Source organism: Gossypium hirsutum, chromosome D09, assembly GCF_007990345.1.
Source record: "Gossypium hirsutum isolate 1008001.06 chromosome D09, Gossypium_hirsutum_v2.1, whole genome shotgun sequence".
Taxonomy (NCBI): Eukaryota; Viridiplantae; Streptophyta; class Magnoliopsida; order Malvales; family Malvaceae; genus Gossypium; species Gossypium hirsutum.
The window spans coordinates 833,441-955,015 of NC_053445.1; the positions used below are offsets into that span (position 1 = coordinate 833,441).

At 33.1% G+C, this 121,575-nt stretch overlaps 7 protein-coding genes and 1 pseudogene across 16 annotated transcripts; 3 read left to right on the forward strand and 5 right to left on the reverse strand.

Annotated features, from left to right (window-relative positions):
• The first annotated feature begins 7,908 nt into the window (after positions 1-7,908).
• Positions 7,909-26,293, forward strand: LOC107941125 (probable LRR receptor-like serine/threonine-protein kinase At1g07650). Of its 9 annotated transcripts, none has more exons than XM_016874654.2 (24): positions 7,909-8,123; positions 8,214-8,391; positions 12,912-12,983; positions 13,123-13,191; positions 13,278-13,349; positions 13,522-13,593; positions 13,698-13,769; positions 14,509-14,580; positions 14,665-14,736; positions 14,831-14,902; positions 15,011-15,082; positions 15,911-15,982; positions 16,089-16,154; positions 16,424-16,489; positions 16,573-16,611; positions 16,753-16,811; positions 20,828-21,213; positions 21,326-21,521; positions 22,049-22,195; positions 22,910-23,028; positions 23,674-23,884; positions 23,980-24,220; positions 25,020-25,170; positions 25,658-26,293. In XM_016874654.2, coding segments are annotated over exons 1-24 (2,928 nt in total). In that variant the 5' UTR covers positions 7,909-8,122; the 3' UTR covers positions 26,009-26,293. The 9 variants fall into 9 exon arrangements, with proteins under 9 accessions (XP_016730143.1, XP_016730146.1, XP_040957454.1 ...); XM_016874655.2 differs by lacking the exons at positions 7,909-8,123; positions 8,214-8,391 and adding an exon at positions 9,634-12,845 and having other exon boundaries at positions 21,326-21,377; positions 21,465-21,521; XM_016874657.2 differs by having other exon boundaries at positions 7,910-8,383.
• A 14,160-nt stretch (positions 26,294-40,453) lies between these two features.
• LOC107942419 (UPF0481 protein At3g47200) lies at positions 40,454-42,712 on the reverse strand. Its single transcript, XM_041101521.1, has 2 exons — positions 42,060-42,712; positions 40,454-41,266 (listed from the first exon to the last, which is right to left on the reverse strand). The coding sequence occupies exons 1-2, from the start codon at positions 42,300-42,302 to the stop codon at positions 40,538-40,540; spliced, it is 972 nt and encodes a 323-aa protein (XP_040957455.1). The 5' UTR covers positions 42,303-42,712; the 3' UTR covers positions 40,454-40,537.
• Positions 42,713-51,182: 8,470 nt separating this feature from the next.
• Positions 51,183-53,135, forward strand: LOC107941120 (uncharacterized). Its single transcript, XM_016874647.1, has 4 exons — positions 51,183-51,727; positions 51,839-52,127; positions 52,515-52,594; positions 52,820-53,135. Exons 1-4 carry the CDS (start codon positions 51,183-51,185, stop codon positions 53,133-53,135), a joined length of 1,230 nt encoding a protein of 409 aa, XP_016730136.1.
• Positions 53,136-57,159: 4,024 nt separating this feature from the next.
• Positions 57,160-61,633, reverse strand: LOC107941121 (UPF0481 protein At3g47200-like; annotated as a pseudogene).
• A 5,593-nt stretch (positions 61,634-67,226) lies between these two features.
• LOC107942418 (protein trichome birefringence-like 43) lies at positions 67,227-72,149 on the reverse strand. Of its 2 annotated transcripts, none has more exons than XM_041101522.1 (5): positions 71,803-72,149; positions 70,141-70,231; positions 69,420-69,595; positions 68,761-68,919; positions 67,227-67,677 (listed from the first exon to the last, which is right to left on the reverse strand). In XM_041101522.1, the coding sequence occupies exons 1-5, from the start codon at positions 72,033-72,035 to the stop codon at positions 67,377-67,379; spliced, it is 960 nt and encodes a 319-aa protein (XP_040957456.1). In that variant the 5' UTR covers positions 72,036-72,149; the 3' UTR covers positions 67,227-67,376. The 2 variants fall into 2 exon arrangements, with proteins under 2 accessions (XP_040957456.1, XP_016731568.1); XM_016876079.2 differs by having other exon boundaries at positions 70,060-70,231.
• Positions 72,150-94,995: 22,846 nt separating this feature from the next.
• Positions 94,996-96,703, reverse strand: LOC121221194 (heparanase-like protein 2). The gene is made up of 6 exons (XM_041101839.1): positions 96,497-96,703; positions 96,367-96,403; positions 95,976-96,156; positions 95,729-95,883; positions 95,408-95,641; positions 94,996-95,307 (listed from the first exon to the last, which is right to left on the reverse strand). Exons 1-6 carry the CDS (start codon positions 96,701-96,703, stop codon positions 95,114-95,116), a joined length of 1,008 nt encoding a protein of 335 aa, XP_040957773.1. The 3' UTR covers positions 94,996-95,113.
• Positions 96,704-99,198: 2,495 nt separating this feature from the next.
• On the forward strand, positions 99,199-105,672 carry LOC107931350 (aspartate aminotransferase, mitochondrial). Its single transcript, XM_016863228.2, has 10 exons — positions 99,199-99,651; positions 100,847-100,932; positions 103,117-103,323; positions 103,482-103,587; positions 103,721-103,825; positions 103,962-104,134; positions 104,227-104,386; positions 104,742-104,837; positions 104,928-105,022; positions 105,320-105,672. The coding sequence occupies exons 1-10, from the start codon at positions 99,478-99,480 to the stop codon at positions 105,384-105,386; spliced, it is 1,269 nt and encodes a 422-aa protein (XP_016718717.1). The 5' UTR covers positions 99,199-99,477; the 3' UTR covers positions 105,387-105,672.
• Positions 105,673-108,392: 2,720 nt separating this feature from the next.
• LOC107931328 (uncharacterized) lies at positions 108,393-110,141 on the reverse strand. Its single transcript, XM_016863196.1, has 6 exons — positions 109,950-110,141; positions 109,654-109,860; positions 109,485-109,586; positions 109,143-109,274; positions 108,631-109,034; positions 108,393-108,486 (listed from the first exon to the last, which is right to left on the reverse strand). Exons 1-6 carry the CDS (start codon positions 110,139-110,141, stop codon positions 108,393-108,395), a joined length of 1,131 nt encoding a protein of 376 aa, XP_016718685.1.
• Between the last annotated feature and the right edge of the window lie 11,434 nt (positions 110,142-121,575).

The window sequence follows — 121,575 nt, forward strand, 5'->3', positions numbered from 1 at the left end:
ACCAATAAAACTATCCTTGTTGGAAAACTGATTACCAACTTCAAATTCACCCAAATTCAGTATCGAACTTGTACGATCACGTAACCGGTGTGGTAGATCTGGAAACTCCAATGCATCATCTGCAGACAGATCGACATTATGCATGTGGGTTGTAGATGAGTATGCCCTGAATCGTGGATTTTCTTCTTCATCTAAACCCCCTTCAACATCTTCAGGTTTGGTTGGAATAGGCTCCGGTTCAGTAAATAATGCAACTTCTGCACCATCAGGCCCGGGCTCTCGAGGTGGATCCACATCGGATTCATCTTCTATCCTATCATCATCTGCAACGTACGAGGTCCCCTTACCGATGAACGTCGTACGGAGTATATCATCCCTTCTTCTGGGCGTTTCATAACATCCCCAATTGGATGTAGATTGTAACAGCCTGATTTTGGGTCTAGTCGGAACAGTGGTTTTGGGACCACGAATTCGACGAGGAAAAATGTAATGGCCTGAATTTTTAGAGGTGTCGGAACGGTGATTCGAGATTACTAAATTTGACAAATGGGTAGAAAATATTATTAATTTAGTGAGTATAAGTTAAATGTGAAGTTAGGAAAATTTTTGAAATAGTGAATAGTGCACTAGAAATAAATATTAAAATAATTAGAATCGAAAATGAGGTATCGAGACCTCAAGGATTTTAAATCGAGCCATAAATATTTTTATAAATATTTATGGAGTGTTAAAAAGTTAGTATTAAAGTTTCGTTAAGAAATTTTAAAGTTCAAATAATTAATTGAACAAAAAGGACTAAATTGTAACAAATGAAAAATTATGGGAAATGATTAAATAGCTTAAATGATAAAAGGAAGAGGACTTAAAAGGAGAATTAAATTCGAGATCGCTATTTGGGCTGGATGGCAAAGGCATGAAATCAGCAACAAAGTAAGGAGAATTAAGGGCAAAATTAGAATATTGCAAAATTTACTTAATGAAGTTAGGACCAAAGTGGAATTATCTAGATTTCTCTTTATTTTTCTGCATTCTCATCAGCAAAAACACCATAGAAGGGCTTCCTTAAGCTGGTTCTTCCTATTTTTACTGCAAGTAAGTTCAATTCTTGATTATTTCTTGAAAATTTTATGTTTTTGTGACTTTTACAACTAGGCCCGCTTGTTGAATTCATTAGTTTTTGATTCTATGAAAGAATTTGAAAGTTTCTATGAATATTTTCTGGAAGTATATGATGATTTAGCATAGAATTAGAGCTTTAAATTGTTCATATGCTGATTTTATTGAAAGAATTGAATAGAAAGTGAATGTTGGGACCTAATAGTAAAAGAGTTTGAAGATAGAGTTATATGTGGAAATTCTGAATTTCAATAGTTGTGAAACAACTTATAATGTCTAGGTAAAGTATTAATTGAGGAAATTAGATTAATTGAGGGGTTAATTGAGAAAGGACCGGATTGTATAAACTGTGAAATTTGGGGCAAAAAGGAAAACAACATTTTGCACTAAAGCAGTTTTTGACAGCAGCTGTAGTATAACTTTGAAAAATCGTAAAAAAAATTTGTGGGAATTGAATTAGAGGGTGAATAAAATATGAAATTAAATCTCATTGAGTCTAATTTCTCATAAAAGAAACGATGTAAGCAATAGAATTGTAAATCATGAGATATAATAAATTTTGTGAGCAATGTCAGAATGATTTCGGGTTCCCCTGTTCTGACTTTGGAAAATCATAAAAAATTGAAGAAAAATAATTATGAGTTATAATTTATATTATTAGAATCCTTAATGAGTCTATTTTCAAAAGAAATAAATGGAAACATCATCCAAATTCTGTACAATTAGATAATTCATTTTTAGTTAAGAGTGGTCGGAACTGTCAGACAGCGAAGCAGGGGAAACTTTAAAGAATAAACTGTACTATTTGGCTAAACCAAAAATTATGAAAATTTTATGGTAAGAAGCTATGTGAGTCTAGTTTCAGGGAAAATTAACGGATCTTAATTTGGAGGTCTGTATCTCCGGATAAAAATAATTTAGTGACTCTGACTCGGATAAACAGCTTTGAATATACATGTGAGTGAATAGTGAAATTATAGCTAATGTTGTTTAAGTGTGTTATACACATTAAGGATGTGGAATGGAGAGGAGGAGGAGGAAATTGGGAAATATATGAATGATTTGTGTATAATTGGTCATATGCTTGATTATAATTGTTAAACGATGAAATAGAAACGATGCTTATATTTGTGCATTATTGGTCACGGTTTAAGCTCATGTGTGAAAATAAGGTTTCATAGTATGTGTGTATGGTATATTCGGTATATGATTTGGCATGAAATAATGTCATGAATGGTTTATGAATTAACACATGTTGGTAAGCCTAATACATGAATAAATGTTGTGCTCATCCATGCTTATAATGCTTATGCTGTATGTGTATTTGGCTAACATATTTGGTGTATATGCTTAGGCTTTGGCCAAGTAGTGGCTAGATTATGCCATGTTAAATTTATAAGTTATGCATTGAAATGGTTTATCGTGTGGTTAGCCCCAAAAAGAGTTATGTTTAAATACACTAGCTTGCGACTATGGTTGAATGATATGTTTATATCTTGTGTGATGTGCATAGAAAACGAGTGTGGAAAGATAATGAAATAATAAGTTCATATAGCTGAAATTTAATGATTAAACGTTAATTTCATGAATAATATAATGTGTGATGAAATATATTTATTGTTGAAATGAGAATAAAACAAAAATGCGAAAAACTGAATAAATGATCAAATTGAGCGGAACGCCGGATTTGAGTACTTCTGATCAGTGGCAAAGTGATAAGTGGTAGCTTTAGCTACACTTATCTGATCAAGTGACGAAGTGATAAGTGGTAGCCTTAGCTACACTTATCTGATCAAGTGACAAAGTGATAAGTGGTAGCCTTAACTACACTTATCTGCTCAAGTAACAAAGTGATAAGTGGTAGCCTTAGCTACACTTATCTGATCAAGTGACAAAGTGATAAGTGGTAGCCTTAGCTACACTTTTCTGATCAGGGACAAGTGATAAGTGATCATACGTAAGACCATAGTTATACTATGGCAAAGTGAAAGTGAAGTACTCAATTTTTCCGTAACCATTCCCTAATTTGATTAAGGATGGTAAGTGACAAATTGACTCAAAAGAATTAAAGAAAATGAATAAGTGGTAGTGTATTTATACCAGGATGATGTTGTTATTCAAGCTAAAGTGATATTTTCATTGCAAAATTGAGAATTTCATAAATGTGTTAATGAATGGTATAATCGATAAACGTTGATTTAAATGGTAAATACGTATTAGTGTTAAAATTAGTGACATTGAATTGTACGTGAATTAAATAGAAATTGCTAGTGATATGATTTAAATTGCGAGCAAGAGAAATTGCAAATTGAATGAAATGGAAATGAAGCATTGAATTGCATGAGTATGTATCGGGTCTCGTAGGCCATAATTATTATGATTATAATATTTTTAGGATATATTGTGAAAAGTTATAGAAGCATGTTAATTATTTTGAAAGTTTTAATTTAGATGAAATTTTATAACTCAGTTTAATACGTTTACAAGTGTATATGTTTTGGTAATGCCTCGTACCCTATTCCGGTGTTGGATACGGGTAATGGGTGTTACATAGATTGCCAACCACTAGAAGTTAATGTTGTTCCCCAGTACGTATTTCTAGCATCAAACATCGACCCACCGAGGTACATGTCCCATCCACCGACAGAGTGTCTTGTAGGGGATATGCATTCCATACCGCTACCAAACATGGGTTGTTCCGTGTTTTGTAACCCACTAACTGAGTGTCGGGCAGGGGTCGTATATACCTCTCGAACAGCAGTCGCAAGTACATCATTTGGTGATGTAAATTGTACATATTACTCAATATAGGGTGCTCCACTAGCGAGATAAGTCTGCACCATTGCCTCCAAGCTATGGGCACCTTTTATGTCGAACGAGTCATATGTCACCGGATCAACAGAAGAACAAAATCGATACATAATAGACAGAACTTTCATTGGCGTCGTTTCGAATAGTTTACGCCTAATTCTTTTACGAAGTTCTGTCAAATTTATGTTCTGGTTAAAAACCAATCGCACTGTATTCTCCGATAAAAAAATAACACCGTTCTCGGTGTGGCAAACCTCACCATCATAGTAAATAACAGCACTAATATGTTCACTCATCTTTAATTTCTATCTTTCTTAGCCTCTCTAAATTATTTTTGTTGTAACTTATGCAATTTGAGAAAAATTTTTGCCTCATTTATAGCCTCAGGCCAAACATGCGCTACTGTAGCAAAAACGCGTCCACGTGGGAGTGATTTCAGTACTTTTACTGACAAAGCATCCTGCTTAAAGCGGTTTTGACACTATTTACTCAGAAACGTCTACTTGAAATTAGTTTTTCAGGAGCTACTATAGCAAAAGCGCGTCCATGTGGGAGCGATTTCAGTACTTTTGTTGACAATGCATCCTGCTTAAAGAATTTTTGACACTTTTTGCTCAGAAACGTCTACTTGAAATTATTTTTTTAGGAGCTACTGTAGCAAAAGCGCGTTCACGTGGGAGCGATTTCAGTACTTTTGTTGACAATGCATCCTACTTAAAGAATTTTTGACACTTTTTGCTCAGAAACGTCTACTTGAAATTATTTTTTTAGGAGCTACTGTAGCAAAAGCGCGTCCACGTGGGAGCGATTTCCTTAAAATTTTTTTAATTAAATTACTCAAGTAACCCTAAACCCTAATTTAATTGATTTTTTCTTAAAAAACCATAAACGCAAAGCCTAATCCAATTTTGAAAAATTTATAATTAATTTAATTGAGAAACCCTAAAGCCTAATCCCTTATTTGTTAATTTTTTTCTCTAAAACCTTAAACCTAAAAATCCCAAAACCTTAAACCCTAAACTCAAAACCCAAAACCCTAATGGCAGGGCAAAGTGCTTCTTCAAGAAAGCGTTTTCCTATTTCGTCCCCGACAACGCGCTGACGTGGACGCATTTTCGGGAAAATATGGCCATTCCAGTAATTAATTATTTACAGGGCCATTTCAGTAAATTTTTCTAAAAAGGGCTTTTATATGTATTTTCCCCCAATTTTTTGTACTTTCTCCCATCCAAACACTACCATATATTTTTTGCTGCATTTTTGTGGAAATTGTAGTAGCTTAGAGTAGATAACTTTGTAGTAGTTTTAATTTTTCGTTATTAATAAAATCTAGTTTCCTTTCATCTCTGGTAAATTTTTTGCACATCGGTCTCAAAAAGCTAGAGATTGGAAGGATAATGCATGGGATTTAGGTTGGACTTGACTAATCTTGAACCATAATTGTAACATCCCAGAATTTTTAGTATAACATTTGGTATTGTTTTGTGATCGTGTTTAATATTTTTTAAGAAATTATGAAGATGAATTAATTTAAGAAAATTCATAAAAAATTAAATTGATATTGAAAGTGGAAATAAATGTAGAAAATTGTGAACACGTAATATATTAAATATTATAAATTTTTAAAAAAATTATAAATATAAAATTTATACAAAATTATAAAAAAATTAGTGAAGTTAATAAAAATCTTTACCCACATCTCATTCAATCCCATAGCCAAAACAGTAGCTGGTACTTAGTATCATGCCCTTTTTCTTACTTTTTAAGTCATCAATTATGATTATCTTACTTCTTTTCATTTTGTAAAAAATTAAATTTATAATATTTTTTTTTGTAGAAAATAAATATTATATTTGAGTACTAAAGTGAAATTGTTTATTAATTATACATTTCTTGACTTTTTATTAAGGATAATTATTTCATTAATAATTTGACGATATTGTTTCTACTGCTAATAATTTCATTTCATTATTAGTGAGGATTTTAATATAACTAATGACAAATTCGTTTATAATTAGGTAACAAAAATGATTTTTGATTGAAATTTAACTCGATTGGTATGAGTATTATTGCCAATGCAGGAGGACGTGAGTTTGAGTGTGTAAAAATGCATTATCCTCCTATTTATCGGTTGAAGAGGGACTATAGGTAGTTCTAAGCATTGTGTCAAAAAGAGCATATATGATCAGAACCTCTAATGAAATATTGATTATAATTTTTTTTAAAAGCATAAAAGTTATTTTAACATAGGGGACGGTATTTATTTTATTAGTTACGTGATGATGCTTATTTTGTCATAATATATTGAATGTTACTTCATTGTGCATGATAATCCCTATAATTAGTAACGAATTTGTATATGATTTGGTGACGCAACTAATTCACTAAATATTGACTATAAGGTAGTGTTATGTATTATCGTCACTTATATCACTGTTTAATCATATTAGGTGACGATATAATATATCATTAACAATGTAACGGTATCTCTTTCATCATTTATACGTTGAGTCTTATTTTATATTAGTGATGATCTACCTGAATGTTTATATTACTTGATGATGAAATTATTTGTCACCAGATACTTATTGAAAGGTGCCGCACATGTTATATCATTATTTTATTATATAAGGTGGTGATATAGTATGTCATTAACATTTTAAGATATCTTTTTCATCATCTATGGTTCATGTCCTGAATTAGTATCATTTTTAATATTGGAATTTTGATGACTTTACACCCTTTTACAACACATATGGTCCAAGTGACCCCTAAATTTGTTCTATTAATCAATGAAATATGAGATATTAAGTATTGGTATAAAACAATACATTCTAAGATATAGTATAATGTGATATTTTTACCTTTTAATACGATGAAACTCTCATTATTGGAAAGGGATGGGTGCTAACCACGATATATGTATCAATACTCCTATTTGTAGCGGCAAGTAACAATTGTTGACTTTGTTGATCGATTTATAGTCTGCCTTGCAAAGCGCCTTATACCAATACGTTAGAGTGACCTTAGTTGAATCTATCGATCGCCTCAAAATTCTCAAACAGAGGAAGAGACATGGAATGGACCTTATTGTTAGACTTGTCTAGCAACAACATTCTTCTGACCATTTAGAGCATCCATCTCCTCTACGATTGATTGCACTAACTATTGTTATCGCCTCCTCTTCTATTAGAAGGTCGGTTATTAAGGTGACATTTTTGGGTGTGACGATTGCTCATTCATATAGAAAATGGAATGTAAACATTTTCGGCCTCTATCTTTCCACCAAGGCGGTAACCAAATTCAAAATGATTTTCAACTTTGCCATCATACATGTCACATATAAGTCAACATCCATCAAGCATTCTTTGATACAAGAAATGTAAATTGTGTTAGATCAGAAAAACTTGATCTATTGGGTGTTAAAAAACACAAAACAATAGTATTAAATTTCAAAATTTATAAGATCATTGTCGCAAAAATTAAAAATTAGAAAGAATTGAGTTGGAGAATTCACCTTATTGGCGACATAGTTGGTAATGTATCTCGTCATTTCTCCCTAAAAAATAAGTAAAAAGGTCTTAAAAGCTAGAGAGCTTGAGAGTATTGAAAGATTTTGGATGAAAAAAGAGGAAAACGAATAGGTATTTTATAAAGTGAAAGTCACTAACTATTGGAGTCAATTTTCATTGTATTAAATTCAATTGATTAGACTAGTAATTGAATAAATGCTTTTTAAGACTAAACTCGACACTTATGGATATAGAGATATTCCATATGTAATTTTCAATACTTCTTTTCTAACATGTATGGTACAAACTAGTATGATCATTTGATAGCATTCTAAACTTAGCACTCATGGGAATTGAGGTATTTTTTAAAAAGTATTATGAAAAATGACTACTAATAATTAAATAAAAAAAAAGGGCACCCCCCACAAGACTATTTTCCATTTCCAATAAAACCTCTTTGGTTTTTTTAGTGAGTGTCTTTGTGACGAGTTTAGGAAGTTAAAAAAGGGTGAGAGTTGAAGTAGAGTTAGCAATCAAAGAGAAGGCCACATGGGGAGAGCTGATTGGACAACTCCAAAGCTTCTTCTTCCACTTGTAAACCTTCCATGTTTCATCGTAGCATTGATTTGCTTTACAAGCTTGGGATTAACCACCGCCGACGACCCTATTCTTCATCCTGAAGAAGTTATGTATATATTATTATATTCCCACTTTCTTTGGGAGTTTCCCTCAGCAATGAAATTTTTATGAATGAATTGTAAATATCTAATGCAGTGAAGGCACTGAAAGCAATAGGGAAGAAGATAGAGAAAAAGGATTGGGATTTTGGGATAGATCCATGTAGTGGAAAAGGGAATTGGATGGCAAAAGGAGATGGAAATGAAGGATTTGAAAGCATTGTCATATGTAATTGCTCTTTCAACAACAACAAGACCTGCCATGTAGTAAGCATGTACTGCCTCTTATCTCCATTAATGCCTTCTTCTTCACCAACCTTTCATTTCTGATCTATTCTTGGCTTTTTAATTTCGAAATTAAGAACAAGAAGCAATTCCGGTGGAACCCAGAGTTTGAAAACCATGATTTAGTCATAGAATCACTCATCTTTGACGGTTCTACACTCGTTTCTTTATCCATGGTTGGGCAATCTTTTGGTTTATTTTGATTTTTCATTTTTTAGATCAGAATCAGTTCCTGATAAGACTACTGTAGTTGTTTTGAGTGAAGTCCTTTTGGGATATCCAACTCCCACTTTTAAAATAATAATATTTATAAAAAATTATACCTATATTAAATCACAAGTAAAGTGAGTTTTGTTTGATTTAAGAGTTCACATCAACAAATAAAAAGGTATAGAAGCACTCATAATTCAAATAAATTATAAAAATTAATATAAACAAATATAACTTTAGTTTGGTTTATAAAAAAAAAAACCAATAAAGCAAGCTTTAAGATAATAATTTTTTTATTTTCGGAATTAAATTAATATTCTGACAGTAAAATTATTAAATAATAATAATATTTTCTTAAAAAACTGATGTTTAAATTAGCGGGTAGACAAACGTCTAAATCATAAGCATGGGTTGGGGAGGGTCAAATACGCGGTGTTCTGGCCAAAACCCTTCAATGTGGTCAAACTTTTGAGCTCATTATTCATATTTTAAAGAGTTTTGGGGATGGTTGGTAAGGCAAAGATCTGGAGCCCTTCAATACTTGGATTTGAGTTTTATTATGATATTAGTTAAAGTTAAAAATAAAATTTAAAATTTTATTAACTAATTATATTATTTAAAAATATTAAATTTAATGTACATAAGAGGTAGAAAATAATTACTAAAATATTATTGTATTTTTTGTGGGATTGATTTTTCATAAGTAATAGCAAGTTTGTTTACCAACCATAAAAAGAAAACAAATCATATTTCTTGAGCAAGTCAGTTACATCAGAAAATAAATATATTGTTTAAGTGTAAAATTAAAATAAAATGTTCCTTTAATCCCATTCATTTTGATTTTTAGTAGTAAAAATGTTTAAACTTTCATCTCTTATTCTTTAAATTTTATTATGGATAAAAAATTTCAGTTTTAAAATGTATTTTTGTAAAATATTTATAATAATTGTGATTAAAAATAAAAAAAAGTTTGATCCCTTGTGACCTTTTTTTGGGAAAGAGAGTATAAAGATTAAATAAATTGTAGAAAATTGATTTAACGAATTTAACTGTTAAGATTAAAATTGTAAAATTTTAAAAAAAAGTGTTTAATTCAAATTAGAATACAAAAGTAATTTTAAATGGCAGAATTTGACCAAACTACTTCACTTATTCTTCTCTTAGTTCCTAACTATTTCAAGCACTCTGTTGTACCTTGTAAGAAAAAAACAAAAACTATCTGTCAATTGGAACAGGTGCCAAGTAGAAACCCCATTAGGGGAATTTTTTTTTATAGCAGTGGTATAGAAATTGTCCAGAAAACTGTTGCAAAAATTTCCAAAAATGGGGAAAAAGAACAAACACAAAACATGTATATACTCGTAAGGAGCATTTCATATGTAATTTTTTATTATATATAATCCCAACTTATACGGTAAGAATTCACTAGTCACATCACTTATAATTCCATCTATAAGTACGGAGTAAATTAAATATTCTATGCTTGCAAACCAGTCAAATCAAACTCCAGTAGTCTGAATTATCAAGCTAGCTAAGTTTGACTATCCTAACATTTGGTTGTCATGAATGTCATTGAGTTTCTTTTATAATATATATTTAATGAAACTTTTTGGATTTTGCTTAACTCAGATACTGCCTAATATGGACTTTATATACATTTTGGTGAACCCTAAATAATTTTAAATTCTGATAAATTAATTAATGGTGCAAAGTTTTGTAGGTGATAATTATATGCTCATGTTTAATGGTATTAGAGAAAATTTTGGTGATGATATGTGTCCATCCAGAAATATTGTGGTACAATAACATTGGACAAATACCAGTCCTCTTGGAATCATTGATTGTAACAGTTTGAGAATCAAATCAATGTCTTGTTTTGGTAATAAGGACAGGGGTTCTCCAGGTTTGGCTTGTGCCTAATCCCCTGTCTGATCGATATCAAAGACACACTCTGCCACATTGGCCTGGTGTTTCAAGGTTTTATTTTTGGAACACTTTCGCAGGAATTGAACTCGGGTTGACAGTCTTCATACTCTAGTTTGAACACCTAGGAACCATTGATATATGCGAACGTTCTCGGGTTTATTGGTGAATGTGATGGCAAAATGTTATGACGTGTTTTGAGGTTGATAGTTCAGCTCATCAAATTGAGATTGAAATCCATTCTAGTTATGGATATGGAAATCTAACGATTTGTTAGATATTCGTCTCTCTTTTAAGTGTTTTTATATTATTATAAGAAAACCAAAGGAAAGAAATGAAAGTGTAATATAACCCTTATTTAAGAATTCAAATTAAGGTTCGATTGAAATTTCCCTTCCATTATTATTAGTCAAAACTGATAGGGGTTGTAGATCTTCACAAAGTTATTCTCTTTTATCAATACAATTGGATAAATATTTTCAAACGTTTCACCAACATTCAATATTTTTTAAAAATAACCTAGTAAGTTGAAGGTTTTCTTGATGAAGTTAAAAAAATAATGAGTTGTGGAAAGGGTTAACAAATAAGATGAGCCAGTGAAGTCATTTGCGATTGCATGAAGTTTTTCAAGATGGATTTAGGAGAGCTTAATTCATGGGATAAGGAATAGAGATTGGTAGAAGCTGCCATAGTTTGGTTTTGTTCAATTAGAAAGCCTAACTTCGCATCCACCATAAAGCAATTTACCTGTTTACCAACAATTGTTTTATCCATTCCTTCACGCATTTGGTCAAACAGTTGAGTTTTCGTTTCATGAATACTTTCATGAACATGCTGCAACATACAACCAAGCATCTGATCAATCATATTGCATATGCTTGAGCTTCTTGCTTATTTCTACTCTGCTGACCACTGTTTTGCCATTGTTGGCTCTTGATTCCAAATTGTTACAACCGTGTGTTTGAGATTGATAGGCCAGTTCATTGAAGGGAGATTGAAACTTTATGACTTGTAGAGACTCAGATCTCTTAGGCTTTTCTTTTTGACAAAAGTTCTGCTTAGAGTGTTATGGTTTAATACACCCGACCAATCTTATTATGTAAAAGAGAAAATTCATTAATGGAAAGTAAATAAACTGAAATAAAAACATATTGAAAAGACCTTAGGGAAAAAATAAAAGTAATATAGGCCTTAATTCAAAAACACTCAAATTAATGGCCTTTTCTAATATATATTTGGCCTGTAACACAATTTATTTGCTCAATGGAAAATTCAAACATGACTGAAACTTTAAAAGACTCTTTCAAGGAACATGAAAATGTTGAGGCTAAAGTAAAAAGGAGAGTGGCAATTCACATAGTGGTAAAGTGCGGTGAGCCGTTTATGGTGGTGATTCGATAGAGTTTTTGTATAAGAGAGGGAAATCTACCTCTAATGGCGGAGGAGTATATATAGGTAAGGTTGGTCACTCCTTGCGGTTAGGCCCTGATACATGTTCACGCGTTTCTTGTATTGCTCTTCTCTTTAGGGGACCTTTTAGCCAGGCTGCGATGAGATTGTTGTATTTGACAATCAGACTGTGAATAGACTTGTGTGATCTTGTTCAAGTCCCATGTGCTATCCAAGTAGGAGGGGGGGGGTTGACATCTATTTTGGCAAGGTAGACTAAAGGAGTGTACTACGTGCTAGCGAGGATCATGGTTGGTGAGATACCGATGGGGGTGACGTGATATCAGGCATGATCGGTGAGGTCTCTCCTTGGCAAGTTATGTACAACAATTGCTCATAAAGTGACATTCCCAAGGCAAGATTATGATGCTTTATATTCCTGCATTGAGGTGAAGAAAATCTTGACAACTTGTGCACGAGTGGAATGTGTAGGAAACATAGATTACGTGTTGCACATGTGTTTTGCAAGCATCCTAACTTTGGTTTTGTCATAGGAGGGCGTTTTTTTAAACATGTCATTTTGAAATCGTGTTGAACACACTTTCTCCTTGACATAAATAGGGCTTTGAAAATTTTAAAATTCTCACTTTGCTATTTTTGAGAACTTGGAGAGCACTTAAGCGAAAAGGTCTTTAAGAGTTGAGATTTTCATGGTGGGTGAATATGCGTGCACAGTGTACACATGGTCTGCCTCTTCAGGTTTGTTGAAAGCAATGCCTCATCAAGCACACGGCCTCTCAGCAGAGTTAGGAAACAAAATCCCCAACAAGAACAATACTGACCTGCTAAGGGATCCATCAACTCTCGACTTCATTTCAAAAATTTTTCCTGAAGTAGTCGGTCTCCCCTCAATAGAATACAAGTATGAAGGAATGTCAATGTTGTTTTCTTTCAAGGTATTCTAATTTGGTGTTGAAAGTTTTTGCAGATCTTTAACTGCTTTGAATATATCGGCAACTTTACCACCAGATTTTTCCAAGTTCCGACACCTGAAAGTGCTGTAAGCAAATCCTTTTGTTTAGTTGACTTTAACTATAACAATAAGATACTCTTTTTCTTCTTTCCTTTCTAGATTATATATCTAAAACATATCATTTGGTGCTTATATCATTAATAATTCCTTTTTTTCTGATTTTTAGGGACCTAAGTCGGAACTATTTCACAGGTACTATTCCTCGAGAATGGACTACCTTGAAGTTGGAAACGCTGTAAGCATCCTACTATCTTCATGCTGTTATGTATAATTATGTTGTAATTGGTCAAACTATATGCTTATGTTAGATCAATTTTGCAGCTCTTTTATGGGGAACCGGTTGTCTGGTCCTTTCCCAAAAGTTCTCACCAACATCACTAGCCTCACAAATCTGTATGCATAAGTTATTATTGTTTATATTTCTGTTTTGTTAAAAAGATATTCTTAAGTTCGTTTTGATTTTATCATATAGCTTGGACACTTCTACTTATCTTAATGATCTCATGAAGGATCATTTCAATATTCTTTAACTTGAACTGAATACTATCTAATTCCACCTTTTCAGGTCTATTGAAGGAAACAACTTTTCAGGATCCATTCCTCCAGAGATTGGAAAGTTGATAAATTTACAGAAACTGTAATTCATTTCATCATTTCTTGTGAGCAGAAGCACTCAATTTCGAGTCACCCCGATTTTTTTTTTGTTCTGTAGTTAACATTGCTATTTTTCTCTCTCTTTAGTACTCTGTCATCGAATGCCTTCAGTGGAGAACTGCCAGTAGAACTTGCCAAGTTGATCTACTTGACTGATATGTAAGCCGACAATTTCAATGTCCAAAATTGTTTAATTTATAGTTGCTAGATCTATGAGTTGATGGTCAATAGCATGAATCGTTTACACCAAAGCAGAGTTTAGGTAGTATTGATCCTGACAAGTTCCATTTTCTGGCAGTTTTTTCTTGTCTTTTTGAAGTATATTTTTTAAGGCTTCAATTCTATGTCGCTTTTTCTCATCATTTTTCTTGAAGAACCTGTGCCCATACCTGGACATTGGTATAGGTATATGATCCTTGAAGGACTCTCCGACTACATGAAAATCTTGAACATACTCATGTCAGACAAATATCATGTCTCACACTCACACCCAAATCCTAGTAACATTGCTTTAATTCATACTGGTACTCCTAAGCAGTAATGCTCACTTTCTTTGCCACTGTACTAGTAGTAGCTATAATGATCAGTTTCATTGCACACTACTAAAGAATCGGTTCTTTGTTTAGAAATTTAATCATCATCAAATTAAGTAACCTTCTTCTTTTATCCTTGTCTTAGCAGCTGATTGTGGTAACAAGGACTTTTATCAATTGCCTGTTTATCCAACCACAATTCTCTCTGTTCTTTCTCTTGTCATTTTGTTAATTATCATAATTATGATCTATGGAATAGTTCAAAATTATGCCCTTGGCATCTTTTACTTTTGTTCATGAAAATATTGATCTAGAGCATATTTTCTACGATCCTTACAAGCTTTTCTTTATTTGAAATGTTTTAGGAGAATAAATGACAATAACTTTTCAGGAAAGATACCTGATATCATCAGTAACTGGAAGCAGATTCAGAAACTGTAACTTTTCAACTTTAAGCCTGGTATTTTGTAAGGCCTTCCTTTTTGGTGCTATAATTTAATTTTATCGTTTCCTCTTTGCAGGCAGATTCAGGGTAGCTCTCTTGAGGGGCCAATACCCTCCAGCATTTCTGCACTGACTAGTTTATCTGATCTGTATGCAACCATGATAATTAATGTGGAGTTTGCTTTTTCCTTTTTCTTCTTAGATGAGTTCAGTAAATGACTGTTGACTTTTAATGATTGTTAGGAGGATTAGTGACTTAAAAGGCGCAAGATCTCCTTTCCCTCTGTTGCGTAACATGGACTCACTGAAGACATTGTTAGTGAAATCCTGTTGGCATTGCGTATTTTACTATGTGTTTCCAAATTTGCATAGGTGGTGATCTATGCTCTATTTCTTAGAATAAAATGAAATTGTCAAATGCAGGATACTAAGGAACTGCTTAATATATGGAGAAATCCCAGAGTATATTGGAGATATGAAGAAATTGAAAACCCTGTAAGTAGCATCAAGCTAGGGATTTATTGAAACCAAATTATTTCTAGTTCTATGATTTTTACATGTATGTTATGTTGATACCAAGCTAGCACTGAAATTGTAGTGGCTAACACAGGCATACTCAGTGTCATATACACATGTACATTTAAAGAAAGAAATGCTATTGATTAAGTTTGGAGTTTGCGTTGTCCTTATTCTCTAGTTGGGTCTTCCACATGCTAATTTTGTATTATGTTGGATGCTTGTGGTTGCTCTTTGTTTTCCTATATGTGGTGTTGATGATGTCTTTGGTCCATTTCTTTAAGTTGTTTGTACTTTGTTGACATGAGTTGAAGCATCAAGTGGTGATATTCTGCACTGCTTAACTGTGGAGCCTGTTGTGGTGTTATATCCATATACACACAGGTTTACTCACTATAATATAAACATATACATCAAAAGAAAGATGTGCTATCGATTACGTTTGGACTGGAATTTGCTTTGTCCTTATTCTCTAGTTGGGTCTCCCACATACTAATTCGTATTGGGTTGGATGTTTATGGCTTTGTTTTCCTATGGATGTTATCAATATCTTTGGCCAATTTGGTTAATTTGTTAGTAATTTTTCAACATGATTTGGAGTATTAAGTGGTGTCATTCCACACTGTTTGTGGTCTTATATCCTGGTTTGGCCTTTTACCCTATTGTCAATTTGTTTTAGGTTTGATGCATGACAAGACAGATGAAAAAGATTCCTTTTCTCTGAAATTCTCCAATAATATCATTTTTTCATTTTCTTCCTGGTTGGAGTAATTGAAGATTCACACATGCTTTGCTGTTATAATGCAGGGATCTCAGCTATAATAACTTGACCGGAGAAATTCCTGGATCATTCCACAAATTGACAAAAGCAGATTTCTTGTAAGAGGATATAATTGTTTTTAATAATTCTAATCAGCTTAAAGTCGTTGTAAAACAATGAGAGATTCTATTGTTTTATATTGTTGTTTGTTGGTGCTTCTGGTAGGTATTTGACCGGAAATCAGCTCACTGGTTCAGTGCCTCAGTGGATCGTGGAAAGAAATAAAAACGCGTATGTGTATATTACCTTTAGCTTTCTATTGCAATGTTGAAACCATATTGTGTCCTAAGTTTCTGAGTCAATTACTTGGTAAATTTTGAACTACTCAATCATTTTTGTGATGCATGGTCCAACGGATGCTGATCTTCTAGCTAGTTCAGTCATCCGATGACTCCAAAGAATTGTTAATTCATCAAGTTTTGTATTGTCAAGATATTGCCCCTGGAATTACAAAAACTTATAATGAATATGGCTATATTTTCTTTGATTTTCATCCACAGGGATTTGTCTTACAATAATTTCACATGGGAGCCTGCAAGTCCAATAGAATGTCCTCGAGGGAGTGTGTGAGTTATCTTTTAATATATATTTGTTTAATATCATCAACAAGCATGTATAAATTGAAGTACTAATATGAACATTTTTCCAGGAACTTGGTTGAGAGCTACTCAACATCAGTAGATAAATTGTAAGAATTTTGTGCCTTTATTTTTCAGATATTCTATTGAGTTGCTGTGGCTGTTTTGAATTGCTCATGGCTTTGTAATTCATGCAATTCGCCTCAGTAAAAGCTTATTGATTATCTTTAGGCTTTCCTATCTTGGTGCAGAAGTAGGGTTCCTTCATGTCTAAGGCACAAGTTCCCATGTTCTGTTTCATCTAAACAATGTAAGTCAATTTTCAGAGCTTGCTTCTTTTTGGAATTGAAACATATGGAACTCTCCTTCAATGTTAGACGCATTCTGACTTTAGAAATGTGCTAGGACCATAGGAAACTGGGTATACATATTGATGAGATTAACTTTATGCAAGAAAAGAGCCTAAAGACAATAATAGTTTATCCGTAACCTCATGGAATTTAACAAAAATTTTGATAAAATTTCTAGTAGCCCTCTTTTTTTTTTTTTGGATAAAATGGTGATTTTATTATCCAAAGAAGCAGAATTCTGCTACATTAAAACATCAAAAACTTGAAAACAACAATACATTCCTATGCAGACGACTCTAGTATATTCCAAACTGTACATAATTGAAAATTAACTACATCAAATCTATCAATGCTTTTACCGCTAAGTCGAATTGCAACTAATTCCTTTATAGAATTCAAGATCTCACTCTCATTCCTTTGCTTCCCCTTGAATTGCCTTCTGTTACGTTCTTCCCAAATCAAGTAAACATACGCATTCCAGGCAGTCCTCACTATAATTGCAATGAGGGTCTTGCCTTTAAGCTTTATATAAGCCCACTGTAATTCCCTCTGCCAATCTATGATCTCTCTGTCAATCCTGCATAATCCAAGAATAGATTTCCATATGCCTTTTGAATATGAGCATTCAAAGAAAAGATGATTCCTGGTCTCTAACTCACTGTTAGATAACTTGCACTACCCATCATTGATAATACCCAACTGAACAAGCTTGTCTTTTGTCCGAATTCTTCCCAAAATGACCATCCAGGTAACAACTGCATGTTTTGGGATATGTAATGGCAACCAAATCAGTTTATGCCACTGTACTTTGCACCGTTTCTCTCTAACCTCATTCCAAATTATACTTACCGAAGCCTTATTTGGATCAGAAAACATGCTTTGAACTTGAGTTGCTTCATCTCTCATCTTGAAAAGCTTCCTCAAACACCAACTCATATTACTTCTGCATTCAAATTGCCCAAAATCTGCATCTTTAATGATGTAAGCTCTTATCCTAGCAACCCATAAAGAGCCTTCACCGGCAAGAATATTTCTGATCAATTGAAGAATGCAAGCCTTGTTCCAACTATAGAGATCTTTCAACCCCAGACCACCCTCTGATTTCAAAGAACATATTTGATTCCAACTTATTTTGGCTCCAGTTGCAGGAGACTCTTTCCCCTTCCTGAAGATTCTGGTACACATCTGATTGATCTTATGTATTACAGCTTTTAGAAGAATAAGTTGTTTGCACCAATAATTTGAAATATTGAATAGCACAGCTTGAATCAACAGCACAACTAAGTTGTCTAGAGGACCAATGACCGATCCTTGCTCTAATCTTTGCAATAAGTGGCTGACAATCCTTTTCAGTTAACTTCCTAGTCACTATAGGGACCACCAAATATCTAACAGGCAGCCTCCCTAACTTAAACCCAGAGATTCTCTGAATACGTTCCAACTCCATGGGATGAATACCAGTGGCAAACAGTTTACTCTGATGAAATTAGAGATGAATACTCTAATGTATTGAGGAAAAAACTCTCTCAAAGTATATATTTCTTAGAAATATGTACAACCATATATACATGTAGGATTTAACAACTAAGGAAATAATATCTCTTAATTAGAATCTCTAAAAAATATCAGCTATAATCTCTAAGGATACTATTTAATAATATCAAATAATCAAAGATTCTCAACACACTCTTTCCTGCATTCAACTTCACACCGGAAAGCAAATAGAACTGTGATAACACACTCTGAACTCCAATGACAGAATCCAAAGTTCCCTTACAAGAAATCAATAGATCATCTGCAAAACACAAATGTGTCATCCCAATCCTATGGCATTTAGGATGAAAATGGAAAATTCCTTTTGCCACAGCAACACCGAGAATCTTGGAGAGGATATTCATGGACAAGAAAAATAGATAGGAGAATAATGGATCCCCTTGTCTAATCCCTCTAGCACCCTTAAAAAAACCAACCAAGCTTCCATTGAAAGAAATAGAGAATCTTGAAGTAGTAAAGCAAGCTTTAAACCATTACTTAAACTGACTAGGCAACCCCATAGCCTCAAGAACAGCAAGGATGAAGTCCCAACTAAGAGTGTCAAATGCTTTCTGTAAATCAATCTTTAAAGCATACCTGGTTGAGAGAGTTCTTCTAGCATAACCTTCTACCAGTTCCTGAGCCAGCAGAGTATTATCAACAATGTTTCTGCCCTGCATAAATGCACTTTGACTCAGAGAAATCATTCCAGGAAAGTATATGGCCAACCTCTTCCTAGAACTTTTGTAATACTTTTATAGACTACTGAACAGCAAGAAATAGGTCTAAAATCCTTTACTTGATTTGGATTTATAGTGTTTGGAACAAGAACAATTGCAGTAGCATTAAAAGCAGGAAGCATAACTGAAGTAGAGAAAAATTGCTTCATGGCTTCAATGAAATCCTTACCAACAATAGACCAAGCAACTTTGAAGAAGAAAGATGTATATCCTTCAGGACCAGGAGCCTTCTCATTCCCTTGATAAATATGGCAGACTTGATTTCTACAGCAGTAACCTCTTTAATCAAAGCAGCACTAGCTTCAAGGGACAAAGAATACTGCAATAATTCCTTCAACAATTCAACTGAACAACCAGAAACATTTGTATTAGTAGTTCCAATGAGATTGGTATAAAATCTGATGACTTCGGAAGACATTTGTTGAAATGACGCCAACCAGTTACCCTTTTCATCATGAAGAACCTGATTGTCTGCTTTTTCAACTTGGTAGACACAAAGGAGTGAAAAAAAATTGTATTTTGGTCACCTTTTATCCATTTTACTTTTGCCTTTTGTCAGTAAAAAGGTTTGTCAGCTTTTTCCAATTCTAATTACTCTCCCCAAATCTTTTTTTTCAGCTTCAATAATACCAATATTAGCATTCGCAAATAGATTGACACTCATAGGATCTCACTGAACAGGTTCCTGCCAAGAAGCACTCACAACTCATAAAATCAGGATGCAAAGTCCAGAAGTTGAAGAATTTAAATGGTTTGGGCTTAGCAGCAGGGGCTGACTTCTCAAGCCATGGAATAGCTGGACAGTGATTAGAGACACCAGGAGATTGAAATTCAACAAAAGACTCAATAAAGTTATCTAGCTTGGATTGACCAGTACTGGATCAAGTTTCCTTGCTAAAAATCTTTCACTTTGATGATGAGACCAAGTAAAGATAGGACCATGGCAAGGATGATCCAACACTCCTAAATTCCCCAAACAGTCTTGAAACTCACTCATGTCAGCTGTTATCATCTGAACTCCACCATCATACTCGGAACTCTCATGAGGATGAACTATAACATTGAAATCACCTCCAATGACCCAAGGGTTAAGGCCAACAGTTTGCTCAAACACTTTCAACTGATGCCAAAGACTTCTCCTAGCAATTCCATCATTGCATCCATACACAGCAGTGACAAACACATTTATATCTTTAAAGCACACACTACATGAAATCCTTTGATCATTAACAGAAAGAACATTTAAAGCAACCTCTTTTCTCCAAAGAACCCAAATCCTTCCATTTACAGCTTCATTATAATTGAAAAAACTATGCCAGCTATTAAAATGTTTGTTAATAGTAGCTTGAGAATTATGCTGCTTCACTCTAGTCTCCAAAAGACAAATAATATCCACATTCAAACTAACTAATTTATTCACTCTAGTCCTCTTTTTGTCTTACTAAAGATTTAACTTTTGATGACCAGGAATACATTAGAAGCCTATTTTTCATGTTTACTTTATTAGTAATTGTAATGTCAAATTCTTTCTTGAACTAACAATGATTTGAATTTAGGCTTTATTTTTTTTTCTCCAGTATTATGGACTCTAAAATTATGTAGTGCAATGCCAATTTATACGATTCCTAACTAGAATGTCTAATTATCTTCCTTTCCTGCTAAGAAAATCTTTTAAATTCCATCAAAATGTTGGTTATTCACAGATAAGTACTCATTGCACATCAATTGTGGAGGGAAGGAACTAAACATCAGTGGTGATACCACATATGAAGCTGATATTGAACCAAGAGGAGCTTCTATGTTTTACCCAGGGCATGGCTGGGCATTAAGCAGCAGTGGAAACTTCATGGATAATGATATTGATGCGGATGAATACATCGTTACCAATACTTCTTCTTTGTCCAATGTCTCTGCAATCCATTCAGCACTATATACAACAGCTCGTATTTCTCCCCTCTCTCTCACTTATTATGGACTCTGCCTAATGAAAGGGAACTACACTGTTAGTCTACTCTTTGCTGAAATTATTTTTAAAAGTGATCGATCCTTTTACAGCCTTGGCAAACGTATATTTGATGTCTATATCCAGGTAACTAAACTTTCCTGAATACATGGTTTACATATAAGAAAAATTAAAGAAACAAATATTGGTTTACATTTGAGAATTTCATCTCCTAACTTTATAATATGTATTCTTTCAGGATGAATTGGTGCTGAAAGATTTTAATATTGAAGAGGAAGCTGGTGGTACTGGTAAGCCCATTTTAAAGAACTTTACAGTTGTCCTAACAACACATACATTAAAAATCCACTTTTACTGGGCTGGAAGAGGGACTACAGGCATACCAGCAAGGGGGATGTATGGCCCTATTATTTCAGCTATATCAGTGGTTCCAAGTAAGTTGAAGCCAAACTCTAGAAATTCTTTTATTGTGCATTCTGTCATTAGTTTTGCAACAATCGACTTTTTTGCAGCTAAAAGGCTTGATTATACCAACCGAACTTCCCCGTCAACTACTATTAATAGTACTGGTTTATGTATTTAACTGCTATCATTCTTGTTTGGTTCCTTGGATGGAGACTTTAGCAGTAGTTATCAATTCCATTAGTCATTACCATCTAGATGATTCTACCAAAAATTACTAGTTGTTGTCGAACTCAGAACTTATGAGAAATAAATGTACAATCTAACCAATTTAGCTTTTTTCTTTCCCATAAAATCCATTCAGCTGCAGTGGATACTATTTGCATTATGTTCAATCTATGCGGATCAAGTTAATTGAAGTGGTCCTTGAAGAGTTTACACTTATGATGAAAAATATGATCTTAATGAAATTGCTGTTAGTTCTGTGATCTCCAGGGTTCAGTTTTGTTGACTTTTGATGATGTACATTCATTGGGGATAATATTTTTTTCTTAACCAGATTTTCGGCCCCCAATTATTGTTTGCAAAAGGAATTATCTTGTAGTTGTGCTTGGGGCAATATCTGCAGCCATAGTTATTGTCCTTATGGTCTTAGGTATCCTTTGGAGAAAAGGCCGGTTGGGAGGCAAAAACTCTGTTGAGAAAGGTATTCCACATTCTAATGAACTCGGTTCTTTATTGCCCTTGCTCAACTCCTAATCTGTTGACATTTGATATATATGCGCATATCATATATATAATATGTATGGATATGAGACCTTGTTGACCTGTACAAAACAGCAGGTAAAATATTGAAATTCTAGATGGCACTTGTTGAAGTCATTGTTAAAATTTATCTGACCTAAAATCCATTTTCTTGACTTCTAACCACATGTTTCTTTATCCCATTATTGTACACATCAATAGAAGAACATAACACTAATATCAGCATATATAACAATATCATACATAAATTTCTGAAGATACAAGATCTTGACTTCGTTGTTCATTTTCCAAAGCATAAAATGTTTGTCTGCAAAGGGAAATAATATGCATCATCTCCTGTCTTACAGAATTCTTCAGAGCTCTTCGTAGCAGATTGCTTTATTACACTTATCTGTTAACTGCATTAGAAAAAGGAAAAAAAAGCATAGGATTTCTGTTCAACTTTTATATTATGCATGTATTTCATGGTAGACAGGCTGCAGGTGAAATACTTTGTTGCAGCTTCTACTCGAGTTCCGTGACCTTATTTTGGATTGTTCAGTTTTGGGTCGTAGCTGTCAAAAATCATGACATGGATTAATTATCATGCAAAAAGATATTAAAATATTTTATGTAATTTCTTTGTTTATGACATCTAACACTGGATTCATTTCAGAGCTGAGAGGCCTGGATCTGCAAACAGGAATTTTCAGTCTAAGACAGATTAAAGCTGCCACCAAGAACTTTGATACTGAAAACAAAATTGGCGAGGGTGGCTTTGGTTGCGTGTATAAGGTAAGTGAGTATATCAAAATGATATAGTTTTGACCATCTGTTAAAAATGTTCGTCATGGTCTCCTAGGGGACAGCTTAGCACTTACAGCTTTATGACTCCATCTAGGAGATCTTGAGTTCGTATCTTTAGGTCAGGGTTGGATTTGTAGGATGGAAGAGGTTTAAAAAATATATATTAGTTATGGTTTTCTACAAGTTGAACATAAAAAATCTATGATCAAACTCCAATGAATCAAAAGGATTTTATAGTCTAGTCTGTCAATGTTAATGTGCAGAGATGACACAAGATTATGATCCAAAGTTGGTCTGATAGATTACGTTTTAGCTAGGAACTTTTAAATTTTACTTTTAAAGCATTACTAACACTAGCCACTTCTTTCCTCAAATATATTCTGGGTGCATATAAGTGGTCATTTTTGTGTAGTCCTCTGGATTTTCCTGTTGAGATGCATAGATTGTTGCAAAATGATTTTGAGGGCATTATATGTTACAGAAAATTTGCTATAAGAATGGAGCAGTAAAACACTGCCATTGAAGATCTTGTGTCAGTATATACCGTGCTTACAACCATGCCTTTGCATGATTAAAATTAAAAATCTCTTTAGTGTTTAAATACATAGTTGCTGCTTTCACTGCTGAATGCAGGGTCTATTATCAGATGGAACAGTTATTGCAGTGAAACAGCTTTCCTCAAAATCTAAGCAGGGAAATCGCGAATTCGTGAATGAAATAGGCATGATATCTGCACTGCAGCATCCAAATCTTGTGAAGTTGTATGGATGTTGTGTTGAAGGAAACCAGTTATTGCTAGTATACGAGTACATGGAAAATAACTGTCTATCTCGTGCTTTATTTGGTAAGATTAAACCTTCTAATTATCTATGATATGTAAACCCACACTTAAAAGTCACCACTCAAATCTTGATTGGCTTTCGTTCTGCTTAACCACAGGGAAGAATGCTACATGCAAACTGAAACTGAACTGGCCAACCCGACAAAAGATTTGCCTTGGCATTGCCAGGGGTTTGGCCTACCTCCACGAAGAGTCTAGAATAAAAATTGTGCATAGGGATATTAAAACAAGTAACGTGTTACTTGATAAGGATCTCAATGCAAAAATTTCTGATTTTGGTTTGGCAAAGCTAAATGAAGATGACAAAACTCACATCAGCACTCGTATAGCTGGGACCATGTAAGTTTTTTCATGAGAACTTTTTCAGCTTTGTAAATTTACTTCTAGTTATTAATGGCATACTTATGCAAGGAAATTGAATGTAGTGTGCTGACATCATAATGTGGGGGATATTTATGGGCAGGTTTAATCTTAGGGTTAAATTATCTTTTGGGCTTGAACTTGGCAATTATTCCCATATTGAGGTCTAAACTTTTTTTTTTTGGTTAAAGTATGGTATTAAACTTGACAATTGTTCCTTAGGGCTTGAACTTTTTTGGGTCTAAGTTAGGTCCTGAACTTGGCAATTGTTCTAACATTGGGGCTGAACTTTTTTTTTTGTTCAAGTTAGTCCTTAATATTTCTTTGAAAATCCCAAAGTTCAGGTCCCAATGTGGAAACAATTGCCAAGTTCAAGTCTCAATATGGAAACAATTGCCAAGTTCAGGGACTAAGTTGGAAAAAAAAGAGTTCAAGCTCTAATGTGGAAACAGTTAGCTAGATTAGGTCCAATGTGAGAACAGTTATTAAGTTCAAAGCGTAACTTGGAAAAATAAGTACAAGCCCCAATATGGGCATAGTTACCTAGTTCAGGTCTCAAAAAATAATTTAACCCTTAATCTGACATGGCATTTGATGCATGCTAAATTTTTGCTCGTAATTATTAAGTGTAAAGAACTAGTTACTCATAATTTTGATGCTTGCTAATTTTTGCTCCGAAGTTACTAGTGGCACCCATGAGTATAATGAATATTAGCGTTGGTTAAATAAAATTAGCCCATGCAGTAACCGTTAATTGGTTTGTTCTTTGGTTCTGAAGTGGTTATATGGCCCCCGAGTATGCAATGCGTGGTTACCTAACCGACAAAGCTGATGTGTATAGCTTTGGTGTTGTTGCTTTGGAAATTGTTAGTGGAAAGAGCAATACAAACTACAGGCCTAGTGAGGACTTTGTTTACCTTCTTGACTGGGTAAATTAAATCTTTCCAGAAGTTCAATGCCATGTATATCATACAGAATCCAGGTAAAAGTACTATGGAAGCTACTGTATTAAAAGTTAAAGTGTATTTTGCTCTATTTGCTCAAAAAATGGATAAATTAGTCTCTGTATGTTAGATCAAAAAGCAAATTGGTAGTTTCTATTAAAAATTTCATCTATTTCTATTGTTAAAAACTGGTGTAGCTGACAAAATAATTACACAGTTACACATGGCATGCCACGTTTATCTCATATTGATATACAAGAACCAAAATTTAATAGTAGAAACAGATGCAATATTTAACAGGAGGATCGGTTTGCTTTTTGATCTAATGTAAACAGACTAATTTGTCTATTTTTTGAGTAGAGATGCAAAAATGCAATCCAATTATTAGTACAAGGACCTCCATAGTACTTTTACCCAGAATCCACCTGATGTTTTATGTTAAACTCTCTCTCTAAATCTTATTATTTCTCAGGCATATGTTTTGAGAGAGCGGGGAAGTTTGTTGGAGTTGGTCGATCCGGACTTGGGATCAGAGTACTCGTCGGAGGAGGCAATGGTCATACTGAATGTGGCTCTCCTATGCACCAATGCATCTCCCACCCTGAGGCCTACCATGTCACAGGTAGTAAGCATGCTCGAAGGTCGAACAGCTGTTCAAGATCTCTTATCGGATCCGGGGTTTTCATCCATGGATTCAAAATTCAAGGCCTTGGTTAATCACTTTTGGCAAAATCCAAGCCAAACACTAAGCATGTCGACCAGTGGCACAGTTACTGATTCTGCAAGTTCTAATATAGAAATAGAAGAGAGCAGAAATCGTTGAGAGTTAATTCTGTTCAATCTGAGGTGCAACTTGTACCATTATTATTGTTTTTCTTTTATTGTTCTGGTTACATCTGAGCAAGGGTTCAAACCTTTATCCCTCTACTAGGCGAAGCTTTTATGTCTGCTGCTGCCACCGCCAACCCCGCGGTTGCATGTCATCATCATCGTCAACGTTGTTGTTTATAGAATCAAAATCAAGTGTATATAGTAATGAAAATATTCATTGTTATACTAATGTACTTAATAATGTATTGTTGTCAAAATAACAAATAAAACGAACAAATAGTGGACTTATAAATAAATGTTGATAACTTTGTTTAAATATAATTAAATAATAAATAATCATAAATAAATGATAAAATTTTAAGCCTTAACTCAATATTTTAAATTTGAGAGTTACTAATATTTATTTATAATAGATATGATTAATATTTAATTATGCTTAAATAAAATTATTAGTATTTATTTACAAGTCAGTTATATTTTTTGTTTAATTTAACGATGATCTGTAATGTTATAATTCTTTGATTGTGTATGAGCCTTTGTTGTGATGGTGTATAAAATATTATTCTTTATTAATAACAATTCATATAGAAAAATTATAATTACAATAAAAAAATAATTATAACCAACACAATAATTCTAAAATTATAATTGGATTTAAAATTATTAGATTAAACAATATATATATATATGGGAGGGATATAATTACACCGGCATAAAATTAAAGTTATTTTATGCCCTTTCGTATCTTTTTATATGGTTAATATTTTAACGATCCAACTGTTGAATTTATTTTCTAACTAATTTAATATCTTTGTAACACCTCCGACTCGGCCTAGGAGTTTCGGCTAAATCTAAGGTGTTACATTGATCACCAAAGTAATCCAGTAAAATCATTCTTTTCCTTCGGTTGGATTGTATGAAAATCACTCATTTGTTTTTAAGAAAAACATTCATTAATTAAACTAGTTTTACTTAGTAATCCAATTACAAGGTTATTAATGTGAAGTTCGGAGAAAAAAAAGGGTTAAGGAAAAAGAATCATACATAGTAATCCAATTAGCATGTAATTGTCAGAGTGTTGAGTAAGTATCATGCTTAAAATTTAATAAGCTAAATAATCCCAAACAATAGTTATAAAAGCAATAAATTACAATACGATAAATAAACCAATAAAACGATTAAGGAAAACTTTAATTGAAACTTTTAAATAGTTAAAAAAAGAAGAGAGAAGCTAGTCCGAGGTCCTTCCGATACCATTCTGAGTCCTAATTTTTCGGGTTACTTGAGAGGTAAGGAAAGGAGGAGTGAGCTTGTGACAGCCCAATGTGAGTTTAATTTTTAAATCGTTATATATAATTGTTCGAATGGTAAAGAGTTCAATTTATAGCATCAGAGCAAATTAAGCGTAAGATAAGGAACATTTAGTAAATCAATGCATGTACAAGTTATGTTCGTGATGCAATGCAATAATAATTTTAAATTCCCACCTAGTCATCCTATTCACCGTTGAGCATCGCTCGACATTCTAAAACCCTTATTAAAAACTGACCATCCCGAATTTCCCGCTGATGATAATTGTTCACTTGTCATCATTGACGATAACTTTTACTACAATAACTTACCATCTTGGGTTGCCCAATTTTTATGACATTTTAAAACTATCATCTCGATTTACCCGATTTCAATGACATTGTCGCTTACTTCGTGCAGTACTGGCTTTCAGTATGGACTTAAATTTCCACTTTCTCATACGGAACTCATCCGTCTTTCATACCCAATTTCATGTAATCATTCACATAAACTCTCTCCTACTGAACTCATCTGTCCTCCATACCCAATTTCATGTAATCATTCACATAAACTCAACATATCATGCTATTTATCAACAATCAATGTTGTACTTGTCAAGCACATTTATTATTTCATACTTATCATTTAATGGCATGTATTCATGCATTCATTCATATCAATTTCACATATACAATTTCTTCATGCGAACTAAAAACTTGCATCAATATTCTAACATTAGGTTATGAACATGCCAGTTCGACTAACACATACATAACAGGTTCGCACATGCAGGGTTCGCATGTAGGGTTCTTTTACAAAATCACATAAGCGTTCGCACATAGGGTTCTCATATAGGGTTCGTACATACAAAGTTCGCATGTAGGGTTTGCACATACAGGGTTCAGATACTAAGTCACATGAGAGTTCGCATGTTAAATCACATAGAGGTTCGCATACAGAATCATATGGGGGTTTGCATGCTAAATCCATAAGGGTTCAGATACTAAATCATTATTAAAGTTTGCAAATTAAAACATATTAGGGTTTGCATACTAAATCCATAAGGGTTTGCATGAGGGTTCGGATACTGGCTATAGCTTTCCTGTCGATCTTATAACAGAGTTCGCATGTATATATGTTTATGTAAGGGTTCGCCTAATGTTTACTAAGAGGTTCACACAATATTTACTAAGGGACCGCATGACAGTTCACCTAGGGTTCATTTAACTCTTCACCTAGGGTTAGCATACATGGGGCTTCGCATAACAAATTACCTTAATTTTTAACGATTCAATTTATACACAATGGTTTAAGTTAGATCCTCTAACAACCCGGTTTTAGCTAAATCAGAACAGTGATTTCGGAACCACAAATCTGAAGTTGTAAAATTATTTCAATATTATTTCCAGTATTTATAGCATGTTATTTGATATGTGTGAAAATTTCGTGAGCTAATTTTATCGTTTAATTGCTCAATTTGAAAAAAAGGACTTAATCGCGTAAAATGAAAAAGTTGCATTCTACTTGTTAAAGGTATTAAATAGCTATGGAATATTAAATTAGAGGTCCTTATGTTGTAATTAGACCATAATTAAATTAAGTGGACATTAATGGGGCATAATATCATGAAATTTGATGGTTTTTCATTAAGGTTAATTTAGTAAAATGATAAATAATGTAAGTTAAATAATAAAAAAGATAAAATTTGGTGTTCATCTTCTTCCTTAACTGAAAATAAGAGAGGAATACACCATTTTTGAGCTTTAAAAGGTTCGGGGATAGTTCCTTATGCATGGTATGTATTTTTTGCTCGATTTTTTATGATTTCTATGTTTTTGTAATCGTTGCAGCTCAATATAGGTAGCTCGTACCTTTAATTTCAAAATTTTTAAAGATTTTGAGAGTTTCCATTGTTGAATATATGTGTTATTTGATGTTTAATGTTGAAATATGAAAGCTTGATGATAGTTTTACATGTTTTGTAAAGTAATTTTTGACAAAACTGTCAAATAGGGATTAAATTGAGAAATGTGTAAATTGAGTGGTTAAAATGTGAAATAAATGAAAATTTTGGACTGCTAGGGGCCTCTAATAAATTCGGCTAAGCATGGGTGTATTGAAGTTTTGTGTAATTTGTGATTTTGTGAAATAGAGACTAAATTGAATAAATGTGAAACTTTAGGGGTTAAAGTGAAAAAATGTACAAATAGATATTTTTGAATGAAATTGAATGAATAGGTGATTAAATGAGCTAAATTTGAATTCATATAGATCAAGAAAGAAAGAAATCAGATTTAGATCGGGGAAATCGAAAGTTGACAAGTAGTCGATCCGATCTGTTCATCGTATATACGAGGTAAGTTCATATGCAAATAAATACCTTTAAATTGATTTATATATGTTTATTTGTTATTGAATTGCTTTGGATGCTGAATATATGAATACGAGAAAGTATCAATTGAATTACGACTTCCGAAAGCCCCTTACGAACCATAGGAATAGTATAGGATATGTATGTCATGACATTAGGATTTCGAGGTGTGACTTCGTGTAAGACCATGTCTGGGACATTGGCATTGTATATGGTTTCGTGTAAGACCCTGTCTAGGGCAGTGGCATCGATATATTATAACATGTAAGACCATATCTGGGATATGGCATTGTACGAGCTTTATGTACTATCCGAGTATCGTTATCAATTCCGAACGAGTCAACGGGCAATGTTGAGAAGTGGTTGAATATGTGAATGAGTAATCAATTCAGGTATGTATGATGTTATATGAAAATTGAAAGGTTAAGGTAAGTGATGCTTATGAATCATTAACAAGTGAGTTAGATGAGGAATGTGATATTTATACATGTGATTAGCCATGATTTTTCATTGATGAGTTGGTTATATTTACTTCATGTATTATAAGTTTATTTGTATATGGCTTACTAAGCTTTTAAAGCTTACTGTGTTTATTTTTCACTATTTTATAGATTATCGAAGCTAATTCGGACTTGGGGATCGTCGAGAAACGTCATCATACTATCGATCATCTTGTTGGTACTTTTGAAGCTTTGTATATATGATATATGGTATGTATAGGCTAATGAACTTTTGGTATGTTTTGAATTGTAATTCTAGCCATGTGAGTTGGCTTGGAAATGATATATATTGTGTGATGGATGGGCAATTCGGTTTGTGTGATGATAACATGCTGTCCAAATTAGTGCTTAAATGCTGTCCATTTTTGAGCATATTAATGCTGTCCAAATTAGTGCTTAAATGCTGTCCATTTTTTTTGACCATATTAATGCTGTCCATTTTTTTGAGCATATTAATGCTGTCCAAATTTATGCTTAATTGCTGTCCATTTTTGAGTATATTAATGCTGTCCAAGTTGGTGCTTAAATGCTGTCCATTTTTGTACAAATCAATGCTGTCCGATTGTTGTTACTGCAGTCCAAATATTTGTGAATTAATGATGTATGAACATTGCAAATCAAAGTTGTCCAAAACAGGACATGTTTACTATGATTACCTAGTGTAAATGCTTGTTTAATTGGAGTATAAATGCTGTCCAAAACAGGGTAGGTTACCTATGTTTTGTCTTATTTTACATGCTTATTGTCCAAATGTGTTGTCAATTATGTGGTTTTATTTAACTAACTAAGTTGTTCAAATGTGTTGATTTTCACTGACCAGTTGTGATGCTGTTATGCTGCTATATTGTGTAATTTAGTTGCTATCCAAATGGAGGAAAACTTATTGACTTAAATGCTATATGTTGCTGTTGTTTATTGAATTAACTGCGAAATGTTAAGTGCTGCTCGAAAAAAAACAGCGATTGTCCGAATGCTGAAATTTCGACATTTATCTTTTGATTATAATGTGTCTCGCTGGGTTAGTATGGCTTGGTATGCGAATGTGCATAGGTTTATAAAATAGAATGATTAGTAATTTGTTAATGAAATAAATGTATGCAAATGGATGTTTTGGCATATGCTCAGTATATGAAATGTAATGATAAATGCTTGAAAATATTTTAAGTATTTGAATGACATGAATTTGATGGTAATGAAATGGTTGATTTTTGAAGCATGATTTGAAAATGTGATTTAATTAGTAAAACATGTTTGTTTAAATTAGCTATGTGTTTTATTAATATGGTTAAATATTGAAATAAAGTTCGATTATGTGAAATGATTAGTAAGGCATGATTGATTTTTGGTTGGCTATGAGAATCTAATATGCGAATTTGGTTTATGTGAATAGGAGAATTGATGCTAATTGAGTTTAGAAAATTTTGTAAAGAAGTGGATATAAATTTGTGCATGAAATGTAATAAATGATTGTGCTTAACTATGTTTTGTTTGGTAATGCCTCGTAACCCTAATCTGGTGACGGATACGGGTTGGGGTATTACAGATCCCATACCTGATTGATGACACAAAAACCTTAATTTTTGGATGAAGAAGTCAGCATTCACTGGGAGGAGAGGGATGGAATTGAAAACCTTGAAATCTTTTAAGAACCCTAATTGCAATGAGGGTTTCAACAATGAAGAAGAAGAAAGAATTTGAAAGCTTTTCTTGAAAAATCTTCTAAATATGAATTCTAGGTTTTGAAAAGATTGACTATTTATAAATTTTTTTGAATTCTAGGTTTTGAAAAGATTGACTATTTATAAAATTTTTCTTCTAATTGCAATAGGATTAGGAATTAGTTTAGAATTAGGGTTGATTTAAATTAATGAATAAATAAAAAAAATAGTTTTTTGGCCTGAGCTGGTTTGAAAATTTGATATTTTATGGGATAAAAATAAGAAAGTAAAAATATTTTGGCTAAAGGTGCACAAATAGTTTCAAACTTGAGACCAAAGGGATGCTAAGTCTTAACTATTGAACCATCAACCTCATTCTTGACATAAGCCTTTTAAGAAAAGGTTTTTAAGAGTTTTGGCCGAGCATCAAGAAAAATTGAAAAAAATCAACAAAGATGCAATTAAGGGAGTTCAAACCTAAAACCTTAAATTTACCTAACACTTAACCATTAAGCTTAATGGTCTATTCTTGTTAATTCCTTATCAAAAATAAATTTTAAGGCATTCTAATTTCACTTATCCTATTCTTGTTATGCTTTAAAAAATTAAAAAATCTAAGTTTTATCCCTATTTCTTCTAGCCCTAATTTCGGGATGTGACAATAATACTCAATATATTAATATATATTCAACGGTTGAATTTTTTTTTAAAATTAAATAGTTGAAATTTTTTAATTAAAATCAAATTTGACATGCATGATCTATATGAATGAAATATTAAATTTAAAGGTTGAATCGTTAAAATATTAACTAGACAAAAAAGAAAATGTGTAATACCAAAAGATACGAAAGATTTAAAACAACTTTAGTTTTACATTAGTACAATATATATATTTGCATTTAGCTATGGAGGAATTCTTAGATTAAACAAATATATATTTACTTTCTCCAAACACTCTTGTGAGGTTGAACCAATATGATTGTATAAATATATAAGCTGGATGGATATAAGCATATAGATCATGATAATGGTGGCTTGAGAAATCTCCCCATGTTTCAGAACTTGATAAGGATGTTATGTACCATCTCTTTGAAATTCAATTATTCAACCCAATGTTGGAAATCCAAATCTATAAACTCTTTACGTAGAGACACGAAAACCTAGAAATTACTAATTCCCCGTAAAAATATTTTTTAAGGTGTGATTGTGAGTCTGACAACCAACATTTTATAAGCAATGTCCATTCTTCACCACCGATATTGAATTCACCTAAACTATCATATGTGAAAGGGTAGTAAAAATATCCGCCTAAATAAATTGCAACAATCTATATATTTATAGATCTTCCAGCTCTTATCTTCTATCTTAGACATGTATGGTTCGTGGGAATAACCCTAATGTTTTCATTCCCATATTTTTCTCACTACTTTTACTTTGTGTGATAGTGGGGTACGAGACGGGTGATTTTTTTATACGGAATCACCACTATAAATATCCCCAAGCATAAGGTCCTTAAGAAACCCTATAAATACCCCTAAGCATAAGGTTTTTAAGCACCAAAAAATACTTTCTGAACACAATTCCATCTAGTGAGGCTTTCGAGTGCTTAGAAGACTTTGACGATTTTTGTGTTTCCTAGATTTCATGTTTTCATATAGTTAAATATGACGTCCTCATCGGTTGTTTGACGCACTCGAAGACTGGTGCTACAACATCTCGATTTTGACATTTTGGTTCAGATAATGGCCCGAGGTATTCATGTTTAATCCTTTCCGTTGCTTACATTTCATTTAAATTGTGATTTTGCTTACATTTGGTATCCGAGCCAGGTTTAATCTCTGCCTTGTCCGGTTTTTTAAAAGCTTGTCAATTTCTCAAAATAATAACTCCAATTGTCCGATTTTTTAAAAGCTTGTCAATTTCTCAAAATAATAACTCCACGTTTCTTGAATTATTTTCAAATTTTTTTTGAGAAATTTATTGCAAACTTTTGTGCAAAATCGTGGGATTTTATTAAAGTGAAATTTCTAAAATTAATTTTGTTATTAATAATTTAGTGAAAAATTTTAGAAATTTTTTGTTTGAATATTTTTTATGTGCCGAAGTAAATGGTTGTATGTGAATTATCTGGTTATTAGTTACTAACATTTTTAGGTGTATAGACTTTTTTTAGACTTATTGCATAAGGTATTTAGCAATAAAACTATAGAATATATGTCTAGGGATCCAAATAATTTTATTTAACTAGAGACTTAGCCACAACAAATTTAATTAAATGAAATTATTTATTATAGTAAGGATTTCATAAGGTTTATATACATTAGATGTTGCATAATGGCTTAGCAGCAATCTTAAATAAAGTTTAAGGATTAATATCTAGCTAAGTGATTTTCATAATTTTACTTAGTTAAAAGACTAACCACAATATCTTTAGTTAAATAAAATTATTAAAGTTAAAAATCACATATGGAAAGCATATGTATTAAAATCCCATTACATAATTTATTAATATCAAATTATTAAATGATTTTTCATAGTTACCCACACGAATTATGAAAATGAATTTAATATTTTTTATCAAAAGGATAGTAAATAATTCTATCATAAAATGGATCTGATTGAATTAAAAGTTTAGCCCACAGGCAATTTTTATGCACTAGATTCATTATTTACATAACTTGCATTGATAAATTATGATTTATGTTTGTCTCAATTTTTTGTTAAGCATGTATGTTAATTTACTTTGCAGTTTTACAACATGTGATTATGTCTGATAATAAAGTAGATATCCCTAAATTAACTAGTGAGAACTTTAAGTTCTGGAAAGAGAATATTCTTCTCCAATTGGGGTGCTTGGATATTGATATGCCATAAGGAAATCAGTCACATATTACTAAAACCAGGACTCAGGTTGATCTTGTTCTGTATGAAAAATAGGAGCGATCTAATCACTTAAGTATCATGTTCATAAAGAGTAAGGTTCCTACTGATGTTTATGGCTTAATTGAGCATTATGAGAATGTCCAAGAATGATTAATGACTATTGAGAAACAATTAAAAACTTCTCAAAAGTCATTAGCCAACACCCTAATCATGAAGTTCACATCAATGAAGCTCACTACCGTGAAAGGTGTATGTGATCACATAAATAAGATGAGGGATTTAGCAGCTCGATTAGGAGCACTTGAGGTTGAAATGTCTGAAGCTTTCTTGGTGCAGTTTATATTGAACACTCTTCCACCTCAGTATGAGCCTTTTAAGATCTCCTATAACACACATAAGGATAAGTGGTCTATTGCTGAACTTTTGACCATGTGTGGTCAGGAGGAGGCTAGACTCATGCTGGAGATGAGAGAGAGTGCACTGACGGTTACTCAAGGAAAGAAGACGATCTAAGCCAAGCAAAAAGGGAAGGCTAAAATGCAACTCCAAGTTGACATAAAGAAAGAGTCCAGGTGTTTCTTTTGTAAAGAGAAGGGACATTTAAAGAAGGATTATGTCAAGTTTAAAAGTTGACTTGAAAAAAAAGGTAAATCAATCTCACTTGTTTTCTTTGAGTCCAATACGGTTGATATTAGTTATAACACATGGTGGATTGATTCTGGTTCCACAATCTATACATAAAATTTGTTATAGTGATTAAGAAACCTAAGGGAACTAGTGGGAGCTAAGCAACACATTTATTCAGAAAATAAGATGGAGTCGCATGTGGAAGCAATTAAAACATGCAAATTAGTGCTTAAGAGTGACTGTGTTTTAATTTTAGAAAAAACTTTTTATATTTCCAGTTTCTCTAGAAATTTAGTTACTATTTCAAGACTTGCACCATTTGGGTATTGTTTTAGTTTTTCAAACATTGGTTTCAATTTATTTTATAAATCTAAACTTGTTGGAAATGGTGTTTTATTTGATGGTCTTTATTCTCCTAATTTGTAAAATAATGCCTCTCATAATGTTATGCATGTTCAAACTGGTACTAAACGTTGTATTATAAATAAAGATTCCTCTATTTTATGGCACTAGATATCAGGACACATCTCTATTGAAATGATTAAGAGATAAGTAAATGATGGGGTACTTAATACTTTAGATTTTAGTGATTTCAATAGTTGTATAAATTGCATTAAGGGTAAACAGACTAACAAGTCAAAGAAAGGTGCTAGGAGGAGTACTACCATATTAGAAATCATCCATTCGGATATATGTTGCCCAAATATGGATGTGCAAGGCCAAAGATACTTCATCACATTCATAGACGATTACTCATGATATATATATATCTCTACATGCTTTATCACAAGAGTGATTGTGAGAATCAATAGAGATGGTGAGTATTATGGTAGGTACACTGAGGATGCACAAGCACTTGGTCCATTTGCGAAGTTTCTTCAAGATAATGATATAGTTTCCCAATACACCATGCCAGGCTCACCTGATCAGAATGGCATTACAGGATGAAGAAACCAAACTTCAATGGACATGGTACGAAGTATGCTTAGTAGCTCTAAGCTTCCTAAGTCCTTATGGGTTGAAGCTCTCAAAACGACTATTTATATATTAAATCGAGTTCCAACCAAGGTTGTCCTAAAGACACCTTTTGAGTTGTTTAAGGGTTGGAAACCGAGTTTGCGACATATATGTGTATGGAGATGCCCTTCTAAAGTAAGAGTTTATAACCCACAAGAAAAGAAACTAGGCCCAAGGACCATTAATGGGTATTTTGTTGGATATGCCGAAAGGTCCAAAGGATACATATTCTATTGCCCATCTCACAGCACTAAAATTGTGAAATCGAGAAATGTAAAGTTTCTTGAGGATGACTCAATTAGTGGGAGCGATCTATCTTGGGACATGATTCTCGTAGGTCAACCTTCCACTTCATGTGAGAGATTGATTATCATACAAAACACCCTTCAAGCTCAACTGAGTGTTAAACAACCAATTAATGAAAATCCACTAGCAACTGAAACACTCCAGTAGATCAAGTTGTTCAAGAAAATCTAAAAATTATTGAACAATCAGTTGAACAACATGATCCACTAGAAAATGTTGGTTCAACATTGAGGTGATCTACTAGAGAAATGAAATCAACAATTTTTAGTGACTATATTGTCTATTTACAAGAGTCTAATTATAATATTGGAACTAAAAATGATCCTGAGTCATTTTCACTAGCCATGAGTTACAAAGAGTCAGAATTGTGGTACAATGCTATGAAAGAAAAGATAAATTCCATGGAAAGTAACGATGTTTGCGATCTTGTGTCATTTCTTGAAGGCGTAACAACCATTGGATGTAAATGGGTCTTCAAAACAAAAAGAGACTCAATAGGCAACATAGAAAGATATAAAGCTAGACTCGTTGCGAAAGGATTCATTTAGTGAGGAGGAATCAATTATACTAAGACTTTCAGTCCTGTATCTAAGAAAGATTCCTTGCACGTTGTGTTAGCATTAGTAGCTCATTTTGACCTTAAGTTGCAACAAATGGGTGTAAAATCTATCTTTTTCAATGGTGATCTAGAAGAAGAGGTGTATATGGAACAACTTGAAGGATTCTCCTTATATAGGGTGAATGTAATTTTCAAGAAAGATGGCAAACTAAGGGTTAGGGTTATTTGTAAAGATGCGTGTGGTTGGACCTTATATGGTAAGAAGTTCACTAATAAGCTATAAAAGTAACATATTTTAATCTAATTCTTAGTGCATTTTTGGATGATTAATTATGTAAATTAGTGAATTTTGATGCTCTTAATCTTTTAAATTCATGTTTCTATACTTAGGAGAGCACTTGGGAGTGAAAGGAGCGAAAAATGAGCCAAAATCGGATAAATAGAGCTGTTTCCAAGAACCACACAGCTTGGACATTCCCACACGGGCTGGCCACACGCCCATGTGGTAGCCAGTGTCGATAACGCACCTTGCTTCCGAAATACATGGAAAAACCCAATTTTTAGGCTTTCTGAGATTCTAAAGTCTATAAATATCAATTAGAAGAAGATCTAAGAGAGCATTCAGAGAAGATTGAAGAACAGACTCGAAGAATGCCATCGGAATCAACGCAGAGCGGATCTCCTTCAAGATTGAAGATCTCCATTTAATTTCTTTTGAAGTTTTATTGAGTTTCTTTATGTCTTTTTATTATCCTAACTTTAAGATGTTTCTATTTAGGATTACGAACTAAATTCCCTAGATACCTAGGGAAGATGAAACCTATGATAAATCGTATTATTTGATTTCTGTTTTACATGATAAATATTTGATTCTTGTTCTCAATTATTTGTGCTTATTTCATGTTTTAATATTTTCAGGATATTAATTCATGTTTAATGTGCTTATTTCAGTGGAGCAAAAGTCCTTTTTTAAGAGTAGATCTAGCATAATTGAGTGGAGTTGCATGCAATCCTAGAAATAGAACGACATAAATCTACCGGATTAGAGTCAAATCTAATAGGGGAATCCATAGATCGAGTTAATGCAACAATAGGGGTTTTAATTAGAAAAAGATTTCAATTAATCAACCTAGAGTCAGTTGTTCTTAGTCTCGAAAGTGATATTAACATAATTTAAGGATTTCTACGGATCAAGGCACAAGTGAATAAATCATTTAAATTCAAATTCATAATAATAAGTGAAGTCTAGGTGGATTCTTTCCTGGGTATTGTCTCTCTCATTGGCGTCTTCGGTTATTTTCCTATTTTATTCTCTGCTGCATTCGTAGTTAAATTAGAATAGTTAATTTAGATTAAAAACAATCACTTCAATTTGTTGGCTAAATAATTGAAAAACGGTAATTACTTGTACTTTTAGTCCTCATGGATACTATATTCCCTACTCACCATAGCTATACTATTGTTCGATAGGTGAGCTTGCATTTGTCGTAATTATAGTTAGTTTAGTGACCATCCTTCACTAAAGATCATAATCACCCAAGCTTTCATATTCGAACGTACAAATCGAAGCATACATGTTGTAAAGATTATGCAAATAGGAATATGGATTACAAGTGGTTGTGCAATAAGTATATGAATTGTTTTCTTGTTGATCCAGATTTCTCCGTCTTCCTTTTAGAGTTTACAACGATTATGTGTTGATTGTCCCAAGGTCCAAGTTGTTTAGTGCAAAACAACTAGCCTTGAAAATTTTTCAAGGAAATTACAGTGAGCAATACTCTAAAGTTGAGAGCTATGCCGAAGAGATAAGAAACACTAATCCAGGTTCCAGTGTGGTTTGTTCCAAAGAATGCTCATTTGTTTCAAAGCATGTGTGTCAGGATTGGCTCATTGCAGGCCTTTATTAAATGCAAGTTTGAAGAACAGTTGAGTGCTGTTGGCATTGATGCGAACCATTGTATATTACCAATTTCCTAGGCAGTGGTTGAAGTTGAAAATATAAATACATGGGTTGGTTCATTAAACTCTTAAGCGAAAGTAATAACATTGAAAATCAACATTCTTGGACATAGATGTCTAAGAAACAAAAGGTATGTATTTTAACTGTTTAATTTTCAATTCAATTTAGTTATCTAACATTTAATGATTAGTTGTAGGGATTAATATTTGCATTAGGTACGTTGTTTTCAGAAGCTGAGCATAGATGTGTCAAACATTTGCATATCAACTTAAAAAATGATGGGTTTTGAGGCAATGAAGGATGCATTATTGCCACAGGCTGTAGATTAATTTTACCATTGATGTAACTCAACTATAAATAGAGGTCTTCCTTGTGTTGCTTTTTTGTGGCATGTTCTTGTGGTTCTCTTTTGCTTTTAGTTGCTTTCGCTTGATTTTCGATACCTTGGAGAATTTCTATCGACAATTCTCACTTTGTGAGAGTTAGACTGATTTAGGTAGATTTGAGGTGTTGCACTAATTTTGTAACACTATAAGCTGTTGCACGAACATGGAAAACTTCAACAATTGCATGGATAACTTAAAAAACAAAGAATCCAAATGCACATAAGTAGCTTTCGAATAAACCAACAAAAGCATGGTCGAGGTCTCATTTCAGCACCATACCAAAGAGTGATTTGTTGTTGAATAACTTGTGTGAGTGTTTGATTGGATGCAAGGGACAAGTCAATCTTAACTATGGCTGAAAACATCAAGTGCAAGTTGATGAATAGGTTCTATGTGAAAAGAAATGCAGCAGACAAGTGTTCTGGTCCACTTTGCCCTAAGATTCAAAAGAAGCTTGATAAGAATAAGGAAATTTCAGGAAAATATTGACCACAACCACCAACTTTAAGAAAATTCCAAATCAGATGTCCTATGAACCAGTTCACAGTGGACCTAGATGAGAAGTCATGTAGCTGTAGGAAGTGGAGTTATCTAGTATTTCTTGTGGTCATGCATTTTGGCCATTGGTTCAACAAAGAGGAACCAGACGCTTATGTGGATGTATGTTACACTATTGAGACACAAAAGGCAATTTACAAAGAAGTCGTTAATCCAATTAAAGGTCAAATCTCATGGCCAACATCTACTTACAACCCAATCCTCCGATTGTGAAAAAACAGCCAGGTAGACCTAAAACATTTTTTGGCCGTATATAATATACTTATTTATGACAAATCTAGTAAAAAGAGCAAATTGGAAACAATACCATTAAGTTCGAATGAAAAGAACAAAATCCACAACCGCTTTATACAATATTGTCGAAAGAACATACAGACTTATAACATATGGAGGTGGGGTTGTTAAACTAGTTGTTGTAGACAGACAATATAGAATAAACAGTTTGTGCTATTGTGAGTGCAAAGAGAAAGATAACCCCAATCAAAGAAAGAATAGCCCATGGATTTGTGAAGTAAGTGTGAATGAGATTAGCACGCCATTCATTCCATGGTTTCTTACAATACCCATTCACCATCTTCCTTACTTCATATAGGTTATTATTTGGGTCCAATGTGATGTCTTTTGACAATGAGTTGAACATGTTAGCCACTGCTTTGTCACTCTCAAGAGCATTTTGAATGATCCCTTTTGAGTGTAAAAGGGCCACATCTTTCTCATTGTCTATTATGTTGTCCATGAAAAGTATGTAGGATGAAATCTCATTACCTAGCCCAACATGCAAACGCTCGAATGCTACTAGGTTTAGAAACATGGATTCCGTGGCATCATCTATGATGATAACTGGTAGCTTAAGGATCCCTCCACGGAATGTTATATCCTTGAGGCTAATAGTTTTACTTTTCTTGAATCTGATTCCGGCTTCGTTGAGCTCCATTGCAGATCTAATGATGTCATCCCCATCTTTGTAGTGTGGTCTGCGATGCCAATGACGTTTTCTTTGTTGTCGACGACTTGGTATGTCCGGAAGGAGACTCTTTCGATACACTTCCAATACGTGTAAGCAACTTCCCACACATGAGACAGCCGTATTGGAGGAGTAGAACTTGAGTATAAGTTTGTTCATAAATTCTTCATCCTGCATGAGTGTAAAACTTAAATGATTAAATTATGCTATTAATCCCATTTATTATAAAAGTTGTGAATTTAATCTCTATACTTTTTTAAATTTGAAATTTTGGTCACTACCCAAACAATAGCAGTTAAATTCGTTTGGTTAAATTCAATTATTAATCTTGTACTATGTGTACATTTGTAGATTTAGTTCATATTCTTTAGATACATTATTCTAAGGCCCTACACTTTTCTTCTAATTTTGAAATTCCAATCATGACTCTAAAGATCGTCGTTAAACCGCAAGGATGTCGCCGCCTACCTCCCCCCCTAAACAATGGCGAATTATTATTTTAGTCTCTTGAAGTATTTAAAATTATAAGTTAATTTAATGGTAAAAATACACTTTGCTCCCCTCACCCTAAAGGTGAAAAAATTTCAATTTAATCCTTTTAAAATCCTAAAACAATAAGCATATATAAAGATAAAACTGTACTTTGACCCCTTTCAAATTTTATAATTTAGTTCCCCAAAGATAAACTTTTGGCTTTAGCCCCCGTTAATCTATTAATTGGATTTTTAGTGAGTAATATATGGAAATAACAAACTGACATGTCATTACTATTTTTACCACATCAGATTTTGGAAATATCAAAACTTAACCGAATGAATTTAACAATTATCATTTGGCAAAGACTGGAACTTCAAAATTTGGAACGTAGAGAAACTAAAAATGATAAAATCAAAGAACAAAGACTAATAGCATAATTTAACCAACTAGTAGTGATTCAATAATGGGTCCAAAGACTAGGGATTACCTTGGTTCCATTGCTATCAACAGCAACTAAGCTATGAAGAAGTTGCATTGGCAATTGATTCTCGAGCATTAGCATATCTCGTTTAATAAATGGTATAATATGTATCTTCCCATGATTGCTAAAGATTGGGTCGGTTTCAGCATAATCTTCCATTGTATGGGTATCAAAACACAAGATTTCCAACATGAAACAACCATCAAGAATCATCAACTGCATAAACTTGTGATCATCATCTTGCCACATTGGATCAAGCAACTCATAACAATCTCTAAGTTGCTGTAAATCTTTATCTAAAGATTCAACAAACAATTCTAGTGGTTTGCCTTATCTCTTGAGAAAATGAAGGAGGGCTCGTTGTTTGTGATCTTCCATGGCGTTAAGATGAGGTTGGCCATGATGGTAAGGGCCGAAAGAGACGACTTGAGGGATGTAAGCTTTGTTGTTTAGATCAGTGATGTAGGGAGGTACTTTATAGATTGATCGTTTCATCCAATGTTTCATCTCTGTCTCTGAGGCCACCATGGTTTGAAGATCTTCATCAACTTCAATAAACCACTCCGCTCTCCCCATTTTTGCTTCAAAAGAGATAACGGGAACAAACAAAATGTGAAAAGAAAAAGGGTGAAAAATCCCTTTCTTCAATGTGTATAAGATCCGGGTTGAAGTCATTCTGTTTTTTTCTCTTTTTATGTTAAAAGCAACACTTAAATGGGTGAAATACAAGTTTGTCAGATTGTATTTTGTTCTTTTTAACTAGAAATAAATAAACCAATCTTTTTATGTTAATTTTTTTTTTGTCTTAAAACTTTCATTCGTATGTATTATTAAAAACTGATGTGGCTAACGAAATAATCAAACACTGACATGTGGCGTGCCACGTATATTTCATGCTTATATATAAAGACCAATTTTTAAGAGTATCAGTTTACTCTTAAATCTATTATATAAGGATTAATTTACTTTTTTTTAAATAAAAAAATAAAATACAAGTTAATTCCTAATAAAATTGATTGCTTTTATATATAATTCTTATCTCCGTTATCAAGGCATGTAAGATATGTGAAACAAATTACTGTAAAAGAACCCCAAAACAGCCGCTGCAAGAAAAGTATCTCAACATTGCTATATTTTTGTATTATTTTAAAACACCTTCAAACATATTTCTAAAAAAAGAAAAAAGAAAAACCCTTCAAACATATAATGTCATGTAACAGAGTTTTCGCTAATACCACTTGTATAAAAGATGGAGTCCAAATATTAGTGAAGAGAACGAAAAATTTAAATCGAGGTATTTAAACGATTTATGAAATATAGTTTTAAAAGTCTCGATTATCTGAAATAGAATAGAATCGAATTTTATTGTGATGAATAGTTAAAAAACTTGACTAAATTAAATTGATATCACTCTATTAAATATTCAAAAACCCAAAAGCAAATAATATTGTTTTTTTATTCTTATGAAAGAATATGTAATTTATAATTTAATGGAGATAAAAATACAAAAAATTTAATCAAGAAATCCTAGTATTGCAAATAATTTTGGAGGTTAAACAAATGTTTAAAATCATTTTTAGAAATTGCATTTGGTGCAATCGTTTTGGACTACAATTATTTTGGTATATTCTAGGAAATTTTGTATTTTGTTTAAAAAAAAAAGTCTATATTAAAAAGAAAATTTTCACTAAATTATATATTTTTATAAAAATTAAAATGCAATTTTATTAATATGTTAACGTACATCTTTATAATTTTTAAGATTAAATTAAATTTTTATCATTTTAAGAATTAAATTATTTATAATTTTATAAATTTTCAAGAGATCTAAAAGGGTATTATCAATTTTAGGAACATCAAGTCTTGCCCTTGTTGCTGCCCTTGAATATGTCTTTATTGACAGAAAAAAAGAAAAAGTCAATTAAACTTCTTAGTTAAAGCATTACACAAGATGATGGCACATAGCTTACCACGTATAGCTGATGCAGAGATGACATTTTGTCTGGTCAACAAAAAAATTCCAGAAAATTAATAATTTTTTTTAAAAATATTAAAAAAATAGTAAAAATGTAAGCTAGAGTAAACTTTAACAAATGTACGTTTAAGTTTATTGGCATCTAGACATTAATTTATATAAGTTAACATAATTTTTTTAAAATAATTATTAAAATGTTATAAATTTTTTTTTAAAATATAAAAAAATTATAAAAAATTAAAAGAACAAATGATTATAAAAACCTTACTTGTATGAGTAAATACTTGTATCCAATATGAATTCAAGTAAGCAATTCAAACTTAAAAAAAAAATTGAGAGATAACATTCAAAATTCAAATAAATAAATAATATATAATACTATTAAAAAAAACAAAAGGCATTCACATTGAATTTAAAAAAAGATATATATAATTGAGAATTTATTTTCAAGTTGTTATCAATATCTTATTAAGTGAATGTCCATCATGATCAAGATAAAATTTTGATGTACTTTAAATTCTAATAGTTATTAGAATTAGATCTTTACTTCTTTTATACTTCTTATGCCTATAAATAAAGACTCTGATGCAGCATTGTAATCATCCCTTTGATTAATGAAGTACATTCTCTATTGTTTTCATATTTTCTTTGTTCTTTATTCTTTCCATCTCTCTTTATTTTATAACACGTTATCAACACAACGATTCTCTATTTTTTCAAAATTTTTTGAAGTCGTCCCACAAATCAAATTCCTTTTCACCTTAAACTTTCACCCTTACAACTTCATCTTCAAGATGTTGAAAGATTCAATCCCAGAATGGATTATGGTTCTTATTCCCAATTTTTTATTTATAATTGTACAAGCATGGGTAAATAATAGATTTGGTAAGAAACTTTTATATTTCAACTACATTTTCTTTTTCAATTGAGGTATGATTACCACTAATTTTTATTTAACATAAATTTCACATTTTGATGGTATTTGATTTTTGTCTTTCTTAGGTTCAATTTTTTTATATAAAAGATATAATTGTTTATTAGATATGTTTGTTATTAATATGATATATATATATTTTCTATTTTTTGAAGTTTTTTTAATTAAGTTATATTATGCATAATATTTTTATGTTAATTTTTTTTTCTTGTTGTTTGTTCTTGAATTTGATTGAAATTATGGTAGAAAGTGTTATTAACCTATCATTGTTGATTAAAGAAAAATTTTATGTCTATTTAGTCTTGTTAACTTACTAATATTGAATGATTGTATTATATCTTTTAAATTGAATTTATAAATATTTTATTAGAGCAACATAAAATTTTATAATATATATGTGGTATTGAAATTTGGCACAATGTGTATCGGATAATTTTCAAGCATCGTACACAAAAATTTTGATTGTTTATTAAATGATTTTTACAACTAGATTATAAATGTTATTATGAAAACAAAATTGTTTTACTACTTGTAATCGTGCTCGTGATAATGGTCAAGGTGGTGACGATGATGTTAAAGATCTTCAGGTATATTTTACTATGTTTTATTTATTATATCATGTTTATTATAATTGGAGAATAATCATGAAAACATGAATGGATATATTTTGATTTAAAATAACTTATAAGATAACTTATGTTATCAATGTGATATGAAATATTATTGGCCAATTATGTGGTGTATGCCCAAATATTTTGTTTCTATTAATATTTTTTGAGGAAGGATATGAAAATGTAGTAATGAATTCTATTATTACAGATAGAAAATATTTATCTTATTTGGTATTGAAACAAATAAATATTATTCCAATATTAGATAGTATAAAATTAGTTGAAAGCTCCAGAAGAGCTGATATATCAATATCTAAAAAACACAAAATTTGTAATGATTAATACATTACTTTTAAAAGATATTTGTAATGGATCTCATATTGAGATTGTGAATGAGGAAAATATTATATTTCATATGAATAAAAAAAGGGATTGGGTTATTAATTTATATTTATTTTATAATCTTTGTGATATTCTTTTGTCATCATCCCCATTAAAGGGTTGAAAGCAAAATATTTGACTATGAAAGATCTACTTATGAGCAATAGAATATGATAATTCTATCTAAAGCTTATTATGGTTGGATGCACCTAAAGTTGCAAGTTTTTTAAAAAACTGTGAGTATAAGTCTACAGTATTCAGAATAAGTTCTCAATTAAAATTACATGGTAAAATATTACTGATTAGAACTTGCAAGAGAGAAAACTTATGTATGAAAAGTCATTGGTTATGTACCTGTTGTACACCTGGAAAATAAGATGCACTCTCAAAGTTTGCTTTTAATAGATTTTTGGACCTTTGAAGATTTTGGCATATTCCCTGAAGCAAATAGTACATATAATTATTTGGAAATTATATTTATTTACTTAGTGGCATTATAGACTTCACATTGATTTAGACATTTCCCGTAGTAAATGTCACAATAATACTTATATGTGGATACAAATTAAAAAGAATGATAATAAAATTAGCAATTTGTTATAATTTGGTACAATTGAAACACATGTTAAAGTAAATCGATTTTGCGACATATATGCGTATAGGGATGTCCTTTTGAAGTAAGAGTTTATAATCCACAAGAAAAGAAACTAGACCTAAGGACAATTAGTGAGTATTTCGTTGGATATGCCAAAAGGTCCAAAGGATACAAATTTTATAGCCCATCTCATAGCACTAGAATTGTGGAATCGAGAAATGCAAAGTTTCTTGAGGATGACTCAATTAGTGGGGAGCGATCTGTCTCGGGTTTTCGTAGGTTAACTTTCTACCTCATGTGAGAGATTGGTTATCATACAAAACACCCTTCAAGCTGAACTGGGTGTTGAACAACAAATTAATGGAAATCCACAAGCTACTGAAAACACTCTAGTAGACCAAGTTGTTCAAGAAAATCTAAAAATTATTGAACAATCAGTTGAACAACATGATCCATAAGAAAATGTTGGTTCAACATTGAGGATATCTACTAGAGAAAGGAAATCAACAATTTCTAGTGACTATATTGTGTATCTACAAGAGTTTGATTATAATATTGGAGTTGAAAATGATCCTAAGTCATTTTCACAAGCCATGAGTTACAAAGAGTCAGAATTGTGGTATAATGTTATGAAAGAAGAGATGGATTCCATGAAAAGTAATGATATTTTGGATCTTGTGTCATTGCTTGAAGTTGTAAAAGCCATTGGATGTAAATGGGTCTTCAAAACAAAAAAAGAGACTCAATAGGCAACATAGAAAAATATAAAGCTAGACTCGTTGCGAAAGGATTCACTCAGTGAGAAGGAATAAATTATACTAAGACTTTCAGTCCTGTATCTAAGAAAGATTCCTTGCGCATTGTGTTAGCATTAGTAGCACATTTTGATCTTTAGTTGCAACAAATGGATGAAAAACTGTCTTTCTCAATGGTGACCTAGAGGAAGAGGTGTATATGAAACAACTTGAAGGATTCTCCTTTAATGATGGTGGAAATTTGGTATGAAAGCTAAAGAAGTCCATATATGGATTGAAACAAGCCTCACAATAGTAATTTTTAAATTTTCATAAAGTTGTCTTTTCGTTTGGTTTTGTCGAGAATGTCATGGATCAATACATATACTAGAAGGTCAGTGGGAGTTAAAGTTGTTTCCTTATTCTATATGTGGATGACATTTTACTTGCAACAAATGAAAAGGGTATGCTACATGAGGTGAAACAATTTCTTTGTAAAAATTTTGATATGAATTATATGAGTGATGAGTCTTATGTCATTGGCATTAAGATTCACCTGATAGACATTGTTGTACCTTAGGTCTATCTCAAGAAACCTATCTCAACAAAGTTTTAGAAAGATTTTAGATTTCAGATTATTTACCGAGTGTTGCTCCTATTGTGAAGGGTGATAAGTTCAACTTGAACCAATGCCCGAAGAACAAATTTGAGAGGGAGCAAATGAAAAACAGTCCATATGCTTCTGTTGTTGGAAGCCTAATGTATGCTGAAGTCTACACAAGACCTGACATTGTATTTGAAGTTGGAATGTTGGGAAGATATCAAAGTAATCTAGGTATTGACCATTGGAGAGTTACAAAGAAAGTTTTGAGATATCTTAAAAGAACAAAGGATTACATGCTTACGTACAAACGATCAGATAATTTGGAGGTGATTTGCTACTCCGATTTAGACTTTTCTAGCTATGTTAATTTACGTAAATTAACATTAGGTTACATATTTATGTTTGCTGGCAGAACTATACCTTGGAGGAGCGTCAAACAGTTCTTAACTGCTACTTCCACTATGGAGGCTAAGTTTGTTTCATGTTTTGAGGCTACCTGACATGGAGTATGGTTGAAGAGTTTCATATCTGGGCTTAGACTTGTGGATTTAATTTCTGGGCCGTTGATGATATATTGTGACAATTCAACTGCTGTCTTTATGGCTAAAAACAACAAAACTAGAAGTCGAAGCAAACCTACCGAAATTAAGTATTTAGCCATAAGAGAACGTGCTAAAGAAAAGAAAGTGGTCATTGAACGGATTAACACTAAGCAGATGTTAGCTGATCCTTTGACTAAAGGCATGCCACCATACAAATTTAAGGATCATGCTGTCACTATGGGACTTGTTCCCACATAGTAAATTTTCATTATAATAACGATTATAAAGAAACTCTATTAAGTTTGGTGTTTCTCATATTTTGTGCGCAAATTAATTTGATTGTTTTGAGAAATGTTACTAAAGTTTGGACCTGGAATAAACATTAGGTTTATTCATTAAGAAATTTGGGCATGGTACATTGTGATACATGGAAGATAGTACTCCAATTCTAAGAGAAAATATCACCATAATTCGTGTATTATGTTTCGAATTTAAGCTTTCATGGGCAATACGAACCAAGTAGGAGAATATTAGACGTGTATGGTTCATGGGAATAACCCCCACGTTTTCATTTCCACATTTTGCCCACTATTTTCACTTTATGTGATAGTGGGGTATGTGACAGGTTGATTTTGATAGGAAACCACCACTATAAATATCCCCAAGCATAAGGTCTCTAAGCACCAAAAAACACTTTTTGAAAATAATTTCATCTAGTTAGGTTTTCGAGTGCTTAGAAGACCTTGACGATTTTTTTTGTTTTCCAAATTTCATGTTTTCTATAACTAAATATGATGTCCTCATTGATTGTTTGACGTGCTCGACAAGTGCTGCTACTACATCTCGATATTGACATTTTGATTCAGACAATGGTTGTAGATATTTATGTTTGATCTTTTTTGCTGCTTATATTTTGTTCAAACTGTGATTTTACGTACATTAATATTAATTATTCCTTCATGTTTGTGTATCCTAAAAACAAGACACTTAAAATTTGCTAAACTTGAGTAAAAGGTCGCCACAAAAGACTACCATAAATATGATAACCTACATCCAGAGTGCCAAAAATAGACATATCTCTATAAAAGGAGATACATGGGATACTTTTGAAAAAGTACCCATCCGTATCTACTACTCTCAACTTTATCTTTAAGAAAAATATCTCTCTCTTCTCCCTTAATGCTTTTATCAATGTATACCACTTTGTTGAATGAAGTGTCCCGAAACACTCTTTTGCCTTCCTCTAATTGCATCCATTGGTATGTCATTATCTATGCAGCTTCATCAGTCAACCATGGGTACTTGACGCCAATTCTTACAAACTACACGTATTTGGATTTGATCCGACCAATAAAATTTCCCCACTATGTACCCCATCATATCATTAGGAAGCTCACACCAATATTTGAAGGTTTGGTGTAAAAGGGATTTGCCAAATTTATTGCTTATTATATTGTTAAGAAAAAAGTTGTTTTTTCAATAATCAAAATTCTATCACCAAACTTTGAATGATTTTATTCACTGCTCCAAAATTCTAAAAGCATCAAATATTTTATTTTATCACATTAATATTAATTATTCCTTCATGTTTTGTATAGGTTTTCATAGTGATAGTGATTTTAATTGCAATGAGTATGAAATTAAGTAGGGTGATGATGTTATGTTTGATCAAGCTTTAGACATTCCAATTGAGAGTGATGATGGAGATGTAGGAGGGATAATGGGGTATAGTATTGGTGATTCTGACACTGAGTAAGTTAACAAATCAACTAAGAAATGGCTTGAGTTTAATTCAGTGTTTGACATGGATGATCAAATATTTTCTGTTGGAATGTTGTTTGCTGATAAAAAGAAATTAAAGGCTACCATTAAAGATAGGGTGAATGTAATTTTCAAGAAAGATGGCAAACTAAGGGTTAGGGTTGTTTGTAAAGATGCGTGTGGTTGTGCTAAAGGTTGGTCAGCATGTAGCAACAAGCCAACCAAGCATATGCTATGCAAGAGCTGCTGCTGGTTTCACGTGCAAACATTGATGTTTTGTTTCTTTTTGTAATCCTTAGTTGCTGTAATGTAATTTAGTTCATTTTGAACTATTTTAGGTTGATATTTGATGTAATATTGATAGTGATTGAGCTGATTAATCAGCTTTGTTTATGTGTACAAGTTAATCACTTCAAGTTACTAGGCTACTTAGTGGTAGTAGGTATTGGTTAGGTTGACTTACTATTTTTGACAAGCTAGAAGCTTGGTTTTATGTATTGGCTTCATGCCATTTTTGACTATGAATGAACTCAATGAAGTTTTCATCCACATGCTCTCCATCTATTTAACTTTACTTTAAAATTCTGTTTGTTTTGCTGCTTTGTTTCTGCCGCAAGTCTCGATTCTTGCTGCTCAAGTTTCTGCTGAACTTGATTGCTCTTAGTTTATAACCCAACAATTGGTATCTAAAGCTATAATCTTAGAGGACCTGTTATAGCTTAACACCAGAAACTATGGCTTCATCAGGCTTTTCACCAGCTGCACCACCAGTCTTCAATGGAGAGGGCTTTCATATTTGGATAGTCAAAATGAGGACCTACCTGCAGGAATTCAACCTATGGGAAGTAGTCAACTCAGATGCTGAGCCAGCACCTCTTAGAGCCAATCCAACAGTTGCTTAGATAAGACAGCATGCTGATGAAAGAACAAAGAGGCACAAGTCCATGTCATGCATACAAAACTGTGTGTCAGATGTGATCTTCACTAGAATCATGGCCTGGGCAACACCAAAGGAAGCTTGGGATAAATTGAAAGAAGAGTTTCAAGGAACTGAAAGAACAAGGCAACAACAGCTATTAAATCTGAGAAGGGATTTCGAGAATCTAAAGATGAAAGAGGAAGAAACAGTCAAGCAGTATTCAGATAGAATAATGGCTGTGGTAAACAGCATAAGGCTCATTGGAGAGCAATTCAGTAAAGCCAGAATAGTGGAGAAAGTTATATCTACTTTACCTGAGAGGTATGAGGAAAAAATCTCATCTCTCGAAGACTCAAGGGATTTGACAACTATTTCCTTAACTGAGTTAATTAATGCATTGTATGCACAAGAGCAGAGAAGGGCTAGCAGACTAGAAGAGCACCAAGAAGGAGTTTTCCAAGCCAAAGCTAAGCCAACATCGAATGCCTCTGCCTATAAAAGTAAAAAGACTTGGAGGGACAAGTCTAAGCATGAAAACACAAAAAGGAGGGACCAACATTGCAGGCATTGCAAAAGGGCTGGTCATCTTGAAGCAAATTACTGGTTTAGACCAGATGTGTAATGCTAATATTGCAAAAAGATGGGATATGTTGAAAAGGTCTGCAAAAACAAGGGCAAACCAAGGCAGAACCAGATGTAACTATTTTCAAATGTTTGGCTGTTGGACAGTGGTTGGATAAATCACATGTCACCAGATGTAACTATTTTTAAAACCTTGGATAGAACCTGCAAGACCAAAGTGAAAGTTGAGAATGGTCAGTTCATAAAGGCTGAAGGAAAAGGGGATGTGCTAATTTGCACTCCTACAGATGGCAAAGTCATTTCAAATGTGCTCCTGGTACCTGAAATTGATAGAAACCTTCTCAGTATAGCTCAACTGCTCGAGAAAGGCTACTCAGTGGTGTTCAAAGAGAAGGAATGCAAAATTTCTAATCCAAATGGATCAAGCTTTGTGACAGTCACTATGACTAATAAATGCTTTGAAGTTGATTGGCCAAATGACTCACACTCAGCCTGTACTGCCTCTATTGATGACTCCAAGCTTTAGCACCAGAGGCTTGGACATGTAAACTTCAAATCAATGGCTTAGATGGTCAATGAAGGTTTGGCTTAAAACTTCACCAGCTCAGTAAAGAATGATGAAGTCTATGAGGTATGTCTACTAGGAAAACAAGCAAGACTGCCATTTCCAACCAACAAAGCCTGGAGAGCCTCAGAAAGGCTGCAGCTTGTGCACATTGATGTGTGTGGCCCAATGAAGACTGAATCACTCAATGGGAATAGGTACTTTATTCTTTTCATTGATGATTGTACAAGATATTGCTGGATTTATTTCTTGAAACAGAAATCAAAAGTGGCCCCTGTATTTTTGAAGTTTAAATTTGCTGCTGAAACTGAAACTAGCTGCAAGCTTAAGACACTAAGGTTAGATAATGGAACTGAGTACACCTCAGCTCAGTTTCAAGCACAATGTGAAGATGCATGCATTAAACATCAGCTGACAAATGTCTATACACCTCAGCAGAAAGGGGTCAGTGAAAGAAAAAACAGAAGTTTGATGGATATGGCCAGGTGTCTTCTGTTTGAGAAGAATTTGCCCAAAACCTTGTGGGCTGAGGCAGTAAACACTGTTGTTTATCTTCAAAATAGACTTCCTACTAAGGCCCTAGCTCAGAAAACTCCATTTGAAGCCTGGTTTGGATTCAAGCCATCACTGGCTCATCTCAGAACCTTTGGTTGCACATGTTATGCACAAGTTCCAGCTGTGAAAAGACGCAAGCTGGATAAAAAGGCTCAAGTAGGAATTTCGGTAGGCTATAACACAGTAAAAAATGGCTATAAAATACTGGATCCCTCTACAAATAAAATCCTTGTGAACAGAGATGTTGTGTTTAATGAAAAAGCAAGCTGGAATTGGGAGAAAAATGAACCAGAGGCAGTCTCTGAATATTTTGCATCAGACTAAGTTGAAAATGATCAGGACAGTTTTGAAATGGATGTTGATGATGAACCAGTCAGGGGCACTCGACCATTGATTGATATTTATGAAAGAGCTCGAGTAGTCATAGTTGAACCAAGTTGTTTTGAAGAGGCTGAAGGTCAGCAGGGGTGGAAGCAAGCAATGACTGATGAGATCAGTATGATTGAGAAGAATCAAACTTGGAATCTAGTTGAAAAACCAGCAAATAGGAAGATCATTAGGGTTAAATGGGTCTATCGGGTTAAGCACAATGCTGATGGTAGCTTAAACAGATTGAAGGCAAGGTTAGTTGCCAAAGGCTTTAGTCAGAAGTATGGATTAGACTACCTAGAGACCTTTGCACCAGTGGCCAGGCTTGATACCATCAGACTGCTAGTTGCCTTAGCAGCAAAAAACCAGTGGAAAATCCACTAGCTTGATGTGAAGTCAACATTTCTCAATGGATTCCTTGAAGAAGAGATTTATGTGGAGCAACCTCAAGGCTTCGAAGTAATTTGTAAAAAAGAAATGGTGTACAAGTTGAACAAAGCCTTGTATGGCTTGAAACAAGCACCAAGGGCCTGGTACAGCATAATTGATGGATACTTAATCAGTCTGGGATTCGAAAGGAGTATTAGTGAGCCAACATTGTATTTTAAAAAGACAGATGTTGAAACTCAACTCATTGTGTCCCTATATGTTGATGACCTCTTGGTGACAGGAGGAGATCAAGCAATGTTGGTCAGCTTCAAAACCAAAATGCAATAGAACTTTGAAATGTCAGATTTAGGGTTGATGTCCTACTTCTTAGGTATGGAAGTAACACAAGCACAGGAAGGAATCTACTTAAGTCAAAGAGCCTTTGCAATGAAGATTCTAAACAAGTTCTCAATGTAGAACTGTAAAGCAACCAGCACACCAGTTGTTGTTGGAGAAAGGCTATCGAGCCAAGGTACTTTTGAGAAAGTTTGTGAAACAACCTATAGAAGTCTAGTTGGTTGTTTGTTATATTTAACTGCCACTAGGTCAGACATAATGTATGCTGCTAGTTTACTCTCGAGATTCATGCATTGTTGCAATGAAAGTCATTTTAAAACTGCCAAGAGAGTTCTTAGATACATCAAGGGAACCTTAAGCTATGGCATGTTGTTTAGCAAGGCTGAACATTTGAAACTAGCTGGATACAGTGACAGTGACTGGGCTGGTTCAATGGATGATATAAAAAGCACCTTTGGTTCTGTTTTCAATCTCAGGTCAGCTATGTTTTGCTGGAGTTCGAAGAAGCAGACAGTAGTAGCTCAATCAACTGCAGAAGCTGAGTATGTAGCAGTTGCTGCAGCAGTTAATCAAGCTATTTGGCTTAGAAAAATTCTAACCGATCTTAGCCTTGAACAAAATGAAGCAACAGAGATAATGTATGACAATCAATTTGCTATTGCAATTGCAAAGAACCCTGTTTTTCATGGGAGAACAAAACACTTCAATATCAAACTCCATGCTGTTAGGGAAATGGAGCAGGCTCATGAAGTAAAACTGGTTCATTGCAGTTCTGAAGAGCAATTAGCTGATATTTTAACAAAAGCTCTTAATGTTACAAGGTTTCGACATTTGAGAACTAAGATGGGAATTTGCAGTATGCCAACCAAGGACGAGTGTTAAAGGTTGGTCAGCATGCAGCAACAAGCCAACCAAGCATATGCCATGGAAGAGCTGCTGTTGGTTTCACGTGCAAACATTGATGTTTTGTTTCTTTTTGTAATCCTTAGTTGATGTAATGTAATTTAGTTCATTTTGAACTATGTTAGGTTGATATTTGATGTAATATTGATAGTGGTTGAGCTAATTAATCAGCTTTGTTTATGTGTACAAGTTAATCACTTCAAGTTACTAGGCTACTTAGTGGTAGTAGGTATTGGTTAGGTTGACTTACTATTTTTGACAAGCTAGAAGCTTGGTTTTATGTATTGGCTTCATGCCATTTTTGAATAAGACTGGACTCAATGAAGTTTTCATCCACATGCTCTCCATCTATTTAGCTTTACTTTAAAATTCTGTTTGTTTTGCTGCTTTGTTTCTGCAGCAAGTCTCGATTCTTGCTGCTTAAGTTTCTGCTAAACTTGATTGCTCTTAGTTTATAACCCAACAGGTTAGACCGTATATGGTAGGAAGTTCACTAAAGATCATAATCACCCAACCTTTCAGATTCGAACGTACAAATCGAAACATACATGTTGTAAAGATTATGCAAATAGGAATATGGATTACAAGTGGTTATGCAATAAGTATATGCATTGTTTTATTGTTGATCCAAATTTCTCTATCTTCATTTTAGAGTTTACAAGGATTATGTGTTGATTGTCCCAAGGTCTAAGTTTTTTAGGGCAAAACAACTAGCCTTGAAAATATTTCAAGGAAATTTCAGTGAGCAATACTCTAAAGTTGAGAGTTATGCAGAAGAGATAAGAAACACTAATCCAGGTTCCAGTGTGGTTTGTTCCAAAGAATGCTCATTTGTTTCAAAGCATGTGTGCCAAGATTGGCTCATTGCAGTCCTTTACTAAAGGCAAGTTTGAAGAACAGTTGTTGAGTGCTGTTGCCATTGATGCGAATCATTATATCTTCCCAATAACCTAGGCGGTGGTTCAAGTTGAAACTACAGACACATGGGTTGGTTCATTAAACTCTTAAGTGAAAGTACATTAAAAATCAACATTTTTGGACATGGATGTCTAATAAAAAAAAGGTATGTATTTTAACTGTTTAATTTTCTATTCAATTTAGTTATCTATCATTTATTTATTAATTGTAGGGATTAGTATCTGTATTGGGTACGTTGTTTTCGAAAGATGAGCGTAGATGTGCTAGGCATTTGCATAGCAACTTCAAAAATATGGGTTTCGAGGCAATGAAGGATGCACTATTGTCACGGGCTGCAGATTAATTTTACCATTGATGTAACTCAATTTGTATCATTAGATGTGGCGGAGCTCAACTATAAATAGAGGTCTTTCTCGCATTACTTTTTTGTGGCATTTTCTGTTCTTGTGTTGTTCTTTTGCTTTTAGTTTCTTTCATTTTATTTTTGATGCCTTGGAGAATTTCTATCGAGAATTCTCACTTTACGAGAATTAGACTGATTTAGGCTAATTTTAGGTATTGCACGGATTGTGAAACTAAATTTCTAACTCCATAACACTATGAGGTGTTGCACGAACATGGAAAACTTCAACAATTGCATGGATAACTTAAAAGCAATGAATCCAGATGCACATAAGTAGCTTTTGAATAAACCAACAAAAGCATGGTTGATGTCTCATTTCAGCACCATACCAAAGAGTGATATGTTGTTGAATAACTTGTGTGAGTGTTTGAACAGGTAGGTATTGGATGCGAAGGACAAGTCAATCTTAACTATGGCTAAAAACATCGGATGCAAGTTGATGAAAAGGTTCTATGTAAAAAGAAATGCAGCAGACAAGTGTTCTGGTCCACTTTGCCCTAAGATTCAAAAGAAGCTTGATAACAGTAAGGAAATTTCAGGACAATATCGGTCACAACCACCAACTTTAAGAAAATTTCAAATCAGATGTCCTATGAACTAGTTCACAGTGGACCTAGATGATAAGCCATGTGGCTGTAGGAAGTGGAGTTATCTAGTATTCCTTGTGGTCATGCATTTTGGCCGTTTGGTTCAAAAAAAAAAAGAAACCAGAAACTTATGTGGATGCATGTTACACTATTGAGAAACAAAAGGCAATTTACGAAGAAGCCGTTAATCCAATTAAAGGTCAAATCTCATGGTCAGCATCTATTACAACCCAAATCCTTCAATTGTGACAAAAAGCTAGGTTGACCTAAAACATATTTCAGTTGTATATAATTTTGCTTATTTATGACAAATCTAGTAGAAAGAGCAAATTGGCAACAATACCATTAACTTTGAGAGAAAAGAACAAAATCCACAACCACTCTATACAATATTGTTGAAAGAACATACAAACTTATAACATATGGAGGTAGGCTTGTTAAACTAGCTGTTGTAGACAAACCATATAAAATATATATTTTGTGCTATTATAAGTGCAAAAAGAAAGATAACACTAATTAAAGAAAGTATAACCCATGGATTTTGAAGTAAGTGTGAATGAGATTAGCACGCCATTCATTCCATGGTTTCTTACAATACTTGTTCACCATCTTGCTTACTTCACCTAGGCTATTATTTGGGTCCAACGTGATGTCTTTTGACAATGACTTGAACATGTTAGCCACTGCTTTGTCACTCCCAAGTGCATTTTGAATGATTCCTTTTGAGTGTAAAAGGGCCACATCTTTCTTATTGTGTATAATGTTGGCCATGAAAAATATATAGGATGTAATCTCAGTACCTGCGCTAACATGCAAACTCTCGAATGCTACTAGGTTTAAAAGCTTGGATTCTGTGGCAACATCTATGATGATAACTGATAGCTTAAGGACCCCTCCATGAAATGTAATATCCTTGAGGCTAATAGTTTTACTTTTCTTGAATCTGATTCCGGCTTCATTGAGCTCTATTGCGGATCTAATGATGTCGTCCCCATCTTCGTAGTGTGGTCTGAGATGCGAGTGACATTTTTTTTTTGTTGTCGACAACTTGGTATGTCCGAAAGGAGACTCTTTCGATACACTTTCAATACATGTAAGCAACTTCCCGCAAATGAGATAGGCATATTGGAGGTGTTGAACTTGAGTATAAGTTTGTTCACAAATTCATCATCTTGCATCAGTGTAGAACTTAAATGATTAAATTTTGCTATTAATCTCCGTTTTTTTTACAAAAGTTGTGAATTTAATCTCTATACTTTTTGAAATTTGAAATTTTGGTCATGATCCAAATAGTAGCAGTTAAATCCATTTAGTTAAATCCAATTATTAGTCTTGTACTATGTGTACATTTGTAGATTTAGTTCATATTCTTTAGATGCATTATTCCAAAGCCTGTACTTTTCTTCTAATTTTGAAATTCCAATCTTGACTCCAAAGATGTCGTTAAACCACAGGGATGTCACCGCCTGCCTCCCTCCCCTAAACAATGGCCAATTATTATTTTAGTCTCTTGAAGTATTTAAAATTATATGTTAATTTAATGGTAAAAATACACTTTGCCCCACTTGCCCCAAAGATGAAAATTTTTCAGTTTAATCCCTTTAAAATTCTAAAATAACAAGCATATATAATGATAAAATTGTACTTTGACCCCTTTAAAAGTTTATAAATTAGTTTTCCAAAGATAAGCTTTTGGCTTTAGCCCCTGTTAATCCATTAATTGAATTTTTAGTGAGTAATATGTGAAAATAATAAACTGACATGTCATTACACATGTGATACTATTTTTGCCATTTCAAATTTTAGAAATAGCAAAACTTAACTAGATGAATTTAACAATTATCATCTGGCAATGACTGGTGTAATAGGCCTATTCTGCCTGGGCCCAAACACAAAAAAGAAACCAAATAAATATAAAGTCCAAAAATTAAACCGTCCATTTACAAACTAAAACCCAAGACCAAAACCCTAGCATAGGAAGGAAGCAAATTTTTTTTTAAACATGGGCTGCAAATGTTTTTTTAGAAATTTTTTTGCTTAAATAGTAGTATAATACGACGCTGTTTTGAGCTAGCGGTCCTAGTGTAAAAACGATGCCGTTTAGCGGCCATTGACCCGCGCGGTGACCCGACCCGAGGGGAGGATCAGTGCGTCTTCCTTAAATGGGATATTTACAACCTAGGTCCCTCCGCGTTTATGGCTCTTTTAGTTTACTCCCTTTTTTGTTTATTATTTTTTTAAAATTTAGCCCCAGAATTTCACTTGTTTTTTCAATTCTATCCTCAGTTCACTGATGCGCTAAAACAATGGACACGTGTCCGAATTTGGGTTTTATTACCCATTTGGTCCTCGACCTTAGAGCGCCATTTGATTTTAGTCCTCCTTGTTTATTTTATTACGGTTTTTACCCATTTTGAACTTTATATTATTCATTTTAAATTTTTCAATAATTATTTATTTTAAGTTTTTCATATATTATGCATTTTAAACCATATTAAACTATTATCCATTTTAAATATTTATATATATTATTGGTTTTAATTCTAGTTTTATTTTAAATTTCATCTATATATTGTTTATTATAAGCTATATATTGTTTTCTTTTAAAACTATTATTATTTATTCTATACTTTTCTGTATAATATATATCTCGTTTTCAAATATCTTTATATATATCTTATGTTTTATATTGAGACAATAGGAGTTGAATTATGTATGTGTAATTATAAATATTTTTACAAATGATTTATTTTAGTTCGTTCTATATATATTGTTGTTTTATTTTGAATTAATTTATATATTAGTTTTTTTTTTAAATTTTACTTTATATTTTTTAAATTGCCTTTATAACGTTTTTTAAAAAAAACTTTCTTTTGTACTGTTTGCTTGATGTTGTTTTATATTGTTTTAGATTTTCCTATTACTCATCACGTTTTGTTATTAATATAGATGTTAAGATAACATATTATATGATTATTGCTATTATGTGTATTGAATTTTTTAGTTTGTATTTATTGATTATTTGTCGTTCGTGAGTATACATTTTGTTTATAAATTATCACTTTACATTGTACATTATGATTCCATCGCGCTTTATTTACTCAAAAAGTTACGTTTAATATGGTTTAAGTTTTGAAATCATTTTATTCAAAAAGATTTCAAGATAAAGCAATACTCAGTATTTGAGATTTTCGAGAAGATTGAGCCCTAACTTATTGGGTTCCAATTTTCCTCGTTGAACCTAAGTAATCGAGTATTGTTTTTAATCAAAACATAAATAAAAAGCTCATTCTCGGGAATTCGATACGTTGTGTCCTACTCATTGGATATGACATTTTGTTCTCTCGAAACGATGATTTTTTAAATAAAGGCAATATTCTATATTTGGAATTTTGAAAAATCGTGCCCTAACTTAATGGGCTTCGATTTTTCATCTGACTTAAACAATTGAATATCCCTTTTTAAACTTCATTGCATGAGTTTTAAAAATTAAAGGCAAGCTCATTCTCAATGGTTCAATGTGTCGTGTCCTAACGCACGGGATGTGGCATTTTGCTATCTCGAGACAAGAGAGTCTTTAATATTTGTTTCGATCTATTCAAGTGTTTTTTTTAAAATAGCATTATAAAAAAGGGATCGTATTTTAAATTTCCTTTCAAATCTTTGACTTTCGACACTTAAGACATTAAGTAATTAGGTACCAATTTTGGGCGCATCGAGAGTGCTAATCCTTCCTCATGCGTAACTGACTCCTGAACCCGTTTTCTGGATTTTATAGACAAAAAATTATCGTTTTAGTAAGTTTAAACTTTTATTAAAATGATTAAATTATGAGGTGATCCGATTACACCTAAAAAAAAGGATTGGTGGCGACTCCATTTTCGTTTTTTTAAACCAAAAAGTCGACCCTTTCTCAAAAAAAAAAGGCTTCGACAACTAGAATTTCAAAATTAAAAAAAGTATAGGGACTAAAAATGACGAAATTAAAGAGCATAATTTAACCAACTAGTAGTGATTCAATAATGGGTCCAAAGACTAGGGATTACCTTGGTTCCATTGCTATCAACATCAACTAAGCTACGAAGAACTTGCATTGGCAATTGATTCTCGAGCATTAACATATCTCGTTTAATAAATGGTATAATATGTATCTGCCCATGGTTGCTAAAGATTGGGTCGGTTTCAGCATAATCTTCCATTGTATGAGTATCAAGACACGAGATTTCCAACATGAAACAGCCATCAAGAATCATCAACTGCATATACTTGTGATCATCATCTTGCCACCTTGGATCAAGCAACTCATAACAATCTCTCAGTTGCTGTAAATCTTTAGCTAAAGATTCAACAAACGATCGTAGTGGTTTACCTGATCTCTTGGGAAAATGAAGGAGGGCTCGTTGTTTGTGATCTTCCATGGGGTTAAGAAGAGGTTGGCCATGATGGTAAGGGCTAAAGAGACGACTTTAGGGATGTAAGCTTAGTTGTTTAGACCAGTGATGTTGGGAGGTGCTTTATAGATTGATCGTTTCCTCCAATGTTCCATCTCTGAGTCCACCATGGTTTTAAGTTTTTCATCAACTTCAATAACCCACTCCACTCCCTCCATTTTTGCTTCAAAAGAGATAACGGAAGCAAACAAAATGTGAAAAGAAAAAGGGTGAAATATACCTTTCTTCAATGTGTGTATAAGATCCGGGTTGAAGTCATTCTGTTTTTTTCTCTAAAAGCAACACTTAAAATGGGTCAAATACAAGTTCCTTAGGAGTGAGATTGTATTTTTATTCTTTTTACTCAAAAAATAAATAAATTAATCCTTCTAAGTTAAATCAAAGAGTAATTTTATTTTTTTGTCTTAAAATTTTCATTCATATGTACTATTAAAAACTGATGTGACTTACGAAATGATCAGACATTGACATATGACGTGCCACATATATCTCATCCTGACATATAAAGACTAGTTTTTAACAAGATCAATTTACTCATAAATCTAATATATAAAGATTAATTTACTTATTTTTTATTAAAAAATGAGGCTTGCTTGTAAATATAATTCTTTTATCTCCATTATCAAGGCATATAAGATATTATTGCTAATGTAAAGGAACACCAAAACAGCCGCTGCAAGAAAAGTATCTCAACATTGCTATATTTTTGTATTATTTTAAAAAACCTTCAAACATATAATGTTATGTAACAAAGTTTAAGCTAATATCACTTGTATAATAGATGGAGTCTAAATATTTGTGTAGAGAACGAAAACTGGAAAGTCGACATGAAAGGTATGAGATGTAATTTTATCTGCATTTATGGTATAAAAATAAATATTTTATATTTTATATTTTAAATATTGAAAAAAATTTAAAAGTAGTTGAAAATTATTGTATTTTAAAAATATTTATGAAAAAGGACCTTGAAGTTTTACTAAATAATATTAAAGTCATAAAACAAAGATCATGTTGTCAAAAAATTAATATAGAAAAATCAAACCCAACTAAACCAAATTGTGATGAATAGTGAATTGAATTGATCACCCTACTAAATATTCAAAAACCCAAAATCACTTATGAGAAAATATGTAATTTATAATTTAATGGAGATAAAAATACAAAAAATTGAATCAACAAATCCTAGTATTGCAAATAATTTTGGAGGTTAAACAAATGTTTGAAATCATTTTTAGAAATTGCATTTGGCGCAATAGTTTTGGGCTAAAATTATTTTGGTATATTCTAGGAAATTTTGTATTTTTTTTTAAAAAAAAAGTCTATATTAAAAAGAAAATTTTCACTAAATTATATATTTTTATAAAAATTAAAATGCAATTTTATTAATATATTAACTTATATTTTTATAATTTTTAAGATTAAATCAAATTTTATTATTTTGAGAGTCAAATTATAATTTTACCATATATTATTTATAATTTTATAAATTTTCAAGAGATCAATTTTAGGAAGATCAAGCCTCTTCTTGCCCTTGCTGCTGCCCTTGAATATGTCTTTATTGACAAAAAAGGAAAATGTCAATTAAGCTTCTTCGTTAAAGTTGATTGGGTTAACCATTATACAAGGTGATGACACGTAGCTTACTACATATAGCTGATGCAGAGGTGACATTTTGTCTGGCCAACAGAAAATTCTAAAATACTATTTAAAAAATATTAAAAATACAAGCTAAAATAAACTTGAAGAAATATACGTTGAAGTTCATTTGCATCTAGATATTAATTTATATAAGTTAAATCTAGACATAAATTTTTTAAAATAATTATTAAAATTTTATAAAAAAAATTATTTAAAATATAATAAAAAATATAAAAAAATTAAAAGCAACAAATGATATAAAAATCTTAATTGTATGAGTAAATACTTATATCCAATATGAATTCAAGTAAGCAATTCAAACTTAAAAAAAGAGATGACATTCAAAATTCAAATAAATAAATAAATAATATAGAACACTATTAAAAAACAAAAGATATTAGCATTGAATTTTAAATATATATATATATATAATTATTTTTTGTTTTGCTAAGTGACAGTGTTAGCCTCTGGGTTAGTTATCTCCCGCCTTTTTCCTCTCCCATCATCCCATCAACCCTTTCTTTCTTTCTTTTTCTTATTCACTACACATGTTTTCTTTCTTTTCAATTTGTAGATCTATTTTGTGGGTATCTTTGTTGTCTTCACAAGTTGTGATAGACAGCTGATGGTGTCTGTCATTCACTCACTAAAACTCCATCGGTCACTAGTAGCTTTTCTTGGAAAGTGGGTGGCTCTTCGTCAACTTCTTAATCTGTTTCTGTTTTGAAAGTATTTTAGAATAATAAATGATTTCAAGTATCGATTTGGACCTATGTTGTCTCAAGTTTTATATGTTTTTTTGTTTGTTTTTCAATTGTTTAGTCAGTCTTCGGTTTTAGAATTTTTTTTCATCTCTTGTAACACGTTTTTTAGTCTTGCTTATGCACGTAATCTTAGTTTACAATTGATTTTAGGGATGATTTTATTGTCGTCCTCTCTAGTTTGGTGAATGTTCAATTCTTTTGTTGATTTTTGCTTGCCGCTTTAGGCTCAATTCTTTTGTTGATTTTTGCTCGCCGCTTTGGACCATATCCTGGGTTGATTTCCTTATTGTATTAAGTGCTTGCAATCACTCCAGATATGTCGTGCTCTTTGTTGTGTTAATGGAGCTTGTCCTTTATCATCTACAACGAATATTTGCTATTTTTTTCTCTGAATTATATGGTTCCATTCATCGAATGAATTAATGAATTTACCTTTCAAAAAAATATATATAATTGAAAATTTATTTTCAAAAAATTATTTTTTTTGATATTATAAAAATTCGTAATATTATTTAAAAAATCAATTTTAAAATGAATATGAACAAATAGATGTCTTGGTTTAAATAAGCTTAAACGTTCTTTTGTCTAGGTTCATTCTAAACTTGCATTTTTATAATTCTTATTAATTTTTAGATTTTTTTAAAATTTTATCTCTTAATATATCCTTTTTTTTAGTCTGGATTGTTTACTCATGTTCATATTGGACACGAGTATGAATGAGTAAGATTTTTCTAATTATTTGTTTCTTTTAATAATTTCTATATTTTTTATAACTTTCTATAATTTTCAATAATTTTTTTATAGATTTTAATAATAATATAAAAAATCACATCCAAAATGGACTTGAACAAATGCATGTCTAAATGCAAATAAATATGAACATCCACTTATTCAAGTTGATTGTGGACATGCATTTTTTAGTTTTTTTAAAAATAAATTTTATTAACTTTTTAGAATTTTTTATTATTTAAATATTTCATGATGTGGAAAGATGCCGCATTAGCATTAGCGATATGCGGCATGCCACTTGCCATCGATTCGTGCCCTCGTGTAATACCTTACACCTAATTCAAGAGACAATCAGACGCAAAACGTCACATTCGTTGTCGAAGCAACTCAAAATGAACATATACACAAGCAATCATATGAAATTTCGAATCAAAAAAATTAATTGAATTTCAAATAATTGAAGGACATTAGGACACTATAAATATACTTAATTGAACTCAAATAGGCCCACATACGATACTTAAAAGGTCAAAAACAGTCAAATACAGAATCACGTTACATTTTGGGGGTCAAAATATCAAAATAGAAAGCTATGTCTCAAGATAGTTATATCATGTCTTAAATATACCTCCACTATTTCAGACCCAACTTTTAAAGTTTTATGTCTTAAGACATTGAGGACCAATGTCATGAATTCAATGCTCATCTACAATATTATATTCATTCATTATCATTTACAACTTCTGAGCATCAATGAGTCATTGTCCCTATTAATTAAACAAGGAAACATATTAACATAGAGTCGGATGAACTTCAAACACACCAAATAAAATAACAAATATTCCATGCTTGTAATAACACAAATTCTAACCAAACACATCATAAATGTGCAATGCACAACTATATACTCTTCAAACACACCAATATATATATGTATATGTATAGCTTAACCAAAATATTCTCCAAATATACAAACTTGCGGGTGCATAAAGCAAACTTGACAATATAAACAAGATCAAAGAGTTCAATATCTTATGGCATGCTACTATACTAGAACACATGTCTTTTTTTTTTTTGAATTTTAGCTTCGAAGTTTCATGTCTCGAGACTTAACCCTCACGTCTCTAGACTTAAGTATCAAGACAATGCACCATGTCTCAAGACTTTGAATTGAATTTTTGGTATTTTAATTTCAATATTTTATGTCTCGAGACTTGGTACTCTATGTCTCGAGACAAATATGCCATGTCTCGGGACATGTACCAAGAAATGCATGAATTACATGAAAATGTTATTAAGATCTCAAAACATGTTCTTGATGTGTTGAGACACATGCCCATAAATGCAGAAAACAAGCATTGCAAGTCATGCAATTGAGTCTTTAAATGTGTCTAAACATGTATAACATGCAACCAAACCAGCACAAACATATTTGACATGTAAAGTCTCAATCATGCTCATTAACACAATAGATAAAAAATTCATTAGACAAGTAAAATGTGAACCATAAACATACAATTCAACTTGAGAATTTTCTTCACTTATCCAACTCAGAAGCATCCAATAGACCCAAACAAAAACATACCAAACATGCCAATTATAACAAGTCCACATGGAAATATACTCAAAACATAATAATTCACCTACTGACTGAGGTATATGCCCAAAACTAAGTTCCAAAGCATGAAATTACAAAGTCTAATAATTGTAGCTAAGACTTAAGGGCTCGGATGCTAGCATTGTGGAATCAAGATTTTTACTCACTCTTTCTACTTGTGTCACGGGCAGCACAAAAGAACCCGTAGCTGGTGCACATAATTCAAACCTTTTATGTTCCCTTGGGGTCATTCAGCCCGTCGAAACTGGCCCATTACTTGGAAGAGACTCAAGGCCCATCTACTTCTTCTTTCTCTCTAATTCCTTGTTTTCCTTCTAATTCTTTCACCTTACCCATATCCGTCACTTCTCATCATGACTGCCATGATGTCTGACGTCTTCTCTCGCATCAGACCATCGATCCCAAACCACCAAAGCGAATCTCTAAGCCTCCTCTTCAAATCTATAAGATTAGGCTTCTAAAAAAAACCCTCAAAAATTTTGAGGTCGCTCCCAAAGGTTTAGAATTTTTGTGCTCCAATTTCCTGATACCTCCGCCGGTATGGCCTAATTTTGAGATGTCTTTCTATTTGTCTATGGCTACTATTTTACCATTTGGATCGTCTAACCATTGCATGGAGCTCGCTAACCGAACCTTGACTAGACCCAAGGTGCTTCTTTCTCCCTATTTGTTGCTTTGTTTATTACAAGGGTTCAAGTGTATGGAGTTGTTGTCGGCTAAATAAGGATTTAGATAGGTAGTGTGGTGAGCGATTATGATGAACGGTGGCGGCTATGATGGAGGTGATGGTTGACGAATGAAGGGTTTAGTGAGTTAGATTTAAATGATAGTGATGGTGAGTGAATGAAGCTTGAGTCAGGTTTGTAGAGGAGTTTGGCCAAGTGATGGTTACGGGATAAGAGTCAGTGAAGGTATGACAATAGTGGTAGGCGGTTATTTGATGGAAGCAACGATGACATCGTTAAGGGAGGAGGCAACTAGGGTTCTTAGGTTAGAAGGGTAAAGATGAAGAAAATAAGAGGAGAGAGAAAAAATGAAAAAGAAGAATAATGAAAAAGAAAAGAAAATCATTTGGATTTAATTGTGGAAGAGATGGATTAATAGTTGAGGGACTAGTTTGATCAATTTCGTTAACGAATATGACCAAATTAGCAAAAATAAATCAATTGAGTAACCAAAATAGTAACGATTTAATTTTAGAGTGACTAATGGAGTAAATTATTTTTATCATTACGACAAGGGCATCTTATTCCTGCCTCTCCACGTTTTGATTAATCTTAAAAATTTTGATAATTGTGAGCAAATTGTGAAATTTAGAAGGTCTACAGATTCTCATTGGATTATACGTTTGCAATACAACAAAGTCCATATAATTATTTTCTACTGAACAGCATAGCAATACCAATAAATGTCCACTCTATTTATGTTTTATATTTATTGGATTAGAACAATAAGCTCCTTAAGTTTGTATGAGAGCTGCAAAGAGTAATTCATTCCATGTATCAGGAACTCCTGGGAGACACCAATGTGTACAATCGATGCCGTGGCGGCCTCTATAGCCAAAGACTGAAGGGTGACCATCCTTTCTTAGTTGGGACAAGCCAGTTATGTCAAGTAAATGAACTGGCTTTGACACACTTCGCAACACTTTGTTTAAAATAACTTGAGCTGGATGTGTACCTGCCAGATACTCCCCGCTTAACAATGGGCGTATTTCCCCTACGCATGTATTCGCTGTTCTATCTACCCAATCCTTGGAACTGATACAACAAGAGCACAGACCAAGTCAATCCTATACCTTTTGTGTGATACTTTGATTGGTAAACAACATTAGTAGTCATCCAACTATGATTTTTTTCTTTTTTCTGTCACCTAATTATGAAAAGTTACAAAATGTTCACTCAACTATTCAATTTTGTCTTTTTTAGTTACCTAATTATTTTGGATTTTTGAGTGCTTCCATTTTTTACGTTAGCCAGTGACCAAAAAAGATAATTGAATAGTTGAGTGATCATTTTGTAACTTTTCATAGTTAGGTGACTAAAACAAAAATTTATTAATAGTTGGGTGACCTCTACCTTAGTTTACCCTAATTTGATTCGAGTTTGAGAAAAATATAATGTCGGTAATGACAATATATCACAAAGAAAAAGAAATAGAAAAATAAAGTACACACAGATTTTACTTGGAAACCCTTTCGGGAAAATAACCACGGGCAGAGAAGAAGAAAATTCACAATGTCGAATTCGAATTAATTACAAGAGGAGTAAACTATGCCTATTTATAGGCTTGTAAACTTTATTCTAATAGGAGTGAAACTCCTTATTCTAATAATATCAAATAGATGGAGTTTAATAAGGTTTAAAAAACCTTATTCTAAAATAAAATAAAAGAAGTATAATTCTATAGGGATTTTACTTTTATTTTATTTTACCACAGTATTTAATTTAAATAAGGATTTGGGTCACTTAATTCTAACAGAGTTGTTATTGGTAAAATTATCATGGAGGCCCTTGTACTAGGAGTCAGATTGCATATTGCTTTTTTTTACTTAAAAAATTGGCAAATCAAAGAATAAATAAACCATTTTTATTAAAAATTTCATTAATTCTTACTGTTTAAAACTTCTGTCATTGACGAAATAACCAGATAATTAGATGTGGTGTTCAACAGTAAAAGTAGATGAAAATTTTTAAAGAATAATTTTATTCTTTGATCTAATATATAGGAATTAATTTACTTTCTTTTTTAATAGAGAGTAAAATGCAATTAAACTTCTAATATGAAAAATCTGAATGATACTTTGATGTTAGTTATTCAAAAATTAGAAACAAATTGCTTACTTCATATGATCGGGGGAGACGCCTTGGAAAAACACCTTGGTTTTAGCAGGATCCACATTCAAGTTCACCCATCTCGCCCATGTCCTCAATGCTTTCTCATATGCAACCGTGCGATTCATGTCTTTGTGAGTTACATTATTGTCTTGGACATAATCCCATCTGCAGTAGCATATCCAACCAATGTTCTTTCAAAGCTTTTTGTTTATTTGGGCATAGTGATGAATGTAACATTTAATGTTTATATTTTTTTTGTTAATTTGATCCTTATTTTTTAAAAAAATTAAAGAGTAAATTTAACTCTTTCAAAACGAGTAAAATTGTTTTCTTTAACAGAAATATTGACTAAAATATTAATATTTTAACAATGTTGATATGATAACCTGCGTTACAATCAATGCGGATATGATACTATTTATCTTATATGTCGCATCAACAAATAATTTAAATATTATAAATATATTAAATTTTAAAAAATATTAAAAGAATTATAAGTTCATAAAAATTCAAAGAAAAACATAAAGTATACGTGAATTGCTATGCGATTTGCTATAATTGAAAATTTAATATTTTAATGAGTATTTTTATTTTAAAAAATAGCAATTCGAATGTTTTTAAGAGATTAAGGGTCAAATTTAATTGAAAAGATAAAAGCAACTCACGGTTGTTTTCGACCGGTGTGGAGCCACCAATGCCAAGTGTCAAAGATCAATACATCAATTCCTTTCCATAGTTGTCCACCCCCAATTGAGTTGAGTTTTAGGACTCGCCCGTGTTTTCCATTAACAATATCAACAAGAAACGCATTGCGTGACAACATAATTGAAACTCTATATGCCTGAAATGAAAGAGAATGGAATCCTCTAATATAAGAAAAATAAATTGGTAAATTACCCTGATAGTCACTTTAGATATTGTTTGTTCTTATTTTGGCCGTCTCAATTTTTTTTTTGCTAATTTGGTTAATTTTAAAATTGAAATTGATCAAATTGGTCATTTCACCATTAAATGGTAATGAAAGACTAATTGTGCATTTCCATGTTAATCACTCTAAAATTAGAGTAAATTATATGTCAATCACTTTAAATAGGGGTCGTTTCTATTTTGATCACCTCAAAATTTTTTTTGTACAACTGCACTGCTAGTCTTCCATTACCAATTAACGATAGAGTGATAAATTTGATCAAATTCATTTTAGAGGTAACCAAATTAATAAAAAAATTATTCGGGAATGACCAAAATAAGAACAACTCTTATTTAAAGTGACTAACGATGTAGTGTACCAAATAAATAAAAAATTACTGGGAAGCTGAATGTGGAGAGGCCCCCAGTCCTTTGAGAGGTGTATTTGGCATGAGGTGTAGATTTATGAAGCAAACATACGAGTGAGAGCCATTGATTTGAACTCAGTGAGTCACCTACAAACATAATTCGTTTCCCTCTAAATCTTTGTAAAAAGTCTCTGCCATTGAACCTGCGTTGTTCAAATTCAGTTATAAGGTGATGGTTGCATTTAAAAAAAGAAATGAAGTAATTGAAGATAGCCAAAGCCCCTGCTACTTTGTTTCGGTTTATATTAAGTGATTACATCAAAGGGTAGTTTCAAGTTGGCTAATTTATTTAGAAACACTTCACTACCGTTTTGTAAGCTCAATTTTAAAATTTTTATTCTTTTATGTGTTTGATTTTTATTAAAAATAGATCAATTGAAATAAAAGTACCATGGAAGTCCCTGTATTAGAAGTCAGATTACATTTTGCTTCCTCTACTAAAAAATGAGCAAATTAGTCCCTGTACGTTACATTAAAGAGCAAACTAATCATTCTGTTAAAAAATTCATCAATTTCTTGTGTTAAAAATTGGTCCTTGTATGTCAACATGAGGTACATATGGCACACCACTTGTCACTGTCTAGTTATAGTTTTTAACAATTCATATGGATGAAAGTTTAATAGGAAGGACCAATGTGCTCTATGATCAAATGTATAAAGACTAATTTGTCAATTTCTTAAACAGAAGGGCAAAATGCAATCTAACTTCTAGTACAAGGGCCTCAATAGTACTTTTACCAACAAATTGGTCATTTCATGATGTTGTAGCACGATAAAATTTTGAGTATATTACACATTTAGTCACTCAATTATACGAAAGTTTTCGTTGTGGCCACTTAACTATGAAAATTTACAATTTAGTTACTCAACTATTTGAGATTGTGTTATGGTCACCCAATTGTTAAATGGTTAACAAAAGGATGACGGTGATCTTTTCTAAATTTATATAATAATTATTACATATTATATTAACAAAAAAAATTAGTCAATTTAACTTTAATTTTCTTTAAAAATTTAAAAAAAATGAAAATTACAAAAATGTGTTTGTATCAATAAATTACCCATTCTATAATGCTTTATCTATATGTTTAAAATCTCATTTGGTACAATGCTTTATCTAATATAAAACAAAAATGGCGTAATTTTTTAATTTAAATGTAAATAAAAATACTAAAATAAGATAAATTTAATTAAATTGAAACAAAAACTCTAAAATAGAAAACCACACTCTTACGTAATATATAGTATATTTTTTCAAACATTTGGAAAAACACATGTATCGGCTGAAATTAAAGGTGATGAGAAGTGTTTGCGGGGAGGTCGGATTTTCGCAAGAAGTTTTTGATGTATCCTTTATTTGGATGCTGGTGGATTCTTTAACATATTGTCCTATGTCAAGATTTTATCTTCTGATTTTATGAATAGTCTTAAACGGTTCACGGAGTGTGAGCGCCTTGATTAGTGCAACAGAAGATATTTCAGGTTGCATCTCTACCAATTTAGGTACTCTCTATCTCCGTGAACCCTTCAGGACTCTCTGTAAAGTCGAGAAATAATACTCCGACATGAGCCAATACTTTTCGTTGAGAGATCCATCAAGTGGACAACACTTCAAAAGTTTCTCTTAAAAGAGAGTTTGACCTTCCCTCAGCACTAAAAATAAGTGACAAGTAATTGAAAGGAAATTGTAGAAAAGAAAAAGGAAGGTAAAAACCTTGGCAAAATGCATGCAGTGGGTTGCCATCTAAATTTTTGATAGAGATGATCGGGACGACCATTGTGTTGGCAGTTGAACTGTTCAAGTATGAAGGGGCAATCAGTGAAATTGTAAAGAGGGTATGAAGCATCATACGCCCATTTCCCTTTGTAAACATTGCATCTGCTTCCGTTCACCGCCTGCCAAAATTCAATTACAATGAAAAATACTGCAAAACCAAATGGACCCATCGCTAAAAGGACAGAACCTGGTGTGAAAGGTAATAAGAAGAGAGTTGTGGAAAGCCAAACAAACAAGTTATTGTGAAGGAGATGGGGGAAAACCAAGGTGCTATATGGGAGTTAATTGGCATTGGTTTGTTGTGCGTCCTTTTTATAGGGGATGCGGGAAAGGCAAAATCATTGAAGTTGACATCAATCGAAAACATTGGAGGTTAAATTATATATTATTATGTGTTTTTTTATCTATATGATTTTTTTAAAGAAAAAAAACTAAATCGAAATTCTAGCATTTAGGGAAGGTCAAACTATAATTTTACAATATATTAACTTAGGATTTTATGAATTTTAGGGGTCTAAAGCTACAATTATTTTTTAAAAAACTAATGGTTATACAATATTTTTAAACAAAATTGACACCTACTCTTTTATTGGGTCCATATTGTTATTTTTTAATAAAAATTTTATAATTTTTATGATTTTAATAAATTTAAACGTTAAATGGGCTTAATTGATTTTTTTTTAATTTGTTACTAATGTCTTTTTGACACTGTAGCCTTATTGTTAAAAAAAAATAATTTACTTCCAATAATATGTAAAGGTTAAGAGTTAAAATTGTTATTAGACCTTATATATAAATACCAAAACAAATATTTAACCGTGCAACTTTAAAAGAGTGGTTGTTTTGCTCACTCATCTAACATACATGGGCTAATTTATCCATTTATTCAATAGAGAGGCCAAAATGCAATTCAAAATATGATGTAGGGAGTTTTATTGTATTTTTACCTCAAATATTCTTATTCAACTTTATTTTTTGGCTAGTAACTTTTTGTAGTTTGGTTGTGTTAATTTTAAAGCTAAATAATAATTATATTATTTTATTAATTTAGTCTTTATTCTTTTTTTAAGTTAAATTTGGTGTCCTCAACCTATTAAAAAAATCGAATTTAACCATCAACCTTTCAAAAAGAGTAAGAATTGTTGTTTCTTTAACGACAAACGACAATACTGACTAAAATGCTAAATTTTTAAACATGGTAACCTACATGATAATCCATATGTACTTCATATGTCTTTTTTTTTTTTTGAAAATTTTATGAACTTTTTATTTTTTTACAATTTTAAAATTATTTATTGATTTGATATATAAGACAGATAGTCTCATGTCAACATAAAGTACATGTAGCACATCAACGTCGTTAAGAAATTAATATTTCTACTAAAGAATAATTTGAGAATTTAATTAAAAAAAGGATGAAATTGATAAAAATAATTTGAACAACTTTTCCATCTTTTGATGGGAAGAAAGTCTACATAGTGACCGACAGAAGTTATGACCAAATTCATAACGCCTCAAATCGGTGAACTTTATTTTTGGTTATTTACAAAAGAAAATGTCAACTCCATTTATGATGTCAAAAACCAGTGTTTATATTTTCTTTCTTTCTTTCATACTTGACGAAATGCCTAATATGAAGGCACAGAGTAAAGGAGGGGAATGCGATGGTTTTGTTGTCACAAATAGAAAATTGCATTCTAGGTTTTTTTAAAATTTAAATTTAACTTTTTAAAAGTGGTTAATGGTGCAAACCAAAAGCTTTTTAAATCTATAAAATTCTCTATCCTTGAATAATATAAAATCTTTGCTTGCAAGCAAAGTTGCCAAGTCATGAACTTTTTGTGTGCTCTTTCTAGTTTCTTAACTGAAATATCAAATACTCATCTCACCTTTTATTATTTTTTAAAACCAAATAATTTTATAAATATTTAGATAATGTTAATATTGTCCACTCTAACTCACTTTCTACAAATTGCTTTATTTATTCACAATTTTTTACTTGCCATTATTCACTTGCATCTTTTTTAAGATAATTTTCACAAGCAATCCACGAGATAATGATTGATGAAGTGTTCTTTCTTTTTTTTTTATAGAGAAGGATCCGAAAGTCACTACTTCAATTAACACGAATCAAGAATAATACAATTATGGATATCGTTTGGATACTCCATAGCAAAAGACAAGTTACAATGGTTATTCAAGGCAAGACTACAAAGGATATCCACTACTTTATTCCTATTGCGGCCAATCCACTGAACATTGGCTTCTATAAAAAGCTCAAGCATACCTCTAACTTCTTTGATCCGATGGCCCAAGATTATAATGTCTTCACGGTGTTTCAAAAATGGTTGACCAAGCTCGCACAATCGGACTCGAAGATGACCGTATTGAAATTAAACAAGTGGGCCAAAGTGATGCCCTCAATCAACGCAAAAAGCTCCTCCCACTCCGTACTCATATGACCCCCCTTGTATCCCGCACTACCACCAAGAATAAAACCATCACAATCACAAATAACAACCCCAAACCTAGTTTTGTTGTCAACCACAACGGCATCCACATTAACCTTAACAAAATCGATTGGGGGTTTCTCCCATTTTTGGGGGCTAAGAGTCAAAGGAAGAATTGGTTTGATCGTAAGATTATGTATTCGGAAGTCATCCCCAAGCATCTTAGCCCTTTCCCAAATAACCCCAGCATCCTCGTCCTTACCTCGGAAGATAGTATTGTTACGACCATTCCACCCATTCCAAAGAATCATGATCAAGTCTTCAAAAGCCTTTTTGTCCAAAACCCGCATAGCATCCTCTAACCAATCAATGCATCTCTCGTAATCATTGTCGAGAAACTGACCATCAAGCCCACCTAGGGTGAGAATTGCAAGAGCTTTCGGACACTTTTTGAGAGCGGAATGGCGATCTCCTCCCCTCCACCACACCTTGGACAACCCCTCCCAACACTACACTTAATGGAAGAGATTTTAACATTTGTCGGGAGTAAATTTTAAGAAGGATCCGAAGTTTCCATATAAACCTCCAAAAAAGCTGATTGAGACCAAACCCGATCTTCTTAAGCAAGAGCCACGAATATGCCAATTTCGTGGTGTAGCACCTATGATCATTATGGAACCAAATAACTCTATCCATTCGACCATTGGGAGTAATGGGCAGCTCACGGACCCGATCACTATCCCAAGCAATATTATTAGGAATCCATAAATCGCGAACCACCCTCTCCTGGATGTCAACACTAGAGACACACAAGGAGTTGCCATCAAGTCCTTCAAAACCCCCTGTCCAACCCGATTCTCACTCTTTTGCCATCACCAACTTGCCATCCAAAACCGACTTCGAGAGCTTTAGCCGCTGTTCAACCATCTCAGGATGAAACACATCACCATCCGGAAAATACTTAGAACTAAGTGTTGGGAAATGTGTCCATGTTGTAGTAAACATGTAACTATTTTCTATTTATTTTAACGATGAATAAATAAATAAAGTTAATTTCACATTTCACTATTATGTCTTTTATATTTTGCGTGCATAGCGAAATTGTGACAAGCAAATATTAGCTTATTGATTGTCTAAAGTTCAAACTGAAGATAAGTGGTATTGTGAAGAATGTTTACATTGAAAGAAAGACAACTTACTTCAGTAGATAATCTAAATGAGTCCATAATCCCGTAAGATAATCCAAGTAAGCATTTGATTCAAAATCTGTAAATTTTGGTAATGCTTAGTAACCCTGTTTCGACGATGGATACGGGTTAGGGGTGTTACACTACTCGTGGAGTCAACTGCTCTGATAGCCAAGACTAGCCATCTCCTCAGTTGGAATTGTAGACAACATAATAATCCTTCTCAGTATTTGCTCCGATAGCCAAGACTAGCCCATGTCTCAGGCCGTGTGGGCATTCGAAATAGGGCACACGGCCGTCTCCCAGCCTGTGTCCAAACTTGTGAGCTCTCTAACTTGGGTCACATGGCCAAGCCACAAGCCCGTGTGCTTGGCCATGTGAGCATTCTGTTTTGTGCAAAGTAAAGATACAGGGGACACATGACTGTGTCACCTGGCCATGTGTCACACACGACTGAGACACACGTCCGTGTCTCTGCCCGTGTGGATAAGAATAGACCATTTTCCTAGCCATATTTCTCACCCAATTTGTCATCAACCTAAATCAACATTTTTGGACATCAACAGGCATTCAAATCAAGCCAAAATCAATACTTAAACATGTAATACTATCACATACCAACAATATGCCCTTAGGCTCTTTAAATAACAACATAACTCATATCAATCAAACAACCAATTTCACCTACATTACCAAATACATATATGCATAATTTACCAAATATACCTATTCAACCCAACCATCAATATACCTATAAGATTTCCATCATTCAACCATTTCAAACACACATCAAACATGATAAGGCCACTTACATACACATCAAAATTTATCCATCACAAGCCATTTAAATGGCTAGTCCCAACAAACATTTATATGCCATCATTGGCCAAATTAACCTATACATGCCATTATAACCAAAATTAATTTACTAATTATACCAAAAAGGCTGATGGATAGTGTGAAGTTGCTCCAACCAGCTTCCAACCAAAATGAACTTCCAAATTGCTATAAAACATGAAAAATAACATAGAGTAAACATTTAAGCTTAATAAGTCCGTTTAACAAGGAAATTAACTTACCATTTAATCACATTGAAGGTAAGCATGCTAATATAACCAAACCAATTTGGCCAAAAGCATAAACACATATCCTCAACATGTTAGCCATGTAACACTTTCCATAACCAATAAACATGGATGTACATAATCACTAGGTAAGATTTACATACATGTATTATCCATCTCATATTTCAATATATCATGTAATATCCTTTCTATATATTTCAAGTATATATCCATAATAGTTCATTTCAAACTCAAATTGTTTCATAGCAGAACTTTGCTCGTTGAACCATTTAAAATATCGTTGGATACACGGGTAGTAACACGAAGTGTAAAAATCTATAATCTGTCAATTCATGTATTTGTATACTTATACAAGCATGTAAACTAGAAGCTCATGTGAGCTGAGTAACAGGAAGCTCATACGAGCTTGTATATCGGGAAGCTCTTGCGAGCCAAATATCGGGAAGCTCATGAGAGCCAAGATCGAGAAGCTTAAGAGAGCTGTGGTGTGTCTGTAACACATGCAGGATCACATCCATATCGAGAACCCTAATGACATGTCATTTGTATCCTTCAAATTTCTAAGGTTCAAACGGGACTCGATAATTATTGGATATGTGATCATAATTACACACGGAAATTTGTACAAATCGCATTCAACAACATTCAATTATAAAATATATAAATATACAATTTAGTTACACGAACTGACCTCGATAAGTTTTCGTATATACGAAAGCTACTAGTCCGATACTTTTTCTTTGCCTCAATCTAACTCCGTATTAGGTCTATCCGAATCTATACGAATGAATTTAACTCAATTTAACATAATTCATATTCAATTTAATCCAACACACATCTTTGGCAAAATTACTATTTTACCCCTATACTTTTAATTAATTACAATTTAGTCCCTAGGCTCGAAAAATGAGATTCATACAATTTAATCCTTATTCAAGCCTTGTTGATTTTCATACATATCAATAGTAGCCCATGTGTTTCACAAAATTCAAAATTTTTCCATAGCTTTTTCATCATTTCAATTTAGTCCCTAATTGATAATTTTATCAAAGTTCTCTTTACAAAAGTTGTTTATCTAACAACAACCTTTCATTTTCTATCATAAAACTTCAAAATTCAACTATACTCATCGATTGCAAAACCCTAATACTTTAATGGTTTTTTAAATTAATCCTCGAGATAGCTAGATTAACCTATTACGATATCGAAAACATAAAAATCATTAAAAATGGGACAAGAATACTTACCCAAATAAGAAAAATAAGATGATGAAAATATATTTTTTTATTATTTAATATTACTTTAAATCTTTAATTTCCAAAATTAACCTTAATATTTTTTTCAATTTCCAATGATGAATAATCATACTTATCCACTAACTCCTCTAAATGGTCTATTTGCTATATAAGGACCTCCAAATTTAAATTCCATAGCTATTTGATACTTTTAACTACTAGAATTCAATTTTTACTCTTTATGCAATTTAGTCCTTTTTATCAAGCTAGGTATGTAAACGTTAAAATTTCTTAACAAAATTTTCATACGATATTTCTATCATATTGTAGACCATAAAATAATATTAAAATAAATTTTCTTCCGACCTCGAATTTGTGGTCCCGAAACCACTATTCCGAATGGGTTGTTACAAGTAGAGACATAGATGTATTCATTGGTAGAATCATATATTAGACTGGACCCAAGATGAATTAATTTTTTATCCATTTGTGAATTAATTCACTTGTGACGTTCATAGTGTGATTTACCTAAATCCTAAGTTAGTCATTAACCGTGTGTATGCAACTCGTGTGTTTTGATATAAGTGGAGGCTTATGCTCTAAAGATGATTGAGCCCATATCCAGTATGTTTGGTACATGACTTATGTATGGCATGGTTTTATTAGCAACAATGGAATTCATATGTCAATTAAAGAGTTAATGATATCCTCTCATTGGCATTGTGTGGATTGATAAATATGGAACATGGCCACGGGTTGTTTGTTCTCGAATGAGCAATTTATCACAGTCATTTGTTGATAGTGGTCATATTAATCATTAATAAGACACAATGGTGACAATAAGATAAAAATAGGATTGTATTAAGTAATGCATTTAACTCAAAGGAATCAAGGATATCATATGAGGGTAACACACACATGACGAGGTCATTGGAAAAAATAATTGGATGAATTGCTTTCATAAAGAGTATACAATAAAGAGTTTTCAATCATGGTACTTCTTGTGAACTAACTGCATGATTAAGTAATTGCGAATTATTGGAACGATGCTTCTAGACATAATTGCAATCGCTAGAGCCTAATTGTATATGTCTGATTGGTCCCTCTACTAGCTCAACAAAAGCTAGATCGGATTGCATTTGAATTAGAAGAAAATTCTACGACTTAGGAAATAATTTAATTGAGTTGATTATTTGATGTGGAATTAAATTAGGTGGTCGTAAGAATAGTTCAACTAAAGAATTTGATTAAAGAATTTTCTTGAAAAATTAATTTAGAAAATCTAAGTGATTTTTGCAAAAATTAATTTTGATCAAGTAAAATTAAATTAATCAAATAAATTAAAATTAATTTGATATTTTTGGAAGTTAATTTTCAAGTTAGACAATTGGCCCAATAGGTAATTGAACTTGAAAATTGGACCTAAGATCATAAATTCGGCCCGGAAGCCCAAAACTGAGACCAATACCCAAAAACTGGTCGAACCAGGCCAAGTATGTGAAATTGGGCTGACAGTCCAATCGGTGGCTAGACCGGACCGGTTGGGTCGTCATTGACCCGAATTGAACCGGCAGCAGCTGAACCGACTCGACGTGTCGTAAGAGTGTCACACCTACATCACTGGACATGGTAATGCTGATGGCTGTGACGGTAGCATCTCGGTAGCCGGCGGTGATTGGTCATCAGTGATTGAGCAATGAAAGAGTTACACTCCTCCTAGGACTCTACTAGAGAATTTGATTCCAGATTAATTATTTAAAAAATAATATTATTTTAATATTTTAATATTAAATTTAATTTTATACTCAACTTAATAATATTTTATTAATTTAATCATAAATTTATTATCTTAATATTTAATTTAATGTATATATTGTATACATTCTATTAAGGAAACTAAAATTTACAAATTCATACATAGCTAAGAACGGTAGTAACAAAAGAAAAATAAGTTAGAAACTTTTAACACATTCTAAAACTTCGAACAAGGTTTAAAGGTATTACATTTTGGATAAGGAAATAATGTAGTTTAAACACAGACAGGGGCATGGAAGTCTCTAATGGTTTCGTAGACTATGGAATGAGCTGCAACCGAGATGGCTGTGGAAGCATTAACAAGCTTTGGATCCATCGCCGAAATGTCGAATGTATCTGTCAAAACCATTGAACGACATTCAGCAACATGATTTGACCTTGTATATTTCCACCTAATGCAGCCAGATGATACTCTTCCGTATGCAGGTAACTTTTAAATTCAAAATTAGGCTTCGCAGCATCCGTGGATCTCAAATTACGACGATGATGTTCGTAACTTGAAAGGGTTACATCGAACGAGCTGTCTTTCAACAAGTTGACAAAAATGATAGAAGTCCCAGGCTACAAAAGGAAAAAATTATCCAAATAATACATGATAAAAATAAAGAATTTGAAAAATGAAAAGTTAGCTTTATCAAAGATAGCTTACCTTTTTCTTCGGGTTAGATTCTTGAGACTCTTGAGTTACAGCAAGTACAATATTTTCCATAAGCCGGTGCCATAGAAGCGAACTACAAATGAAACAAGTTAAGAAGATGAAATGACAGCGATTATAGGGGAAAAAAGCAAGGGTAAGGCTAACACAATTTTTGTGAAGATACTCACCCGTAGTAATCGGGATTGGAAATAAATGTTGTAGTCTTAAGTAAAGCATAATTTCCACCAAATGAGAGTTTGCCTGCGGAAAACCTTGTGATTGTAGGTTGAAGCCATTCCTAATTGATCAAAATACCTGTTTAAGGTGGAAATTTCAATCGCGTGTTGTATTATACGCAAAAAAGGTTAGAGCTAGAGGAAAATGAGAGAAAAATATTACCAAAATCCATCAGCAAAGGTTGGAGACACATCTTTAGCACCGCCCTGAAGAGCTCCACCATATTCAGAAACCCAAGCTCCCGACTGCGGTTTAAACTTGTTGACAATATTAAAAACACCCCTATAGGTTTGGGCAGCTTGATTCAAGTACGAAGGTTCTTGAATCTTGGTAATCAAGTTTAGATCATCACCAACACAGGCATCAATCGAATTAAGAAATAGACCATACTAGGAATAAGCAAGCAGCTAAAAGCTCTTCGGTAAACACTGGATCGAGATATATTTGGATAGTAGGTCCAAGATTGTAGATGTGGTGCGTAACCCCTTCAACAACTTCTTGTCACAAAACTTCTAGGAAGGAATTAAACCATTTCTCGTCATAAAAGCCACTAGGACCTAGAACCTTTGGTTGAGTTTTGGGATCTTGGTGTAATTCTTTCACCATATTCTTAAGTACTATTACGTATTTTCCATATTATTCAGCCTCAACCCTTGCGCCCATCCCAGCTCCGAAGAGTTGATTTCCTAGCAAGATAAATTGATTAAAGCACGACCAAAAAATAAAAAGGAAAACGATCCCATGCGAATCTTCGGGAAAACAATTTTAGTTACCAAATTCGTAAGAATCAACTTTGTATCCCCTGGAAATAGTATACTTCATGAAATCCCTTGCATTTTGTGAATTCCAATCACCAACCCAAAGACCCTTTTTCGCTTTGTGACTCGTTTCTTCCCAGAAGAGCATTCAACCCGAATGTAACCTTTACTCTTCATAATGCCAGATTAATAAAGTCAATATTTTTTCTTTAGAAAAGAATGTGAAGGTTTAATTCCTTTCGAGAATAGATTGATATACCCACCCAGTTTGATTGAAAAATTTATTCAGTTCGCCCAATCTTTCCACGGGAAGGCACCCCTGGGAGAACCCAAATAAACTGCCTTCTTTTATCATGAAATTGAGGCAATTCTTAACTTCTCCTACTTCGTACACCACTTGATCTTGCAACGACCCACCAACTTTGATTCTTAAATAATTGAATGCTGAAAGTAATTTTCAAAATTAGTCTGAAATGATTCTTACCAACATTGAACCAAGTTTAGTCCCACTCGTTCTCACAACCACTCTTAAGAGATAGCTTTTAACAGTATTCGAATCGCATTTTTTGCAACTTCCTTCCCGATTCTCAAATTATGAACTACCTTGTACGAATTAATGGTAGACACATTTAATTTCACACACGTAGAACTCACCTTTTGTTGCATTTATTAGCACCTTCTTTTTCAAATCCTGCAAACAAATATAAAATAAAACAATAAGACTCAATGTTTATTCAAAATGCATTTTTCACACACACACGCGCACAAAATAAGCAATTCATACCAAATTTAAAGTCCAGCCTTTCCCCAAGGACATTGATTATAGTTGCATTTTTCAGTAGGCCACCAATCCAGTGTAGCACATACGAAGTTATCATCTATTTCAGCAACCGATGTTGACCCTTGAATCACCACGTTCACAATTTGTGTAAAAGAAAGCGATATCCGAGAAACAATTATTACTAGGCTGAATATGCATTTCAAATCCATTTTTACAAAATACAGATATTACGAAATAGCAGGAAGAATTGATGTAATGGTATTTTAATCGAGCATGTTTATATGTACACATTAAAAGGTTTGTTACAATTAGATTTGAACAAAAAACAGACTAGGAAATTTAATCGTGGTGAAAGCATCATTATCATTTAGTTTTAAAGCTACAGTTTTGCAGGTGCAACTTCTTCCGTTTTAGTTACGATCGGAATAATGATTCCAACTCATTAGTTGGCATGAAAATCTGATTTTAGAACCTCTTTCGTTTCATCTACCATGTAAGTTCCAAAATAAAGGCATGTATTGCTGACTTAAGTTTTATGTCTTGCTCCCTAAAATATTAAGTGAAAAACAATGTGCATTTTGTTACAAGGAAGGCAGTAATTTTAAAATTATTTTAACCAGTAATTCTTGCAAGTTTACGGAGTTTGCAAAAATTATAACTTGCAATAATTCGACCTATCATTAATCATGAAATGATTGAGACACTTTGTAAAGAGTAGCAACTACTTAGAAAATTTTACCTCCGTTAGTGTCTCTGCAAATTTGTAGAGGGCGACCTATCTACTCCGCCTCCAAAAGCCTAAATCTCTTACAAGAGTTTTCATAAACTCTTACCTATCGTAAAAGTACTACTGTAGATAAATGAACTTTCATATCTAACTTTAATTTACTCGAAATTTAAAAATAATATATACTTTTTATTAATTCTCTAGTGTATGGATCTTAATAGAAAGTTTTTTTTTCATTATTTTATGCAGAATAGACACCACAATCTTGTTATAAGAAAACGAATTGTTGGTTTTGAGAATTTAAGTCCAGGCCTACAAAGAACACCTCTTAATGGTGATGACATGAATTACCAAGACTAAGCACAGCTTATTTTCGTCTAGTGTGTAACAATATGTAAAAGAAAATCCTATTAAAATCTAAAACCTCTCAGATAGTTTACTGTTCTTTTATGAAGCTTTTTTTAGCCTTTCTTAAACAAATTCAAAACCAATTGGGGACGAACATATGCAGCCCAAGTGCCCATATTTGAATTTTTTATATAATAAAAGCCCAATAGGTAAGCCACCTACTTAGTGGACTCGGCACTTGACTGAGTTGCCCAAGTAATAAAGAATTCTTTGGCGAAATTCTTCGCAGTATATTTTTCCGTAGAAATTCGTTGTCACGAGCACTCCAAACTACTCGAAGTTATTAATTTAATATATTTGAATGTTTATAAACTTTAGAATATAATATAAAATAGTTCGACTTTTTTAAGTCTTATAAAATTTTGAAATTCCACCAACTGACGATGAAATTGTGTAGATATATTGTTCCACGGTGGCATTTTCCTTCGTGTTCTTTGAACCGCTTCATTTTTCACAAGCGTGATGAGTTAACCCCCCGTATTCAATCGTCATTGTTTCCTCGCGTTTGACTTGTACAAGGACTAAATTACCCCCGTTTAATTTTAAAGTGATTGAATTGCTCGTGGCCTAATAGCTTATTACCGCAAATAGTCAATTCCATCTTTAATACTCCTCTTTTCCTCACTTTCTAATAGTACATGGACTAAATCGGTCCTAACTCAATTGTACTAGGACCTCTTGGGACATTTTTTCCTACTTGTAAACTCCACTAACCAAATGAAGTAACATAGGAATAATCATAACAGTAAAACAAGAATAATAAAATAAAATAAGTCATGGGAATGTTATGAACGAATATGCTAGTCGAACTAGGTCTCCAAGGCGCGACATGAAAGAGTAATTAAAGACTACAAAACTAGAATGACCGGGTTGAAGTAAAACAAATTCAATCTTCAACTAGGAAGGTTGAAGTAGAACGATAACGGACCCTGACAAAACATGGCCTTTATTATCCTTTCTTTTAGCCCAACGTTGGAAAAGAATACTGTTTCCTTCCGATAACGTTCGCTCTATTTTTAATTTTTTTTGGTACGTTGTCATATTAGGAAAACCTTTGCTAAGGTAAACCAATGATTCTCGATTCTTTATGTTGCATTTTATTGGTTCGTCTTTATCATTAAAATGTGTAGGGAACTGTCTTTAATTTTGAAATTGCATTTCCAACTTGTGGTTAAAGATCTATGGCAAAGTAGTAGGTGAAAACAAATAGTGGAAACATGCCGAATCTAAAATAAGACCGACAACGTGTCGTTCATGCCCGGAGGATTACTTCGTCTATGCAACATATAGTAGGAAATGAATTGAGATAAGGAAGAAATTTTGAAGGAAACTAAAATTTACAAATTCATACGTAGCTAAGAACGGTAGTAACAAATGAGAAATAAGTTAAAAACTTTTAACACATTCTTGAACTTCGAACAAGGTTTAAAGGCATTACATTTTGGATAAGGAAATAATGTAGTTTAAACACAGACAGGGGCATGAAAGTCCCTGATGGTTACGTAGACTATGGAATGCGCTGCAACCGAGATGGATGTGGAAGCATTGACAAGCTTTGGATCCATCGCCGGAATGTCGAATGTATCTGTCGGAACCATTGGAACGTCATTCAGCAACACGATTTGACCTTGAATATTTCCACCTAATGCAGTCAAATGGTACTCTTCCCTATTTAGGTGACTCGTAAATTCAAAATTAGGCTTCGCAGCATCCGTGGGTCCCAAATTACAACGGCGATGTTCGTAACTTGAAAGGGTTACGTCGAATATGCTATCGTTCGACAAGTTGATAAAAATGATAGAAATCCCGGGCTACAAATGGAAAAAAATTATCCTAATAATACTTGACAATAGTATATAATTTGAAAAATGAAAAGTTAGCTTTATCAAAGATTGCTTACCTTTTTCTTCGCACAATGAGCATATACACGCAAATTAGGGTTAGACTCTTGAGTTACGGCAAGTACAATACTTCCCATAAGCCGGTGCCATAGAAGCGCACTAGAAATGAAACAAGTTAAGAAGATGAAATGTCAGTGGCTATAAGGGGAAAAAGCAAGGATAAGGGTAACACTATTTTTGTGAAGATACTGACCCGTAGTAATCGGGATTGGAAATAAATGTTGTAGTGTCAAGTAAAGCATAATTTCCACCGATGAGAGTTTGCCTGCAGAAAACCTTGTGATTGTAGGTTGAAGCCATTCCTAATTGATCAAAATACCTATTTAAGGTGGAAATTTCAATCGCGTGTCATATTATACACAGAAAAGGTTAGAGGTAAAGGAAAATCAGAGAGAAATATTACCAAAATCCATCAGCGAAGGTTGGAGACACATCTTTAGCTCCGCCCTGAAGAGCTCCACCAGATTTAGAAACCCAAGCTCCCGACTACGGTTTAAACTTGTTCACAATATTAAAAACACCCCTATAGGTTTGGGCAACTTGATTCAAGTACGAAGGATCTTGAATCTTGGTAATCAAGTTTAGATCATCACCTGCATAGGCATCAATCGAATTAAGAAATAGACCATACTAGTAATAAGCAAGCATCTAAAAGCTCTTCGGTAAACACTGGATCGAGATATATTTGGATACCAGGTCCAAGATTGTAGATGTGGTGCGCAACCCTGTCAACAACTTCTTGTCCCGAAACTTCTAGGAAGGAATTAAACCATTTCTCATCATAAAAGCCACTAGGACCTAGAACCTTTGGTTGAGTTTTGGGATCTGGGTGTAATTCTTTCACGATATTCTTAAGTGCTATTACGTCTTTTCCATATTGTTCAGCCTCAACCATTGTGCCCATCCCAGCTGCGGAGAGTTGATTTCCTGGCAAGATAAATTGATTAAAGCACGACCGAAAAATAAAAAGGAAAACGATCCCATGCAGATCTTCGGGAAAACAATTTTAGTTACCAAATTCGTAAGAATCAACTTTGTATCCCCTGGAAATAGTAAACTTCATGAAATCCCTTGCATTTTGTGAATTCCAATCACCAACCCAAAGACCCTTTTCGCTTTGTGACTCGTTTCTTCCCAAAAGAGCATTCAACCCGAATGTAACCTTTACTCTCCATAATGCCAGATTAATAAAGTCATTATTTTTTCTTTAGAAAAGAATGTGAATATTTAATTCCTTTCGAGAATAGATTGATATACCGACCCAGTTTGATTGAAAAAGTTATTCAGTTCGTCCCATCTTTCCACGAGAAGGCACCCCTGGGAGAACCCAAATAAACTGCCTTCTTTTTTCATGAAATTGGGGCAATTCTTAACTTCTCCTACTCCGTACACCACTTGATCTTGCAACGACCCACCAACTTTGATTCTTAAAGAATTGAATGCTGAAAGTAATTTTAAAAATTAGTCTGAAATGATTCTTACCAACATTGAACCAAGTTTAGTTCCACTCGTTCTCACAACCACTCTTAAGAGATAGCTTTTAACAGTATTCGAATCGCATTATTTGCAACTGCCTTTCCGATTCTCAGATTATGAACTACCTTGTACGAATTAATGGTAGACACATTTAATTTCACACACCTAGAACTCACCTTTTTTTGCATTCATTAGCACCTTCTTTTTCAAATCCTACAAACAAATATAAAATAAAAAAATACAACACAATGTTTATTTAAAATGTATTTTTCACACACACACGCGCACAAAATAAGCAATTCATACCTAATTTAAAAGTCCAGCCTTTCCCCAAGGACATTGATTATAGTTGCATTTTTCAGTAGGCCACCAATCCAGTGTAGCACATATGAAGTTATCATCTGTTTCAGCAACCGATGTTAACCCTTGAATCACCACGTTCACATTTTGTGTAAAAGAAAGCGATATCCGAGAAACAATTATTACTAGGCCGAATATGCATTTCAAATCCATTTTCACAAAATCTAGATATTACGAAACAGCAGGAAGAATTGATGTAATGGCATTTTAATCGAGCATGTTTATATGTACACATTAAAAGGTTTGTTACAATTAGATTTGAACAAAAAACAGACTAGGAAATTTAATCGTGGTGAAAGCATCATTATCATTTAGTTTTAAAGCTACAGTTTTGCAGGTGCAACTTCTTCCGTTTTAGTTACGATCGGAATAATGATTCCAACTCATTATTTGGCACGAAAATCTGATTTTAAAACCTCTTTCGTTTCATCTACCATGTAAGTTCCAAAATAAAGGCATGTATTGCTGACTTAAGTTTTAGGTCTTGCTCCCTAAAATATTAAGTGAAAAACAATGTACATTTTGTTACAAGCAAGGCAATAATTTTAAAATTATTTTAACCAGTAATTCTTGCAAGTTTACGGAGTTTGCGAAAATTATAACTTGCAATAATTCGACCTATCATTAATCATGAAATAATTGAGACACTTTGTAAATAGTAGCAACTATTTAGAAAATTTTACCTCCGTTAGTGTCTCTGCAAATTTGTCGAGGACGACCTATGTACTCCGCCTCCAAAAGCCTAAATCTCTTGCACGAGTTTTCATAAACTCTTACCTATTGTAAAAGTACTAGTGTAGATAAATGAACTTTCATATCTAACTTTAATTTACTCGATATTTAAAAATAATATATTCTTTTTATTAATTCTCTAGTGTATGGATCTTAATAGAAAGTTTTTTTTTCATTATTTTATACAGAATAGACACCACAATCCCGGGCTATAAGAAAACGAATTGTTGGTTTTGAGAATTTAAGTCCAGGCCTACAAAGAACACCTCTTAATGGTGATGACATGAATTACCAAGACTAAGCACGGCTTATTTTCGTCTACTGTGTAACAATATGTAAAAGAAAATCCTGTTAAAATCTAAAACCTCTCAGATAGTTTACTTTTCTTTTATGAAGCTTTTTTGAGCCTTTCTTAAACAAATTCAAAACCAATTGGGGACGAACATATGCAGCCCAAGTGCCCATATTTGAATTTTTTATATAATAAAAGCCCAATAGGTAAGCCACCTGCCTAGTGGACTCGACACTTGACTGAGTTGCCCAAGTAATAAAGAATTCTTCGGAGAAATTCTTCGCAGTATATTTTTTCAGTAGAAATTCGTTGTCACGAGCACTCCAAACTACTCGCAGTTATTAATTTAATATATTTGAATGTTTATAAACTTTAGAATATAATATAAAACTGTTCGACTTTTTTACGTTTTATAAAATTTTGAAATTCCACCAACAGACGATGAAATTGTGTAGATATATTGTTCCACGGTGGCCTTTTCCTTGTTGTTCTTTGAACCGCTTCATTTTTCACAAGCGTGATGAGTTAAACCCCCGTATTCAATCGTCATTTCCTCACATTTGACTAGTACAAGGACTAAATTACCCCCGTTTAATTTTAAAGTGATTGAATTGCTCGTGGTCTAATAGCTTATTATCGCAAATAGTCAATTCCATCTTTAATACTCCTCTTTTGCTCACTTTCTAATAGTACATGGACTAAATCGGTCCTGGCTCAATTGTACTAGGACCTCTTGAGACATTTTTCCCTACTTGTAAACTCCACTAGCCAAGTGAAGAAACATAGGAATAATCATAACAGTAAAACACGAATAATAAAATAAAATAAGTCATGGACTGTTATGAACGAATATGCTAGTCGACCTAGGTCTCCAAGGCGCGACATGAAAGAGTAATTAAACACTACAAAACTAGAATGACCGGGTTGAAGTAGAAGAAATTCAATCTTCAACTAGGAAGGTTGAAGTAGAACGATAACGGACCCTGACAAAACATGGCCTTTATTATCCTTTCTTTTCACCAAACGTTGGAAAAGAATATTGTTTTCTTCCCATAACGTTCGCTCTATTTTTAATTTTTTTTGGTACGTTGTCATATTAGGAAAATGATTGCTAAGGTAAACCAACGACTCTCGATTCATTACGTTGCATTTTATTGGTTCGTCTTTATCATTAAAATGTGTGGGGAACTGTCTTTAATTTTGAAATTGCATTTGCAACTTGTGGTTGAAGATCTATGGCAAAGTAGTAGGTGAAAACAAATAGTGGAAACATGCCGAATCTAAAATAAGACCGACAACGTGTCATTCATGCCCGGAGGATTACTTCGTCTATGCAACATATAGTTGGAAATGAACTGAGATAAGGAAGAAATTTTGAAGGAAACTAAAATTTACAAATTCATACGTAGCTAAGAACGGTAGTAACAAATGAGAAATAAGTTAGAAACTTTTAACACATTCTGGAACTTCGAACAAGGTTTAAAGGCATTACATTTTGGATAAGGAAATAATGTAGTTTAAACACAGACAGGGGCATGAAAGTCCCTGATGGTTACGTAGACTATGGAATGAGCTGCAACTGAGATGGGTGTGGAAGCATTGACAAGCTTTGGATCCATCGCCGGAATGTCGAATGTATCTGTCGGAACCATTGGAACGTCATTCAGCAACACGATTTGACCTTGTATATTTCCACCTAATGCAGTCAGATGATACTCTTCCCTATTCAGGTGACTCGTAAATTCAAAATTAGGCTTCGCAACATCCGTGGGTCTCAAATTACGATGACGATGTTCGTAACTTGAAAGGGTTACGTCGAATGTGCTATCGTTCGACAACTTGATAAAAATGATAGAAATCCCGGGCTACAAATGGAAAAAAATTATCCTAATAATAATTGACAACAGTATAGAATTTGAAAAATGAAAAGTTAGCTTTATCAAAGATTGCTTACCTTTTTCTTCGCACAATGAGCATATACACGCAAATTAGGGTTAGACTCTTGAGTTACGGCAAGTACAATACTTCCCATAAGCCGATGGCCATAGAAGCGCACTAGAAATGAAACAAGTTAAGAAGATGAAATGTCAGTGGCTATAGGGGAAAAAGCAAGGATAAGGCTAACACTGTTTTTGTAAAGATACTGACCCGTAGTAATCGGGATTGGGAATAAATGTTGTAGTGTCAAGTAAAGCATAATTTCCACCGATGAGAGTTTGCCTGCAGAAAACCTTGTGATTATAGGTTGAAGCTATTCCTAATTGATCAAAATACCTGTTTAAGGTGGAAATTTCAATCGTGTGTCGTATTATACACAGAAAAGGCTAGAGATAGAGGAAAATGAGAGAGAAATACTACCAAAATCCATCAGCAAAGGTTCGAGACACATTTTTAGCACCGCCCTGAAGAGCTCCACCAGATTCAGAAACCCAAGCTCCCAACTGCGGTTTAAACTTGTTCACAATATTAAAAACACCCCTATAGGTTTGGGCAACTTGATTCAAGTACGAAGGATCTTGAATCTTGGTAATCAAGTTTAGATCATCACCTGCATAGGCATCAATCGAATTAAGAAATAGACCATACTAGTAATAAGCAAGCATCTAAAAGCTCTTCGGTAAACACTGGATCGAGATATATTTGGATACCGGGTCCAAGATTGTAGATGTGGTGCGTAACCCCGACAACAACTTCTTGTCCCGAAACTTCTAGGAAGGAATTAAACCATTTCTCGTCATAAAAGCCACTAGGACCTAGAACCTTTGGTTGAGCTTTGGGCTCTGGGTGTAATTCTTTCACCATATTCTTAAGTACTATTACGTCTTTTCCATATTGTTCAGCCTCAACCCTTGCGCCTATCCCAGCTGCGGAGAGTTGATTTCCTGGCAAGATAAATTGATTAAAGCACGACCGAAAAATAAAAAGGAAAACGATCCCATGCGGATCTTCGGGAAAACAATTTTAGTTACCAAGTTCGTAAGAATCAACTTTGTATCCCCTGGAAATAGTATAATTCATGAAATCCCTTGCATTTTGTGAATTCCAATCGCGAACCCAAAGACCCTTTTCGCTTTGTGACTCTTTTCTTCCCAGAAGAGCATTCAACCCAAATATAACATTTACTCTCCATAATGCCAGATTAATAAAGTCAATATTTTTTCTTTAGAAAAGAATGTGAAGGTTTAATTCCTTTCGAGAATAGATTGATATACCCACCCAGTTTGATTGAAAAAGTTATTCAGTTCGTCCCATCTTTCCACGGGAAGGCCCCCCTGGGGGAACCCAAATAAACTGCCTTCTTTTTTCATGAAATTGGGGCAATTCTTAACTTCTCCTACTCCGTACACCACTTGATCTTGCAACGACCCACCAATTTTGATTCTTAAAGAATTGAATGCTGAAAGTGATTTTAAAAATTAGTCTGAAATGATTTTTACCAACATTGAACCAAGTTCAGTCCCACTCGTTCTCACAACCACTCTTAAGAGATAGCTTTTAACAGTATTCGAATCGCATTATTTGCAACTTCCTTTCCGATCCTCAGATTATGAACTACCTTGTACGAATTAATGGTAGGCACATTTAATTTCACACACGTAGAACTCACCTTTTATTGCATTTATTAGCACCTTCTTTTTCAAATCCTGCAAACAAATATAAAATAAAACAATAAGACTCAATGTTTATTTAAAATGCATTTTTCACACACACACGCGCACAAAATAAGCAATTCATACCAAATTTAAAAGTCCAGCCTTTCCCCAAGGACATTGATTATAGTTACATTTTTCAGTAGGCCACTTATCCAGTGTAGCACATACGAAGTTATCATCTGTTTCAGCAACCGATGTTGACCCTTGAATCACCACGTTCACATTTTGTGCAAAAGAAAGCGATAGCCGAGAAACAATTATTACTGGGCCGAATATGCATTTCAAATCCGTTTTCACAGAATCTAGATATTACGAAACAGCAGGAAGAATTGATGTAATGGCATTTTAATCGAGCATGTTTATATGTACACATTAAAAGGTTTGTTACAATTAGATTTGAACAAAAAACAGACTAGGAAATTTAATCGTGGTGAAAGCATCATTATCATTTAGTTTTAAAGCTACAGTTTTGAAGGTGCAACTTCTTCCGTTTTAGTTACGATCGGAATATTGATTCCAACTCATTAGTTGGCACGAAAATCTGATTTTAGAACCTCTTTCGTTTCATCTACCATGTAAGTTCCAAAATAAAGGCATGTATTGCTGACTTAAGTTTTATGTCTTGCTCCCTAAAATATTAAGTTAAAAACAATGTGCATTTTGTTACAAGGAAGGCTGTAATTTTAAAATTATTTTAACCATTAATTCTTGCAAGTTTACGGAGTTTGCGAAAATTATAATTTGCAATAATTTGACCTATCATTAATCATGAAATAATTGAGACACTTTGTAAATAGTATCAACTATTTAGAAAATTTTACCTCCGTTAGTGTCTCTGCAAATTTGTAGAGGCCGACCTATCTACTCTGCCTCCAAAAGCCTATATCTCTTACACGAGTTTTCATAAACTCTTACCTATCGTAAAAGTACTAGTGTAGATAAATGAACTTTCATATCTAACTTTAATATACTCGATATTTAAAAATAATATATACTTTTTATTAATTCTCTCGCGTACGGATCTTAATAGAAAGTTTTTTTTTCATTATTTTATGCAGAATAGACACCACAATCTTGTTATAAGAATACAAATTGTTGGTTTTGAGAATTTAAGTCCAGGCCTACAAAGAACACCTCTTAATGGTGATGACATGAATTACCAAGACTAAGCACGGCTTATTTTCGTCTACTGTGTAACAATATGTAAAAGAAAATCCTGTTAAAATCTAAAACCTCTCAGATAGTTTACTTTTCTTTTATGAAGCTTTTTTGCGCCTTTCTTAAACAAATTCAAAACCAATTGCGGACGAACATATGCAGCCCAAGTGCCCATATTTGAATTTTTTATATAATAAAAGCCCAATAGGTAAGCCACCTGCCTAATGGACTCGACACTTGACTGAGTTGCCTAAGTAATAAAGAATTCTTCAGCAAAATTCTTCGCAGTATATTTTTCCGTAGAAATTCGTTGTCACGAGCACTACAAACTACTCGCAATTATTAATTTAAAATATTTGAATGTTTATAAACTTTAGAATACAATATAAAACTATTTGACTTTTTTACGTTTTATAAAATTTTGAAATTCCACCAACTGACGATGAACTTGTGTAGATATATTGTTCCACGGTGGCATTTTCCTTGTTATTCTTTGAACCGCTTCATTTTTCACAAGCATGATGAGTTAACCCTCGTATTCAATCGTCATTGTTTCCTCGCGTTTGACCAGTACAAGCACCAAATTACCCCTGTTTTATTTTAAAGTGATTGAATTGCTCGTGGTCTAATAGCTTATTATCGCAAATAGTCAATTCCATCTTTAATACTCCTCTTTTGCTCACTTTCTAATAGTACATGGACTAAATCGGTCCTGACTCAATTGTACTAGGACCTCTTGGGACATTTTTCCCTACTTGTAAACTCCACTAACCAAATGAAGTAACATTGGAATAATCATAACAGTAAAACAAGAATAATAAAATAAAATAATTCATGGGAATGTTATGAACGAATATGCTAGTCGAACTAGGTCTCCAAGGCGCGACGTGAAAGAGTAATTAAACACTACAAAACTAGAATGACCGGGTTGAAGTAGAAGAAATTCAATATTCAACTAGGAAGGTTGAAGTAGAACGATAACGGAACCTGACAAAACATGGCCTTCATTATCCTTTCTTTTCGCCAAACGTTGGAAAAGAATATTGTTTTCTTCTGATATCGTTCGCTCTATTTTTAATTTTTTTTGGTACGTTGTCATATTAGGAAAACCATTGCTAAGGTAAACCAACGATTCTCGATTCATTGCGTTGCATTTTATTGGTTCGTCTTTATCATGGAAATGTGTAAGGAACTGTCTTTAATTTTGAAATTGCATTTGCAACTTGTGGTTGAAGATCTATGGCAAAGTAGTAGGTGAAAACAAATAGTGGAAACATGCCGAATCTAAAATAAGACCGACAATGTGTCGTTCATGCCCAGGGGATTACTTCGTTTATGCAACATATAGTTGGAAATGAATTGAGATAAGGAAGAAATTTTGAAGGAAACCAAAATTTACAAATTCATACGTAGCTAAGAACGGTAGTAACAAATGAGAAATAAGTTAGAAACTTTTAACACATTCTTGAACTTCGAACAAGGTTTAAAGGCATTACATTTTGGATAAGGAAATAATGTAGTTTAAACACAGACAGGGGCATGAAAGTCCCTGATGGTTACGTAGACTATGGAATGAGCTGCATCCGAGATGGGTGTGGAAGCATTGACAAGCTTTGGATCCATCGCCGGAATGTCGAATGTATCTGTCGGAACCATTGGAACGTCATTCACCAACACGATTTGACCTTGTATATTTCCACCTAATGCAGTCAGATGATACTCTTCCCTATACAGGTGACTCATAAATTCAAAATTAGGCTTCGCAGCATCCGTGGGTCTCAAATTACGACAGCGATGTTCGTAACTTGAAAGGGTTACGTCGAATGTGCTATCGTTCGACAAGTTGATAAAAATGATAGAAATCCCGGGCTACAAATGGAAAAAACTTATCCTAATAATAATTGGCAACAGTATAGAATTTGAGAAATGAAAAGTTAGCTTTATCAAAGATTGCTTACCTTTTTTTTCGCACAATGAGCATATACACGCAAATTAGGTTAGACTCTTGAGTTACGGCAAGTACAATACTTCCCATAAGCCGGTGCCATAGAAGCGCACTAGAAATGAAACAAGTTAAGAAGATGAAATGTCAGTGGCTATAGGGGGAAAAGCAAGGATAAGGCTAACACTGTTTTTGTGAAGATACTGACCCGTAGTAATCGGGATTGGGAATAAATGTTGTAGTGTCAAGTAAAGCATAATTTCCACCGATGAGAGTTTGCCTGCAGAAAACCTTGTGATTGTAGGTTGAAGCCATTCCTAATTGATCAAAATACCTGTTTAAGGTGGAAATTTCAATCGTGTGTCGTATTATACACAGAAAAGGCTAGAGATAGAGGAAAATGAGAGAGAAATACTACCAAAATCCATCAGCAAAGGTTGGAGACACATCTTTAGCACCGCCCTGAAGAGCTCCACCAGATTCAGAAACCCAAGCTCCCAACTGCGGTTTAAACTTGTTCACAATATTAAAAACACCCCTATAGGTTTGGGCAACTTGATTCAAGTACGAAGGATCTTGAATCTTGGTAATCAAGTTTAGATCATCACCTGCATAGGCATCAATCGAATTAAGAAATAGACCATACTAGTAAAAAGCAAGCATCTAAAAGCTCTTCGGTAAACACTGGATCGAGATATATTTGGATACCGGGTCCAAGATTGTAGATGTGGTGCGTAACCCCGTCAACAACTTCTTGTCCCGAAACTTCTAGGAAGGAACTAAACCATTTCTCGTCATAAAAGCCACTAGGACCTAGAACCTTTGGTTGAGTTTTGGGCTCTGGGTGTAATTCTTTCACCATATTCTTAAGTACTATTACGTCTTTTCCATATTGTTCAGCCTCAACCCTTGCGCCCATCCCAGCTGCGGAGAGTTGATTTCCTGGCAAGATAAATTGATTAAAGCACGACCGAAAAATAAAAAGGAAAACGATCCCATGCGGATCTTCGGGAAAACAATTTTAGTTACCAAATTCGTAAGAATCAACTTTGTATCCCCTGGAAATAGTATACTTCATGAAATCCCTTGCATTTTGTGAATTCCAATCGCCAACCCAAAGACCCTTTTCGCTTTGTGACTCGTTTCTTCCCAGAAGAGCATTCAACCCGAATGTAACCTTTACTCTTCATAATGTCAGATTAATAAAGTCAATATTTTTTCTTTAGAAAAGAATGTGAAGGTTTGATTCCTTTCGAGAATAGATTAATATACCCACCCAGTTTGAATGAAAAAGTTATTCAGTTCGTCCCATCTGTCCACGGGAAGGCACCCTTGGGAGAACCCAAATAAACTGCCTTCTTTTTTCATGAAATTGGGGCAATTCTTAACTTCTCCTACTCCATACACCACTTGATCTTGCAACGACCCGCCAACTTTGATTCTTAAAGAATTGAATGCTGAAAGTAATTTTAAAAATTAGTCTGAAATGATTCTTACCAACATTGAACCAAGGTTAGTCCCACTCGTTCTTACAACCACTCTTAAGAGATAGCTTTTAACAGTATTTGAATCGCATTATTTGCAACTTCTTTTCCGATTCTCAGATTATGAACTACCTTGTACGAATTAATGGTAGACACATTTAATTTCACACACGTAGAACTTACCTTTTATTGCATTTATTAGCACCTTCTTTTTCAAATCCTGCAAACAAATATAAAATAAACCAATAAGACTCAATGTTTATTTAAAATCCATTTTTCATACACACACGCGCACAAAATAAGCAATTCATACCAAATTTAAAAGTCCAGCCTTTCCCCAAGGACATTGATTATAGTTGCATTTTTCAGTAGGCCACCAATCCAGTGTAGCACATACGAAGTTATCATCTGTTTCAGCAACCGATGTTGATCCTTGAATCACCACGTTCACATTTTGTGTAAAAGAAAGCGATATCCGAGAAACAATTATTACTAGGCTGAATATGCATTTCAAATCCATTTTCACAAAATCTAAATATTACGAAAGAGCAGGAAGAATTGATGTAATGGCATTTTAATCGAGCATGTTTATATGTACACATTAAAAGGTTCGTTACAATTAGATTTGAACAAAAAACAGATTAGGAAATTTAATCGTGGTGAAAGCATCATTATTATTTAGTTTTAAAGCTACAGTTTTGCAGGTGCAACTTCTTCCGTTTTAGTTACGATCGGAATAATGATTCCAACTCATTATTTGGCACGAAAATCTGATTTTAAAACCTCTTTCGTTTCATCTACCATGTAAGTTCCAAAATAAAGGCATGTATTACTGACTTAAGTTTATGTCTTGTTCCCTAAAATATTAAGTGAAAAACAATGGTTATTTTGTTACAAGGAAGGCGGTAATTTTAAAATTATTTTAACCAGTAATTATTTCAAGTTTACGAAGTTTGCGAAAATTATAATTTGCAATAATTCGACCTATCATTAATCATGAAATAATTGAGACACTTTGTAAATAGTAGCAACATTTAGAAATTTTTACCTCCGTTAGTGTCTCTGCAAATTTGTAGAGGACGACCTATCTACTCTTCCTCCAAAAGCCTAAATCTCTTACACGAGTTTTCATAAACTCTTACCTATCGTAAAAGTACTAGTGTAGATAAATGAACTTTCATATCTAACTTTAATTTACTCGATATTTAAAAATAATATATACTTTTTATTCATTCTCCACTGTATGGATCTTAATAGAAAGTTTTTTTTTCATTATTTTATGCAGAATAGACGCCACAATCTTGTTATAAGAAAACGAATTGTTGGTTTTGAGAATTTAAGTCCAGGCCTACAAAGAACACCTCTTAATGGTGTTGACATGAATTACCAAGACTAAGCACGGCTTATTTTCGTCTACTGTGTAACAATATGTAAAAGAAAATCCTGTTAAAATTTAAAACCTCTCAGATAGTTTACTTTTCTTTTATGAAGCTTTTTTGCGCCTTTCTTAAACAAATTCAAAACCAATTGGGGACGAACATATGCAGCCCAAGTGCCCATATTTTAATTAGTCCGAAATGATTCTTACTAAATTTTGATCAAATTTAGTCTCACGCATTTTCACAAACACTCTTAAGAGATTGCTTTTTACAATATTCGAATCGTAATATTTGCAATTTCTTTTTCAATTCACAAATTTTAAACTACCTTATATGAATTAATGATAGACACATTTAACATTACATAAGATGTCACCATTTAGTCTAGTTACATCACAGTTTCTTCAATTTTAAGGATATGTTCAGACCTCATAGTATAATTAGATTGGATGTGTAATGACTACATCTATTTTTATTTACAAGGACCTCTAAATCCCTAAATGTGTTTGGCTGATATAATGTAATTACATTATAATTCTTTATATCATATGTGGTTGTGTAAATTATATTTATAGAACTACAAAATTTTCATTTCTAAAAAAACAAGAAAATAATTATAAAATTATCAATAAAACTTGAGAAAATTTCTATAAACAACAAAACTTAAAATCAAATCATTTTATATAATATGGTAGTATAATAAAATATTTGACAATATATTTATTAGCAAAAATTAATAAGGAAAATATTTATTTTTACAATTTTATCTAATTACTCTAAATTTCGTATTTGTTGGATTATTTTCTCTTTAAGATTAAGCATATACTCATCATTGTCAATTGTGATTTGGTCAAGTATAAATAATTAAGAATAAAAATCATGCAATTTAGTTAAAATAATATATAATAAATACTATGTAAATTTTTTAATTATTTAATATGCGAAAATGTATGAAAATTTATCTCTAGAATTATTTAAACTAGATTAGTAATATAATATAATTATATATTAAAAATTAAATATATGTCCTAAAATTAAATGCTATTATTACCAGATAAAAATAAGGTAGAGATTTGGAAAGTTATAAAATAATTAGATTTGAGTGTAATTATTCAAATTATAATGAAATCTATTAATTGCAAGTGTTACACAAACATGATAGATATGTATACTTATAAACAATTTCATTTAAATCAAATTATTATTAAACTTTCATACTTGAAAAGAAAAAGTGTAAACTATAATAGTACTCAAATATTTAATTTTGTGAGTCTCATGCGATGGCTTAATAATTAAAGATGTTCATCGTTCTAAGTGTGGTCCGAGTGCTAGTCGCGTTGGTTGTTTAAGCTTTGTCATGTTATTGTAATTTACCCAAAAAAATATTTAATTTTGTAAATTATTATAAGGGTTTTTTAACTAAATTATGACAACTATTAGTAAATTTATTTTTATCGCTTAATTGTAAAAAATTACAAAATAATTATTTAAATATTCAATTTTATCTTTTTGTTATTACCAAATTATCATAATTTTTTTACTATTGATTAAAACAAAATCAAATAATTCGATAGCTAATTTGTAATTTTTCAGTGGGTAACTCTTAATATAGTCCAAAAAGAACCCTTGAGGGGCAATGGCAATCTAGTAAAATCAGAAAAATTCAGTGTCAGAAACAAATACGTGACCTCCAATTGGCTATTAAAGCCCTCTCACGCATTTCAAGGTTGTTACAGCAAATTGCTCAACTGGATTGGATTGGATTCGATTAGCTTCCTCTTAAACATATATACCCTTACTCTTTTAATCTTATTTCATTTCATTGATATAACCGAGAGAAAATCCTCCGATAACGCCATTGTCGCGCTTTTCTTCACTTTCTGTTTGAACTACGAACTTCTTTGTTGGTGACTAAATGGCGATCCGAAGAGCTATGTCTGGTCGCATCATGGATCGGACGGCCGTCGTTGGTGCGCGATACATGTCATCGTGGTGGCGTAGCGTTCAACCCGCTCCCAAGGATCCTATTCTTGGTGTTACGGAGGCTTTTTTGGCCGATCAAAGTCCCGATAAAGTTAATGTTGGAGTCGTATGTTTCTTTTTTCTTCTTTCCTCATACAGATTTGTTCTTAGACTTTTCTGTTTTTGATTGCTCCTTTCGGTAGAGTTTTTTTTTTTTGGGCATTCTTAAAAATCTGTACCTTGTTTTGAGCTAATTACGTAAATCTCTTTTGTTTGGATTACCTACCAAACAGAAAAGAAAAAATTAATTGCTATTGCTTTTTTGTACTTGTTTTAAACTTTTGTTGGAACTTCCTTGAAAATGTAAAGGTAAAATAGTAACTGTCAAAGTGTATTAAAAAAAGGTAACTATTAGAGTAAAATTTGAGTATCTAATTAATAGTAAAAACATAATTTCTTTATTTTTAGTTTAAACTTTTTTTTATGAAGTTTTTAGTTTAAAGTTAAATTAGGTGAATAATTCGTAAAGAAAAGATTAAAAAAATTACATTTAATTATTCATAAGCTAGTTTTTTTTTTACTTAATAATTATTTAAATTGACTCTTTCTTTGTTATATATTTTCGGGCCAAGAATATATATATTACTCTGTAAAGTAGTTAGTAGTAAAAAGATTTTTTTTTTTTGTTTTAGGCACAGAAATCTCCCCATGAGTAAAATTTAGTATTGGCGATAAAGTTAAATATTAGATTTATTTATTGGTTTTATTGTGGTGGCATACGTTTCCTGAGTCAAGGTGAGTGGACTAATTTTTTTTCCTCATACATTCGAAGTATACAAACATGTGAAAGACAGGACTGTTTAGGTAAAGTGAGGGTAAAAGTAATACAAAGGAATTATACTAAGAGATTATATTTTATTTTTAAATTTTAAAAAAAAGTAATTAGTTGTTGTAGATTAAATTAAAAAGTAAATTAATCTTTTCTGTTAAAATTTTTATTTATTTTTATTCTTAAAAATTAGACAAGTTCTTTAATATAAAAAAATTAATTTGTTCTTTAATCTAATTTATAAAATTAATTTTACTAATTTTTTAATAAAAAGACAAAATACAAAATAACTCTTAGCCCTGGCTAATATAGTTGTTGGCTTAGTAGTTAAGTTGAATTCTAAGACTAAAGTAAGCATAATTTGATAGTAATTGAGCAATTAAAGCTTGAATAAGATGATACGGACTATAAAAACCTGTTTACGGGCAATTTTCTTTTTGTTTCTTAAAATGTAAAGGCAATAGAGTTGTTAATGTTCAGGATTTGTTTACAGGGTGCTTACCGTGATGATAATGGAAAGCCAGTTGTTTTGGAATGTGTTAGAGAAGCCGAGCGAAGGATTGCTGGGAATTTGAACATGTAAGTCATTTAAACCCTAAACGCTGTTGTTCTAAGTATGGCATAAAACTTAAGTAGCTAGATTTTTTAAAATTGGTTCAAGTAAAGCCAAAGCTTAGGTAGGAAAATAATGGGGGGGGGGTTGCAAAGTGCCTGAGAGAGCAAGCTCTAGTCTTGCAGGAACCCACCTCCTAACTCTAGCTGGATGAACCATTTGGCATAAGCACTTCAGTTGCTATTTTTACTAATTAGATTTGTATTTGCTTTGTTAATAAAAGATAAAACGATCGTGTAATTCAAAATATATCTTTTAAGGTATAATTTTAAAAAGAAACTAAATAAGAAGAAAATGAGGCATGTGGTAGTCTTTACTCCCACTTCTGGAGCGAAAATATTTTACTTCTATTGTATTAAATAAGATCCCATATAAGATATACCTTACAATTGTATTTGGATGAATGTCACGGTCACACATTGGCTTGCTTTGTAGGGATTAAAGGAAATCCTAACAACTAGACGAATACTTAGTAATAATTTTCAATTATTTTTATATACTACAACCTGTCCTGTTAGAAGTTTTATTGAAATTCAATATTGGTGGTTCGTGACATTTTTTATGGTACAATGGAATTGTCCTTTATTTCTTTTCATTTTCTACTTTCCATTTGATTCCTTTCACAATGTTGACATTTCATGGTTGATATCATGGTTATAATGAGTCTTTTTCTGGCTCATCTCTAGTGGCTTCTTTTACGGAAAAAGGTGGTTCCATTTTATAGTACTACTAAATTTTGTGAGTTCGCTTGGTAAAATTGGAAGTTCAGAAATTGATAAACGATGCAGTTTGGCTCCTGAAGTGGATTGTGTAGGAACCTTTGTAATTGTAAACGTATTTTTTATTAACTGATAATTGCATTGCTACTGTTATTATGGATTTCAAATGATGCATTTTTACTGAATCTGGTGTTAGTCCGCCCTTGTGGATATGCCATTCAATTTAACTAAATGCAACCTATGTCCAAATGATTTAAGATTGATTAAACTAGAAAGACTATTAAAAATGAAATTTTTGTCTTTGTTACATCTTACCCAAATTCAGAATCGTATCATCAAGTAGTACACATAATCGATAATAATAATCTTAAAATATCTTATCCGTGACTCTGCCCTTGCTGTGCTAAAAATAGTACCTAGAGGAAAAAAAAATTCAGGAGCTCTATGTTGTTGCTATTTCATTGCTTCTGCTACATTTATAATCCATAGACGGGTAACATACTTGTTATCAAGGGCGCAAGGCACACTATAGGTGCTAGAACCTTCATGTTGTATTAGGCGCAAAGCACAAAAAAAGCACTCGTCTGAGTGATGTATATGCGCATGTTTGTATCCCGTCTTTATGTTTGTGTGTGTATTAGCTTAAGATATATAATTATGATAATTAACTTTAAAGAGTGGTCTAGTTTAACATGCAAAAAAAAAACATTGTTTGGCTAATATGCATGATTTTCTTATGCTCTGATATTTGTTGTTGAATACTCAAATATTGAAAAGTAGAGAGTGATATTGTCCCTCTCTTGCTAGTAAAGGTACAATTAAGAAAAAAAGAATATAAAGTAAAGAGAACTTTTACCGTAAGGGCATTTTTATTGACTGCTGCCTTACAAAAAGACACTACTAGGCATGCACTGGTCAAATGCACTTTGCTCAGTCAGGTCTGAGGTGCTTTTGTTGTCTGGCTCTCTTAGACACAAGCCTAACGACACTGGTAATGTAGGACTTTGTTTTTTTCATTTTGAAGATGGTATAGAACTCCTAAGAATAGGAAAATTGTTTTCAATCTTTCTGTGCTTGACTATCTGTATATGATTTACTCTGTATGGCACCAACTTTTCATTTGGTGATATCTGGAATGCATGTGCATTTTCCCTACAAACTAGGCCAGAATTTTCTCACATTATTCCTTTTCTTGTGCACGTAGTCCGTTCATATCTGATTCCTATGAGAGCCTGGTGCTCATGGCACTTCTATTTGTTGGACTGTGTTTAAAGGACTTCCTTTGCATGTGCTTTAACATCTTTTAAGAGGATTGTATTGGACCTCATGGATATTTAATTCATTTCAACAATCATTTCTGTATTCTTTTTTTTCTTTTTTTTTTCTATGGAATTGACAGAAATGTACTCCATATTGTTTTCTTTTTATCAGGGAATATCTTCCTATGGGAGGAAGCGTGAAGATGGTGGAAGAAACACTGAAGTTGGCCTATGGTGAGAATTCTGAGTTGATAAAAGAAAAAAGGATAGCAGCAGTTCAAGCTCTGTCTGGGACTGGTGCATGCCGACTTTTTGCAGACTTTCAAAAGCGTTTTTGTCCTGACTCCCAAATCTATATACCAGTCCCTACTTGGGCCAAGTGAGCCTTCCTGCTATGTTCTCATAGATGCTAGTTTCTTTCGCTCTTAGCTCATTTTTTAGGACTGTACAAATTGAATTATCAGATTGAGAAATTATAATTTGGTCTTCTCTCTTTCTTTCGCTTAATTTATGTTGCTTGTAATGTGATATCAACAGCCACCACAACATTTGGAGAGATGCTCAGGTCCCTCAGAAAACCTACCATTATTATCACCCAGAGTCGAAGGGTCTAGATTTTGCAGCAATGATAGATGACATTAAGGTATGCAAGGATTAGTCGTTGTATCTGAACATCTTAAGTAATATTCCATCCTTAACTTCCATTCCTTTTAGTTTTTGAACTCCCCTTGGTTCTATGTGTGTATCTAAAGGGTATGTCCCTCTTTTCTTCACAGAATGCTCCAAATGGCTCATTCTTTCTACTTCATGCATGTGCTCATAACCCCACTGGTGTGGATCCTTCAGAGGAGCAGTGGAGAGAAATCTCACACCACATCAAGGTAAATGCTTATTTGCACCCTTTTTCTTTCCCCAAATTCACTTCTTAAGACAATTTGGTTTCCTTATGTTCACATTACATTTCTTTTCTTACTGAGGCCTTTACCTTATTGAAACATTATAATCAATTTTTGTCAGGCAAAAGGTCATTTTGCCTTCTTTGACATGGCGTATCAAGGCTTTGCTAGTGGTGACCCAGAGAAAGATGCAAAGGCCATCAGGATTTTTCTTGAGGATGGTCATCACATAGGAATTGCACAATCATATGCAAAAAACATGGGACTCTATGGCCAGAGGGTAGGATGCCTCAGGTAATTGTCTCTTATCATTGTCAACAAATGCACGACATTTTTCCCATCATGGTTTTAATTTCTGATACTAATTCCGCAATAACCAACTGCAGTGTGCTTTGTGAAGATGAAAAACAAGCAGTAGCTGTAAAAAGTCAACTGCAACAGCTTGCGAGACCTATGTACAGCAACCCACCTGTTCATGGTGCTCTCATAGTTTCAACCATTCTTAGTGATCCAGACTTGAAGAAACAATGGCTGAAAGAAGTTAAGGTAATTGAATGGTTTCTTTCCGAAACTTTTGTATTTACGCTAATTACACAAACAAGAATGCTGCTGCATGTATTTGACTGCCCACAGTGAAATGATGTCCTTGCTATTGCATGTTTCGGGGCTAGGACTGATGATATAAAACCCATGGAAGCAGACTTTGAAATAAAACCCTATAGGACTTCCTTAGGAGGACCAGTAAAGAAATTGAACCCTCTTTTAAGCTTTTACTTGGGGAGATAGTTGGGTAGCAAATTTTCTATAGTTTATACCATTATAATGCAACAGGATAAGGGAGCAATAGTTGGATGTAATAAATTAACCATCTGAAATTGATTAAACATCAAATAATCTCCAGGTCATGGCTGATCGCATAATTGGAATGCGAACTGCTTTACGAGGGAACCTTGAAAAGCTCGGTTCTCCATTATCATGGCAGCACATTACTAATCAGGTGCGTTAAGTTTCTCAATTACTTCTCTTAGTACAAGCTGACTTCTTTAGTTAAGTGGTATGGTTAGCAATGTTGTTACTTCTTGTACAGATAGGAATGTTTTGCTATAGTGGGTTGACACCAGAACAAGTGGATCGCTTGACGAACGAATTTCACATCTATATGACTCGCAATGGTCGAATCAGGTAAAATTTATTTGAAAAATAGTTTCTTTTTGGGTTAATATATAAGGAGGTACTTGAATTTGGCAACAGATACCTACTTGGTATAACACGCGGCAATCTCACCAAGCTATTAGTTGTCAGCACCATGTCAGCATATTTTAATAGTGTTAGTCAGGTACTTAAAAAAAGTGCCAAGTTGGATTACAGTTCCCAAGTTTAGGTATTAAGTAGGCTTAAGTTGCCAAGTTCAATTACATCTGTATATATTAACACTTTGTTTTTCTTTCTGGACAATGCTGATGTTGTAAACAAATACAGTATGGCTGGTGTTACAACGGGCAATGTCGAATATTTGGCAAATGCGATTCATGAAGTCACAAAATGAGGTTAGAATCATAGCTGATATTGATCCTTCAAAAGATTTTTGGTGTGTTTGTAAGGACAATTAAAGGAGCATTGATAGAAGCTGAACTTAAGGTTTCTGCATTGAATAATTACTATGACTAGAATAGGAAAGAGGTAAAGATTGGATCTGTATCTGATTTGGCCTACAAAGGATGGATAGTTCATTTCCTTACTAGTTACAACATTTAATAATTCAAGCAACTCGTATGTATCTTTGCTTGAGAAACAAAACAATGTAACTAATTAATGCCAATTCCGTTCATTTCTCTATGGTATGTAGGTTAAAATTACCAGCAACATGATAGAAATTTTGTGTGTAGCCTTTGGGAACTTATGTTTCATAATTTAGATTTGGACTTTTAAAATAGCGTGAATATGAAATCTTCAACATATTTTTGGATTTGACAAATCTATGTTTTGAAATTCAAATCCAAATTTCCGAACCAAACATAACAGTACTTTTATGCATTTATGTTTTTGTTTTTCGTCAATAATAAATAACTAGATTGTAAAATGTGCATGGTTTGGAAGATAAATAAACCACTTTAAAGTCCAGGATAAATATGTCTTAGAATTTTTGTATATTTGCCTTTGGAATTTAAAATGTATGTTAAATTGTTAATGTCGGTAACATTCTTTTGTTATTACCATTATTTTATTTTGTTTTATTACATGTTTTGAGTTTTAAAATGTCAAACCATAGTAAACTTAATTAAATAATGTTAATGGTGAAAATAATTAGAATTTAAAAAATAATGTTAATATATATAGCTCAATAATGTTACGTTCAAAATCGAACGTTGCTTTGTTAAAATAAAGGCCAAAGTTAATATACCTAACTAATATTGGGTTCGTGGGGACGGATATTGTGCTCAATGGGAAATCGCTGGTCATTCTTGAATGGCTATCACAAATCCCTTTAATTCTTTCATTTCTTTTTATGGTTAAGTTTTTGTTTTGGTTATTTAACTAAAAAAATTATATTTTAGTCATTAAACTATTTGAAAGTTTATTTAAATTATTAGGATAATTTTTTTGAAAGAAAAAAAGTGTCGTTAAAGAGCTTCAAGCGATGATTCGACGATCGATACGATAGATCAGTACCCATCAATGGGTAGAAGAACATACTTTAGATCCAAGTCAATTTGATGGTTAGTGTTAGAGATCGAAGATAAAAATTGTTTGAACTTTAGTTCACAAATTTGTAACATCCAAAATTGTTTAATAAAAAAATTGAACTGTATAATAGAAAGGGAAAGAGAGCTTTCGATCGTTGCAAGCAGTGCGAATAGAGAAAGCCATATAGTATTGATTTTGACAACCTAGTGACTTAAATAAAAACTTTTTAATAGTTACACGACCAAATTGTATAGTTTACCCTTTTTTTTTATTTCAAGAGTGTCTTTCCTCAGGCAATATCTTATTTTTCCAAAGTAGTCTTAAAAAAATTAGCATGTGTCTTTTTTCAAATATTTATTTTTTAATATTTTATTATATCTCTACAAGGAATTTGCCAACCCCCTACATTATGGAATCTAAAAACTTCGTGTACCAAATAATTTCCCAAAAAAATAAAATAGCAATTATGTTTTTATTTAGCATTATTTCTTCTTTTTTTCTTAAAAATATTATATAAGTTGAAAATGTTATAAAGTATTAAAAAATAATACCAACTTCAGTTTTTCATAGTAAAATGTTGAGTAATTTTTCGCTGTGTCTTATTAAAGGGGATAATCGAATATTTACATACATGGTTACTGTTCATGGGATTGGCATTCTTAGTAGACTTTATGCATGTTGGACACGTGTACTGTTCTGAGCTGTCTGCTGGACTTCATGGCCCCCCACATGCGAACTCCTTGGGTATATGCAAACTGGGACCGCGAGCTCCCTTTGCGAACACACCTTGGCATGTGCAAGCTGAGACCGCGAGCTCCCCTTGTTGACTTCTCACTGTAAAGCTTGCATGCATCCATCTGGTAAGGCCTAGCCGGGTCGCGGGTAGGCGACCCAAAACTTATCTGATTTCCGAGTTGGTGATTATAAGTACATAACAATCTAGTCCCCCTATTAGGTCTAAGGAGGGTCATAAAGTGGCGCTCTTTAGAGCCATCACTTCGTATTAATACAGCTTGTTGAATACACAGCGACCACCGAAACATGACATTAACTTTGCCACGTGTACAGGTGGATCAAGCCTATCTACATTTGACCATTTGTGCTCCTCGGTTATTTGAATCATCAAAACGCGGGAAAGAAAAACTTCTTTAAAATAGGGGGTTTTAGAAACCCTAAACTTATAATTTTAACTTTTCTACAAGTAGGCTCGATTGAGGCTTTCTTCAAGGTAAATCTTGTTAACTTCCTCGTCTTAGGTTTTAGCTTTGTTATGTACTTATGATAACTAACCCAGAAACTAGATAAGGTCCAAATCGCCTACCCGTGACCCAGCTAAGCCTTATCAGATGGATGCATGCAAGCACAGTGAGAGTCAACAAGGGGAGCTCGCGATCTCAGCTCACACATGCCAAGCTGTGCTAGCAAAAGGAGCCCGCAGTCCCAGTTCTCATATACCCAAGGAGTTCTCATATAGGGGGCCATGGAGTCCATCAAGCAGCCCAAAATAGTACACATGTCTAGCATGCATAGAGTCTACTAAGAACGTCAATTCCATGAATAGTAACCATGTATATAAATATTTGATTGTCCCCTTTAATGAGACACAACCTGGAAAGGCTCCGCTGGCTATTGGAAATAGACCAACGATATCAATTCCTCAAGTCGTGAATGCTCAGGGGCTCGACATAACTTAGAGAGGCTCCGATAGCTGTCTTTGTACCTTGGCATATCTATGCCAAAAGTCACATGTGCGAACCAACTGATGTACATCCTTTTGAACTGTAGGCCAGTAATACCCTTGTCTGAAAATTTTTTGGGCAAGTAGCCTTCCTCCTAAATGATTACCACAGATACATTCATGAACTTATCACATCATATACTCAGCCTCAAATGGTGATAAACATTGCAACAGCGGATGCGAAAACCCCTTTATATAGAGTACACCCTCTAAAAGGGTATACCTAACAATTGTAGGACAAAATAAATTGTTTTAATTTACCATGTAATTGAATGATTCAATAGCTAACTACACAGTGTAATGTTCAAACATCTAACTCATCCATTTGGGATTTTTTAGACATTTGTAGTTTACGATAATGACATACCTCACATCCTTGTGTTGTAGCTTTGCGATCTTTTTCTTATCCAGCTTGTCATATGTGCCCGGGAGTGTACGAACTATGGGAGTCATCCATGTCTCCTCCTGGTCTATGCACAGAACTTGTGGCACGTTATAACTCGGGGTATCACTATACTCAAACAGGACTTTTCCTCTTTGCTCAATAACAACAGAGGATGTTAGTTTGGATAAAGCATCTGTACACGTGTTGTCACTCCTTGGAAGTTGCTTTGTCTGGACTTTATCAAATCCTATGAGCAATTGAGTTGCAACTGAATGATATTTCTTCAATACTGCATCCTTTATCTCGTACTCACCATTCATTTGTTTTGCCACCAATTGTGAATCTATATGGATGACTAAATCATTCACTCTTAGTTGGCATGCTAGCTGCAGTTCTTGTATCAAAGCTTCATACTCAACAATGTTGTTGGATGTTTGAAACCCAAAAGATAATTCATACTATCATTTATTGCCACCAAGATCGATCAGGAGTACTCTTGCTCCCGACCCCGCTTTGGCTGTGGAGCCATCAACATAAACTAACCAGCTTTTCAAATTATCAGTTTTATGTATACCCTCCTGAGGTGGGCTAACTACTAAGTTGTGTACAACAAGTGAAAAAGATATCTTAGAATAAAATACAAAATCATCATGTATCATTATAGAAATAACGAATTAAATTATTGGTGTTCGCCAATGTTCAAATGAAATTGTAAATAACATACACATTTAACTTCATAAAATGTTCATTATCCAATATTTCAAGTTATAAGTTGTATTACATGCTGGGCCAACAGGCTTCTCGAAAAAACACCTAACCATGAAGTCAACTAATACCTGGCCCTTTATTTTTGTTCTCGGGGCGAACTCCACTCCAAATTTTGCCAATTCAATGCTCCATTTTGTTACCCTTCCTGAGGTAGCGACGTAATTTGCTAGCTGCAACAATTAAAGCAAAGATACATTTTTCTATTTTTGAGTACTTCAGTTCGTCATTTTGGAGTACCTTGCTGATATAGTACACTGGAAATCGGTGAACATCCTCTGCTCTAACCAGTACTACTGCAATTGTCTCATTCGAGGTAGCCAAATACAAATAAAGGGTTTCTTTCACCCGCGGTGACTTCAAAAGCGGTGGGGAGGTAAGGTACAACTTCAGTTCTTCAAAGGCTATCTGACACTCCTTAGTCCATGAAAAAGAGGTTCTCAAGGCCTTGAAGAAAGGGAGGCATTTATGTACCATTCTAGAAATGAGCTGTTGAGTGTCACTACCCTACCTGTAAGGCATTAAATATTATTTACTGTTCGTGGAAGAGGCATTTCCAAGATAGCATGGATCTTCTCCGAGTTCACCTTTATTCCCCTTTCTGAGACCATGAAACCCAAGAATCTGCCAACTCGCACACTAAAAGCACACTTCTCAATATTCAACTTCATGTTGTAGGCCCTTAAAACCATAAACGCCTTTAATAAGTTCCGTATATACTCCTCCATAGTCTCACTTTTCACCAGCATATCATCCACATAGACCTCAAGTCTGTGTCCTATCTGCTCCTTGAAAATTCTCTTTACCAACCTCTTATAGGTTGCTCACGCGTTTTTGAGACCAAAAGGCATGACCTGATAGAAAAAAAGTCATTCCTTGGTGATGAAAGCTTTTTTTCCTGGTCATCATGATCCAACAAAATCTGGTTATAACCTAAAAAGGCATCCATGAAGCTCATGAACTTGTGACCTGCAGAAGCATTAAGCAAACGATTAATCGAAGGCAAAGGAAAATTGTTTTTAGAACACTCTTTGTTGAGGTTGGTGAAATCAATACACATTCTCCACTTGACGTTTGCTTTTTTCACCATAATCACATTCGAGACCCAATCTGGATACTCAACTTCCCTGATAAAACCTGCTGATAACAGTTTAGCTACCTCCTACCTCACGGCTTCCACCACCTGCAGAGTGAACTTTCTCTTTTTTTGCTTAACTAGTTTCGCTTCGAGGAGTACATTCAACTTGTTAAAGATCACCTGGAGGTCTACCCCAAGCATATCTACTGCTAACCAGGCAAAAACGTCTGAGTTCACCTTCAGACACCAAACTAACATGTTTTTTTCTTCGATTGCTAACACTGATGAAATCTTTACAGTCCTTTCTTCATTATCGCAGAATAGATACAAAGTCTCAATGTGCTCGGCTGCTTCTGGCTTCTTAATTCTCTCTTCATCACTCACATCTAGACTGTCTAAGGCTTGACTCAATAACTCTACCCCTTGGGAACTCTGCCCCCCAGTTGCGGGCTCTCGCGCTTGTTTAATAGATAACATATGACATTATCTCACAACTCACTAATCTGATCACAAAAACCCAACCCCTGTCCTTGTTGGGAACTTGATCTTCATACAGAATGTTACAACTACCATTTTTTCCATCCTCATTATTAGGTGCCAAAGATGGCATTGTACGCCATGAGATGATCCACAACCAAAAACTGAATGTATTATGTAGTTGTATGCTCGTCATCCCCCAAGATGACTAGCAAAGTGATACAACCCTTCACCTCGACTGGATGGTTCGTAAAACCATACAACGAGCTTACTTTGGATAAAGATTAGTCTTTCAACCCTATTTTTTGATACACTTCCCAAGATAACACCTCCGCTGTGCTCTCACTTTCAACAAGTCTCCTTTTAACCTCAAAAGCCTAAGATCGTCGCAAACCAATTCTTCATCATCATTACCAAATTTAACGTTCCATCTTTCCTGATGATATGACCTCTTAGGGGCACTAACAAACATCATACTTCTCATATGAGCCTTCCTCCCTGTATTAAAACCTACCCAGTCTTCATCTATACCTACAATCACACGATAGTTCTTTTGACCTTCTGTTTATCCTTAGGATCACCACGTGAACCCTGACCCTACTAGAAAATACCTTGATCAACAAATTTAATGAGTTCGGCATTTCACACTGCCTCTCCAATAACATCTTTTAGAGTAAAATAGTTTTTAGTCTTGTGCCCAACGTCATTGTGGAAGGCACATTTGTCTCTTGAATTTGACTTTATTGTGCTATTCCTCATTGGAGATGGTTTGGACAGGATGCCAAGACTCTTTACCTGGTTCAAAATATAAGTATAGGTAGTATTTAAAGAAGTGTAAACTTCGAACCTGCCCTGGGGATGTACTTCCTCGTATGTTCTAGTTCAAACCTCTAAGGGACCTTGGGAGAATCACCTTGCGTCTGTGTTCTCTACTGCCTATCACCCTGTGTTCACAACGACTGGCTAAGGGGTCCCTGCCTGCTGTGATCTCCCTCTCGGTTCCTAAATTGTTTGTCTTCTCTTTGAAAGGTGCCATGCGATGCCCTTTTAATCTCCTCTGCCTCTGCAAACTTGTAGGCTCGCTCATACAGGTCTACCAAACTCTAGGGCCTGTTATCTGTAAAGGAATATTACACATGGTCATTCTATACCCCTATAATGAAAGCGTTGATAGCCTACTGATCTTCTAAGTTCTTCGTGTTCAAAGTTGTCTCTTGGAACCGCTTCACCTAGTCTTGGAGTGACTCATTTTCTCTCTGTTCTACGGACATCAACCCCATAGGCATGCTCATAATTGCCCTATGAGCCCTGAATCTTTCCAAGAACATCTGACCCAACTAGGAGAAACTTTGGACTGATCCCTAAGGAAGGGACAAGTACCAATCATTCGCACTTCCAAGTGTCGTGGAAAAAGCTATGCATTTTGCAGAATCCACTGCTCTTAGCATGTTCATATAATCATTGTACTACATCAGGTGAGCTGTGGGTCCCTACTTCCTTCGAACATGTCTTTTGGGACCTTAAAATCAGCTAATAAGTTCATTGCTGCTATCTCTGGGGCCAATGGATTGTTAGAACAAAAAAGTCGATCCATGTCTTGAGAGTCAGGGTGCAACGCCCTCACATTCATCACAACTAATCCATCTCATTCTGTCATTCTCTCGCATGCATGCTTGGACCTTCATCCTGCGTATTCACATTGTTATGGAAATCAGAATTATCAGACTGTACCTTCCTTTTTAACTCTTCATTTTACTTTAGTAACTCCTGCTAAATAGTCTGTTGCTGCTTGAACTGTGCATCTTGTGCAGCCATTTTTTCTCTCATTAACTTTATTTTCTCCTGAAAAGCAAGAAGTTGTTGTGGCGATGTTTCTTGGTTAGAAAGGAGTGGTAGCCCATGACTAGAGGATATGTTCAAGTCTAATGGACCAGAAACTCCCTAATAAGTCACACTATCAAAGTTTTCCAGTCGATCGGCGAACTAACCGGCAAACAAATTTGCGTCATTGGGTTGACTGACAGAACCCGAGGCTTCAACTTGTCCATATGAAAGATTGAAAGGGAAATTGTCATTTGAATGAGCCATTGTAATTTTTTTCGAAATTTTTTTCTCAAACTGAAAGAAATCTACTGGCTGAAAATCTGTCCACGCTCACCGCACCAATTGTTGAGTAATTTACTGTTGCGTCACATTAAAGGGGACAATCGAATATTTATATACATGGTTACTATTCATGAAATTAACGTGCTTAGTAGAATCTATACATGCTGGACACGTGTATTGTTCTAGGTTGCCTGCTGGACTCTGTAGGCCCCCATATGCGAGCTCCTTGGGTATATGCGAATTCGGACCACGAACTCCCCTTGCGAGCACACCTTGGCATGTGCGAGCTAAGACTGCGAGCTCCCCTTATGAGCACCCATTGGCATGTGCAAGCTGATACCACGAGCTCCCATTGTTGACTTCTCACTGAAGGCTTGCACGTATCCATCTGATAGGGCTTAGCCGGGTTGCGGGTAGGCGACCCAGACCTTATCTGATTTTCGGGTTGGTGATCATAAGTACATAACATAAAGTATTCACTAAATTATTAGTTTCGTTCTATTTTGATCATTAAACTTTTTTTTATTTAATCATTAAACTTTTTAAAATTAAATATTTTTATCACTAAATTTTAATCTGTGTTTGAATTTTGATGGATTTATTAATGTGAATTTTCTAATCTTCCAACTAATTTCTCAATATTCACATGTGTAATAATAATTTAAGGTAATTAAATTAAAAACATTAAGTGGCTTAAAAGTTAACCCTTCTTTTATGCATTATTTTTTAATTTCTCAATATTCCAACTGATTTCTCAAACATATCTATTATTTTAATTATTCAAATTTATTATATATATTTCACGAAATTGGATACATCTACTACAACACATTTTATGATTTTATTTTATTCAACTATAAGTAAATATAATATTGATTCAGAAAATATTTTACAACTTTTTTCATGATACACATATGAAGCGTGAAAGGTTAAAAACAATGTTAATAAGTTCACATTAGTAATATTGACTCCGCATAATTTTAATTGAGAAAATATCCTTAATATGACAAAGTTATATTCGTTCATAATTTTAAAATCTTACAACTTGATGTACATCCAATCATAACGAGCTTCGGATAGAATTATCATATTTCGATGGTCATATCTTTCTTTTAAATTATTCCATAATTCAAGTGGATATTTCACATTCAAATATTTTACTTTCAACCCTTTATGAGAATGATAACAAAGGAAGATCATGACAAATGATCACGATCAGTTCAATTTTAATATAAGACATTCCACAATTATCATTCTAACATGCATATTTAAAAAATTGAAAACATTGTAGTTTATATAAATAATATAATAGAATTTCAATATATATCAACCGATAAATTAAAATATACAGCGGCATCCACTACTTACAAAATGTAGAGACATAATTAAAACTCATTCGTAAATGAATTACCATCAACTCAAACACTAACAACCCTCATGCAAAACATTATACTTATATCTTATTGTTCATGCACCTCTTTCAGACTTACTCTTTCAAAGTTTAACATATAGAATTGTAATATTTACCCAGGAATGAAATAACCACTGATTAGATCCAAGTCCTTAGCTTTCTGTTTACATAGGAAGAAATAATGTTAATGTTGAATCATAGTAGAGAAACCAGAGAATAGCATAATCAGTAAAAAGAAAAACTCCTCTCGAAAGCTCTTCCACATATATAAATAACCTTAACTCTCTTACTGTAATTTGACAAGTGTCACTTGAATTCGATTTGTCCTACTTAATGGTCTATAGATTCTGAGTAAAACATTAATAAGAATCCAAAATAATAAATATCAAATTAGTCAATCAAATTGATTCCTAATCAAAATACTTACAATGTAACTAGTACAGTAACTCACACAAACATGGCGTACAATCCCTTGACGTTATCTCAAATCATAATTGCTCCATTACACTTACCAAAAATCTTCCTCTTCGCATAACAACGCGTTCTGATATAAGTCTACTTTCAACCATGACAACTACTATACGCCCACTCTATATGCCAATTGAAACAATTGAGAGGATAACACTTCACCAAACAAATTATTTGATACATCACGAAAAAAACATAGAATCCGCCCAATCTAGGGTGTTATAAGAAAGATTAGAAGAGAATCATGTTGATAATGTAATATAAAATAAAGAACAAGAGAAATACGAGAACAAAAGAGAAGTAATTATTTTATTTATCAATAGAAATATTTATAATATTTTTCCAAAGTCTATATTTATAGACATAAGAAATATAAATAAAATAAAATTATACAGTAGATTATTAAAGTAAATTAAACTTCTTATTTTGATGTACATCTACTTTATAATAAAATATTTATAACAATTTCAATATTAAATGATAATATGAAATTTTAATTGTTACTCAATGAGAACCATAAACTAAGAAATTGAATTTTTTATATTTTTTTAATAAAAATAATCAAATATTATCATTTGTTAATAATTTAAGTTATACTATAAAATTAAAGGAAATTATAGTAAAAAGAAAACAAAAGACAAAAGAAAATATAAGACACAAGATGAGAGAATAGTTTTTCTTTCTCTTGGTTCATTTACAAGTCCCTTACATGACTTTTTTTTATAAACATTCTAACATAGAATCCCATAAGTTATCAAATTAATCAGATAAATAATTGTTTTTTATGTAAAGAAAAGGCTTAAATAAAAATTAGCCATTAAATTATAACATTTTTCTCACTCAATTATTTAAATCATGATTTTGTTACACTTTTTAAATTAATCATTTTGATTTCTTTAAAAAAAACTTTTAGCCAATCAAATTATGACACTTGTCAAAAAAAATTAAAAAATAATTTTTTTTATCTTCCTTCTCTCGCCTTTCACCTCATTTTTTTCCGTTCCTCGCTATATTTTATATTTTTTCAAGTAAACTACATCACAGATCACTCTAAAATAGCATCATTCCTATTTTGGTCACTCTAATTAAGATAATTGCTCTAATTTATCACTACCGTTAAAAATTATGTTAATCCACAAATGGATTGTTGACATGACAATTTTTTTACTTTTGACTAAAGCTAAGAACCATTCTATATATTAGTCCAGAATACTTTCTTTGGTTTATTTACAACATAAGAACCACCAATCCTCGTCATTGTCCAACGCTCACCATAAAAGCCACTTATTCGCATCCCAAAAATAAACTTAAATAATTAAAATATTTGATTTATTCAAATTTACATTAGCTATTCTCAACACTTTGACTCCCAATTCCTCATATCTTTGCTTAAAACTCGAGTTCCCAACTCTAAATCCCCTAAAGGAGAAGACAATGATTGGTATTTGGTGTTGATGATTATATGAATTATCAGTTCTATTCAACCCAAGCTCAGCTACATCATAAGCTAAAAGAAATACCAAAGCACTTCCCATAGTATGACTAGCCAAAGTTATACTTAATTCCTCACCTTTATACTTGTTTAATAGCCTGGAAACCTCATATAAGAGTTGTTGGCGACAACTTTTGAGCTTGGACTTGCTTCATGTGTGTATAAGCTCAAAAACTCATACTCTATTTTCACTTCAAGCCTCGAGTTGTGCGAGTTGACTCATGCAAACATGAGTGAGCTCATGAAATTGGCAACCCATTCATGGTTGGTAACCGTGCCTTGAAACATGATCAACAAATCCCTTCTCCCAAGCCTTTTTACAGCTTTATTTGATGAAACTGTGAAATATATGACCACAAGAAGTATAACACCCCTACACCCGGTCCGATTGTATGGACCCGGTATAAGACTATTACATTTGGTGCCAAAACAGTTTTGGCTAGATACTGTTTAATTTAAACATTTATACATAGTATTTTAACTTACCAAACCACATTTGCAAACATACTTATAGTTTCACTAATTCATTTCATATAAACCAAAATACTTCAAATAAACCAAAATAGATAGAATTTCAAGAGTTTTCGTTTTAGTCCCTAACACATGGGAACACATTTGGTCTACCTATGTACATGCCATTTGAATTCAAAATATGGTACCTACTCTTGAACCTCTTGAGGATGTGATGAGATGAGAGATCTCCTAGCTCGACTCTATGTAACGGCCCGTTTTAAGTGAAATCTGGATAGTGGTTTCAGGACCACCAATTCGAGGTCAAAAAATTTATTTTAATTTTTTTTGTAATCTACAGCATGATAGTATTATAATATAAAAATTTTGTTAAGAAATTTTAACGTTTACATGTTCAATTTGATGAAAAAGATTAAATCGCGTAAAATGCGAAAGTTATGTTCTATTAGCTAAAGGTATTAAATAGACATAGAACTTTAAAGGGGAGGTCCTTATATGGTAAATAGACCATTAAAGGTGATAGTAGATGTGCATGGCTTGGTAATTATGAAATTTTTAAAGTTAGGTAAGGGTAATTTGGTAATTAGGTAATTAAAGATAAAAATAAATAAAACAAACAAAGCTTTCATCTTTGTTAGTTTTCTCCAACAAAAATTTACAGCAAGAAACACCATTGGAGAGCTTGAAAATTTTTCAAAGAAAATCCTTGCATGTAAGTGAAAACCTATCCCGTTTTTAATGATTTTTATGTTTTTGGGATCGTTATAGGTTAACCTAGCTAGCCCAGGGACTAATTTGCATAATAGTTGAATTTCTATGGTTTTACCATGTGTACATTTTAGTTGTTTGTGACGTTTAATGGAAGAAAAATAATCTTTGTTGAGAGTTAAACAACTTTTGTTAAATGATTTTTGATGAAATTGTCAATTAGGGGTTCAGTTGATAAATGTGATAATTGTGTGGTAAATGTGTGAAATTGTGAAAAGTATGGGCTGATATAAGCATGTATAGAATTCATCTAGGCTTAGGTGTGGATGAAATTGCATGAATTTCAATTTATGAGCCTAGGGACTAAATTGTAAAGAACTCAAAAGTATAAGGGTAAAATGGTAATTTTTCCAAAACATTATTTTGGATTGAAATGAATATAATGAGGTTTGAATTAGTTGAATTTGATTATATAGATCAAGAAAAGCAGCGTACGGATTTAGACAGGGGAAAAGACAAAGTGTTGGACTAATTGGTCGTTTTTCTCTATACGAGTTTGAGGTAAGTTCTGTATTTAATTAGCATTAAATTATATGTACTTTAAATGCTTGTGTGTTATATTATTGATATTGAGACTCCACAGAAATATCAAACGAAGTTTCGATGACTTTCGGATCCCGTTTGAACCTTAGGAATAGATAAGATAAAAATGACATGTCATTAGGAGTTACCGTGTTTTGGGTGCTGGTCTCGTACGTCTTACCGATGGCTGAGTTTTTGGCATGTGCTGCAGTTACGTTACAACTTGTGTGAGCAGCACCGTGTAGCTACGTCTTGACTGGCAGCTTGTGTGAGCAGACCCAGTTATGGCGAGAGAGAGAGCATTGATATGAGATATGAGATCGTAGTGGTTTCAACCACGTGTTAGCACATAGTGTGCGAGATACCCACGTATCCAATATTATTTCAAGTGGTTCAACGGGCACAGTGCTATTACAAGGATTATACGAGTTCGATACGAACTAGTACAGGTATTTATGTGAAATACGGGATGTGGTATATATATTTGACATATGAATTCATGGCTAACATGGTTGATGATTATGTGTTAGGCTTTTGGGCCAAATTGAGTTGGATTATGCCTAAATTTTACTTACCTAAATTGTGGTTGATTGGTAAGTTGTATTTTTAGTTATACAAACTTACTAAGCTTAATTGCTTACTCTATGTTATTTTTCGTGTTTTATAGTGGATCGAAAGCTCGTTCGGATTGGAAGTTGTCGGAGATTACATTACACTATCAATCGTCTATTTTGGTACTTTTGGGTTATCTATATATTGGTTTTAATGGCATGTATAGGTCATTTTGGCTAATGGTAGCCTATATGTTTTGTCATGTTTTTAGCCATTTGATTTGGCTTGTATTTGGTATATTTTGTTATGTATATATGTGTAAATGGCCTTATCATAATGGTGTATGTTTATCATGTGAGTGTGTGCTAGTTGTGAATTGGTATTTGGGTATCAATTAGTTGATCTTGGTAAGTGACATGTATGTTAAGCTTTGGTAAGATGATGCATATATGTGTTTGACCATTTAAGTAAGTTCTGGAGACATTGTTGGTATGTTTTTAAATGGACAATTGAGGTGCGTATGGGCATCATGATTGTATGTGAGGTTATTGCATGATTTAGGCTTGATTTTGGTTAGTTTGAATGCCTATTTATGTCTTGGTCTTATGCAAATTATTGGTTTAAATTGGTATCAAATTTGGGTGAGAAATATGGCTTGGTAAATGGCCTATTTTTGTCCACATAGATAGAGACACAGGCGTATGTCTCAGTCGTGTGTAACACACGACCAGGTGACACGGCCGTGTGTACCATGTAACTTTTAAAAAACACAAGTCAGTAGCCTCACACGGGCGTGTGGCTTGGCCGTGTGACCCAAGTCAGTGAGTTACATGGGTTGGGACACAAGCTGGGACACGGTCATGTGTCCCTATTTCGAATGCCCACACGGGCATGTCTCTTGGTCGTATGAGACACACAGCCTGGCTGTAACAGCCCGATTTTTGAGTCAGATCAGAACAGTGGTTTCGGGACCACAAAATTGAGTTAAAATATTTATTTTTTTATTTTAATAAGTTTTACTGCATGATAGAATGATAGTATAAAAATTTCGTTAAGAAATTTTTTCGTTTAAATGCTTAATTCGGTAAAAAAGACTAAACCACTATAGAATTAAATGTATTAAATGGCTATGGAATTATTATTTTAATAATTTGGTAAAAATGACCAATTCGGTAAAAGTTGAGTTCTATAGTTTAAATGTATTAAATGGCTATGGAATTAAAATGTACAAGTACTTAAAGGGTAATTAGACTATTCATAAGGTGAGTGGACTTTCATGGACATGTTATATGTGTTTTAAAGGTTATATTATAAGGTTAATTTGGTAAAATGATAATTAAATGAAAATAAAATATAATAAACCAAAGAAATAGGATGGCTATCATCTTTCTTCTTCATTTTCTTTAGCTGAAATTATCAAGAAACCATAGCTAGGGTTCGGCCAAGCTTTCTTAGTTCATTAAGGTATGGTTTTTACTCAGTTTTTAATGATTTCTATGTTTTTGAGCTCGTTGCAACTTAATCTAGCTAGCCCGTACCTTCGATTTCAAAACTGTTATAGATTTTGGATGATGCCATTGTTGAATGCTTGAGTATTTAAGTGTTTAATGAAAGATTATGAAAATTTAATGTTAGATTATCATGTTTTATAAAGTGGTTTTTGATGAAAATGCAAATTAGGGATTAAATTGTAAAATGTGCAAATTTAGTGGTTGTAATTTGAAATAAATGCAAGAATTGGCTGCTAGGGACCCCTAATGAATTCAGCTAGGCATGGGTGTGTTGAAATTTTGTGTAATTTGTGATTTTGTGAAATATGGACTAAATTGAATAAATGTGAAATTTAAGGGGCTAAAGTGCAAAATACTCATTTATGTGTTTTTGGATGAAATTGAATGAATATGTTTTTAAATAAGTTAAATTTGAATTGATTTAGATCAAGAAAGAAAGAAATTAGAGTTAGATCGAAGAAAGTCGAAAGTTATCGAGTAATCGATCCAATTTGTCAATTCCGACTACAAGGTAAGTTCGTAAGTAAATAAATATTTTTGATATTAAATATAAATGTTTTATACATTGCCGAATTTGAATGTTATATATTTTACTGAATTCGAATTGTTTATAGTTATATATTACCGAAGTTGAATTGTATATGGATATATCAATTCATATATAGTTGAATACTGCTGAAATTAATTTGTACATGGTTATACATTGTCGAAATTGAATTGTTTATGAATATAGGATGCCGAATTTGATTTGTATATGATTATATATTGCCAAACTTGATTTGTATATGGTTATACATTGCCTAATTGCTTGGTATATCAATATTCATTGTCGAATTTGATTCGTATATGAATATGTATATTGTTGAATTGATTTGAGCATTAGATGGCTGGTTACGTATATGAAATGATTTAATTATGAAGTCGATAGCTCTGAATGAACCTTAGAAAATGTATTTGATATAAATGACATGATATTAGAACTTCAAAGGTGTGATTTCGTGTAAGACCATGTCTGGGACATTGGCATCGAAGTAAGAAAACGTGTAAGACCATGTCTAGGACATTGACATCGTATATGATTTGTATAAGACCCTGTCTGGAACAGTGGCATCGATATGTGTTAACATGTAAGACCATATCCAGGATATGGCATTATACAAGTTTTATAAGATTTCTGTGTGTTCTTAACAAATCCGAATGTGTATTTAAACTAAATGGTTCAGGTATGTGGTAAATTATATGTTTATGAAACATAAAGGTAAGTTTAGCATTTAATGTAATAATATGAATACATATGAGTTAGTTA

What these genes read in the sequence shown, in the direction of transcription:
- LOC107941125 (XM_016874653.2), top strand. Translation starts at nt 12,634, where the DNA reads ATGGTGGGTGAATATGCGTGCACAGTGTACACATGGTCTGCCTCTTCA. An exon ending in ACCTTGAAGTTGGAAACGCT is followed by an intron (nt 13,192 to 13,277) that starts GTAAGCATCCTA and finishes TCAATTTTGCAG; the next exon opens with CTCTTTTATGGGGAACCGGT. An exon ending in ACTCGTATAGCTGGGACCAT is followed by an intron (nt 24,221 to 25,019) that starts GTAAGTTTTTTC and finishes TTGGTTCTGAAG; the next exon opens with TGGTTATATGGCCCCCGAGT.
- LOC107942419 (XM_041101521.1), bottom strand. Translation starts at nt 42,302, where the DNA reads ATGTGGCAAGATGATGATCACAAGTTTATGCAGTTGATGATTCTTGAT. An exon ending in TTGATAGCAATGGAACCAAG is followed by an intron (nt 41,267 to 42,059) that starts GTAATCCCTAGT and finishes ACACTCATGCAG; the next exon opens with GATGAAGAATTTATGAACAA.
- LOC107941120 (XM_016874647.1), top strand. Translation starts at nt 51,183, where the DNA reads ATGGCCTGGGCAACACCAAAGGAAGCTTGGGATAAATTGAAAGAAGAG. An exon ending in TACTGGTTTAGACCAGATGT is followed by an intron (nt 51,728 to 51,838) that starts GTAATGCTAATA and finishes GCTGTTGGACAG; the next exon opens with TGGTTGGATAAATCACATGT. An exon ending in ATGGATCAAGCTTTGTGACA is followed by an intron (nt 52,128 to 52,514) that starts GTCACTATGACT and finishes TTCTTGAAACAG; the next exon opens with AAATCAAAAGTGGCCCCTGT.
- LOC107942418 (XM_016876079.2), bottom strand. Translation starts at nt 72,035, where the DNA reads ATGGGTCCATTTGGTTTTGCAGTATTTTTCATTGTAATTGAATTTTGG. An exon ending in TCTCCACATTCAGCTTCCCA is followed by an intron (nt 69,596 to 70,059) that starts GTAATTTTTTAT and finishes CTTTCATTTCAG; the next exon opens with GCATATAGAGTTTCAATTAT. An exon ending in CACACCGGTCGAAAACAACC is followed by an intron (nt 68,920 to 69,419) that starts GTGAGTTGCTTT and finishes ATGCTACTGCAG; the next exon opens with ATGGGATTATGTCCAAGACA.
- LOC121221194 (XM_041101839.1), bottom strand. Translation starts at nt 96,703, where the DNA reads ATGGATTTGAAATGCATATTCAGCCTAGTAATAATTGTTTCTCGGATA. An exon ending in AGTTGATTCTTACGAATTTG is followed by an intron (nt 95,642 to 95,728) that starts GTAACTAAAATT and finishes TTATCTTGCCAG; the next exon opens with GAAATCAACTCTCCGCAGCT. An exon ending in CATCTACAATCTTGGACCCG is followed by an intron (nt 95,308 to 95,407) that starts GTATCCAAATAT and finishes ATGCCTATGCAG; the next exon opens with GTGATGATCTAAACTTGATT.
- LOC107931350 (XM_016863228.2), top strand. Translation starts at nt 99,478, where the DNA reads ATGGCGATCCGAAGAGCTATGTCTGGTCGCATCATGGATCGGACGGCC. An exon ending in ATAAAGTTAATGTTGGAGTC is followed by an intron (nt 99,652 to 100,846) that starts GTATGTTTCTTT and finishes ATTTGTTTACAG; the next exon opens with GGTGCTTACCGTGATGATAA. An exon ending in ATTGCTGGGAATTTGAACAT is followed by an intron (nt 100,933 to 103,116) that starts GTAAGTCATTTA and finishes TCTTTTTATCAG; the next exon opens with GGAATATCTTCCTATGGGAG.
- LOC107931328 (XM_016863196.1), bottom strand. Translation starts at nt 110,141, where the DNA reads ATGGAGGAGTATATACGGAACTTATTAAAGGCGTTTATGGTTTTAAGG. An exon ending in CAGTGTACTATATCAGCAAG is followed by an intron (nt 109,587 to 109,653) that starts GTACTCCAAAAT and finishes TAATTGTTGCAG; the next exon opens with CTAGCAAATTACGTCGCTAC. An exon ending in GAACAAAAATAAAGGGCCAG is followed by an intron (nt 109,275 to 109,484) that starts GTATTAGTTGAC and finishes TTTTATTCTAAG; the next exon opens with ATATCTTTTTCACTTGTTGT.